At 44.9% G+C, this 122,526-nt stretch overlaps 2 protein-coding genes across 7 annotated transcripts; both read right to left on the reverse strand.

Annotated features, from left to right (window-relative positions):
- Positions 1-9,154: 9,154 nt before the first annotated feature.
- Positions 9,155-16,410, reverse strand: Fignl1 (fidgetin like 1). Of its 3 annotated transcripts, XM_075944352.1 has the most exons (4): positions 16,051-16,246; positions 14,763-14,920; positions 13,420-13,536; positions 9,155-11,955 (listed from the first exon to the last, which is right to left on the reverse strand). In XM_075944352.1, exon 4 carries the CDS (start codon positions 11,943-11,945, stop codon positions 9,924-9,926), a length of 2,022 nt encoding a protein of 673 aa, XP_075800467.1. In that variant the 5' UTR covers positions 11,946-11,955; positions 13,420-13,536; positions 14,763-14,920; positions 16,051-16,246; the 3' UTR covers positions 9,155-9,923. The 3 variants fall into 3 exon arrangements, with proteins under 3 accessions (XP_075800467.1, XP_075800466.1, XP_075800465.1); XM_075944351.1 differs by lacking the exons at positions 13,420-13,536; positions 16,051-16,246 and adding an exon at positions 16,354-16,410; XM_075944350.1 differs by lacking the exon at positions 13,420-13,536.
- Positions 16,411-21,277: 4,867 nt separating this feature from the next.
- Positions 21,278-109,290, reverse strand: Ddc (dopa decarboxylase). 4 transcript variants are annotated; one of them, XM_075944354.1, is made up of 17 exons: positions 109,122-109,290; positions 104,078-104,182; positions 102,278-102,372; positions 90,115-90,323; positions 85,937-86,050; positions 82,949-83,068; positions 74,620-74,754; positions 73,216-73,359; positions 53,881-53,947; positions 45,138-45,232; positions 41,464-41,531; positions 35,473-35,549; positions 31,706-31,725; positions 28,606-28,704; positions 26,160-26,261; positions 22,560-22,777; positions 21,278-21,689 (listed from the first exon to the last, which is right to left on the reverse strand). In XM_075944354.1, exons 3-16 carry the CDS (start codon positions 102,333-102,335, stop codon positions 22,577-22,579), a joined length of 1,509 nt encoding a protein of 502 aa, XP_075800469.1. In that variant the 5' UTR covers positions 102,336-102,372; positions 104,078-104,182; positions 109,122-109,290; the 3' UTR covers positions 21,278-21,689; positions 22,560-22,576. The 4 variants fall into 4 exon arrangements, with proteins under 4 accessions (XP_075800469.1, XP_075800471.1, XP_075800470.1 ...); XM_075944356.1 differs by lacking the exon at positions 102,278-102,372; XM_075944355.1 differs by lacking the exons at positions 102,278-102,372; positions 104,078-104,182 and having other exon boundaries at positions 109,122-109,289.
- Positions 109,291-122,526: the final 13,236 nt, after the last annotated feature.

Below are 122,526 nucleotides of genomic sequence, written 5' to 3' on the forward strand. Positions count from 1 at the left end.
AAATTCACTGCTAAGATATGAAGAAACTCCCTAACCTGAGTTTTTTTTTTTAGCAAATCAATGAACTGAAATTTTCCAACGTCCGAGTTGGAATTCCTTGCAAGGGTACCAAAACTCAAACTTTTTTCCAGGGAAGGATGTATAGACCTTCCGGAGCCTTGGCCGAGCCCTGGCGAAAATCTGAGAGGCGCTCGCCCCCTAGTGGCAACGGCAGGCAAGACCAGGAAGTCGATTTCACTGACCGTCCCAGTTTCCAGAGATCTTAAAGGTAGGGAGAGCACAGCGTCCACCACCAGGGGGCCGACACAGGGTTACCACCCGAAGTAAATGTGTTTTATCTGCGTCCTTTACTTGTGGGTTGATTTTGAAACGACCTTTAGAACTCAACAGTCGTGTCTTCTGAAACCAATTCTGTATAAACTCTGATAATGCTAAGCCCACAAGGGCTATGGGCATCCTCACTCTGAAGCCCAGAGGCCTCTTGTTCCCCCAACTCTCACCTATGGACAACACTGACCTCTGCTGGTCAGAGTAGGTGGAGTCGGCCTTCCGCAAGAACTTAGCTCACAGCTGGCTGCTTGCCACAATGCAGTCACTGGCAAGCTCCCCTGGCCAGTGACACAGACGAAGCCATGAGGAAGAATGACAGGAAATGAAAAGATGTTAACAGATCTGAGCTCAAATTCCAAGCGAGCAAATCTTAGCTTAGGTGAGCCGTTAGAGGGTTTCACTGCTCCTCTGACTCCAGGGTGGCCTTAGGGATGCTGAGAGGCAGTGGTGCAGGAAATCACAGCCAGGTGCCCAGAAGTCCTTCTGAAGAGTCGCTCCCTTCCAGAAGTCATTCAAATCCCTTTCGTTCTTAGCACTGCTCAGTCTGTCATATAGTCATCAAAATGAACTTCACAGTGAAGAGACCCAGAAAGTTAGGAGGAATACAAACACCCACTTGGAGTATTGGGTACCAACACTATCTTCTGGAAGCATTTTCTTGTCATGTTACCCCATTTACTCAGGATGGCTCTTGTGCATTTTTGAATAGGCACCTGAATTTACACTAGTCATTCTGTTCTGTTTTTACCAGTTATGTTTGTAAGCCGGAAAATCCCAATATCCATCAATGTGGATAGATTTATTTAAAAAGAAAAAGAAACAACCAAAAAAAGCTGTGATCTATCCACATTGTGGATACTATTCATCAAGAAAAATGAACTACTCTACATGCACCAACGTAGTAATTACATTCCCTTGATATGTCAAATAAGAGAGTACAGTGTCTGATTCTATTTATGAGAATTTTTGTAAGAGGAGAAGCCACTTGTTTGTCCCAGCCACTCAGAACTGAAATAACCACACAGAAATTGTATTAATTAAATCACTGCTTGGCCCATTAGCTCTAACTTCTTATTGGCTCTTACATCTTAATTTAACCCATTTCTATTGATCTGTGTATCATCAAAAGGTCGTGGCCTACCAGCAAAGTTCCAGCATGTCTATCTCTGGCAGTGGATCCGTGGCGTCTCTCTGACTCCGCCCTACTTCCATCCAGCATTCAGTTCCATCTTCCCTGCCTACCCTATCAACAGGCCAAGGCAGTTTCTTTATTCATTAACCAAGAAAAGCAACATGGAGACAGAAGGACCTCCCATACCAAATTTTAGCAAATGCAAGCTAATATTTGGGGATTTATTTTGGCTTGAGTTTTTGTCTGACCCTGTGTAGCCCAGGCTGGTCTCGAACTCACAGAGATCCACCTTCCTCTGCCTTCCGGGTGCTGGGATTAAAGGCGTGCATCACCACTGTCTAGTGCAAACTAGCAATTTTTTTTTTTTTGTTTTTCGAGACAGGGTTTCTCTGTGGCTTTGGAGCCTGTCCTGGAACTAGCTCTGTAGACCAGGCTGGTCTCGAATTCACAGAGATCCGCCTGCCTCTGCCTCCCGAGTGCTGGGATTAAAGGCGTGCACCACCATCGCCCGGCTCAAACTAGTATTTATTATGTTAAAGAGCAGTTCAGTAGCTGCCCGGTGTTGCTCGGAGATTGGGAGCAGTGAGTAGAATTACAAAAGAACACACAGGTGCTTCTCGGAGTGGTGATGTAAAGATAAGCTTGACTGGATGAGGAACATGTCTTGGTGCATCTGTGAGGGCATGCCAGGGGTATACACAGGCTTGACTGGATGAGGAACATGTCTTGGTGCATCTGTGAGGGCATGCCAGGGGTATACAAAGGCTTGGCAGGATGAGGAACACCTCTCGGTGCATCTGTGAGGGCATGCCAGGGGTATACACAGGCTTGACTGGATGAGGAGCACCTCTCAGTGCATCTGTGAGGGCATGCCAGGGGTATACAAAGGCTTGGCTGGATGAGGAGCACCTCTCAGTGCATCTGTGAGGGCATGCCGGGGTATACAAAGGCTTGGCTGGATGAGGAACACCTCTCGGTGCATCTGTGAGGGCATGCCAGGGGTATACAAAGGCTTGGCAGGATGAGGAGCACCTCTCGGTGCATCTGTGAGGGCATGCCAGGGGTATACAAAGGCTTGGCAGGATGAGGAGCACCTCTCGGTGCATCTGTGAGGGCATGCCAGGGGTATACAAAGGCTTGGCAGGATGAGGAGCACCTCTCAGTGCATCTGTGAGGGCATGCCAGGGGTATACAAAGGCTTGGCTGGATGAGGAGTACCTCTCTCTCAGTGCATCTGTGAGGGCATACCAGGGGTATACAAAGGCTTGGCTGGATGAGGAGCACCTCTCAGTGCATCTGTGAGGGCATGCCAGGGGTAGACACAAAGAGGTCAATCTTCCCTGAGTGGTGCATGGAGGGGCTGGGCCAGAATGAAATGAAGGAGAGGATTAAGTCCATTGCTTTTCAAGCATTCTCTCTCTCTCTCTCTCTCTCTCTCTCTCTCCTTGCTCGCCTCCATGAAACGACCTACTCTTTCCCACCACGTCCTCACTGCCATGACAGACTGAGACTTCTGAAACTATTTATCAAAATAAATCTTTCCTGCTCAGGTATCTGGTCACAGTGACACAAAGTCTCACTATTATGTGTGTAAATGAGCATTCCAAAAAACAAAAACAAACCTGTCTGCAAAGCCTAATTGATTGGTTGAAACATAAATGGTGGTGGGGGGGGGGGGGGCTGGCTCAGTGGTTAAGAGCAGTGGCTGCTCTTCCAGAGGTCCTGAGTTCAATTTCCAGTAACCATATGGTGGTTCACAAACACCCATAATGAGATCTGGTGCCCTCTTCTGGCCTGCAGGCAGACATACAAGCAGAACACTGTATGCATAATAAATGATTTTTTTACAAAAAGCATAAATGGTATAATGGTGTGAAGAAGCCGGACTGTTGCTGTTTGAAGAGGCTAGGGACAATTTTTTCTAGGTGATCTCTGGCCTACTAAATAGCTATTCCCTGCTCCCGTCTGTGTTGGGCCTAACATCCTGACAAGACTTTTTAAAAAATTAGAATGTATTAACAAAACCATAGTTTTTCAGTGTTCAAAGGGTTAAGAATATTGTCAGTTAGCATCCACTTCATGGCCTATGGCAGAGTTCTGCCCACCTTGCTATAAGCCCCTACTTGCTATAAGCTGTACCCATTAATGTATTAAAAAGTGTCTTCACAAGATCTCCTGAGTAAGTTGGGAGTGGTGTGGGGTCATGGGAGAGGACAGAAGTGGAGAGGGGAGGAAGGGAGGGGAGTGGAGAAAAAAATGTATAGTTCAATAAAAAACAATTTTAAAAACAAAGCAAAACAAACAGAAAAAGAAAAAAATGTCTTGATGTGTGGCTTTCTTTGTTCTAATATTTAAAAAGTTTATGAGATTACTACCTCCTTAGAACATGGTGTTTGGGGATCTAACTCTATGTTCCCAGGCCATGGTCACTCATGTTTGCCTCCAGAACAAACCGTATCTTTTATTCATTTGAGGTAAAACTATTTCTTTCCTCAACTACATACATCTATTAAAGTAATTAAATTGTACACTCTGTGTATGTGCAGTTATTGTACTTCTATTTTACCTTAAGAAAGCTGTTTTAAATTCTAAGAAGGCTGGGATTAAATTATTTTGAAACTCCCAAATATTTTTAGGAGTTTTACTCCGAATGCTACCGGATTTCTAGGCAGCCATGGTGATTCTCGATACCTTTGTACCATGATCTGAAGAACTCGTAATGGACTTCAGTGGCCGTGTGGTGCATTAGGAAGTACACCCACTAAAAGGTGATGAGGCCATGTGTGTTCCGTGCTCACAAACTCTCAAGAGTTCATTCCATTGCCCAGGAGCAGGACACGGATGTCCCAGCCCTGTGGTCCTCATGCCGTCATCCACTCCCCAGGGGTGTCCAGCCCTGTCCGGCCTTCTACCGTGCTGCCGAGCCCCTAGAAAGCTCTCGCCAGAGGTGACACTTTCATCTTGGATTTCCCCTTCAAAAATAAGAGAAATAAATCTTCCATATGAATTACTGTAGGTGTATTCTATTACTGCACAAGGAAACTAAGAAACCACGATGTCCTGGGAGCTATTCAGAGGCTAACAGTGCACAGCTATGAAGCCTCCCCAGTTCCTTTTCTCCTTACCCTATCTCCCCTTTTCCTCTCTCCAGCCCAGAGAGGCCCAGGCCTACTCCTCCATATTCCCCTCCGGCATGCCCCCTTCCCAGTCTTTAATATTTTTCTCTCTTTATCAGCATAGGGAACCTGTTTCAAATACCGTCCCAAGAAAGAGAAACTACAAAAGAAAGCTGGCTGGGCGAGGAAATAAACAACTCACTCTTCCATCTGTATAAATATTGGGCCAGAAGACTGGCTCAGCAGGTAAAGGCATTTGCCACCAAGTGTGATCCATCCCGAGGACCCACAAAGTTGACAAACTGATTCTTACAAGTCGTCCTTTCATCACCACACACGTCATGGCACATGTACGCCCACGCGAACACGCACATACAATGAAATAAGTACAATAATAAAAAGTTTTTTTTAAAAAAGGAAGTATTACAAATTTTAAACTTCAATATCAAGACTAAAACGCTAGATCAAATGGTGAAAGTGAGACAAGTACACATCACACACATATCCAAACAGATGCAGATATATGCCCACACACATGTATATACACACAGGCATACACACACAATGAATACATGGCACATATATACACAAGTATATACCCACACATATATACACGCATGCGTACATACACACGCACACATATACACGCGTACACATTCATACTCATACATATGTATACATACATACACACACACACACACACACACACACACACACACACACACACACAGAGAGGTGTCTAAGCTCCTTAGCAAATATTTCCAGTTCCAAGAGTTCTTGAATTTAAAATTGAGCATACAGAACACTTACAGAGGCATTCATTTCTTTGGGGGGGTCTTCAAATCAGAGGCCTGTATATGTTTAACACTTGAATTTCTAGCCCTACTTGTACATTAGGATCCACAGTAAACATCTATAAATACTATAGCTTGGCCTGAGGGTGTAGCTCTGTGGAGTAGCACTAGCCAGCAAGTCAGGTCCCACATTCTATCCCCAACACCCAAACCCTAATGCTAAGAATCCATGCGAAGGCAGTTAAAGTTCAGGTTTATCAATGATTACATTTCTTTTTGCTATTTGGAAGCTGATAACCAATTCTAGAGGGCCTCATTTATCTTAAACTGATATCATTGACTCATTTTCTGGAAAACACGTTTGGTTTTTTTTTTCTTTTTTACTTATCTATTTAATAAAATGTTACAGGATTGATTTATACTTTAATTTTTCAAAATTTATGTGGATGTATCTGTAAGAATTTATGCCACACAACTGCAAGAACCCAGAGACCACCCAATATGGGTGCTAGGAACCAAACTCTAATCCTCCCAGAGTAGCAAGCATACTTACCACTGAGCCAGCACTCCACCCCCTTGTTGGCTTTGTCAAGTGGAGTGTTTTCTCTATAGCCTCATAAACTGCACACATTACAGGACAGCATTACATAAAGGAAGCCTATCAGACACCCCTAAACTTGCGGAGGAGTTTCAGCAGGTCCTTGAGCAATATATTTTAAATCTACCTCTTTTTAATCTCTCTGCGCTGTAGAGGTTGCAATAAGTACACATATGTCTTAATATTACTGCTCAATAAACTACAGATCATCAAGTTGGCAAGTACCATGGCCTTGTAAGGGAATCTGGGTTGGGCTCATCACCATTGCTCTTTTGACTGGGCAACAATGTCAGTTTAGTCTAATGTATTTTTTAAATGAAATTACTGACTCTACTATGAAGGGATTCATTCATTCAAAAGAGAACTGTGAACTCCATCCAGTGGTGAGCACTGATCGCCTAGGCAACGCCGGACAAGAATGGTGCAGAGGAGATTGTGGTGCAACTGAAGGAGTACAACAGAGCCTTTGAAATCAATTATACACTAGGATCAAGCTTTTCCAAGGTCCTAGCTTGGCTAGGAAAACAGTTTTTCATTTCTTTGTATACAGCGCTGGGGTAGACAGTGTGCATTTTTTCCACTCTAATTTGGGCAAGTTGAGAGGAATAAATAATGAAACACTGGCATACTTATTTTGCATCAACTAAACTTGTCCATTAAAATAGATTTATCTGCATCATTTCCCTTAAATTGTAATAATGCCCTCGTTTTTACAGCAATTTTTGATATTCCTTTGTAAAATGGGTTTCTGAACATTCAATTTCTTAAAATGCAGATGAAATCCATCTTTGCCTCACATTTACTTTTTAAAGCCGGTTTGATTGTTTTGCTCAGTTTGGAGCTGGATGAATGACTCTCAGCTATGGATTCTGATTCTTAGGTTTACTTTAAAATACAATATTATATATGTGCAAAACATAGAGACTTTAAACCTGCTTTTTAAAAAGATTCATCTTCAGTTCAGTCAACCTTTTTCCAGCCCTATTTTCTATAGGTAATGTGAAATGTTCCTCACTTCAACCCCCACTTCTCCCTTAGGTATCAACATGCAATGCTCTAATTTTAAAAATTATTCATGCCCAATAGTTTAAAAATAACCTTGTGTGATTTCCTTTTTAAATGGAGCACATTACCATTGTGAACAATAACTGCACTGTGTGTGTAAACTCCAATACTGCTCCCCTAGAGCTGGGATTCGAGGTCTGCACCACCACTGTTGCTGCCGCATGATCTTAGGTTAGGGTAAGATGCACCCAGGCTGCAGTAGTGTTCAGTGATGGCTGAGTTCTAAATGCCAGTGCCCAACTCCGTAGAAACAGCACGATGACTGGCGTGAGGCTGCTCAGAAGTCAGCCTGCTTCCATAAAGCTCAGTTCTACAGAGCAAAATCCAAACTTGCACTTCAAAGGTCTACTAATAATTTCCTGGTTAAAAGTAACAGGGTACAGTGACACAGATTCCCCAAGCTCATTTTCTTAGCTGGACAAACAACTGGATAAACAAATGTCTGGTAGAGACAGGAGACTGAACACTGGAGAAGGCCAAAGTTTTGCTGTAAGACTGCAAGTTCAAGTTCAGTAAACTGATTTGGGGTTGAATGCTTTTTGTTTTTGTTTGTTTAGTTTTGGTTTGGGGTTTTTTGTTTATTCGTTTATTTCTTTTTTAATTTTTCGAGACATCGTTTTTCTGTAGCTTTGGAGCCTGTCCTGGAACTAGCTCTTTTAGACCAGGCTGGTCTCGAACTCACAAAGATCTGACTGCCTCTGCCTCCCAGGTGCTGGGATTAAAGGCATGCGCCACCACCGCCTGGCTTCATTTTATTTCTTTGATATCTGCCTGCCTGCTGCCTCTGGGATTACAACCATGTACCACCATGCCCAGCTTTGTTGGATGTTTTATAGAACCCTTGGATCCTTCCCTTTCCCCTCCTGGTCCTGTTTTGATCCCCACTACCAACCCATCTTCCCACCACTTTTTTCTTGCAATGTCCTCTGGGAACAAGCAATGACCACCTCACTTTCTTTGTTTACCTATGTCTAACTCTTCCTCAGAAAGTCTGCCATGATATAAATGGACCAAAAGGAAACCGCTTTGCTTCATTATAAATACCACTGGTTGGGGGGAGGGGGGTGTTTTGCTTTCATGTATGTCTGTGCACCACTTGCCTACCTCTCCTCTTGTATCCTCAGAGGCCAGGAATCCCGATACTGGAATTACAGATGGTTATTAGCTGTCATGTGGGTGCTGGGGATCAAACTTGAGTAAAGCCTTTAAAATGAAGTAGAGGCCTTACCTCTTAAAAGTTTCTAGAACCTTTCAAAATAGCACCACTATCTGGAAGCCAGTGACTGAACATATGAGCCTGGGAGGGACATTTCATACTCAAATCCTACAAGGATAAAGTATTGGATGTTAGGAGACATTTAAAGACGTTAGAAAATAAAAACTGCCGGGCAGTGGTGGTGCATGTCTTTAATTCCAACATTTAGGAGGCAGAGGCAGCTAGATCTGAGTTCAAGGCCAGCCAGGTATATAGAGCTAGTTCCAGGACAGCCAGGGTTACACAGTGAAACACTGTCTTGAAAAACCAAAAGAAAAGGAAAATAAAAATTGAAAACAGTAACTTAAGTTCTAATGAGACAATTACACATTTCACAGGGGAAACTAAAATCAAGTTTTTAAAGCAGCAATGTATAAATAAAAGGTAAATGAAAAGGATGATATATACTCTATCAAAGAGTACAAACTTTTAAAAAAAATTTTAGATTTTATGTATAAATAAAATTATTGAATTTCTTTGCCTGCATGTGTGCATATTCACCATGTGTGTGGATGCTGCCAGCTGAAGTCAGGAACTGGAGTTACAGATTGTTGTGAGTCACCATGAAGTACAAACTTTCTAAACTCACTCACTAAAAGTGTTTCAAATTCCATTTTAAGATGCCATGTCACAAGACAAAAATATCAACTCTTGTGTTAATTAAAGCCCATCTATAACATGGGCTCCCAAACAGAAAATTACTGTAGATATGTATGATGACATGCAAAATAATGACATACTTTTAGAAAAAAAACCTGGCTAACTGGGCATGGTGGCACAGATCTGTAATCACTGAAGTTAGAAGAATGAGACAGGGAGATTGCTTCATGCCAACATGGCTGCATACCAGTCAGAGGAGAAAAGAAAACAAAACGAAACAAGACTACAAAAGGAAATGCATAGTAAAATCACAGTACTGTATAAAACAAAATTAGTTGTCCCCCTCAAAGTAGTAATGAGCAAACTATTTTTATTCTTTTTGTTTCTGTCTTCTGAAGTTTCCACAACAAACATGTTTTACAAAACAAAATGATAACAATTTTAAAGCATCTATTAGTTTTGAAAGAGGGTGAAATAATAGGCTTTAAAATGGTATCAGATAAAATATTAAGGGAGAACATTCCAGACCCCTAGAAAAAAAAACACACTGTCTCCTGTTTAGAGCAATAAGTGATACATCGCTGATACCAGATTACATCTTGCTATTTCTAAACATGTTTTTATCAGTTAATTTTGATAGAAAAAAAACCCACAAAACAGGTTACAAACCAGCACAGGTTAATGTGGCTTAGTTTCTGGTGCCTTTGCTAAGATCTTAATTAATTGTATCTAAGCCAGACCACACTAGCAATTTATTATTACCAAACTAAAGTTCTAATGTGAACTCACTTAGAAATAAATGGTCATTCTATTTAAACAAAATGAGCTTACACACCACATAACAAATGGAAGGCAAATACAAGATACTAATATAAGATATAACAATCGGGAGTTAAACTGTTATCATTCTAACCTGAGGCATAGCATTCAGGCTATACACCACAACAATGAAGTAGCACACCCCAAGCTTCCTATGCTAAAGGTAAAAGAACTGTTACTATTAGATGCCAGCTTCTCGTTTCAATTGCAGTGTTCACTTTCCACAACCAAATGTTTCATTCCAGTTTTCATAAAGCTCTAAGTCTTTTGGAGACACACTAGGTCGCACAGTTCTAAAAGCACTTTCAAAATCAACATAAGCTATTGCTCGAACTTGATCTGGGCTTATGGTGGCAATGTCAGCAGTGCACAAACTGCGAATAGGACCAAGAGAAGCCTCTCTGCAAAGCTGCGTCATATCTGCTCCAGAAAACCCATCAGACTGCTGCACCACCAGTTCAATTTCTTCATCACTAAGGCAACATTGCTCCTTGGACATGAGATTAACTACTATCTGTTTCCTGGCTGAAGGTTCTGGGAGGGGAATATAAAGTCTTTTCGCCAATCTTCTCCGGGCAGCCTCATCAATCTCTTGGGGCCGATTTGTGGCTCCCACCACAAGAATACGGTCTTCAGAACATGTAGTTGCTCCATCTAACTGAACTAAAAATTCTGTTTTTATCCTTCTAGAAGATTCATGCTCACCATCTGCTCTTTGAGACAATAGAGAATCGATTTCATCAATAAATATCACAGCTGGCTGCTGACACCTTGCAACAGCAAACAACGCACGGACCATTTTCTCCCCCTCACCTACCCACTTAGAAGTCAAAGATGAAGCAGAGATGCTGAAGAATGTGGCTCCAGACTGACTAGCAATGCACTTGCCAATCAGAGTTTTACCAGTCCCTGGAGGGCCAAAGAGGAGAATTCCTTTAGGGGGCCCTCGTAATCCAGTAAAGATATCTGGCCTCATCATGGGCCACACAACAATTTCCTTTATTGTGGCTTTTGCAAATTCTACTCCAGCAATATCTTCCCAATGTACTGGAGGCCCATGGTCCATAATTTCATTCATAATAAGCTCAATCATCTTTGGCTCCACATTCTTCAGACGGTCATCAGTGGGGTGTACTGCCGACTCTGCCCTAGTAGGCTTGCACTTCACTCTTTCATTCTGCTCATCTCCATCTTGCTTAGGCACTGGAGGAACAAACTTTCCAAATATTCCTCTCGATTTCCCTGCTCCCAAAGACCTTTTCATACCACCATATGAAGATTTTGATATATGCTGAGATTTGTAGCACTTTTTTTTTTGATCTGCCCATAACTGTTCTTTTGCAGTTTTAAAGGAAGGCAGGCTATTGTCGTCCCTTTGGTCACCATCTTCTGTTTTACTAGAAACCTTTTTCGGTATTGGGTTAGAAAGCTTGTCAATGGTGCCAGAGTCAGATAAAACCTTCATTTTTTGTGGAGTCTCACAGCCAGAAGGAAAACAAGACAGATTGGATACAGACATATTTGGTCTTGTGTTGGTTTTAGGAGAGCTGTGATTTTCATTTCTGGTATTTCCAAATAATGGTGTAGTGTGAAATGTTGCAGTGGCTGACTCACCTAAAGGAGTTGAGGAGGTGGGACAAGCCTTAGTGGTACTAGCTGTCAAAGGCAGCCGAGCACTCTGAAACCGCGAATGTCTCAGACTGCTGCCTGGGATGGCTTGAATCCTATCTGTGTCATTGGATAGAAAGTTGCCCTCTCCAGAACCTCCACAAACACTAAATTTAGAAGGCTCAGAGACAGTGGGCTCTTTACCGATGACTACTGATGATGCATCAGCAGGTTCCAGCAGAGACTCCTTCCACTTCTTTCCAGCTTGCATCATCTCCTGTACCTTACTCATTTTAAAAATATTATTTACTGACAATCCAGACTGCCACTTGTTACTGTCAGCCTGTTTAGATCCTGCCAAAGCTAAAATGCTCTCTGCATAGTTATTCAAGCCAGTTTCAACATTGTCAGAATCAATAATTGCAGAATATTTTTCTGTATACCTTTTAAACAGTTTGGTAGCACAGACCTGAGAGATCTCAGCGTTGGCCCATGCACACTGAATGTGTAGTATCTGTGCACGGTATGCATCTGCCTTCTGTCCTGGTGTACATGTGCCAGATGTAACTACAAAGTAATTCTTCTGCCAATTGTCCAATTTCACAGACCTAGAACTGGAACTCTCCATGTCAGAAATTCTGTAACACAAGACAAAATTGAAGACAAATCAGTATCAAGAAAAAAAAAACAAGAATAAAAAACCTCTGTTAAGAAAGGTACACTAGGCCTGGCAGTGGTGGTGCACGCCTTTAATCCCAGCACTTGGAGGCAGAGGCAGGCGGATCTCTGTAGGTTAAAGACCAGCCTGGTCTACAAGAGCTAGTTCCAGGACAGGCTCCAAAGCCAGAGAAACCCTGTCTCAAAAAAAAGTATTTATTTACGTTTCATTTATAAAGATGTATTTGTAAAAGAAATATTTATTTAATCATATATTTCAAGTACTCATGACACAAAGATACACTGATAATAGTTTTCAAGATTAAGGACAACCTAACAATGACTTCTTAGATGTTAACGTGTCTTATTTATAAAATAATTTTTTCTACAAAGAAAATATTTACCAGGTGGTGGTTGCACACACCTTTAATCCCAGCACTCAAGAGGCAGACACAGGCAGATCTCTGTGAGTTCAAGGCCAGCCTGGTCTACTAAGTGAGTTCCAGGACAGGCTCCAAAGCTACAGAGAAACCCTGTCTTGAAAAAAAGGAAGAAGAAAAAGAAATAAAGAAACTACTCATGGGTTTTAGCAGAAAGGATTTAAAGGTAATGAAAGAAAGGGGTTGGGAAATGTGACTCAGGTGGTAAAGTGCTTACTAACATGCCCAAATCCTTATGATCCAGTACACATACACAGGGTATAACTGCATGCCTAGACTCCTAACATTTGGGCGGTGGATTCACCACCCTCAGTTACAAAGTTTAAAGCCAAAGTCAGACAGTGGTGATGCATGCCTTTAATCCCTATTTGTGGCAGCCTAGACAACCATCAACATATGAATGGATATGTAACTACAGAATGGAGATGTATGCAGCCATAAAAAAAAAAAAAATCCAACCTTTACAGAAAATTGGAATCAACTAAGTCATACACTACAGAAAATAAGCCAGACTCAGAAAGAAAAATACCTCATTTTTCCTCCTGCAGAATTTAGATTTAGAAATTGTGTGTGTGTGTGTATGTGGTATGCATGCATTTACATGTATGTTCGCAGAACATGGAATAGAAGATGATCATGAAAGGAGGTAATCTTTAGGGAGGTGGGAAATGGGCTAATAGAACATGTAATAGGAAAGCAGAAAGGATCTACTGAGAAGGAAGGGAACCAGGGGAAAGGGTAGAGAGCAGGAGGCAGCACTGAGGGGAATATATCAGAACAGTTTAATGATATATATATCCATGAAGATGCCCTGATGAAGCTTTAAATCTTAAGCATGCTTTCTAAGAAAAATACTAAGCAAGTCATTTACAATTTCTGGGTCTTCAGATTTTATCTGAAGGAACCATGTGAGAATCAAATCTGTTGATCGTGAAAATAATGTGGTAACTGTTATCCCTGCTGTACAAATGTAGAAACTGAGACTAAAAGAATAAAAACACTTACTAGCGAGAACTCAGCTGATTATGACCAATGTGAGAAGTCAGGTCCAAAGTTCCACATTAGATACTGTGTACTTTACCATGTACTGAATACTACTTGATGCTATCAGTGCAGATTGAGCTGCATGAAACATAAATATGAATGATGACATATTTAATATTTTTAATGATTTATCCTGCATAAAACTTGAAACATGATGCCACAAATCTTCCAAACTTTCCCATTTCTCACAGTGTTAAAATTTAATATTTATGCTGAGTAGTGGTGATACACGCTTTAATCACAGAACTAGGGAGGCAGAGGCAGAGAGATCTCAATGAGTTCGAGGCCAGCCTGGTCTACAGAGTAAGTTCCAGGACAGCCAGAGCAACAGAGAAACTGTCTTAAGAAAAAAATTAAAACTTATGAAAGATGAACTGCAAGAACAAGCCAAACAGTCTACTAGTAAAGGAGTTTTATGCCAGGTTTTCCACAAGATATTCTCATAAACCCTTCACAGTTTTATACAAGAATCTTAGGAAAATATACAATTGGGCTGAGAGATAGCTTAGTACAAGAAGGCACCTGCTTTCAAGCCTGTCAACCTAAATTCTCAAGACTTACATGGTTTCTGAAAATAGTCCCCTGACATCCACATGCACAGTTTGGCACAAATGTGCCCCCACTCACCACTAAATAATGTAAAAACTATTTTTGTAATGTAAAATCTGCCTACACACTAGCAAGAAAAAATCTTAAGAAAACCTTTTGGTTTCCTAAGATGTATTATGATAAAGTAAAAAGACCAGCTACATTTTAAATTTACTTCCAATTTATCTGGAAGTATAGCTTAATAACCAATACTTTTTATGTATGTGAGCTATATTTAATATAGCTTTGTGGGGGGTGAGACAGGGTTTCTCTGTGTAGCCCTGGTTGTCCTGGAACTCAACTCTGTAGACCAGGCTGGCCTTGAACTCAGAGACTTGCTTGTCTCTGCTCCCAAGGGCCATCACCACAACCTGGCTTAACATAGCTTTTTATGTCCCACAATGCTGTGGAAAGAATTTACCACATTATAGGTAGGCACACATAAATCTTTGTTTATAATAGGAAACTTAACATCTAGTAAAACTATAACTTAAACCTAACCTAGTATCAAAACTAGAACAGTTCTGGGGCAAGCAGCCCTGCTTTCATCTGTTATAACCCTATTTTAATCTCCATTATACAACACCAGAAATAAGAAACTTAACAGGAGGTGACCTGGAAAATATGAAAACTAAAGTCACCAATTCTCGTCACCTTCTCAAAATTATCTCTTCCACCACCATCTTTCTAATCAATATTCATCTCCCAAGTTTTACCTCTTTTCCACTTGGTCGTGTCCTGACACAGACAACCAAAAACTGTCACCACTGCTCAATGGTCTACCACTTCCAAGTTATTTCATGGGACTGGGGATTTAGCTCGGTGGTAAAGCACTTCCCTAGCAAGCGCCAGGCCCTGGGTTCGGTCCTCAGCTCTAGAAAAAAAAAAAAAAAGACAAAATACCAAGTTATTTCAACAAGTCTAGTCTTGGGACAACCTCTAAATTATGGTGAATGGGTAGGCATCAGAGTTGCATTTCAGTCTTCTTAACTTTTTAAATTTTCTAATTAAGCAAGCTAATTGTTCAAACTGGACAGTTGGCTTCTGCAAGCAAAAACTAATTTTTTTTATTGTATTTAGATATTCTTCAGTACCTAGACCATGGTACCCACTAATATATGATTAAAGACCGAGTGCCTACTATATACCAGATATCATGTTTAACCTTTACATAACTCTAATGTATTAGTGGGAAAGTAGCATAGGAATTTAGAGGACAGGATCTAAAGACAGAGCCTGGACATACATGTTTTTACTTTTTTAATTAATTGTATTTATTGGGAAGGGTCCAGGTCTAGGTCTGAGGGCAACTTGCAGGAACTAGGTTTTCTCTTTTCACATGGGTTCTCAAAGATCCTAGACCTCAGGTTCCCAAACTCAAAAGCTTTTACTGGCTAAGCCATGTCCCACTAAACCATTTCCCTGGCCCAATAAGTGGATGTATGATCTGTTCTTTCAGCAGTGACTTGGAGTCTATCTCTTAAGCTATGTAGGTTTTCATTTGAAAAAAAAAAAACAACAACAACAACGCAAAAAACAGCAGTGTGAAACATTATTTAGCTGACAAGTTTGTGAAATCACTGGAAGCATTAAAGAACTTAGAAATGTCAGATAAGAGATTGTGAATTAATATTCCTTTCCTTTGGAAGGTTTCCTCAGGTCATAGTGCATGGCCTGGAACCAGCTACCTAGTTACACCTGACAAATATCCCTGTTCCAAATGCTTGGAGTCAGAAGCGTATCTGATTTCCTGATATTAACACGGATATTAGGGAGGGGACTTCATTCTAAACACAAGACTCACAATATTTAGTATATATACCTTAGCCACAAAACCGGAAGGTTAATTTATATATTTTAAATAATTCTGTACAGGGCTGAATGATTTTAAAAAAAAAAAAACTGTAAGTTTGACTAAGTGTAATTTCCCCTTGTGATGTTACATTGGGCTTCGAGAAGTTCAGATGTCAGGGGAGTTTGGATTTTCGGATTAGGGAAAGTCACCTGTGTTAGCACTGCAGAAAGCACGCTACTCAACGTGAGGAAATTCGGGGGGCAAACCTGCTCCGGCCTTCCTCACAATCGTGGCGGGAGGCGGCTGCAGCCGACCTGACCCCAGGGCCGTCCCGCCCACCCGCACGTCCCTCAACCCGGGCCGCCTCCGGGAGCGAGAGCAGCGCCCTCGGCTTCGCAAGCGCCCCCCCCCCCAACAACCGGGGCCGACAAAACGAAACAAGACACCAAAAACACGGCCGAGCCGGCGTCCACGGCCTCGGCCCGCGGCCCTGACGGAAACCAGCCGCCTACCGAGGCCCACCAGCGCTGCCTGCTCCGCCCGCAACCACCGAAAAGCGCGCCCTTCGCACTGCGCCTGCGCCGCGAGTGACGCGCTCGGCCAGCGCCGCGCCTGCGCGTAGGAATAGGGTCCGAGGGGCGCGCGCGCGCGGCGTGAGGGCGGGGCCTGGCGGCCTGGCGGTCTCGGGCCGGACCCTGTGGCGGGAATTCGGTTTTCCCGCCCGCGGTCTGGGAGGGAGGGAGGCTGATCCCGCGCTATGGCGCTATGGCGCTAGTTTTTTCCAAGCACGCTATTGGCTTTCGCTTCACGTCAGGTTTCGGTCGTTCTTTTTGCAGTGCTAGAATCTGCGAAATAGACAGAGGCAGTGAGAGAGGAGGAGAACTAACTGTTAGGGATGGGGGAGAGCAGGACTCCCGCTGGGAGGCCCAGAGCACCCCCGAAATCGGGGTCCGCCCGCTTCTGCGTTCTCCAGCCCTATCCAGTTCATCAGCAGCTATCAAATAATAAGTCTCGAATTCAGGCAGCTTTGGTAAAGACGACAGCCAGCGTCAAACGTAATGCCAAAATTACCAAAGCAGTTGCTGGCGGGGATCCAGTATCAACTGAATAGCTTATGTGGTTACTCATCATAGGTAGCTAAACAGATAGTGACAAGCTTGGCAGTCGCTGATGGACCGTCCCCCCTCATAAACAGCTTCGGACCCCACCTCCTATCTCCCTATTACCAGCTAAAACATCTTGCAATTTGGGTGAGGTCACTAAAGGTTAGGTTCTTAATTGATTGTTTAGGGCATAAGCCACTGGGTCAGGCTCCAAGCAGTCGGGAGCTGATTGTCAGAGAGTGGGGTGGGGGAGTGGGGGTTGCTCTTTATTTTTGTCTCTTTGTCTACAACCCTCATTGCTAAGCCCGCCTGTTTTCACTGAGAAAACTTATCTTTTCTTTCCTTCATTTTATCTCCCTCTTCAGACACTGACCAAAATCCCAGCCCTGCTCGCCCTAGGGTTCTGGGCATTTTCGCTCTGAAGACCTTCCCTACCCCTACGCAGCCGTTCCCAGGCCTGCCTTGCTGAGCCTGCCGCTCTTCTGACCTTTAACTCCCAAAGCATGGCCTTCCCTTTTCCTCTTAGCCCTCTCCCTCCTCCCAGAGGCTGCCGAGACGTCTAGATTTCTTTATTATTTTCTGCTAAGCTCAAAACTGTCTTCGAGTTTCCTACGGAGTCTGTTTTTAAATTCTTATGTTTTTTAGACCAGGAACCCTGCAAAAGGCAACATGATTCCCCGATGCAGTTTGAACCCTTATGCTATGTAAAGGCTTCCATCTTCTAAAAATTGTCTTTGTTAGAATTACAACCCAGGGCAGAGTGTGAACAAGTTTAAGGCTTAAGTTATGCAAGGAGTAAATTTGCTGAGAGCACAAACTGCTTGATAGACGCTTTCTCGTGTCAGATGCTGCATGTGTATTTGTTTTGAGCAGAGAGAGAAAATGATCCCAAATAATGTGCATCCTTTTTGCCAGGGAAAATGTATTTGGGGGGCTAGCAAGATGTCTCAGGTAAAAGTGCTACTGTATAAGCCTGGTGGCCTTTGTTTGCACTCCAGAACCCGCGAAAACATGAAAGGAGAAAAACGGCTCCACACAGTTGTCCTTTGACCTCTTGGCACATGGGCCTTTTCCACCCATCATAGGCAAACACGCATTAAGAATTTTTTTTAAAAAAATATGTTTATAGGCAAGTGTGAAAAAGCAGGAAAAAAGATGGTAAATAATCAAACCTGGCTCTTTCTGAGATTCCCTGAGTGTGGTTGGATTTTAGCCAACTGCCACATCTTTCCCCTCCCGGTCTACCTTGGTGAAAGAGACCCAGGGAACATGGGGGATGTATCCAGCCATCCCGTGGATATGCAGTCTACGGCAACCTAACGTGAATGGAACACAACAGTTCCGGTGAAGTTTTAATTAGATGGCGCTCTCCCCTACGACCAGAGGCAGGATTTTAACAAGTCTGAGTTCTAATTATATTTAATTAGCCTTTATATTCATGAACAGAGCAGCCGCCACTCCACAAAATGAAATGAGAACCTGTACTGGGCAAAAGTAGAAGGGTGAGTTTTGTGAAGTAGGGAGGCAAGACTCTTGGAGAGGAGCGGACGGGTTGATAGCCGCTTACTTCGGGTCTCTTTTCTTCTGAGACTGAAACAGAAGGACTTAATCAAGGGGAGGTAGCTTGGGCTCTGGCTGCTGTGAATTTCCTGTGTTTGGGGAAAACATGTTTGAGCTGGCTATGGGGTACATTCCTGTAATCTTGCCCTGACTGTCCATTGCATGTCTGCCTTTGAGAACCATGCAAGTTTCTTTAAAATGATCGTTCCAGATATTCCCAGTTTATGCAAGCGACTTGTATAACTCTCAAGTGTTGTAGCACTTTTCCCACTCCTTATTACTAGTTTATGTATGGCACACACAGAGAGGTGCCCAGGAAACAGATTTCGATACCAAGGTAGTGAAAACTGTTAATATTTGGGAATTTATATGATTCATATAAAACCATAAAGCTATCCTTAGGCCAAAATGCTACCAGGCAAGTACCATGTTCCCTTAACTGCAAACTTTCTGGATAAAATGCTAGTAGGACCATTTTCCAGTTTTTGCCATCAGTTGGATTCCCTAGTTAAAAGCTCAATCCTGCCTTCCCTTGGGGTCTTGTCCTTTATCCCTTTCCCGTGTTTCCCTTAAGATGATGAGGTCCCACCTGTGACATCTCCCTGTCCTTCTGCCGTGGGGTTCTCTGCATGCTGACTGGTATGTGGTCAGCCTGACTCGGATCTCTGGTTCCTGGAACGCTGCTCTTTGCTGCACTCTAGACAAGAGATGTTCCCAGATAAGTCTTTTGTCTGCTGCCTGCTGTGTCCAGATAAGTCTAGGGCTTGCCCAACACCAAGAGCAAGTGCCTGAAATCAGCAAAGACCCGAGGCCCTACAGGCAGCATCTAGTACCAGTGCCACCAGAGGTCAGTGTGCTCAATATGATACTGTATTGGGCACAGATTTAAATACTTGTTGACTATGGGATAGTCTTAATCCAGGCATACTGGATTCTTGTTTGTTTGTTTGGGTTTTTTTTTTTTCAAGACAAGGTTTCTCTTTGTAGCCCTGGGTGTCTTGAACTCAGAGATCCAACTACGTCTGCTTCCCTAGTGCTGGGATTAAAGGTGTGTTGCTTTTGGTCATGATATTATGTCTGCTTCCCTAGTGCTGGGATTAAAGGTATGTTGCTTTTGGTCATGATATTACGTCTGCTTCCCTAGTGCTGGGATTAAAGGTATGTTGCTTTTGGTCATGATATTTCATCACAGCAATAGAAACTCTGATATGATAGTAAATAAACTAAAACTGAGCCCTAGTTAGACAAGATTACATCCTGAGGTCTTAGACTCTATTCCCTAAGGATTCGGACAGTTTCAGAAAGAAATACTCCAGCCTTTCAGAGAATCCCTGCCTCCCATTTGTACAACGTGTCCTCTGCCACGTGTCCCCCAACGACTTGCTCACACTAACGTCTCAAGCATCTTGCCCGAGTTAAAGACCATGCTGACTGGAGCTCTTCCTGCAGCAGAAGAGGGGGATGATGTCAATGGCGGCAGTAGCTCCTCTGGGACCCTTCCAGCCTACACAAGGGCACACTGAGAAGTGAAAAGCAATCGTTGTAAAATGTAGGCACGTCAACCTCGGCTCAGTAATTGGAGTGTTTCATACTCCTCTGATGCTTCACAGATGGTTTTGGTGGCCTCAGTATACTGTCCCTTGCCTCCACATCGGGACAAAACCAAATCTGGTTCATCTATAAACAAAGGTCCTGCCCGAATAAGATAGAGAGCATACATGATAAGCACCAAGCTTTCTGAAGGACAGATTGTACCACCCTGGTACATTTACACAAATGTTAGAGGCATCAGAAATTCAGGCTATACCTGCTGCCTTACTCTTTCCTGATGCTGTGATCAAAACTACCCTGACAAAAGCAACCTAAGGGACCACAGGTGTGACAGGCCTGGCAGTTCGAGGATGTGGTCCATTACGGAAGGAAAGCAAGGGTTACAGGAGTCAACCGTGCTGCATCCAGTCTGGAAGCAGAGACCTGTGACTGCTGTGCTCAGCAAGCCCTCTTCTCTTTCTGCAGTCTAGGTCTCAAGCCCAGGAAATGATGCCACCCACGTTGAAGGCAGGTCTCACCACCTCCAGTAACCCAATCAAAATAATTCCTCACGGGCATGGCCACAGGCAATCTAATCTAGAAATCCCCTCACACACAGAGGCTTGTCCCCTAGATGAGTCTAGGTCCTATCAAGTGAACACTCAATGTGGACCACCACACGTGCTAATAATTCAGTGACTCCTTTTGAATGTCATTGCCATTTCTAAATGCTCCAAAGGACGCTAATTAGTCTTGGGATAAAAACATATATGTTGGACCTAGAGAGGTGGCTAAGTAGCTAAGAGTGCACACTGCTCTCGTGGAAGACCCAAGTTTGATTTCTAATGCCCTCAATGAGGTGGCTCCCAACTACAGTCAGTTTAGCTCTAGAGGGTCCAGTGGCTTCTTCTGGCCTCCTTGAGCACTGGATGCGCTCACAAGCGCCACGTGCACACACCCACGAACTAAAAAATAAATCTACAAAAAAATTGTTTTCTAAAATCAGAATGATTCTATATAAAGATCAGAGATTATTCAAGTAAATGCCTAGAAGCTGAGCTCATTTCTAAGCAGAACTTGAGTGTTGTTAATAAATCTGAACAGTGACTGACATATACCAGGCTTTTGTTAAACACACGCTGGCTAAATGAACATGAACAAAGGCAGCATGTTTGAAAGGGTAAGCCAAGCTCACAAGGAAGAGTCCGATACATTGTAAAACAAGATGCTTACTCAACCCAGTTAGTATTGCACATCAATTGTTTATTAAATGTTGAGTCACACAGAACAAGCTGACTGCCATAGATATAGTCTGAAGGTAAGGCCAAAGGCTACCCTGGAAAATAAAACAAGCCTTGCCTGCCACCAATGACTTTCTGAACACAAAGACATCTTATTATCAACAAAAATCACAGCCAAACACAGAACAAAAGCTAGAGCCCCTGGCATCAGCTTTGCACACAGAAAACATTTCTCCCGGGATAAAACAGAAAATATGTCTTCATTGACAAGCCACTGAAAAGTCAATCGCAGGTTTCTGGTTAGTTTTGGAGACAGACACGAGGCCACATATATCCATGATTTCATGAAGGCAGGGTGGTGATTGTTTTTCTCTCATTCCACTTTGAAGTGTACTGCTTTTCAACTTTTGATCTCTACAGGGGGGAAAAAAATAGCACGAATTTAGCGGCTGACTTAGAAAACCAAGAGAGCAGCAGCGTAGCTCAGTGGTGGTGCACCTGCCTAGAAGGCACAAGATCCTGGTTCCATTCCCGGTACCACAAAAAAGAAAAGAAAAGAATAAAAAGAAGAGACTTGTGTACTTCTAAATTGAGTACAAAGAAGGAATATGCTATCTCTGCAGTGAAACAATACAATCAATAATTTTAACTCAAAAATTTAGGCGGAGCAGTGGTAGCACACACCTTTAATCCCAGCCCTTAGGAGGCAGAGGCAGGCGGATCTCTGTGAGTTCGAGACCAGCCTGGTCTACAGCAAGAATTACAAGACAGGCAGGACTACACAGAGAAACCCTGTCCTGAAAAACAAACAAAATGTTTATGTTGCCAATCCAAGATGTGTAATAATAGCTATCACTATAACTGTGCTGTCTGCCACGCTCTCCCCTCTGTAAGCAGCCTGGAGGCTTTGCCCTTCTTTAACATCACAATTTTGATGTTGCCTGCCCGAGTCAATCAGTCACGTGACAGTCCCATTTATTGTTATCCTGTATCAAAAGCTTATTCTGATAGCTGCTTTGGTCGAAGCTATTTGGGGGGAGTCTGAGGGGAAAGCATAGAGCATCTCTACTTCGCCGTGTGTATCGTCACAGAAGTGAATACAAATTCACTCTATGGAATCGTTACGCGTAGCATTGTTTCTGCATCTCTCGAATGAACGGTGCTACAGCTTTCTCTTCCTTGCTTTACAGTGGAGCCCAGCCCCACAGCACCGAGTGGCCAAGCTGGAACTGAGCTGGAATCCTGCGGCCAGGAGGACAGCATGTTCCTGGCATAGCTGCTTACCTGCAGCGGCTCTGCTTTCACTCCTTCTGGGCTCTCAGCACGCTGCTTGCCAGCTCTCGGATGTGTTCCCAGGCCAGCTGCACGTGGGAAGACTCCACCGTGCGAGAGCACACGGCGAAGCGTAGCACGAACTTGTCTCGGAGACGGCACGGTACCAAGTGGATTTTTTTGACGCTGTTTATTCTTTGTAAAAGAGTTTCATTCAGCTCGTTGGAGCCCTGGGGTAATTAGAAAGCAGATCCACCATATGACACAGAGTCTGGTAGATAACAAAGAAACCATCTTTACTTTTCATTTTCTATGTAAGAGGCCAGAGAGCTTGATGAGAGAACTAACACAGGCTAATGGAACTTATGGGATCGCTTCTCCCTGTGACCCCATTTCTCTAGGATCTGTGTTATCAGAAATTAACCTTCCCATCCTCCAGTTTAGTTTAAGAGAGATGAAGGTCGCTAGAGGTATTGTCAGCACAAACAGGTGAGCGTAAACAACAGAACCGAATAGAGACCTTGAACCTGGCAGCAGGTCTCAACAACGGAGACCCTGGAACACCACAGTCAAGCTGGTGTGCGAATATGCAAAGGACATCTGTAAGCACAGGAACAGGGGGTCAAGGATGATCTCTATACAACCTCTCTAGAAAGAAAATTGTCAACTAGCTGGGGACAGAGAGGCCAGAGTCCTCCACTCCCAATGACTGACCAGAGATAAGAAGGCCTTATCAGCCAACACACAGAAAACCTTCGCTTTCCATTAGGGCCCCAAGTAGATAGGCTGGTAGCTGTTCTTTACCTAGCCCTTCACTCCTCTGTGTATGTTGTCATGAAATGGCTCCCCATCCGCTAAGCCTTTCTGTTTAGCAAAATATAGAAGAGGGCCTGTCATGGGCTTCACTCTGGAGTTCTAAGACCCTCGCAGGGCTGGACCATTTATTCTGGACATTAAGGGTCAAGGTGTAAGAGGATGCATGGGAAGGAAAGTGTCCCCTCTACCTCAACAATGGTAGCTGAACACCTTCTGGATACAGAAAACTGCTCTTCGCCTTGGATAGATTTACACACCGCTAGCTGTGGGTCTGAGTGTGACAACCAAGAAAATCTTAAGTGTACAGTGAAGGAACTACAGGCTATTCAGACTGTTGGTGTACGTGCCATGTCTGGACAATGGGGTCCTATTCAAGGATGATGGAGACATGAGACAATAACACAGACAACAAAAACCAAGTAGTTAGGGAAAACTACCATTTTCATCTGGTTTGGGTTAGACAGGACTTCCATCAAGTAGGAGCAGAAGGCAAACAGAAATGGTTAGAGAAGCAATAATGAAAAGGCAAGAGTAAGCCAAGGAAGATTAGAGGAGTCTGGCCAGGGAGAAAGGAGCAACTATGTGATTGTGAGGTCACATACTTTATGTTCAATAAGGGGCCACAGGACCAGAAATACAGCTTAGTGGCAGAGCACTTGCCTAGCACATATGAGGCCGGGGTTCAAATCCCCGGTGACACAGAAATGGATATCGTAGAGTGGATGCTGTTGTTAGCAAGCAGAGTGGTTCATGCCTGTAACCTTACCCCTTGAGAGATGAAGATGAGAGAATCAGTTCAAGATATTCCTTGACTACACAGTCATTGTGAGGGTAGCCTGGGCTACACGAGATCCTGTCTCAATGAGTAAGTAGCCACAATACATTCTGGTTGAAGCCATCAAAGATGATGAAGATTGAAAACTCAAACTGGAGAAAATAAGGACAAGCAGAAAAATTACACTGTGCAGTTATATAGGCAGAAAAGGAATAGCATTTGGCTAATGTGCTTCTTTAAGGAGAAAGGTGTAAGCCGGGAGGTGGTGGCACATGCCTTTGATCCCAGCACTAGAGAGGCAGAGAAAGGTGGATATCTGAGTTTGAGGCCAGCCTGGTCTACAGAAGCGAGTTCCAGGATAACCAGGACTAAAAAGAGAAACCTTGTCTCGAAAAACAGAAAATGAACGGAAGGAAGGAGGGAAGAAAGGAAGGAAGAAAGAAAGAAAAAGGAAAAAGAGAAAGCAAATGTGTAATCATGGGAAGAAGACAAAGAGGGTTTTGCATGTGAGGGCTGTACACACTACCAGGCAAGTAAGAAGGAGCAGAAACTGAGGTAAAGTGTATTTGGTATTAATCTTAAATTATACATACCCAGTAATAATCTCAGCCTTGACAATATCATGTCAAGACTGAAGACAAAAGGCATTATTATATAGAGGCCTTTGGGGAAGACAAACATGCTCACAGCCCTGTAGTTAAAAGTAAATTCTACCTCAATAAAACAATTAAAATAGAAGCATCCTATAAAACTGAAAAGATCCTATAGCAACATCCTACAGCAATGAAAATAAATACCTACTTGAGGGACAAAGAAGTCAACACAATGCCGACACCAATGTTGGTAGACCTGCCACATCTCATGGTCCACATGCCAAACTCCAGGGGCATGGATACCTTGAGGCATCCCATGTGTGTAGGCTACACATCTCCCCTAGACATTCCATTTCATACTTTCAGAGAGCATGGGGCTCCACTCTACCTCTCTCATCACAACACTAGTGCTTGCTGCTTCTAGGATTTCCCAAGGTTTGGAGCTCATCTTAAACTCTAAGAATCAAGATGAGGGGAGGAGATAAGACATGGAGGTGAAGCATCATGAAACTGATGTATCCCAGACTGCTCCTTCTTATGATTGCTGTCTAGACTCGGACAACGAGGCCTCCTGGCAAGACCTATCAGAAACTTTCAGTTGAGTGTGGTGGCATGCATCTGCAGACCTAGCTACTTGGGGGAACTGCGAGTTTCAGGTCAGCCAGAGTAACATCATGAGTTCCTTGTCTCTTATTTTTTGAAAAAAGGAGGGAGGGTGGATGGAGGCAGGGACTGTGGATGTAGCGTAGTGTAGGCTTGTCTAGTATGTGTGAAGTTCTGGGTTCCACCGTAGCACTGTAAAAAGGAGAAGAGGAAAGAGAAGAGGAAGAAAACAAAACATAAAACTGTTGGCCTATTAAAAGGCAGTTCTGTAATGGCCAGAGCATCTGGCTTCGTTTATAAGCCAGTGATGAGCAGGGGCCTTTTGAGTAACGTGGCTGTGTCAGTCTCTGCAAAGATAGCTTACTCCCTTGCCGGTCTTGGCAGGCTTCCCTCACAAAGTGAACACACAACCCAGGTGCCCCCTCTGTGCAGGAATCTTGCCGAGGTATATATAGCCAGATGACTGAGATCGTGAGGCTTGTTTATCTAACCAGTTCCCAGATGTGCTGATGCTGTGTGTCCACAGGTGACCTGGTTCCTGAGGCCACAGACAGCTCAGCAGAGGAGTACAGTTCCAGGGGTATTGGATGGACTCTTGGCCTTGGGTCAAGAGGAAAGCATCCAATCACATCTGAGGAAACTGGGCAACAAGTCCACGGAGGAGAGTCTACGGGACTGGTCAGCTAGCCAGCACCGCCTGCTAAGCACCACGGGTCATGTTCTGTAGACCTTGGCAACTGGTATACAACTTTGTATGTGGATGTCATGAATAATAGTTTATCTCATTCAGTGGAAACAAAGATGGCTGAAATCGGCATAACATACCTTTAACCGGAAGCAGACCAGCCCAAGAATGACTTCCGTGCAGATCTCAAAGCGAGGGTCCTGCCGTACCAGAGACTCAAACTCATGAGACAGTGCCACGTGCTAGAAGCAGAGAAGGAAAACTTGCTGTCTTTCTCACCACAACTTCAGCCTAACCCTGGCCTCCCAGCACCTCACAGGACGGTACATCTGTTATTCATTCACATCTTCTGATCACAAGCCTGTCCCCTCACCAGCATTTGTCCTAAACTACAAGGTACGTCACAGTTCCCTCAGAAAAACACCCATTATCTTCTGTCCACGGATCTATGTTTCCACCCCCATGTCTTTAATAATTTTATAGTAAACATCATAAGGAAGTTGTTGAAGATTTTAGAAGAAAGAAAGGCTACATCCAGTTGCCTTGCCTTCCTCGTGATAGCCTAAAATGTTGTGATCCAGGGGTTTTACTTCACTAATTTGCAGATAGTAAACTGAGACTCAGAAAGAACAAGTGTCATAACCAAGGCCTGATGGCTATGCCTTGGCTCAGATGGGACTCACAGCAGCCGCCTAAGACTGGGACGTCACTTCCGTAGCAGGTTGGGCTGTGGTCTCAGCCTGATACAATGGCTGCCATATTCAAGAGCTATGTGCTCTCTGGCACGGTGGTGCACAGCTTTAATCATGGCACCCAGGAGACCGAAGTAGGCAGACCTCTATGAGTCTGAGGCCGACCTGGTCTACATACTGAGCCTCAGGACAACCAATGCTGCATAGTGAGACCTTATCTCCTAAATAAAAAAAAATAAAGTTTTGTGCTCGCATTGAACACATAAGCCTATTTAATCTCTAGATGTTTATAGAACTCGAACGCTGATTAAAACCACGTACGAACTGCAGAGAACACACTCGATCACTGTCCGTGTGCACGGCTAGCTAATTGGAACCTGCTGGCACCCAGCTCTAGCTGCCACAGGGTCGACCCTTCAGAGGAGCTGAAGCACACAAGGCTTGTTGGGACTGAAACACCCGTTGAAGCGACTGTTCCTAGTCGTCACGCCAGGGGGCACCAAAGATTCAGGACTAAAGCTATCTTCTATTAGCTCAGGCCTAGGAAGGCCAGTTTTGACCGGTCTTCTGTCTCTTGTTAGGGCAGGATTTAGGCCTTTCCAGAAAGAGGTGTGGTGTGTTTTTAACCTGGCACAGCCTAATCTCAGCGAGTTGTCCTGAACTAAAAGTCATCGTCACCTTGGACTGATAAACCACTCTGGGACTTTTTCTCATTACACCAAGTTGACTCACTAGGATCAGGGATCCTAGAAATCCGCACACACCCTCGGTTTCTAGTTCTTTTCCCCCACGTAGCCTCTCACAGTGCTCGATGCCTGCAGACATTTCCTCACAACGGTTTTTGTGATCTGATGGATGCCGATTTGTAGCACGTGACGAGCACCCTGGAAATAAATGCTGTTCTGCACCCTTGTCACAGAAGAGGAGCCTGGAGACATTCGGCCCCTGCCTTTGGCTGCACATCTGGTGATGTAGTGGGTACCGGGACTTAAGGGGAAAGCTGTCACCACCCCAGGCTGGAAGCCACAGGCATGCTTGCCTCATCAAATTGATGCTGTGGCTGAAGTCAGGGGGCCCTCTGCTTCTGGCTAAACGGGTGAACAAGTCCTGGCTCATATTCAGGCCTCAGCTTCCCCAGCTGTGTGTGTGTTGGGGGGAGAGGGGGGGAAGTAGGGTAGTAGGACTTGGAACCAATCAGTGGTTCCACGAAGTCGCTTAGTGCCTATCATAGTGATCTGCATGGCTTGTTGAAACAAGCTACGTACAGCCCAGGAAGCCTCCTTGAGACTGAGGGAACTAAATCGTATCTATCTCTCCCAACCAACTCGAAAGTTCTCTTAGTTCGGCTTTTAAAAAATTATTTATTTATTTGCTTATTTAATTTATTTTTGGGGGGCAGGGGGAGAAAAACACTGTATTCTCACTACTAGTATTGCTCAGTCAAACTCGCTGTTGACTAGATATGCGGAAAAATAAAATAAAATTTACACAGTGGGTTTAACTAACTTCCTGGAGCTGAAAATCTGTATTCTAATGAAAGTGTCTTAGAAGACACAAAAGGCCCAGTTTGTGAATGCCCTAACCTTGAAATCCCAAACTACGCCCTGATTCCAAAATTAGGCTTTAGATGCTGTTTCAGACAACAACAGACCACATATCCCTCTGTCCCCAAAGGCCTGTGTGTGCTAGGAAACTATCTATCTCAGCTTGTATATAAAAATTCCTGTGTCTTCATGTTTAGGGAAACAGGGAAGCGCCTCACGATGGATTTCTCAGAACGTCCCCATTGTTAGGCAGTGTATGATGGCGTTTGCTCACTAAGACCCTTGAATTCATTTCTGAGTCTAAGACCCTTACAACAGTACTCATATAAACAAAGAAGGCGGTCGGTCACCTTGCGGATGTAGGCCTGCAGTCCCTTGACGCCATACATTCTGAAAACAAACCACATTTTCAGAGAGCGAAACCTCCGCCCCAGTGGGATCTGCCAGTGCTGCAGCAAAATATAAAGAACACGTCAGTGAGAGAGAGGCGTGTTAGTAGCCAGGCTCCTTTCCAACTCCTCCGTTGGCCAGTTTCTTCTGGATGCGGTGTTTTTAACAGAATGCCCATTTCCCAGACAGGATGGCAAAGACCTTGATGTGTGTGTTGAAGAGAGGAGAGGCAGGAACCATTTTCTCATCCTGTGGAGATGCGGACAGAAGCCCTGGTTGGGAGGTCCTGATGTTTATTAGGCTCACCAGACAGACCGAGTACACGCCAAAGAAGGTACTAGATTAAGAAATAGAAGAGAGTGGTCCTTCTCTAGGGAGCTTCCATGGGGGCAGGGGGTCATCCGGGCAGGGGGGGGGGGTGCCGAGCCCCTTGTGTGTCTGCCTTTCTCTGCGTGGATGCTCTGAAACTGCACTCTGAAGCAGTGTCAGCTCCTTTGTCTCCCTGACCTCTGGGAGTGACCCCAATACCCTTTCACCAAAGAAGCCTTCCTCTGCTTCTCCGAGCTCTCCCAGACGGTCAGCTGACTGGCTGTTCACACTGGCTCCTCACATTCTTCTTGATGGTGATGGATGAGGGTTGGAAATGCAATAAAAGCACGTAGGGAAGGACAGGGATGAGACACAGGCCAGTCGGGAGGACGGCCTTGCACCACTTCCTGGCTTTCTTTGAAATTCTCTACTTGAGCTTATAAAGGGCAGGCTGGGGGAGGGGAGCCCTTTGCTTCTTGTCCCTCAGCTCTGGCTCCGGCTCCCTGCTAGACTGGGAGATGCTGAGATGCTGTTCTGGTTAGGGAGAGCACTCTAAACTCCGCTGCTGTCTGCCACCGGAGATACAAGTCACGGTTAGCCTCAAGTCAGGGTTTCTCGAGAAATAAAGATTGTTTGTTTTTTTTTTTAAAAAAAATACAGTTGTTTCTCCCTTAATCAGGGGGTGAGTTACAAAAATCTCTCCTCTGTAGATAGATGGAATTTGGGACAAGACCAAACGTATATGTGCTGTTTTTCCTAGACATTTATGCCTATGGTGTAATTCCTTTTGTTTGGTTGACTCTTTGAGACAGAGTCACATTATGTAGCCCGGGCTTATATGGACTCACTTGGTAGGCTAAGTTGGCCTCAAACTGATAGAGATCCTCGTAGTCCTGCCTCCAGAATGCTAGGGATTAGAGGTATGCACCCTCATGCATGACTTTACTTCTTATTTTAATTCCTTACTATTGAATTTTTTCCATTTATTTATTTATTCATTTATTTATTTTGAAGGCAGTAATTTGAGACAGGGTTTCTTTGTGTAGCTCTGACTGTCCTGGAACTCACTCTGTAGATCAGGCTGGCCTCAAACTCACAGAGATCCACCTACTTCTGCTTCCTACGTGCTAGGATTAAAGGCCTGTGCCACCACCCACCATCTGGCTTGAACTATCGATCTCTCTCTCTCTTTTGATTTTTCAAGACAGGGTTTCTCTGTGTAACAGCCCCATTTGTTCTGGAACTAGCTCTGTAGACCAGGCTGGCCTTGAACTCACAGAGATCTGCCTGCCTCTGCCCCCCAAGTCCTGGGACTTAAGGCATGTACCACCAGTGACTGGATTGAGCTATTTCTTGATGAAGGCTCTGCCTTTCCTGAGTTACTATGGAGTAGGCACACAATTACCATGCATATAAAATAAAAATGGGACAATGAGGCCACAGGATGTGCAAAATTTGTGTTTTTTTATTCTTCTTTAAATTTTGCCTCTGCATGGTTTAAGTATCATTTGGGGAAAAGCAGAGATCTGACCCCGTGCCAAGTTCACTTAAAATAACGGAGGCTATGCTGATGATCGCTCACAGACTTGCCAAACTCCGGTTAGCGAAGATTGGGAGCTCTTTCTCAAAAGTCTGGCATTGTACTCCCACGAAGGCAATGCAAATCCAAAGCCCACGGCAGTGTCAGGATAAAGAGACTGAGAATAATCTTCCCCTCAAACTATTTTTTATATTATTCTCAAACTATCCCTTAACTAATGCTTTCTAAAAGGTAATTTGGAACCTAAATGAGGATTGTGTACACACAGTTAAATAAGATGAACTATACCCATATCTACGCATGTCCTGGATTTTCCCCCATGGACAAGTTTCCCTGAAACTCTGTCCTGGGGGAGCTGTAATGAAGATTCCCTGGTGACCTGCACCTGCCAGCTTGCAGCTGTCACCAGAAGCGGGAAGGGTACTCTCTGTCTATGAGAGGTAATCCTGCTACCTTATTATCAGTGGCTGACATACTGCCCCAAGAATTTAGACACACTACTTCGGACAAGATGCTTTGATAATGTCCTGTGCTCACCACGCACACCCGCCTCTCCACCCAGCAAATGAGCCGGGTCATTTCTTGAGTCTGAGAAACGGCAGATGCAGAGGGCCCCTCGTGTTCTGAGAGCGGCAACAGATGCAGTGGGCCCCCTTCATGTTCCCGGCCTGCTTGGCTTCTATTCTTGGAAGGAGCCTCCCAGCATTACTTGCGGTTCCAAATTCCTTTCCAGAGTAAAGCTGGGACAACCTGGTGTTTTCAAACTCCAGAAAACATTTGTGGCAAATAAAAAAAAAGGAGAAAGAAGTAAAGCAAGTCGAAGAGAGGCTGCCAAGGCGACAATCTCCTGTCCAAGAATCCGGCTCTTCCCTAACTCTGTTCTAGTACTCTTTAGGGTGCTGCCCCAAGCACACCACAGAAGGCGAAAAAGAAGGCCATGGGCTGTGAGGACAGACTCTTGCAGGAGCTAACTAACGTCAAATCTTCTTCCATTGTCTTAGATGGCAGTTGGGGCTATGCCTTCTAAACTGGGACCTCTGATGGACTTGGCAGAGCTGCTTACCACCAAGCCACCTAATATGTCTGCTGGAGCACACTTAGGAAGTGCCTCTTGTAGACTTCCGCTCAGGAGGTGGGAACGCAGCAACCCCAGTAGAAACCCCCTGTCACTTGCTCAGTTTCGATTACAAAGGACAAAACCACCTACTTACCCTGTAGTCAGTGATGAGTCCTGGAGAAAAGAGAAAGACAAAGAGCGGCCTTTAGAGAGGGAGATGTGATAAGTGATGTCTTCTGGGGCAGACAAGAAACTACCCAAGGACCGGCTAAGGCCATGCTTCCTTTGTGGCTCAAGGTAACAGATTCAAGGGAAGTCCCTGAGAGCAGGATGCCCAGGGCACATTTGGAAGGCTGCATTATTAATGGCACTGGTGATACAGAAAAATGCTTCAAATAATAAGCCAGGTCGGGGGGAGGTAGTTCACGGGTGTTGGCTGGCATCTGGTTTTGTGAATATACTCTTAGTCAAATTCCTCATCCTGGACTCAGTGTCCCCAGTTGGTTATGAAAAGGTGTTTTGTACTCTGGTGCCTAGAACCCTAGATCCCAGGACAGTGTGAAGAAGGCCAGTGGGGAGTTACAAACCAGTGTCCTGGACAGAGACTAGGGAGGAATGTTGAAAGGCTGTACAGCTGGGCACAATCTCCTCCACGAACACAGGCTAGGCAAAGCAGGCTACAGTTCGTAAGGGTTCCTACTTTTTAGGCAATAGTCACTGCAGCATGGCCGTTTCTAATATACCCAGCATCCACTGCGCAGGAGGATTCACATCCTATTTACAGGGCATCTAAAGCTGTTACCTGACTTCCATCCAGCCTCAGGAAAGTCTAGGTAAAAGTGGCTGTGTCGGGGGCCATGCATAACAGTCTCAGTCTATCTTCTGAATAACTCTGAGACAGAGCTTGCATTTTACACGGGGTCCTCAGCTCCCACCCCACACTCTGACCTTTTCTTCGGAGCCTCTTGTCAGTAACGGAGCTATTAAACAAACCCAGCGGCAGTAGCGCGGTGTCAAAAATAACCCGATAGTGACTCACAAAGGCCCAAGGTACCTGGTAAGAGCTCCATGACTCATAAGTGACAATGAAGGGATGACATTTTCCTCCTCGGAGTGTGTATGTCTGAGCCATCTGATAGAGTCCCACTAGCACATTCGGCTACTTTAATCAAGTTGTTGTGTGAAACCAAAGGAAATTGAAAAGGTGGTTCTGCCAGATGAGCCATCTCTCAAGTGCCGTCCACTCACTGGGGGGGTGGGGGGGTTGTGGCTGCCATGTGGAAAGCTTCCCTGGGTGAAAATCTGCTTCTTCGTGAGTCTGTTTCACTGGGGAGGAGTGAGGACTGGCCTCCGCGCCTGAGCTCCTTTTCCAATCACTTAGTGCCAGCAGAAGCAATGGCCGACTCGTCCCCTCACCCAGCAAGCTCCTATGGCTATGGCTGTATCCACACTGCGAACTGCTTAATGTGCCTCTCTAAACCCTCGTAATTTAATTCGGTGTGGGCAGCTTTTAAATGGAACATTAAAGCAATCAAATCAGGCAATGCTTAAAACTGTGAGAAATACAATATATTGACAATTGTGGTTTGAATGGCAAATGCCTCCCAAGGGCTCAGAGAGTTGACCACTTGGTCCCGAGCTGGTAGTGGTGTTTGGAGAGGTTATGGAACCTTTGGGAGGCAGAGCCTTCCTTGCCGGAGGAAGTACAAAACTGAGGGCCGGCTTTGTGGATTTATAGCCTGAGCCCACTTCCTGCCCCCCCCCTGCTCCTTATGGGGGGATGAAATGTGACCAGCTATCTTTCTGTTCCTGTTGAGCCTTGCCTGTTGTCAGGCCTTTTTCTCACCACCATAGACTCTCTCCCTCTGGAACTGTGAGCCACAGTTAACCCGTTTCTCTTCTAAGTTTCTTTTGTTCGTGATATGTTCTCATGGTAACAGAAAAATAACTAACACAGAAATATTTGCATTTGGAAGGCTGAGTTAGAAAATCTAATTTAGCATTGATTCTTTTCTACTTTGCAAAATGGGTCTTTATTAACACAGATTATATGTGAAAAGCCTACTTAATGAGAGCAATCATTTTCCCTTTTCCGTCAACAGAAGCCAACATTTTCTGTTATATAAAAACCTCAGGCTGGAGATACAGGCTCAGTTGGTAAAGAGTTTACTTAGCATGCAAGAAAACCTAGATTTGAGCCCCAGAATCATAAACTGGGTGTGGAGACACATTTCTGTAACCCCAACTCGAGTGGGGAAGTGTAGAGGCAAGACCATCCTTGGCTACACGGTGGAGTAGAACTACTTGTCAGGGAAATCTGGACTTCCACTCTCTTGGAGCCCCTCAGACCCAAGCCTACCCTGACTCATGATTTCGTACTGGGGGCTGTGTCCTACAAGGAAGGATAATAGTCACATAGAATGTAGTACTTCATGTTTTATAAGAATTCGGCTGCGTTGTTTACCAGGGTTTGATGAGGAGACACTGGCAGAACTTCCCCCCTCTCTCTTTGTCTCAGAGAGAGAACGCTCTGCAGTACTATGGCCCCTGCTATAATTTCAGCAGATCACAGCCTGCAGTGGTGCTATTGGGGGATGCTTCAGAGCCTCAAGAGGCAGGGCCTACCGGGCTGCATTTAGATCACTGAGGATGTACATTCAAAATGAATTGTGATCACCCACCCGTTTTTCTCTTCCTCTCCTCTCCACTCTTCTCACCACCTCTGACGTATGAATATGCCACAGTGTGAGCACTTATTTTACTATGGGATGCATTTATCTAATTATTCTTTAACAATAAAAACTCGGGAGTTAGATATGGGGTAAGAAGCTGAAAAATGAGAGAAGCAGTGGAATAGTGATCAATGACCTCTCTCTCTCTCTCTTCTTCCCTCCCCCTCCCCTCCCTCCAAAAGGAAAGGCCTGGTGACTCTCTCTAAGTCCCACCCTACTACTTCCAGTGTCTCTCTTTCTGTCCTCAGTCCCCCCAAATCTCTCTGCTTAATTTCGGTTCACTAGTTCCTAGCTCTGCCCTCTGATTCAAAGCAAATTTTATAGGCAGTTTTGAGAGCATCAGAACACAATCGAAATATCACAGAAAAACTGCTTGTTCCTGCCAGGGTGTGCTTCTCTCACGAAGGCCCAACTCTACGGGGCTGTCTCGGACTTGAGCTTCTAGAAATATGAGTTAAGTGCCTCAGGCATTCCACGGTCGGAACAGGAGGCTCACTTATACAGTCATCGTGGCTCAAACACCTCATTGTGCCTGCTTTCTGTCATGGTCTCTGGAAAGGACATGGCTAAATTAGAGGCCACCCCTGTAACTGTTGGCCTCCTGCTATGGCTTCTGAGAGAAGTCTGTGTGCACGTTCCCACTACTGCTCACGGCGCGCTGGTGCGGACACCGAGCCTCCTTAGCTGTGGCGCCATCCGCGCCAGGCACAGAACACAGAACCAAATGCCGGAGAGTGCATTGGTGCACAGACCCCCCCCCCCCCCCCGACTTAAGTTTTCGCCATATTTTCTCTCCATTCCCCTTCTCTACCCAGACCTCTTCCTTGCCTCTTGTGACCGTCTTCGTGGTATTTATTGATGCTGTGGAACTCCTGTTTAGGAACGACAGCAGCCCCGTCACTATTGTGTTTTCTTTCTTGGAAGACTTGCCTGTGCCTGTACTGCGGCCGGGCCGGTGGCCGCTCTCCTCCTGTCCCTGCCCCCACCCTGTGTAACTCGACGCTTCCAGGGTGAAAAGGAGCCTCTGCTAGAGAAATGCAGCCGCTGCCCTCAGCACAGTGTAGGGGGAGCTGTGAGGGTAAACCGGGGCAGCACGGAACCTCTCAAGCCCCAAGGAAGGCGCATTGCCAACGCAGCACGCAAGAACACAAAACCCTGACCAGGCAGCAGAGGTGGACAGGCCTCTCACCTGAGTCCTGATGGCTGTGCTTCAGATAAACAGGGTCCATTTTGAAGGCGCCTGTTAAGTCAGTTCTCTTTTTCACCCTGATTTGAGAGAACAAAAGACAGGGCCTCTAAATCACATCAGGAATAAAAATATTCTAGAGACATTTGCACCCTTCCCTTTGGCTATCAGACTGTTAAGAACACCGATTGGAATTTCCCCAGGAATCTCGTGCTGGGAAAAGGAAAAGGATAGAAGCCAGGGCCAGCCAGAGGGTAACTTGTCTCCCAGAAACAGGTTTCACTGAGTTCTGAGGACTTGTCAGGCCACTTTTGTAGGGGGACAGTGGAGCCAGGGCCATGATGGGCTGGACCACACATTGACCAGGGCTGCTTAGTTATGCAGATCCCTTGCTCTTTAGTTAAACCTGATTTCCATGTCAGTACCCAGAAAAGGAGGGTGGAAGTGTCGCCGGGCCTCTTTTTGTTTCTCTTCGCAGTGTGGCACACTGAAGAAATCCTTTTTTTTTCTGTTTAACATTACTATGCCTCTTAATTGGCATATTGAGGGTAGGTGGGCAAGCCTAGCTTGTTAGAGCTGCCGGAGTCCAGGCTCTGGCCCTAACAACTCAGGGGGCACACCTTGCCGGACAGACAGCACCACACTGGGCTCTCCACTGTACTGGCTTCCATGGTCTCCCATTTTGTATGGGGCCTTTGATTTCCAGCAATCGGTAGGGTTTCACTGTGGCTTTCTATGTGTGTATTTCAGCCCTGGTTTTTTTTTTCTGCTATTGGTGATCAAGTCCAGGGCCTCGTTCACTCCAAGCAAGTGCTTTAATACGAACAGCTGGCTACACCACTAGCTCATCACTATGATTGGCCTTCATTTGCATTTCTGATAATGGATGGAACTGATTACTTTCTACTAAAGAGGCCTTGTGTTGGACACTGCATGTAAGCGGTACACATGTGCATCGCGCGCGCGCGCGCGCACACACACACACACTATATATAAATTAATAACTAATAAACAAGCAAATAAATAAATAAATCTTTAAAAAATACAAACTTAGGGCCAGGCATAGTGTCATGTGCCTTTAGTTTTGTCCTGCAGGGGTACTGAATTTTACCTAACGCCTTTCCTGAACCTGATGGGATAACTCTGTTTCTCACTTTTCTTTAGCATGACAAACAACGTTTTCAAACCTCCTAATGTTCTAACACACACACATGTTTGGGGTACACGCGGTCTGGTCCATTATGCTATTTTGTTAAGCGCCACTGTGTCTTACTAACATCTGACTTAGAATTCAAACTTTTAAGTTTGTGGGGTTATCCTATGCTTTTCTTTCCGTGCTTCTCACCTAAATTTGGAATCGAGCCGAAACTAACATGATGACATAAGAGACATTTGCTGTTCCCTATGCACTAACTGCATTTGTGCTTGGAACGACAACTCCCCTGATAGACTGCAGAAGGGCCAAATTTGACTGCGTTACAGACATAGTGTGCGAGTTTTCTATTTATTCTTAAGTCAGTTGTGGAGGGAAAAAAAGTTTTCGTAGGATTGTATGTGTAGCTGTGGATGTTCTTGACATGACTTCTTCATTTGTGGTGCTGGGGAAGGAATCCAGGGCCTCCGTGCGCTGATGGGGAGTCGGGGTTGGTCTGGAGGGAAGTGGGGGTGGGGTGGCAGTTACTGAATCCCAGCCCTTCTTTAATTTCTATTCATCTTTCCCAAGATCGTTTATCTAAGCAGACAGAACAGCAACCCGTATCTGACTTTGCCGGTCGTCCCTGCGGCTCTGATATGGAAGGGATGTTAAGGTCTGAGCAGATCATCTTAGACTTCCTTCCACGTGAAGGAGCCAGAGCACCAAATGAACAGTAAAAAGCTTAGGCACCAAATAATGAATTCATTAAGAGACGTATTTACTGTGCCTGTAGTGATGGCCAGATCCAGAAACTTCCATCATCTTGTCTATTTCGATATTTGAAGAAGTCAACCGAAGTATTTACATTACGTTATGGGCAAGCCGTTGGAGAAGTCTCGTTGGAGGAAAGAGAGACGCTGCTGTTTTAAAGATTACACACAGAGCGCAATGACAAACAAACACAGAAATCCTACCTCAAAGCAAACTATGTTAGCTTCTTGTTTTAGTCGAATCTTAAACCGTATCTGTAAAAAATTATTAACCTGGGACTGCTGATCCGTGTCACATTTTGCAGGGTCTGAGGGTCAGGCACCTCAGAACTCTGGTGTTCGCTTACAGGTTTCCTGACGGCCTGCGCTGTGTTTTGACAGGGCAGATCACATTACTGCAATGATATCAGGGCTAGCAAAAGATTTCTTTCTGTTTAGCAGATAGATGTTCAGGACAGTGCAAAAGACCATTGAAAAAGTTCTCAGATTTCATCCTCTGAGTGACTCCCTGTCACCACCTTCCGAGGCGCCATCTTCCCCTAAAGCCCTCTGCAAACACTCAGAAGGGAGCCCCCCCTCCCCAGCATGCTCCACAGAACCCCTCCGTGAAGGCAGCTGGGCAGAGAAAGACAGGATGGGGATGTTATGTCTAGCTAGTGACCTTTTGCCTTCAGGCTGTACTTGCTGGGCTAAAATTCAGGGTCTTTTGTAGTGTTCAGAGAGAAAACACAGTCAACAACTGTTTGAACGAAAGTTGAAACAGAATGGCTGCCTAAGTCTGGCCCTCCCCTTCACCCAAACACAGCCCCTTTCTTCAGCTTCTTCTGGGCCCATGATGAATGACCTCGCTCGGTTCCCTGTGCACATCTCTGCATGGGTCTGTTAGATAACGCGCTGTTTCCTGTATCTGCTCCTCGGCGGCGGCATGCCTCGAAGCACAGAATTCTGTCTTACTCTTTACTGGGGCCTGCGTTTTAAGACACCAGTCCCCCAGCCCTGATACAGATCGCTATGCGCCCTTTCATAAGAGAAAAACATTCCCCCCAGCGCCCCTAGCTCTCTCTACCTATCTCTCCGTCGCTCTGAAGGAATCTGTTTTGCTGCACAAGCTGGTTTCAAACTCCAGGCCTGACTGAAGTAAAGCTCTTATCTCAACTTCCTGAGTAGCTGAGACGGTAGGTGCATGCCACCACGTATTTCTGGATTAAGCCTTAAGCCCTAGCTTCCTCGCCCATAAAACAGGGAGGCAATTCCTAACCCGCAGAGCTATTGAGAGGGTGAGATAAACTGTGAAGTGCTGGAGAAAGAGCAGGCATTGCTCAGAAGGTAAAACTCTTAAGCAAAGCACCCTCATTGCAGTGAATGTCTGACATGGGGTTGTTTGTGGCAAGCCCTTCATCACTTGGAGCAAGGACCAGAGAAGAGTAGAGGAATTCTGTCCATGCAGCCTGAGAACTCTGGTGTGTGCTGCTTCTTGGCAGAAGTCTGTTATTGTCATCTAACTTGACATTGCCTTTCTTCAAGACAAGGTTTGCTTTTCTGGGAACCTCGTACTTGCCTGGGTAGCTGACTCGTAGGGCTGTGTTGAATCTGAAAGCGTGTGCCCTACCTAGGGATACTCAGCAGTAACCCCTCCTAACGATGAGAACGACATTTTGAAAAGAAACACATGTCTAGAAAACCACCCATTTTTAAATGTAGTAGCTTATTTGAAACAAATTCAAAACCATTTTCCAACAAGATGATCTGCAACTCTTTCAACCAAATCTGAGCTAAACGGTGGGTTTGTTCTACCTCAGGGCCTTTGCACAAACTTTTTGACTCCTGCCTGTCCTTTCCCTATTCAGAGGTATGGTCAAATGTCACTTCCCCAAAGGGCCTTCTCCTGACCTCCCTATCATAAATAACTGACCAGGGAATGAAAGAGCCAATTCATGGTGTCCTGGGTACTTTTTCTTCCTCATGTCAGCTCCCAGGCCCTCCTCACCCAAATATCTCTCCTCATCTTTCCCCAAGAATTCCCCTGATAGCATCCTAACCAAAAGCACTGAAGCCACCATTACCTCCATTTTATGTTCTGTCCCCCTCTATGTTATCTAGCTTTTTTTTTTAGCTTACACCAGTTATTATTTTATTTCCTGGCACTCCGTGTTTTATACTAGAGTATAAAACAATTTTGTTCTTGCTCTAACTTCATAATGCTCAGATTCAAGTGCAACTATATTAGAACAATGAATTTTCTTCTAGCTGCAATCTGAATGTTGACTGAAGTGATTAGAAGTTGTCGGAGACTTCGTGGTCACTAGGTCACGGTGGCGACCTTAATGGAATTACCAAATACCTCTCATAAAAGATCCTAGACAACCTCCTCACCCCTTCCACTAGGAGTGGACACACTAAGAAGGAACTGTGTGTGAAGAAACGAGCCCTAAATAACTCTGATATACCGAGTCTACTGTGGCCTTAACCTTAGGTTTTCAACCTCCTCCACAACTGCCAGAAGTAAACTTGTTAGTAATCTACCGAGCCTGTAATATTTCGTTAGAGCAACGTAACTCTACTAACACGCCTGTGATGGTATGGATACGTGTGCCTCCAAAGGCCCAGAGAGACTGCTCCTCAGCCTGTGGCAGTATTTGGAGTCGGTAGAGCCTTCCAGAGAGGAGGCCTAGCTGGAAATCTTCCAATGGTAAGCTGTGCTCTTTAAGGAAATCATAGGAGCCCAGGCCCTTCCTATCTCTTTGGTGTCTTGGCTGGCTGAGGCACAAACAGTTTCTACACCATGTGTTTCCTCCATGATATGCTGTCTCACCACAAGCCGCAAGGAATGGGACCTATTGACCGTAGACTGAAATCTCTGAAACTGTAAACCCAAACCTTTGTCTCCTTTCTACCTTCATTCGCTTCAGTATTTTGTTCTAACGACAGAAGGCAGGATGGCCGAATGGGTAGAGGCGCTCCCCTACAGGCCTGGCAACCTGAGTTCAGTCCTCAGATTGCACAGGATGGCAGGAAATGGCAAACTCCTGAGTGTTGCCCTCCGACTTCTACACACAATCTAAGGCTTGTGCATGCCTGTATAAACAGACACACACACACACACACACACCATACACTAAAATTAATAAATAAAATTTGTAGAAGGTTATTAAAATCTTGGGCAAAAAGACTGTGACAAAAATGAATTTGCTTTTTATAGCTGTTAAAGGATTGCAGATAAGCTAATAAAACAATAAACCGATTATCTGGTAAACTGGGGGACTTGACATTACTTAAATTGAGTGAGAGATGGGTTCCTTCCCATTTTAAGGCAAAGTATCATCCGTTTAATTACATTATACACTGAGTAATTTTGCAAAGCAAGCATATTGAAAACGTTAACCTTACTTGTTATATGAAAGTCAAACAAAGGTTTCCCCTCTGCTTCTATGGAGTAATTAATCAATTTCTCGCTCTGATTTTGTTTTTTGTTTTTTTTTTTTTTTTTAGGAAACAAGTTTCTACTGTCCCTACATCACCTCCAGACATTATTTCTTAAAGCATCATTATGTGCTACAATATTATTTGATTTTTAAGCTTGTTTCTCTTACTTAAATATAGCCGAAGTGATTACTGCACTGTTACTAAGAATTTCCAGAGAGTTTTGAAGACATGGCCCTTTTATTTGTCCTCAGCAAGTACTTTTAAGAATTTAGGTTGTTTAAACTCAGAGCTAGTCAGAAAGACTGATGATAAAGCTAAGAATAAATACACAGAAGCAAAATAATTAAATATAAGTGCTGAAGTTCCCTTAGATTTGTTGTCCGCTCAGGAGCGATAAGTCAAACGGCAGGTCGGCTGTCTCCACTCTTCCCTCAAGCTAATCTGTTGCAACAATACATTCTAGATAAAAGTTTACAGCCGGAGTGAGGCTGAGCAAGAATTCCAACAGAGGCTCTTGAAATGGAAGTGACTGATGAACTAAGTGATTAGATATGTTTTCTCTGCTCTCACCAGGGCCCTGGATGTGTTCTGGCAGGTAGGCCCCCCCATCTCTGCAGAGCAAGGGTCACCGCGGGCAATGAGTATCTGAACAACAAAGAAACTTACCACATGGCAGAGCAGTCAAAATTCACCAAAAGCCACTTGTGGGGATTAAAGTTAAAGGAATCTGCAAACTGCAGAGGAATAAGAACAAAAAAAAAAAAAAGAAAGAAAGAAAAGAAAAGTCACCGCTCTTTAGGGATAAAGCAAGACCCTGTGCCTTCTAAGAGTTCATTACATACACTAATATCACACACGATTCCCCAGTGTGAGCGTTCAAAGCCCTGGAAATCCAGAATATTTAATTTATAAGTACGATGTCCAGAAAAGACAGATTGGGCCTGCAAATACTTTATGCACACCATTTCTTCAACCACCCAAACTAGCAAAATCCACAGAATTTATGTATCATCGTGAGCCCAGGAAAGAGAAAAAAATTATAACTAAATCGACAGTGATTAGACATTCCCTTTTTTATTTAACTGAAGGCTCCTTTGCCAGCCAGACAACAAGATCCTACTTTCCACGTACTTAAGGATTTTCTGCCTCGATTTGAAAGATGATGTCTAAGTTCCCTGAATTCCTGACAGTCCCCGGTTTCTTGACTGGGGGATCACAGCTAACAGCCGCAGCCTCAGAGACCGTGTTTTCAGGGCGAAAGTAGGTTTCAGCTACCGACAGCAGCTGACGGCTCCTGGGTTTCAGCTCTGCACACACAAACCCCAGAGCCTCACAAAGGCTGCTTTCTGCCTTTTCCCAAACGCAGGCCCCGGGTTCCCATGTGACTGATGAGAGGCAATGAGTCCTTCTGAATGTCAGGGATTTGGCCTCCGAGCTCAATTTAGATAGAAGCGAGGCTCAGTCTCGCCCAATTTCCTAAAGAGACATTTTTCAAACTTCCCAAGGCTTTGCAGTGGCTCCTCTTTATTTAATTCCAGGGACCCTCACGGAGGAGGCAGCAAAGCCCTAAGGGGCCTGATTGGTGTCAGCGATAGACTTGGGGCCAGCCAAGCAAGCTTCCATATGGACCCAAGCTGGAGGTGCCGATTCATTTCCTCCCAGGTTTCAGAAAAAGTAATTTTGAGAAGGAGACAGGAAATTACAGCAAGTTTCATTTGTTGATAAAAGGAAACAAAAGGTTAAAGAGGAGCATTGTTTGCTGGGGATTTTATTAGTTCCTCCGCTGGGGCTGATCTGTTTAAACTTCTTTCATTACGGTACAGTGATATTTTCCTCCCGCTGACAGAGAGGACGGCCCTTATCTGCAAGGGTCGGGCCACAGCAGGATATTGCAGCCGCTTATCTGACCACGGAGCAGCCAAGCCCTCAGCCAGGCAAGGAGAGAGCTGTACCACTAATGGAGGAAAAATTGCAGCGGCTCCTTGTCCCTATGAGTGCCGCGAAAGCTGTCTACTGTTGATAGGATCTGGCTGCGGTGCCCATCGCTGTGGTGGTCTGTCTGTCCCGCACCCCTTTGTGAAAGGCGAAACTTTGGAGTTGTCGGTTCAGGCCAAAGAAGAGCCCTGGCAGATCAGGAAACCCTAAACCTGAACTCAGCAGCCTTCGGCCTCGGCCTGACTCTGGGAAAGGAGACGCACGGCCCTTCTTCCCTCCACTAGGTTGAAGGACAAACGGGCTGAGTGTCCCTTATCTGAAATGCTTTTTATATTTAAAAGTATTTGCACGTACAGAGTGAAGCTGATTAGCCATTGGCCCCGAAACTAAACATGAAATATAAGTGTCTGTTGGTTCAGCTTGGAGGTAGTTTTACTCAGTGTTTTTAAAATGTCGATGTATGAAATGAAGCTTCACGATATGGAATTTGCCTCTTTGGCATGAGTGCTTGGAAAGTTTCGGATTTTGGACGTTGGAGTTTGGCTTTGAAATGTCCACATATCATCAAGATTAGTGTTCATTTCTGAGACCCAAACACCCACAAAGCGAGCTGTGGGACATGAAAGGGGTTTGGCATCAGAATCACAGTATCAGAACTTCCCACATGTTAACGCACCCCTCAGTCCTTGGTGGTTTCAACCTCTTTCTGCTTCCTAGGATGGATCTAAGTTTAGCATGTGAGAAACACTCAATAAGGAATTACTGGCTGCCTGTGCGAACGAGTGAGTGCCGCACAGATAGAAACCACAGCGCGATTTTGTTCATTAGCAGGAAGGCGAGAGATTATTCTCTCCAAAGATGGGACAATTTGTATTCCGTACCTTTGATGCTCGCTTTTCTGTTATTACAGTCTTATGAGAATCCAAAGTAGTAATTAGAAAATTGATGGGCAAGCCTGATGTGCAAGCAGAAAGAGGTTTAGAGGTAGTTTCCTCAAGCCCTGGTGGAAAGTAGTGAAAACATCTAATGCATGCTCACTTGCCTAAGCAGCAAACTCGTCTTAAACCCTCTAAGGGCGATTAGCACAGCCCCTCCTTAGGAGAAACCCAGGAGGAAATCCATTTTACGTGTGAGTAGAGGGTACCTGAACTGCCCAGGGTCACATGGTGATTCCAATCCAGGCTAAAGCCTGTGTGCTGATTCTGTTTCCCTTAGAAGGTGGGGTCTCAAGAAACCACGTCTTCCACGAAGAAAGCAATTTTTTCCTGGCTAAGGCACTGGCTCTTCTATTTTCGTATGGCCTTCCTTGGACACACTTCTACACAAGGCCTCTTGGGGCTCCTTAGTGCATTCATCTGCTAGTTGCCAGGTAGAAAAGTTTCCTATCCTGTGGATTGCCAAACAGGAATTCTGCATGAGTCTGGAACGCTATGGGTGATACCTGTGGTAAGTCTGCACTGATTTATGTTCTGTAGTCCTGTGGAGAGAAGAGTCCTAGCTAACTGTTTTGATTACACTTCTCAAGGAAAAGTTTCATCTGATATGAAAGGGTACATTTTGAGATTTTTCAGAAGACTCTGTGGGACACTTAAGGGCATTGGTGACTTTCTATGTGATCTTGATTAAGAAGACCGTCTTGCTCAGGTATACGAGAAGAATGTGAACAATACATTGAGCCATATTGGTGGGAATTGCAAGTTGATGGTTTGAATTATTGTTTGGGTGGGATGCGTGGAAATTTTATTTTGCTCAGAAATATTTTTTTTCCATAGCTTTATAAGTCTAAGTCTAACCTATGGTACACAGCTCTGTCCAGAACTTGTAGCAACTGGGAAATAGTTGTCAGTCTCGGGAAAGCTTCAAAAGACAGACTGCATGACTAGAATGTCCCTAGCCCCTTTCCTGAGGAAGTGTAATTTCTTTTTATTAAGTTAGTTTTCACTTTTAAAAATTATGTGTGTGTGTGGGAGGGGAGGCATGGGATAGATACATGTGACCGCAGGTGTGCACAGGCTAGAGACATCAAATCTCCTAGCATTGCAGTTATGGGAGTGGGAGTAGATGCTGGAAATCAAACTCAGGTCCTCGGCGAGAACAGTACGTACTTGGAATCACTGATTCACTTCTCCAGCTCCCTGGGGAGATGTAATTTCTAATAACCATTGCAGTTGGCTAGAAAGTAGTTTGCTAAAAGAAACCAAAGCAGTAAGAGTTGGGGTGTCCAATTCTTACAAAAGCAGAATTCACTGATAACACATTGAGGGTTTTTTTTTTTTTATGATCTTGAGTAGCAGTGCTGCTCAGTGGCTGAACACTTGCCAGGTACACAGGAGGCCCCTGGGCTTGATTCCCAGTGCAAAAAGTCAAAATAAAAGACCTTGTAAAACAGCTTAAGGCATACTCACCTCCACGCCATTCAGAAGATACCTGAACTCAGGACAGATAAAGGCACTGCCCGCATAAGCAGCATCAATGTGCAGCCATATGCCCTCCAGGTTGCCTAATGGTCAGAAGCAAATGGTGAGATCACACTTGGACACACCCCCACCTCATGCAGAGCAAGAAATGCCTGTCTAGAGTCTAGCAGACCTCTTATGTATAGCATATCAATAGTATTTGTGGGACAAATAGCTGGATCTCCAAAAGGCCCCTCCCATCAGGAGGCTGTAAAACTGATGGCAGAGATACTTGCCCAGAGAGCTGTCAGAAAGTGGTGTGTGTGTGGGGGGGGGGGGGGCGTAAAACTTTTATCCCATCATTTGGGAGGAGGGGTAGATCTCTGTGAGTGAGTTCAAGATCAGCCTGGTCCACAGAGCAACTTCCAAGACAGCCAGGACTGTTGCACAGAGAAACCCTGTCTTGAAAAAAACAACCAAAAAAAAAGAAAGAAAGAAAGAAAGAAAGAAAAACAGAAGGAAACAAAGAAAGAAAGCAGAGGGAAACACAAGCAACCACCCAGTAATAGAGAGCAGAGCCCAGCACATGGCACTCCTACTGTGCTTACCCCCTCAGCTGGAGTGTCTTTCCTCATTGTATTCACTCACACTTCTCAAGGCCTCCTTTGAGAAATATCCTTCACGGAAAGTTGAACACATAATCCCTACTCTGATGGCCTTGGTTGTCAGTTTGAGCAGATATTTGGAATCACCAGGAAGACCAAGCTCTTGGCATGCCTGTGAGACCATGTCTAGGGAGCATTAACTGAGGATGCAAAGAGCCATATGTAGAAAGTGGGTGGTACCTTCCATTGTGTAGGTCTCATAGAAAGAGGAAAAACACTGTCACCTCCTTGCCTCCGATGCTGTCTCCTAGCTAGTCACTAGTTAGCTAGTCATTTATTGCTGGAGCTGTTCTCTGCTGACTTCACACTACAGTTTCCTCTCCCTTTCTCTATGGACTCAATACCAGAAACTTTCCAGGTATCTTCAAGCTTACAGCACTGAACTGGAACTCCTGAAGCATCTATATTCTGGGTTCCTGAGCAGTGACTGAGGTCCTTGTGTCCCTTTCTACATGGTGGCAGCTGCTGTAGATAACCTAATTCATCCTATTTTTATAGCACATATATGTATATATGTGTGTATAGGATATATGTGTATGCAATCTATCAGTTCCATTCCTCTGGAGAACTCTGCAAACCCATACACTAACATTGATCTGCCTCCTCCAAGCCTACCACCAAGTTAGGTAATTTATCTTACACTGTCTTAAACTACCCTTGGAGCTGCGTGGTGGTGGTGCATGCCTTTAATCCCAGCACTCGGGAGGCAGAGGTAGGTGGATCTTTGTGAGTTCGAGGCCAGCCTGGTCTACAAGAGCTAGTTCCAGGATAAGCTCCAAAGCTATAGAGAAACCCTGTCTTGAAACCCCCCCCAAAAAAAACACAAAAACAAACAAACAAACAAACAACAACAACAAAAAACTAACCTTGGCCCTTGTCATAAATGGCTTATGTTTCCTAGCTGAATCAGTTACTTTCATAGTCAGTTGCTACGAAAAATACCATAACAAAAGCAATTAAAAGTGTGGTGGCAGCAGTGCACACCTTTAATCCCAGCACTCAGGAGGTATGGACAGGCGGATCTCTGTGAGTTCAGAGCAAGTTCCAGGACTGGCTCCATAGCTACTGAGAAACCCTGTCTTGAAAAAACAACCAAAACAAAAACAAACAAAAACAAAAGCAATTTAAGGGAAGATGGGTTTACTTGGCTTACAGTTCAAGGTAGGATAGTTCTTACAGCAGGTGTTTGAAGCGGGTCATCCTGTTCAGGCTATGATCAAGCCGCAGAAAATGATGACTTGTCCTCAGCTAGCTTTCTACTTTTTATGCAGTATAAGTTCCTAGCCCAGTGAATTGTGTTACCACTTTTAGGGTGGGTATTTCCACTCAGTTAACCTACTCCAGATAATCCTCCAAAGGTCTAGCCAGAGGCTAACCTAATCTGAAAAAAGGTACAGGTGTGCCTGAAAGCTTGTCTCCTAGTGATTCTAGACCCCAACAAATTGACAGTCAACACTAACCTTCACTGCAATCACACCGAGAGGGCTTTCTCTGCAAGCATGCTCTCTCAATATGTATGTATCTTTGCTCACTGCTCTGCAGAGTCTGTCCGCACCCATCCATCCTCCTAACCTAAACTTCATTCTTTCACAAGCAAATGAAGGTAAGGGTGGTACCTATAGCTTTGAGTACACACTAGATAATACTCCTACTTTGCCTATACTATCACTTAGAAGTCAGTGAAAAAAACATAATACTGCATACCTTTAATCCTAGCACTTGGGAGGCAGAGGCAGTTGGGTCTCTGTGAGTTCGAGGCCAACCTGATCTACAATGAGAGCTCCAGGACAGTCAGGGCTATCACACAGAAAAACCAAAGTAAAAAAAAAAGAAAGAAAGAAAGAAAGAAAAAGAAAAAAGAAGACGAAAAAGAAAAGAAACAAAAATTGGTTTTCATTGTTGCACGGCAATTTTTATACAAATTAAGACTCAAGAAATAAAGAAATCTCACATGTCTCAGGAAGTTCCTGAAACTTGTAAGATTTACAAGACCCCCTACCCCATATTATATAAACAATAATGGCTACTAGGGAAAGGAGACTGGCCAGCAATGCTGCCTACAAGCTCTGCAGGGAGCTCCAGGGTGCAGCTTCTATGAGATATCACCCAGACTCGTGTGGGCTTCTCAGTGATGTAGCCACCCTTGAGTCATCCATGTTCCTGTGAGTAACCCCTCACCCAAACTCCCGTAAATAACCCCAATAAAGTCAATGGTTCACCAAGTTGGACTTTTGTGGGCTAATTTGGTCTTTCATTGGTTTCCTTTCTGGGATGAGTAATGCTTTCTATCTTTCTAGGAAAACTCATACAACATGAAAAATAGCCCAGCCACCAAGTATAGTCACGAGGTGGGTAAGACCTAAAGGTTGAGGCTACAGAGAGAGTAGTAGGCAGCCATTCCTGCACAGGCCAAGATACTGATGTCCTTATATTTATACAAAATGATGGATCCACCACTGATTTTTTTTTCATACATGATGACCATTATTGTGTGTGCTGCGAGGAAAAATGAGTCACTCTGAACTCTGCTGATAAAAGAGGTAAAAGACATTCCAAAGCTTTGATTCAGTTTTCTCTTCAAACTAAGACTCTTAGGAAATCAAGGTCAGATGAATTATAGGCGTTGTGGCTACCACTATGCCAGAACACAGGATTTGAAAACCAAGGTACGAGGAGAAACTCAGTCATCAGAAGCAAGGGTGAAGGTGTCAGTCTCAGCAGCTGCTCACATGACCTCAGTTAGTTGGATGAAGCAAGAGACAAAGCCCTTAGGATAACACAAGACTCTCCCCAGGGAACAGCGGGATCATGACGGATGGCCATCACAGCCATTACTCAGATTAGCTGTGAAGCCAGAAGAACTCTATACTCCTTTGTAAGACAAGACATGCTGTAATTTGAATGTCCGTTAAATCAAGCTGAGGATATTACCTTTGGGAAGTGACCAGATTATCATGGTGGAATTCAGTTAACACCCTTGTAAAGGAGACACCGGAGAGACTGCCATATCTTCTACCACAGGAGCACACATAGAAGGTGCCACCCATTAGCCAGGGTATGACCTCTCTCCGGGCATCAGATCCACCAGCGCTTTGATGCTGCATTTTCACGCACCGGGAATTTAAATAATGAATCCTGTTATTTACAGCCCCTGGGTGTGTGGACGAAAACAAGATGATTCCGTGTTTTCCAGGGGTGCCGCTTTGGTTCCACTATCTGTAGCATTTGCTTTTTTTTTTTTTTTTTTTTTTTTTTTTTTTTTTTTTTTAGCTCAGGTCCTCTAGCAGAGTTTCACTGATGCCACACTGTTCATGTTTAGTTCAGGTTGTTGAATGAAAGAGTAAAATCAAACAAGTTGGAAAGTCTGCATGGGCCCACAGTAAGAAACACTCATACAGCTGGGCAGTGGTGGCTCACGCCTTTAATCCCAGCACTCGGGAAGCAGAGGCAGGCGGATCTTTGTGAGCTCGAGGCCAACCTGGTCTACAAGAGCTAGTTCCAGGACAGGCTCCAAAGCTACACAGAGAACCCTGTCTTGAAAAACAAACAAACAAACAAACAAAAAAGAAACAATTACACCATGGCATAGGGAAGGTAAGGGTCGGGAAGGACATTTAGGGGTCTCTTTCTCTCTCATCCCTCTGTTGCTCCCCACAGATCCTCCACCCTTGAGATAAAGACATACTGGGTAAGCCAGTGAGACCTTGAAAAGAAAGCAGGTCATTCAGCTGCATTCCTGTATCTCAGAGTTTGTTTCATAGCACCCAGATGAGGGACAGCTCAGTCCGAGTCTCACCAGCTAAGGGACGAACAGCTAAGGCCACCCTAGAAGGCTTTTGGTACCTTCACCATTAAACCTGGTTCAGTAGGTAGAAAAAGACACAATGGAGCACGTCAAGACTCTATCCTATGTGTCTCCTTGGCTGATTTTAATCCCTATCTTCAACCATCCCTGTGAACTAGTTCTCAGTAAGTTTTGAGTCCTCTAGCAGGAGTCCTGAAGCTGTAGCAACTGACCGGGGGTTCTCAGACGCAAGGACTACCTTGTGGAGACTGTCTTCTTCATGTGGATTAGTTCTAAACTCCAACAAAAAATAACTCTCAAATGTTCCTGAGATGCATCTATATGGAGACTGGAGAGATAACTAGGTGGTTAAGAGCACTGACTGCTCTTCCAGAAATCCTGAGTTCCCAGCAACCCCATGGTGGCTCCCAACCATCTATAGTGGGATCTGATGCCCTCTTCAGGCATGCAGGTATGTATGAAGACAGAGCACTCATATATAAAAAGTACATAAACAAATAAAACTAAAGAAGGAAAAAGAGGAGGAGGGAGGACAAGAAGAAGAAGGAGGAGGAGGAGGAAGGAAGGAAAAAGAAAGAAAGAAAGAAAGAACGAAAAGAAAGAAAGAAAGAAAGAAAGAAAGAAAGAAAGAAAGAAAGAAAGAAGGAAATATTTTTATATGGGCTTCTCTTGGCCCTAGAGGAAGTGAGATGGGATTGACACTGCCTCTGTGTTCTACATGATTGGCTGATCCAGCCCCGTCATCCAGGCCTTTCCTACACATGTAGGAATTTTGTAGATGCAGTATGAACACACACCAGCTAGATATAGGGAGTTACACATCAGGCATATTAGCACTGAGGTCACACCACCTTTGGCTTCTGCAGCCCTTGGCTTCCTCCTCCCACTAGAACCTACTTTCTAAGAGGCCACCTCAGTTTGCAGAAGCCAGGCCAGGCTGGCCATGGTGCACAGCCTACTTACAGCCCTTCTGGCCCTCAAGATGAAGCTATGACAGGCTGTAATACATCCCTCCCTTCCCAATTCCCTGAGGCTGCCTATCTTCCTCAGCCAGACCCCTTCCTCAGTGTCCCCAAGTGTGCCCCAAGTGTGTACCCAGCTTCTAAGGCTCCCATTTATCCATCTGCTATAACCTAACCTCTTCTTAATTGACATCTCCTATGGCAATTGATCCATCCAAGTGAACTAATGTCACTATCCTCTTTGGGGCACCATTTTCAAAGGGGCTAAAAAGAGCCCGAGTTTCCTGAAGCAGAAGCTAGAAGAAAGTCATCTTCTGAGAGATGGTGAGTGGACAACTCGGTGTTGTCCTGACTAGGTTATTGTAACCAATAGGAGAAGGCCAGCTGGGAACACAGTGCTTGGTGGTGAAGCATGCTAATTAATGATAGCTAAATAAAAGGCTGGAGAGATGGCTCAGCAGTTAAGAGCACTAACTCTTCTTCCAGAGGTCCTGAGTTCAATTCCCAGCAACCACATGGTGGCTCACAACCATTTGTAATGAGATCTGGTGCCCTCTTTTGAGATGCAGGTACACATGCAGGCAGAATACTGTATACATAATAAATAAATCTTTAAAAAAAATAAATAAAAGGCACCAGTTTAGAGACAGTGGGTTCCAAAGGTCTTAACTATAAGACACGACCACTGGTTATTAATATTGCCCTCCAGTATGAACACTGGCCATGCATGAAAGGGCTTGGTGTTGGCCTTGTCAACACCCCCGACATTGTCCCCAGAGCAATCTCTGGGGTTGAACCCAAACCAGCAAAGCACACATCAGGCTCTGCCACAGCCCCAGACTGGCCTGACAGAGGGAGCTGCAGGACAGCAGGGCAGCCTGAGCTGTAATCACCCAGCACTGAGAGGGCTCATGGCAAGGGCCACCTGCTGGCTGTCATCTTCCTGCTCCTGTGGGGAGCCAGATTGAGTTCAGGGATAGCAGCCCTGTAGGCTCTAGCTGGCAGAAGACTTCAGTGCTTTAAATCCGATAGCCCTGGGGAATGACATCAGCCGGCTGTTGGCCAGGACATTCAGTCCTTGGCCTGACATCTGAGTCAGAGGACTTCGACTAGCTTGGCTGAGCTTGTGAAGGTCTGCAGCTAACGAGGCCCACAGTACAGCCATAGCTGGGGATGGCCAGCTAGTTCAGTGTGTTCTCAGCCTGCTGTGTGTGGCTGTCTTTAGCCAGTAATAATCACAGCTGTGCCATAGCTCATCACAGGTGGGGCCAAATTCCGAGTGAATGGCAAGGCTGTGTCTACCCCACTTTTTCATGGTTGGTGATTAGCCTCACGGTCCTGGCGGTACAAGCATGTTCCACACGGAGTCCACGCCTTTCCTACAGCCCATTGTCTGCGTGAACTCCCCTGAGCTGCGCTGTGAAGGAAATACTGTTTTACCATTATGAGAGCCGGTTTTCTTTCCAATTTTTAGATAGGGGAAAATGAAGGTCAGGATTTAAGACATGCAGCTGTAAGCTATAAGCTCCTCTGCTGCTTAAGGTCATGGCCAGCCCCCCCCACCACCACATCAGAGTGCCTGAGCTACCTCCATCCCTGTCTCCCGCTAGCCAGGGAATAATGACCCAGGGGAGAAGAACCCAATCCTGAGAAGAGACCACAAGCAAATGGGGTTAGGAGAGGTGGGAAACGTGCTTGGCCCACACAGGCTGACAAAGAAGCCAGATGCCAAGCAGGTGGCGTGATGTCTGGCACCAGTCAAAGGACTGAGGTCAGAGAGCTTGCTAGGGACAGCTCCACCCGAGCCTTCACATCCCCCAAGGACAGAGAGGAGTGAATTTCATGAGCTGATATATCCTTGGTGCCATAGAATGAGTTCCAAGGCCTGCTGAGTTCCCAGCGCGCACATCAAAGGTGAAACTCTAGAAACACAGGCGTTTATTCCTTTTGCAGCTAGCACAGAATTCTAGTCTCAACGGAGAAAGACAAAATGTCCTGATTGAGGGAGGAAGGAGAAGAGCACGGGCTCTGGAAATTATCTGAAATGGAGCATTCTCTGCAGAAGTTTAGCTTGACAGTATTGATTTGCTAAATCAATACTAAGAGCTGCATGCTGCTTAATGTCGGGCAGTCTGAGAAATGTATCATTCCTCAAGGTGGCCATTGGGGAAGCTTCGTAGAGTGTGCTTGTACACACCAGGGGTGTAGCCTATGCTATCCTAACTGGTGTTTACCCTCACTGAAAACGTTACTGCACATCACAATAATGTATTTATTTGTTTTTGTTTTATTTATTTATTTATTTATTGTTTTTTTTTTTTTTTTAAGACAGTGTTTCTCTATGTAGCCCTGGATGTCCTGGATGTCGCTCTGTAGAGCAGGCTGGCCTCAAACTCAGAGATCCGCCTGCCTCTGCTGTCTTAATGCTGGGATTAAAGGTGTGCGCCACCACTGCCTGGTTTACAATAATTTACTTTCTTTAAAAAAATAAAAATTCAACAGGCAATGGAGGTGCACACACCTTTAATCCCAGCATTCGGGAGGCAGAGGCAAACAGATGTCTGTGAGTTCAAGGCCAGCCTGCTCTACAGAACAAGTACCAGGACAGGATCCAAAGCTACACAGGAGAAACCCTGTCTTAAACAACCAACAATAAGAGGAGAGAGAGAGAGAGAGAGAAAGAGAGAGAGAGAGAGAGAGAAAGAGAGAGAGAGAGAGACATAAAAATGCGCTGGTCAGGGGTGGCTCACACTTTTAATCCCAGTACTCAGGAAGCAGAACCAGGTGGATCTCTGCGTTTGAGGCCAGCCTGGTCTACAGAACAAGTACCAGGACAGCCAAGGCTACACAGAGAAACCCTGTCTAGAAAAGCCAAAAACCAAAACAAATAAAAAAGGGGGGGGCATGACAAAAGACTGGATTCAAACAACACATGCCATATGAATGCCATGAACACACAGGACCTTCATGTTGGGGTAATTGCTCCAAATATTGAGGCGTTTAGTTTCCTCAGCATGGCCACCATTTCCTAAGCATTATATTCCCACAAAGTACTTGGACATTTTCTCCCTTTCAAATAGTATGTTGGTATTGTTAAGCTCAGCTGTTGTGCAATTAGTTCAAACTCTGAGTTTGTAATTTAAGTCAATGGGGTTACATTATTGTAAACAGAGAATGAGGCGTGCAAATCAAGATGATTAGAATTAATGAGGAGGAGCACAGCTCGGAGTGAAAGGGTGGCTAAATCCTCTCCTCCACGGGAAGAATACTTTTCAAAAACAAACAAAAAACGAAAACAAAAACCTGAATCCGATACTTACAGATGGGTCCCACTTCTAGGAGATTGTCAAAAGAGCAGCAAGATGTGGTCCCCAGTGTAGCAACCACCTAGGAAGTAAGAAAACAATCATTTTATCTCCCATGTTACCATTTTTATAACCCAGCCCCGCTTCCACAGCCATTGCTAGTGGATAGCCCAGGCACAATGTTAATGAATGTTTATGTGGAGATGGAAACCCATGAATCTGTGTTTAATCTTTTGGTTAAAGTATTTTAGCAGAAAAAGAGAGCAAACCTATGAACAACATTCTCATCTGTGGACTGGGGAGATGGCTCTGTGAAAGCAAAAGACCTGAGTTCAAATCCCTTGCTTCCAAATAAAACCTAGGCATGGCCCCGCATGCTTGTAACTCCAGCATCAGGAGACAGACACCAGTGGATACTGGGGACTTTCTAGTCAGTTGACTTGGCCAAAACAGTGGGCTTCATGTTCAGTGAGAGATCCTACCTAAAAAAAACAATACAAGCGCTGGAGAGGGGGGTCAGCAGTTAAGAGCACTTGCTGCTCTTATAGAAGACACAGGTTTGAGTCCCAGTGATTCCCAGAACCCCCATGGCTGCTCACAATCATCCATAACTCCAGTTTCAGGGGATCCAGTGGGCACCATGGGCACCAGGCCACACATGACGCACATACATATATGGAGGCAAAACATTCACATCATATATATATATATATATATATATATATATATATATATATATGTATATGTATATATATAGTGAGTGTTTTAAACATAATGTATGTGTATACATATATATGTATACTATGTGATGTGGAAAGTCCTTCTGTATATGTGTTGCTTTTATTGGCTAATGAATAAAGAAACTGCTTGGATCTCTGACAGGGCAGAACAGAGCTAGGAAGGGAAAACTAAATTGAATGCTGGGAGAAAGAAGGCGGAGTCAGAGAGACGCCATGGAGCTGCCATGGAGCTGCCATGGAGCCGCCAGAGGAGAAAGACACGAGCTGCTAGTTGGAACCTTGCCGGTAGGCCACTAAGTTTGTGGTTATAAAATAATAGAAATGGGTTAACCAAAGATATAAGAGCTAGCTAGCAATATGCTTACATGATTGGTAAAGCAGCAATTTAAATAATATTGTTTCTGTGTGATTATTTCAGGTCTAAGCGACCAGGAACGAATGAGCAGTCTCCCCCAACAACTATTATTCTATATACTTTTTTTGGTTTTTGAGATAAATAAGAAAAATAAATAAAATGCATTGGTTCACTATTTTGGATTTTGATAATGTTCTTTCTTTGATCTGTCATGGGTTCCCAATCTAGAGTGAGTAGATGCTTGTTCAAGTGTCCCCATAAATAGTTACACACACACACACACACCACACACACACACACACTCAACCATAAATATACACCAGTCTGAGCTCTGCTCTATGAGGCTAGGAAGTGCTGATTTTGGCAGATGAACCCACATTTGTCCTATAAAAGGTTTTCAGGGAATGGTTCCTTGAATAGAGATGAAGAAATTCAGTCATGTGAATTCCTATGTGTTACTTCATCAGCTTTACCTACTAGAGATAAGAACATAGTTCCCATAGAATCAAGAGTTTAGATATTTTCACCTATTTTTGGTGTGTGTCTGAGTGTGCGTGTATGTATACAAAGCACAGAGCAAGCACATCAGAGGTGACACACACTGAGGCCAGCTGGGGTGTGGGGAGGTGTGGACCCACACGTCAGAACATTGTTCAAGAGTGTGCCTCAATGTCCTTGCTCTGGGACTTTTCTTATCCAGAATTCCATTGCTCTCAAAGATTTGCTTCAGGACTAGAGAGATGGCTCAGTGGTTAAGAGTACTGACTGCTCTTCCAGAGGACCTGGGTTCAATTCCCAGCACCCACATGGCAGCTAACAACTGTCTGTAACTCCAAGATCTGACACCATCACACAGAGATACATGCAGGCAAAATACCAATGTATGTAAAATATAAATAAATTATATTTTAAAAAAATCAAAGATTTGCTTCAACCTTCAAAAGCTCTGTGAGAAAGCACTACTGGTGCTGGCCGTGACGCTAAAGAGTGTTCTGAGAAAACATGGAGTACTGTGAGTCATGCAATGTGAAATAAAACCTGGAATTCACTGTAGAATCCATCCTCTCAGTACCTTGTGCTGCTGGTACCCACGGTGTTCATTTGTGTGACTGTCTCTTTTTCTAGGCCCACAATGTTCTTAAAACCAGGTCTTTACGTTGGTGGGAATTTGTACCTTGCTAGACCTGGAATGGAGGCTAAAATGTATTTGCTGAACTGACCCGTTCCAAATGACAAGAAAAAGTCTTGTTTATGAAAGCCAAGGGCCAGCTGGATTCATAGAGGCCCTGCTGTCGGGAGAGTGAACTTTCTCCTCAGGCTTGACGGAAACATGAAATTTCGTGCATCCTTGTGTTCAGCACACGTCAAATGTCAAGGGTGCAAAACTGTTCAAGTCTCTCCAGAAATAGTGTCACAAAAAGCTATTTGAACAAAGTTTGCACCCTTGTGTCAAGTCTCCTGCTCCAATAATATCAGCTACACCGCAGGACCCAAGTGTTACTTCGGCAGATCAGAAATTCAGGCATAGTTATCTGGAACGGCCTTTCTGGCTCCATTACACAGATGACCACCTCTCTGTTCTGAAAGCCAAACCTAACTCTCGGCAAGATTCTACTATCTTGCCAGGTAACCCGGCATCTGTGGGTCACTCACCTGACTGCCTGGGCCCTGCTACTCACAGAGAGGCCTGGGTTGGTGGAGGTACTTGGCACTATTTCTCCTGGGTAGTACCTTTGAGTACTACAAGGGACTGACTACCAGGGACCAGAGTTTTTCTGTCCCCAGTTGTAGGAGAGAGAGGCAAGGCAGGTGCTGGCTAGTCTCTGACAGCCTCTCTATCAGTCTTCTGTATCCACAAAGATCAGCTCTTAACAGACCTGGCCTCAGGCTCAGCAGAGGCAAGCATTTAAATACAGGCTTTGCAATTATGTGTGTCTCTGGTGACTCAGCAGATGATGAAGTCACCCCCCTGAAGGTAGTTTGTTATCTTATTCACAGCCCCAGGGAAGAGGAGCCTGTTGTGCTGTGGGGTGGACTATAGGGAACACGTGCAGAAACTCCAGGACCTGTTGGAGGTGGGGGGCATGCAGCCTTTCCCTTGGTGCTCATGGGAAGTTGCAGTCAAGGCAGGTAAAGAGAAGCTGCTTTGATTAATTTTTAGAGGCTCAGGCTGCCTTTAATTATTTGGAACCTGGCTGTTTCAGAGGTAAACAGGAAGACAGCACCCTGAAGAAAGAACCTCACTGAGGCTCTTCCTTGGCTAGTGCGCATATAAATAGCATATGAATATTGGATTTGCCACTCCGTCTTTGATTCAGAAGAGGAAGGCTCTCTAGGGACATCATTGCATCAGAAAAGCAATAAAGGCTGTGAGCGGTGACACAGGCTGCTATTCTAGCTTTTAGGGGTGGAGGCAGTGACATCTCAAGTTTGAGGTCAGTTTGGACTATGTAGGAAAACCATCTCAGGGCAGGGAAGAGAGCTCAGCAAGTAAAGATTCTTGCCACCCAGCTTGATGACCTAGGCTTGGTTTCCGGGACCCATGTGGTGGAAGGAGAGAGTTGCTTCCTCCAAGTTATCCTCTGGCCTTCACATATACAAAAAACAAATGCCTTTCTTTCTTTCTTTCTTTCTTTCTTTCTTTCTTTCTCTCTCTCTTTCTTCTTTCTTTCTTTCTTTCTTTCCTTTCTTCTTTCTTTCTTTACAAAAGAACAAAAACAAAAGTCAAATAAGAGAGAGAAAGAGAGCCCTGGGTATGAAGCTCAATTGTATTGCCTTGCTGGACTGCTTGCCAGGCCCCATCTTCCTCACTCACAATGTAAAATAATGGACACAGGACTTGTCCAGTGTGCAAGGTACCAGTGGGCTTCCAAGCTCTCTGTTTCCAGGCTTTCCTGGAGCCTCAGACTCCTCTAAATCTCAACCTGGTGTCTTCACTTCATGCATTCAACCTTCTCCACCCTTGCCTCATTTGTACAAGATGAGTCACGCCGTGAGCCTCAGGCACACACGTGTGGCTTTTCTCTGGTATCTGTAACCTCATCCTGATATTTAACTGAATATTAAAATGCCTTGCTTTAGGTACCTGGATAGCTAGGTCAGTTCATCATAGGACTTTTAAAATGCTTCATCTGTGTTATTCTGGGTAAAACTGCAGTTTCGGTAAAAACAGATTGACTCGAGACATTAATAGTGCGTTACCGCCTCCATTTGTGTCTCTTAGAGATGACATGACTGCCATGTAGCAATTGCTGAAGCTTCATCTCATATTCTCATCTAAACACTAATTGGCCTAAGTACAATAATTTCTGCTGTTTAATTCAGACATGCTAAACATTTGCTTGTTAAAATCAGCTTTTATCTATTACTGGGTGCACAAAGAATACAGAGGATGATTTCTGCCAAATATGATTACTGCTTATCGCCTGAGATGAGCTTTTGGTCAACATAAACGTTCGTTCTTTGATATGCACACAAAGTATTGATTTATTTATAATGAGCTTGAAACAACGGGCGCACAAACAATCACATTCTGGAAGGAGCCTTGCTGGAGAATAAGAAATGAGTGACTGTTTTTAAGGCTTCGCTGGTGAAGTCTGGTTGCTCTGAGTGTCTCCTGAGTAGATCATTACAATGGCCCGTAATCGTCCAAGAGCGCGTGGCCAGGGACAGACCAATGGTGATACCACTAGTCACACCTTTGGGACACAGTGATCCCGAGTGCTTGCCACAGACCCCTGTCCACTTGAACTGCGGAGGAGTTGTGAATGGGCAGGGAGACCTAAGATGGCGAGGCATCAGGGGGCTCCATGGACAGTGTTCTAATGGCTTGTCCGCGTGCCACAGAGCTACAAGTCAGCCTGTCCTAATTCTCAGAAGCCATATTAAAGCTAGCACCTGCTCTGCTCCAGGCTCTGATTACCCCGGCTCAGCAGCGCTCAGTGACGCTAACCTGATTTCAGTGTGCTCTGCAGAGCCCTAATCACATTTGTGCAGCAGGAGGGGGCAGGAGCCAGAGCAAGCCTCTATCTTCAGAGCCTGCGGCCTTTCTGCTAGTGACGAAGCCTGGGTGACCTCCTCCCCTGCTGTCCCCACCCCACCAGCCCTTTTCCCTCACGTACGTGCCTTGCGGGCATTGCCCTTTGCTGATGTTATTAGGTTGGCTTTATTGGAGAAGTAAACTATCATGAAGAAAATAGAAAGAGAGACTCTTTATTGTAGGACTCTGGTCCATGGAAGGACAGAGTCGGTGATCTTAGGCAGATCAGACTCTGCCAAATATGCCTCTTATTCTCACTAGTGGGTATCCAGCTTGAGGGGCCTGCAACTCTTGACATATACTGAAGGTTACACACCTGTAACACATGCAAATACTTCTGACCACCACGGAGCATTAGGGAACTAAGGCAAAGCCTAGCTCCTACTCATTCTTCGTCTGGGGCAGGAGGCTGTGTCCTAGGTGAACAGTCCCAAGCTTGCACCTTGAAACAGCAAACCATTTGCACTGTCTCAAATATCCTGTGCTCGTTCACACTGATGAATGTTGTCAGTCCTCATTCCTTTAACAAAAAAATGCAATGCACCATGAATCCCTGCCTGTCCAACCTCTAAGATATAGTTGCTATAGTATTGCTTAGCAACAAGGCATTATTGATCCTCTTCTGCATTGATGTGAGAGTTCCTTCTGTGTGCTGTGATTACCATTAACGAATAAAGAAAACTGCTTTGGACCTATAAGAGGGCAGAACTTAGGTAGATTGGTGGGGGTGGGGGGAACTAAACTGAATTCTGGGAGAAAGAAGGGCGGAGTCAGAAAGAAGTCATGTAGCCCCATTGGAGAAAGACGCTGAAACTTTAGCCAGTAAGCCACAGGCAGGTGGTGATACACAGATTAATGGAAATGGGTAAAATTAATATGTAAGAGTTAGCCAATAAGAAGCTAGGAAACAAACAAGTGGCTTCCTTCAACATTGCATCTTCTCCTCTTGTCTGTATTTGTAGTTATCATGAAATGGTGCAAAGACCAGGCATATCTATTATCTTTGCCGTGAAAAACCATTCCAAGAGGAAATAGATGATGGTTGGTCAGATACCCTCAGGGTTGGGAAAGGTACACGGAGATACAAGCATTTGTCAAATGTTTGAATGCTTGAATGAACTGTGGCACTTTCCTTTGTGCCAGTGTGTAGGACTGGTGATACCTGTGACTTCTGTCTGCAAAACGGCAAGGTTCTTTCTCCTCGAATATTTTCTCCAGTTCAAAAAATTGCATATTGTTTCTCTCTCCCCTCCTGCATGAAAATAAAATTTGACTCTACTTCCATGAACTGTGCAGTCTTCACTTCAGTGCTTGTGTTTCTCCTTATTTGGTTTCTCCAACTGAGCACACGAATACAGTTGACCCTCTGTATCTGAGGTTTCATTTGAGGTTGAGTTCTAACAACTTGACACTGCTTAGGTGGCCAAGAATCTGAGAGTAAATAGGCCACGGACCTAGGAGAAAAACCAAACACTGCTGCTCTGTGACACGAACATATCAATACAGCGAGCCCTAATGACATCCTGCTCTACTCATAGATCACTGTTTCGCTCAGTCCTCATCAGAGAAGCTTCCTCCTGCAGTAGATAGGAGCTAACACAACTGGACAGCGTGAAGAGAGTGGGAGAACTTGGGACACTCAGCTCTAAAAGGGAGGCATTCAGCCAATCCCTCCCCTATACACAAGAGAAGGCAAAAAGGTTGTAAGAGCCAGAGAGGATGAACGGCACTAAAGACACAGTGTCTTCCAGAAACAACAGGACTAATGCACATAAGAACTCACAGGGACTGTGGCAGCATGCACAGGGCTGCACAGGGTTACACTAGACAGGGTCCCCGTACTGGGCTGGGGAAGCACACAGGAACTTCCACCCACGGCTAATGATCTAGCTCTAAATAACAACTGCTTGCAATGGGAAAATTAGTCTCACTGGGTATGCAAACCGCACTTAAGGGCAGGCATATGCGCAGCAGGAGATGGCCAGCGCAAAATCAAATCAAAAGTGTTTTTGAAGTTTTTTGTTTTGTTTTATTTTTTTGTCTCATCTTGCTTTATGTTGACTCTTTTTTTTCTTTCTTTTATATTGTGGCTTCCAATTTTGTGGTTTTATGGTATGCGTGTGTAAGTATTTCTTGTGATCTTTCTTTGTTTCTCATTTCTTTTTTTAAATGTTATTAACAGTAGTAATTTTTTTTTCAAGACAGGACTTTTCTGTAGCTTTGGTGCCTGTCCTGGTACTCCCTCTGTAGACCAGTCTGGCCTCAGACTCACAGAGATCCACCTGTCTCTGCAACCTGAGTGCTGGAAATAAAGGTGTGCATCACCACCACCTGGCCCTTCTTTTTTGTTTGTTAGCTTGTTCATTTTATTTTATTTTTGTTTTTATTATTATTATTATTTGCCTGCTTGTTTTCTTAAGAGAAACAATGTGTGGGGTTGGAAAGGTGAGGAGGTGGGGGAACTGGGAGGAGATGAGAGAGGGGAAGCCATGATTAGAATATATTGTACAAAAATAACTATTTCCAATTAGAAGTGAAATTTTAAAAGTATTAGGAAAACATCCAGAAAGTTCTAAAAAGAAACACTTTTATTTGCTGGGCATGAAGTATCGTGTGCCAAATCATGAATAAAATGATGTGTAGGCATTTGCTTTAGACATCAGAAGCCCTTAAAATACATAGGAAGACACCAAGGTTATATGCGCATAGTGTGGGCTCTCATACAAGGCACCTGAGCATCCACAGGCATCCTGGAAACAATATCCTGTGGAGAGTGAAATACATCTGTATGCATAAACCTCTCATTTCTGTACATTTTCCACAAGCCCAATGTATATATTGAATGTAAACATTTCATTACAAAAAAATTAAACTGAGCCCAGCACTGCAGGAAATTTGAGAGTGTGCTGGTTAGTTTTTTGTCAACTTGACACAAGCAAGGGAATAGGGAACCTCAACTGAGAAAATGCTCCTATCAAATTAGCCTATAAGCAAGTCTGTGGGGACATTTTCTTGATTAATGTGTGATGTGAGAGGGCCAAGCTCACTATGGGAATTGCTACCTCTGGGCAGAAGGTCTGGATTGTATAAGAAAGCCGAGCACACCACGAGAACAAGCCAGCAAGCGGGATTCCTCCATGGCCTCTGTTTTCCTTCCTGCCTCCAGGTTTCTGACTTGAGATCCTGCCCTGACTTCCCTTCAAACTGACTGTGATTGGGTTGTGTAAGTTAAATAAACAGTTTCAGCCCCAAGTTGCATTTGGTCAGTGTTTATCACTGCAACAGAAAACAAAATAGGACAGGGGATATTATACACCATCTAGACAGAAATCAGAAAGGCAGAAGCAAGTCTCTTCCTATCAATCATCGCTAGGAAGAACAGACGGACTGGGGAAATCGCTCAGTTGGTAAAGTATCTGCCATGCAAGCCTGAGGATTGGAATTTGATCCCCAGCGTCCATGTAAAAAGTTGGGTGTGGCGGTATGCGCCTGTAATCCCAGAGCTTGGGGAGGGGGTGACAACAGGTGAGGGCCTGGAGCTCACTTCATCACCTAACCTAGCTCCAAGTTCAGGGAGGAACCCTGTCTCAGAAATTCAGACGGAGAATAACCGAAAAAGATATCCAGCACTGACAGCTGTTTTCCACACGTCCACACAAAAAGACACTTTATATATACTACTACAATATATACTACAATATATACTACTGCATATACATACATACATGCACACCGACATGCATACACAACACCAAACACAAACAAACAAAAAAAAGACTAGAAACTCTGGTATATGTTACAACATAGAAGAACCCTGATGACCTTATGCTAAGTGAAAAATATCTTTCATGAAAAGAGGTATTTTAAGGTACTTGAAGCAACAAAATTCATAGACACACAAAATACAAGTGATTTCCAGGAGCTTAAGGGAGTAGGCGTTACTATTTAATGGGCACAAAATTTCAGTCTTGTGAGAAGAAAGGAATCTGATGCATTGGCAAAGGGTAATGATTGCGTATATACTAATCATTTGAACATTTGTTAGTTTAGTAAGTTGCCCATGCAGGTGCAGGGTTGCACAGAAAACTTGTAATATTAGCTTCTAGAGTAAAACAATAGCAATGATTATTTTGAAAGCTCATATTTTATAACAGACACCCAGATGGTTCCTGGCCTACAGTAGTGTGACTCCTAACTTTTCAAACTCATGGCAGTGTGGCAGTGATACACAGCCGAAACCTTAGGTCTAAGGTACTAAACAGCACCGAAAAACACATTTGGAAGTGGTTGATGTATTTTATACTATGTGTGTTTCCCCTAAATCAAAATTTAAAAAAAAAATTGACAGAGGATAAAGCGGGGACAACATAGCAATAACAAAAGAGTAACTTTTCATGATGCCAAAGGGTCAGTTCCCCCAAGGAAACAACAGCCCTTATTGGTATGCATCCCTCAACAAAATACAGGAATTAAAAATTGATAGCCCTGTACAAAGAAACAGATGAGCCAACCCTCGCAGTTAAAGACTCTTAATACTCGTCTACCAGGAATAGATAGATCCAAGAGACAGAAATTTGATAAAGATGTACTTGAATTCGAAAAGTACCATCAATCATTTGACCTAATTAAATCTGTAAAATACTTCACATAATGACCATAGAATATCTTCTTCACATGTTTACGTGGAACATTTACTAACGCAAGCCACTTTCTGGGTCATGAAACACATCTTAATAAATTTGAAAGAATAGATATTGTACAGGATACAGTCTTAAATTACAGTGGAATTTAATGAGAAATCAGTGACCAAAATATAGCTAGGTTACACCCCAAATTCTGAATAATCATAAAACCCATTTCTAAATGTCTTAAGAAAATTCTCAAAAAAATACTAAAAGGTACTTCAGCTCATAGAAAATGACACTACAATTCAAGATAATTTATCACCAAGTGAAATTGCTTAGAGAGAGATTTATAGCACTGAATGCATCTACTTGAATAAAGAAAATCTAAAATCTATAGCCCTAGTGATCACCTTAGAAAACTAGTAAAGGAAGAAAATTAAGTGCAAAGTGAACATAAGAAAATAAAAAGAAGTGTCAATAAACCAATGAAATGGAAAATAGTAAAAAGTTGATTCTTTGAAAAGATCAATAAATATGATGGCCTTCTAGCCATATTAGCTAAAACAAAACAGTAAAGTCACAAATTACTAATATTAAAGTGGAAACTGGAATCATCACTGCTGATCTCATTGACACTGGAATGATGATAAAGAATATGATGGCCTCTAATCTCATAGACATTAAAGGAATAATAAGAAATATCATGGGCTCAGTGTCCACAAATTTAAAGATGCAAATGAAATGCATAAGTTTCTTGAGAGACTTAATGTAAATCTTACATAAAGATAAATAGATAATCTCAGTAGAGCTGCATGTATTGAAATTGTGTCTGTAGTCAGTAACTTCCAAAAAAAAAAAAAAAACATAGCCCACCATGCCCAACTGGACTCCTTGGTCGCTCCACTGATCAACGTGATAATAGCCAAGAGTCTCATGATCGATATTGACAATTGAATCTAAAGTTTATAACCAAGAGTCAAAAATCTCAAAAAGAAAACAAAATTATTTTTGAACAATAATATCAGAGCTCTGATTCCACCTTAGCCAACGTACTACAAACCTGCAATAACCAAGGCAGTGTGGTCTTCTAGAAAAAGAAAGAAAAGGCCAGACCAACAGACCAGAAATAGGTCTACACATGTAAGCCAAGCGTTGACAAAGGAGGAACGGTTGTTTAATGGAGGAAGTGTAATTTTTCAACAGACGACTCTGGAACAACGGCCCATCACAACACACACACACACACACACACACACACACAGACACCCTCAAAGGACTCTAAACACATTTTCCTTCTTTCACAAAAATCAGCTGAAAGTAGATGATAAATTTGAGGATAAAGTAGAAAACTACAAAGCTCCTAGACTGTAACTCTGGAGAAAATCTATCTGGTCATGGTGTTGAATCAGTTGGCTGGAGTTCTTTTGTTCTGTTTATACAGAAATAATGTGTAGCCAAGGAGACAACCTTCAAGTTCTGCGCGCTTTTGTTCCCCTTGGTGTTTTGCAGCCGTGAGTGATGGCAGCAAGCAGGTGGGAGCAGCAGCAGGTGGTACCTTCTAGTGTTACAGTCTTCATGCATGCCTTGGATATTGGGACTCTAAGCCCTGTACGTGCTCCAGCCCTTGTGTAAGCCTAGAAAGCTGGGATTTTTCAACCCTTGGTTGTAATTAGGGTTGAAGTTTGTGGGCAGCGGGAGAATAAGGATTTCTCAGCTCTTGACAGCAACCAGTGTCACAGATCTTGTGTAGGCCAAGGAAGTTGGGATTCCTTAACCCCATACCCTGCCCAGTGCTACGTGCTAGCCCTGGGGCATCTGAGCCCTTTGGTCCTAAAGATCTGACAGTTCTCTGGAATTCCTCTGGCAACCAGGGCCTGCAGTTTTTCTTTTCTGACACCGTCTAGTCTTTTATCCTCCTTCCGTCTCAGCTGTCCACCCTCTCCTGCCGCCCCTCTTCTTGGGCCCTTCTTCAGCCCGCCCTAGCTGCTCTCAGACGCTTCATCTGATTCTTCCTCAGCTGTCAAGCAGCTGCCTTGCCTCTTTCACAGCCCGGCCTGCCACTGCTCAGCTGTCACTGCCTCTGCCACTGTGCTGCCTTTGCCACCATTGCTGCTCTGCGCTCTCTCTCTCTCTCTCTCTCTCTCGCTCTCTCGCTCTCTCGCTCTCTCGCTCTCTCGCTCTCTCGCTCTCTCGCTCTCTCGCTCTCTCTGCCGCTCGGCCACACTACTGGAGGGAAAAAAAAAAACCACTGCAGAGAATTCCTTTATTAGGCCTTAATATTGCAACTCCAGGGAAGGCAGCACAGGAGAGTACGTGGGAGCCGATACACTTAGTGGTCTGGAAAACTTGGGAGCACAGCCTGAGGAGAGCATTTAGGCAGACACTGCCATTTGTTTTGGCCCCACGTAGCTTGGTCTCTTAGCACCAATCACACCACTGAGACTTCAGTGGGATCGGTCACAGCCTTGCTGTTTTACCACCAGTCACAATAGTTCCTTTGCTAGGCCGATGTAGGTGTGGTTTCCTTTTGGCCCAAGTGAAAATGGTTGCGGGGTTATATAGGGCTCATCATGGAAGCATGGGATAGCAAGAAGGCTGCCACAAACTGTTTCCATCAGCCCTTGCTGGAGTAGTCGGGGCAGTCAGCTGAGGCTGGCTGTGTTGTAGTTTTCCTAGGGTGTCTGTGAAATGTTCGCCATGGCTGGTGCTAGCGTAAGGGGAGCTGACTACTTGACGGATGGTTCTGTTGCAGCTAAGGCAGCAAAAGGGAGTCTGAGGCTGCTAATTAGGGAGTCAAACTATGTCGTTTGTCTACGTGTTTAATTATTTATGAGAAATGAGCATCGCTAGGAGTTCTTCAGGACTTTGTCATTAGCACTAACAGTGTTTGCTGTTGCTGTGAGCTTTTTTTTTTTTTTAATCAGCAGTGTTTAACACTACTTCAGGAAGGGAAATGTCCCTCTCACCATCTTATGTATAACACCAAAGGCCTGGCCTGCAGGAAGAAAAGAATCGATAAATTGCACTTCACTGAAATTAGATATGTTTAACCAAAGACAGCAGACACGATTCAGAGAGTATAATAAGCTACAGGCTGTGAGCAGACGTTTGGAAACCACCAAGTCAGTATGGAAACTTTGTGTTCTATTTTTCTTCTGGGAACCGGGGCTATGGCTGGACTGTGGAATGTCCCTCACAGGCTTATGTATTTCAACACTTGCACAGATGGTCGTACAGCTTTAGAATGTTGTAGAACATTCCGGACATGGGGCCTTGCTATGGGAAATGGGTCATTGCGGGGCAGGCCTTATGGGTTCTTGGCCAGCTCCCTTCTTGCCTGAGCTCTCTGCTTTTTGATGCTGATATGATCAAACAGCTGTCTCACATTCCAGCTGCCCTCCAAGCAGCCCCTGCTGCCATCTGATAGGCTGTGTCCCTAAAACCACGCGCCAGAATAATCCTTTCCTTCTTGAGTTATTTCTGTTAGGTATTCTGTGGTAGCAGCAGCCTAAAACTGCCCTATCAAAATCAATCAGTTACTTTAAAAAAAAAAATCAACCCAGGTTTTGACATTGGTGGTTTTTGAAGGAGAGAGTCAGTGTCTTTAAGGGTGCAGCTCCTGGTATGTCAACTCTTCTCCAGTGGATGGTCTCACACCCATGAGCAACACAGAGTAGACTCAGTGGGTTATTAAAAAAGAAAAAGAAAAAAAAAGACGTAAGTTTAGGAGTAGATAGAGATGTGGGTAGTTCTGAAAAGAATTAGGGAGAGAAATTGGGGGTTAAGATGATCAAAGTGCATTGTGCAAAAGTCTCCGGGAATTCATAAAAATTTTTATTTAAAAAAGAAAGCATTTTAAAAATCAACATAAGGGCTGGAAAGATGACTCGGTGGCTGAGAGCACATACTGGGTTTTTTTTTGTTTTGTTTTGGTTTGGTTTTTTGAGACAGTGTTTTTCTGTGGTTTTGGAGCTTGTCCTGGAACTAGCTCTGTACACCAGGCTGGTCTCGAACTCACAGAGATCCGCCTGCCTCTGCCTCCCAAGTGCTGGGATTAAAGGCGTGCGCCACCACCGCCCGGCTAGCACATACTGTTTTTGCAGAAGTTCCAATTTCACTTCCTAGTACCCATTATAGGGCAGTTCACAGCCACCTGTTACTACCTGTAGCTCCAAAGGAACCCAACACCTTCCTCGGGACTCTGGGGGTACCTGCATAACCCTATACATACACATACATACAGATCTACACACATATACACATATTCCTGCACACAGACACACACACTTTAAAAAGCCTTTAAAATTCCATCAGCCATTAATAACACGGACAAAAGAAATGGCTTCACATCTAACAAAAAAAAAGTATGGATGGCGCATATCCATATGAAAGATATTTAACACTGACAGTAACCAGAAAAATGATTATGCCCCTCAGAGATATTACCCTCCTAGATAGAACTAAAATAAAAAATGACTGCACCAAAAGGCTTGCGAGGAAGCAAAAGCAGCTAATTTTTTTTCAAGCTAAATAGTGGGTATGCAAAGCAAGACAGTCAGATATATGATTTGCAGTAGTTGGAAAATGAGAGCAAATCAAAGCATTTCTCAGTAGGTGATGGGCGAACAAGGCGTGGGTTAAACATAGCCTGGTACCAAATCTGTGGCGGAGCAGTAAAACGGAAGACATGTGATACCTGGTGCGGGGGGGGCGGGGGGGGGGGTCGCAAAGGCACATGACTGAGTAAAAAGATGCTAATCTCAGTTTTTCACACACTATATGATCCCATTTCTATAACATTTTCAATATTGCAGACTCTTAGAACACAAACCAGATTGTGAAGATAATGGGAGACAAGAAGGCAAGAGTAAAAAAAGGAACCACAGGAAATAAGATTATTTCAGGGGAAAAAAATTCAATATTTTTGTTTTGTTTTCTTTTGGTTTTTTGAGACAGGGTTTTACTGTAGCTTTGGAGCCTGTTCTGGAACGAGCTCTTGTAGACCAGGCTGGTCTCGAACTCACAGAGATCCGCCTGCCTCTACCTCCCAAGTGCTGGGATTAAAGGCGTGCGCCACCACCGCCTGGCACCAAATGTTTTTTTTAAAGAAGGAAAGCACAGAAAAAGACATACAAGAGAGTTGACACTCAGGGGAACAGATGGAAGTCCGTGTAATCATAGCCCTAAAATGAAAAGAGGGGGAAAATGAACAGACATGAACTATGAAGAAGACCATGGGTACTTCCCCAAACTGGTATCAGAATCACCTTAGACTCAAGAAATTTCATGAAACGGAAATAGAAGAAATACAAGAAACAATTCTCTTTGAGTCATGGTAAAAATAAAACTGCCTAAAAGCCAAGACGACAAACAAATCCTATAAGCCACTGGGAAAAGGAATGCCGCTTTCCCCCGATCTCCCTGCAGGCAGAAATAACCCTGACAACCAGCATCTCACCAGACATCACAGAAGAAAGTCAACAAATGGAGATGTGCTTCCTCCTTAGCAGTTGATGCTCAGCTTTAATGGTTAGTGTTGATCCTCAACTTGACGGGATCTAGAGCCACCTGAGAGATGGGCCTCTGGGAAAGCCTGTAGGGCATTATCTTGACAGTGCTAACAGATATGCGAAACCTATCGTAATTGTAAACAGAACCATTTCCTGGGCAGGCAGGTGGACTGTCAAAAGCGGAAAAGTCGTAAGCATGAGTGTACATGCCGTCATTGCTCTGGATGCACTGCCCTTGAACTGTGAGCTCAAAATACCCAAGCAGGACCTTGAAAGGTGGCCAGGCTGTTAAGAGAACTGGCTACTCTTCCAGAGGACTGTCGTTTGATTCCTAGCTCCCACAGCGAGGCTCACAGTCATCTATAACTCCGGTTTCAGGAGACCTGATACCCTCGACCACGAGGGACACTACACACAAGCGATGCACAGAGTCCATCCAAGTAAAATGCGAAATAAAATAAAAATCTTAAAAATCAAGCAAAGCAAAAGCACCCTTCTGTCATTAGGTTGTTTTTGCCAGGGTATTCTATCAGTAAAATTATCTTCCAAAAGCAAATGGCAAAGAAAGATGTTTTCATGAAAATAAAGCCAGAAGACCACATTGTCGACTCACTAGAATAAATTCTAAATGTCTTTCAAACAAAAGAAAGTAAGAAATATAAAACATATGGGTGTTAATGGGCTGATATGGTAGATTTACCTAAATTTATGTTGCTCTTGTAAAATTGCAATGTCCAGTAGACTTTAAGTACATATAGATTTAAATGTGTATACTAATAATCACACAAAAGGTGATGGAAAGGTATAATAAAATAATATATAACCAGCAAGATAAAAAGGAAGAGAATGGAACAACTTAAAAACACTCAATTTTTAAAATATCAAAAAAGTAGAGAAAAAGAATAAGTGAGCCAAACAGAAAACAATTACTAAGATGGTAAATAACATTTAAATCCATCAGTGATTAATTTTGGTGATTAATCATCAGTGATTAACCAGTGGAGAACTGGGTAGCAGTTGTTACAGGGGAAGGAGGTACTTCTTAACAGCAAGCCTCCCTTAATTAAAAAGTGAGACTTCTAGTTTTTCCAGCACCATTTGTTAAAGGTGCGGTCTTTTTTTTTTTTTTCAGTGTGATTTTGTCTTTTTTTTTTTCCAAGACAGGGTTTCTCCATAGCTTTTGGTTCCTGTCCTGGAACTAGCTCTTGTAGACCAGGCTGGCCTCGAACTCACAGAGATCCGCCCTCCTCTGCCTCCCGAGTGCTGGGATTTCTAAAGGCGTGCGCCACCACCGCCTGGCTTGTCTTTTTTTTAAGATTTATTTATTATGTGTACGGTGTTCTGTCAGCATATATGCCTGCACAGCAGAAAAGGGCACCAGATCTCAAATTAGATGGCTGAGAGCCACCATGTGGTTGCTGGGAATTGAACTCAGGACCTCTGGAAGAGCAGCCAGTGCTCTTAACCTCTGAGCCATCTCTCCAGCCTTCATGGGGGTTTTGTCTATTTAATCTTTGCCAAAATCAGGTGATTGTAGGTGTCATCTTACCTAGAAATTCGATCTTTATTTTATACCCTGCAAAAAGATCAATTCTCAAGGCACCAAAGACCTCAACGCTGTACTGAAAACATCTAAAGGGAACAATAAGAAGCATAGTTCAGGATCTAGATTCAGAGACATGGACTTCTCAGGGATGCTGACTGTATAGAAAATGAGGCCAACAACTGACAAGCTATATAGAGCATGAAATTAAAGATTCTATGCTGCAACGGACATCGAGGGAAGGAGCAGCATAGAGAATATGAGAAAATCTTTGCCAGCTATGCATCTGACCGAGGATCAGTGCCTAGGATGTATAAGGGGCTAATAAACCGAAACATCGAAAAAATAAACAACCCAATTAAAAGCGGGCTAAACACGGGAGAGAGTTCTCAAATAAAGAAATTCACACGGCTAAGAAATATCCTAAGCCATCAGGGAAATGCAAATTAAAACTGTTTGGGTATTTCACCTTACCCGGTCCCAATGGCCTAAATCAATAAATGACAAAAGACACTTCTGAGGCTGTGAGAAAAGGGGAACACGACTCAGCTGTTAGTGGGGATACAAACTGGCACCGTTGGGACATGGGAATCAGTATGACGTTTCTCAGAAAGCAAGTAGAACTGCCTCGTGACCCAGCTACGTCATTCCAGGGCATCGGCCCACAGGGCTCTACATCCTACTCCAGACACAATTGCTCCTCCGTTTCCGTCGCCCGCCGCCTTCCTCACGATGGCTAGCAAATGGGATGCGCCGCCTCTCCGTTCACCAAAGGCTAACGAAGATGCGGTTTTTACACACGGCAGAGTTTCGTTCCAATTTAAGGAAAAAGGAAATTTGCAAGCGTGTGGATGGAGTCAGGTAACCCAGACCCAGAAAGATTACAGCCACATTTTCTCTCCCGTGTTTGGATCCTAGCAGCCATCTTCAGATTTGCGTGTTTACCTTGGAGCCCTTAGAGAAGCCAGGGTAGTAGGAAGGGCCTGCTGTGGGGGACAAGGGAGAAATAAAGAGCTTAAGGCTAAGAGGATAGCAGAACACAGGCGGTGTGAGGTGGACAGGAGCCTAATGAGACAGGGGGATTACATGGGGAGAGAGACGGGGGTGTGGTGTGAAGCACAGGCTTGGGGACGCATCACTTCACACGGAGGGTGTTTTAAAAATCCACATGGAAGGCAGCCTATTTTATACGCTTACTAAAAATCATAATAATAAGGTTTGGATGTAGGCACCCTAAACGAGGAGTTAAGGCGACTCTAAGAAACCCTGGGTTCCTTCCCCGGCACTGGAAACTAAAAGGGAAAAGGGGTTTCTGAATAACCTCCTGAAACCCAGATGCACACTAGAATTGCTATTAAATATGACCTATGCCTGGTTCTACCAACAGACGCGCTTCCAAAATGATCCTGGAGCCTGCATTCCTGAAGCTCCCCTGGTAACACTCTGTAGCCAGACAATATCCATAGAGCCAAAGCCATGACACTCCAATGGCTTCAAACATGACATATTAGTCCCAGGCAGAGCATAGCGCTGTGGCTACGTCAAAAACACAACAATTCTCAAACTCCAGGTGCAACCCCGCTAGAATGCATATCTAGGCACAGAAGAGCCAGCCTGCCATTTGACTAGGTATTGATATTTTACATCGGAAGCGTAATTCCCTGTTTGCTCACAAGCCTCCCACAAAGGAACCTTCTTAGTATCAGCTGAGAGCAACAAACCCAGGCAATAAAGCCTCAAGTGGTTATCTTTTAAATGTAATCGAATTAATTTTATTCTTTGACAATTTCATGAATGTATATAACACATTCTGGTTACTTCCAAGCCCCATTCCCTCCAATCTCCTTTCTCCCTCTGACATTCCCCCTTAGAAGTCTCTTCCTTACTTTCAACATTGTTTGACTTTGTCATGTGGCCCACTGATTTTGACCGTGGTTGACTGCGTGACTGTAAGCTTCAGGGCATCCTTTGGAGTGTGAGGAGTTGTAGGTAGTTACCTGTAGGTAGCCGTGTATCTTAGTTACTTTCTGTTGCTGTGATCGAGCACCATGACCAAGGGGGAGAAGGAAGAGTTGATTTGAGCTCACTGTTGCAAAAGGCTAGAGTCCAAAATATCAGTTTGACAGCATGCAACAGGCATAGCGGCAGGGGCAGGAAGGCAAGAATTCACAGCTTGAACCTCAAGCAAGAGGCAGAGATGAACTGGAAATGGTGTAAGGCTTTTTTTCTCACAGCTCACTCCTAGTGAAAGGCTGCACCAACTAAACTCCATGTCACCAAATGGGGACCAAGTGTTCAAATGCCTGGCCCAAGAAGGGCCATTTGTCAGTCAATCACTGCAACAAGTGAAGACAATGACTACCTCTTCCCAGAACACACATGCGCATGTACACACACACACACACACGCACACACACACACACACACACACACACACGCACGCACGCACTCACGCATGCCTTGAACTCTACCCTAGACCCACGCAAAAGCCAGAGGATCCGATCCCACAGTGCCATATCCAACAAGCATTGAACTTACAAAGAATGGAATCAGGCCAGCAGCTTTGTCTTGCTCCAGGGCCTCCCGAAGGGCAGAAGCTCTCATGGAAAAGTTGCCATCCGAAGGGATTGCTTTTAACTTTACTCCACCAATTAATCCAGCTCTTTCTACAGAGGAGTGTGCCTGCAAGGAAAATAAGTAGAGCTGAGTCTGAGGGTGTGTTCCCATGGCTCTTGAGCATGCAGAGCACCTGACCCGGGCTCTTGATGCCCCATGAAGGTGGCAGAGTTGGTTTCTTCTCCTCCTGCTTTATGAAGTCAACTCTTTTCTGTACTGGCTTCCGTCCTAGAGTCTTGCTTTTCAATCTAATGAATCAAATACTCCCAAGAGGAAGTGTTGGCTCTCTATTGACTAAGTTTTTCATTCTTTTGTGTGATTTTAAATATATGTAGATTTAAATATGTAGCAATCTGCACATCAAAGGTGGCAGGTCTGTATGATGAATGTGCAGGGCACTGGTGGCACACGTCTTTAATCCCAGCACTTAGGAGGCAGAGACAGGCAGATCTCTGAGTCTGAGGCCAGCCTGAACTACAGAGTGAGTTCCAGGACAGTCAGGGCTACACAGAGAAACTCTGCCTTGAAAAAGGAAACAAACAACAATAAAAAAAAAAACCAACAACTAGCAAGGTTAAAATGAAGAAAAATGGGTTGGAGAGATGGCTCAGAGGTTAAGAACACTGACTGCTCTTCCAGAGGTCCTGAGTTTAGTTCCCAGCAACCATATGATGGCTCACAACCATCTGTTATGAGATCTGGTGCCTTCTTCTGACCTTCAGGCATACATGGAAGCAGAATGTTGTATACATAATACATAAATAAAATCTAAACTAAAATAAAATGAAGGAAAAGGAACAATATAAAATAGTTAATCAAAAAGTCAAGAAAATAAAATAAGTGAGCTAAAACTACTACATTTCTGTCTGTAGGATTTTATGAGCATGATAATGAACTCCAAGTCAGTCCTCTCAAGCCACAAGTTGGACTGAGTGGTCACAGCAAGCACGGTGCTTTTATCCCTTTTGCTAATAGAAAAAAAAATAGGCTTTGAGAATGTACATGATTTACAAAGCTGGGATTTGGCATCAGGTTAGAGCCTCACTTCCAATTTTTCCACAGCGGAGCTTTAAAGGCAGGCCACAGGGGCACAGTGCAATTCCACACTGCAGAGATGGTCCGCAGCCAGTTGTGCGGGCTCGCCACATGTGTACTTTATTTCTGACTGGATCTATCAAGCTCCCACGATAGAATAAGAAGTTTCACCCCTCCTGATCCCCGGGGAACTGCTCTTGGATTTGACATGATGCTAACTGTTCCTTGGATTCAGCCCCGGGGTCGGGGGGTAAGGGAGTGTTGGGCCAATGCCCACCCCAGCACACTCACCTGATCAGACGTGTAAGCGACCAGTTTTTCCATGATAGCAGCTTGTGTCAACTCTGGGGAGGCTGCCTGCAGCTGGCGGGTCACTTTGGTTCGAGCAGCCAGTAGGGCCACCAAGGTGGCTTCGCTGGCACTTCCCTGAATCCAAGAGAGAAAGGTCAAATGAAATTGGAAACTCTGCACAAGAACCTCTGTCTAAACTGTTGGAAGACATATTATTGTGTCCATAGTTTCCTTTAAAATCTGAGCCAGAAATTGCAAAATTCACTCGTTTTTGCATCTCACATCTGCAGGGGCTGGTTTAGCTCTTGTAATTAGTTTGACATTGCTTTATCCATATTATGTCCCAGCGAGCTAACATTCTGATCCTGTAGCATATACAAGACTCTGCAGGTGTTCTCTCATGGGCTCTTTAGGCCTGGTCTGGGACACACTGTCTCCACTTCCATCAGAGGAAGAGACTGATCCAGGGCACCCTGCCCAATCCCTGCTCTGTGTTCCTATGCATGTGGACGGAACAATTTGTATTTGCTTATAACATAGGAATGCATTTTCCTTGACACACGGAGGTGGACTTGGACAGTTTCTCCCAATCCTTCATGGAACAGGCTGGGTTGTGCTCGCTCACTTCCTGCACTCGACATATTGAGGCCCTAGGCCTCAGCATCTCAGAATGTACTGTATTTAGAGAAATAAGATCTTTAAAGCCAGCCATGGTCTACACGACATGATGTATACACATGTAGTCTTAACACTAACAAGCCTGAAGTCCGGGGATAACTGTGAGTTCAAGGCTAACTTGGGTTCCAGCTAAAGCTACAGTATGAGATTGTCTCAAAAATACCCGTAAGAAAAGAAGGCTGAAAGCAAGGAAGATAAGAGGAAGTAAGGAAGGAGGGAGGGACAGAGGGGACCTTTAAAGTAATAATTGAATTTTTTGGGTAGACCCTAATCTAATCCGACTGCTGTTCTGAGAATAAAAACTAGCCAGCAGACATGATGTACACAGGGGTAAGGCCACAAGAAGACTGAAGTGAGAAGCTAGTTAACAAAAAACTCAAAACTGAACTTTAGGAAAACAATCCCGCTGTCACTCTGGTCTCGGCCTTCAGCTTCCAGGACTCGGAGGCAAGGGATGTGTTGTTTCAGCCGTCTTTGCTCTGCGCTTTGTTGCGGCAGGCCTAGTGAGCCACCGCACGAAATCTCAACCACCTAGCTCAGCAAAGTAAAAAGGAATTGTACGCAATTCCTCTTTCGAGCCTGAGAGTGATCGAGAGAAATAGTCAGTGCCCGTCGTGTTACCCGTTTAATTTGTAAAATAATCCTCTTTTTAAAGTTTTCCATCTTTGGGTGGGTTTCTGTAGCATTCCCTGGACCTGCAGCTCGAGTTAGGGATGGCTAAAAGCGTAGCTCCATTTGGTCTTTCCCGGTACCTCCCAGCATTTGTGCTCAGCTTCCTCGGTAGACAAATCCCGGGGGGAAACCCATCATATTTTTGCTGATTCTGAAAGTTTATAAGAGCATGGAATTTTCCAGATAAATGTACAGCACAGTGGATTGTGCAGAAATGAAATTTTTTCTTATTAATATTTTTTCTCCTTCATCAATCATGATCTCCCACTTTGATCTCCCAGCCACTGTTTTTACGTTCTCTTCTGAATCGACTCCTGTTCCCTGAGGAATGGGGTAGGTTTTCCAGCTAGATACGTGCGTTCCTATTTCTGCAGCGGTAACGCATGAGTTCAAATAAACAGATAGACCACGGTCTTCACCCAGCATCTGAGTGACTCACACATCCCCTTCAGGCTGTACTTTCACAAGGGGTTGTTTTGCACAGTCTCGGACCATGTCAAAGAGGCCTGGCTGACCAGACTGGCAGCTATTTCAGGAAATTCAAGCTTCTGAAGGCAGAAGCAGCATCTCCCCCTTCTCCTGTGCATCCCAGTCCTGCTTATCTCTGTCCCTCTGGCCACATTTTGTTTTTCAAAGAAAGTGGGTAGAACCCTTCTGAGAAGTGGATGGGGGGTGGGAAGTGGGGGAGGTGAGGAGGCAGGAAGTAAGGGGAACTGGGATTGGTATGGAAAATGAAAAGTAAATCTCTCTAGATATATTTTAAAATTTATTTATCTTATGTGCATTAATGTTTTGCTATGGGGGTGTTGGGGAAGGAAGAGGAACTGGGGTTGGTATGGAAAATGAAAAGTAAATCTCTCGCCAGGCGGTGGTGGTGCACACCTTTAATCCCAGCACTCGGGGAGCAGAGGCAGGCGGATCTCTGTGAGTTCGAGGCCAGCCTGGTCTAGAAGAGCTAGTTCCAGGACAGGCTCCAAAGCCACAGAGAAACCCTGTCTCAAAAAACAAACAACAAAAAAATAAAAGTAAATCTCTCTATATATATTTTAAAATTTATTTATCTTATGTGCATTAGTGTTTTGCTATGGGGCTGTCAGGTCCCCTGGAGCTGGAATTACAGGTAGTATCGAGCTCCATGTGGGTGCTGGGAATTGAACCCTGGTCCTCTGGAAGAATAATCAGTGCTCTTAACCACTGAGCTATCTCTCCAGTCCTGAAAAGTAAATATTTTTAAGAAAAAAATTTTTTTAAAGAGGGTAAAAAAGAAAAACCTGGAAGTAGTGGCACACGCCTTTAATGTCAGCACTAAGGAAGCAGAGGCAAGCAGATCTCTGTGTGTTCAAGGGCAGACTGGTCTACATAGTGAGTTCCAGAACAGCCAGAGCTACATTGTGAGACCCTGTCTGGGGGGGGGGGGGTAGAAAAAAATTCCATCCTCTCTTCAGAGCCCTGGACTTCTTTTGTAATGAATGATTCTGAGTGGCCATGCCACATCAAGGCAAGCCAAGCTCACTATGAGTTCAGTGGGCACTGTCCACATTCTGAGAGAAAATTCTTTATTTTGTCAACAAAAAAAAAAAATGATTTAAGAAACAGCAACGAAGCCGGGCGGTGGTGGCGCACGCCTTTAATCCCAGCCCTTGGGAGGCAGAGGCAGCGGATCTCTGTGAGTTCGAGACCAGCCTGGTCTACAAGAGCTAGTTCCAGGACAGGCTCCAAAACCACAGAGAAACCCTGTCTCGAAAAAAAAAAAAAAAGAAAAAAAAAGAAAAGAAAAAAAAAAAGAAACAGCAACGAAGTCCAGTGGAAAAAAATAATCTTTGAATTATTGAGATTATCTTGAGCACTGAACCTCAACGTGCCATTACAGATCGGTTTCGGGCACACTTGAACATCAAGGTGAGTGGCTCTGTCTCTTTCTGCAAGTGGGGATTGGCTGAGGGAAGAAAGAGAGAGCAATTGTTCTTTGTTAAGAAAGTAGTGGCTGAACATTGCGCTTCGTGGCGGAGAAGTGGGGAACTGAACAGACCTGAGCTGCATCCAGCTAAGCCCACACACTCGCTGCCTCCTTTACCTGGAACCACTTTCCCCTGCGTCTTTGTGTGGCTCGCTGATGCCTTTGCTTCAGGCAGACAAAGGTTGCCATGGCGAGCCTGCTCTGAGGTAGGAGGGACCTTTTGGGAGAGTGGATGCTCGAGGCTGCTGATGGCCTGAGCCGAAAGGTCCTTTCATCTTCCAGGTTTTACAAATGTCATCTCACACAGGGTAAGAAATTGGCAGCTTTTCTTCCACGAGAGCTTTCAAACCCAATTAAGAGACCCATTTTGCAGGTCTCATTTGTCCGGCCTCACAATGATGGTGTGCCTTGGGCTCAGACACCCACTGCTGCGCCAATGCTAAGCTGTGATTACAGCTCTGAGGGGATCGATAAGGCAGGCTGCCTCGCGGGTTGTCACTGGGCTCCGGCTCTTTAAGGCTACACAAATTACAGACAATCAACCTCTCGAGCTGAAAAGGGCCAGCTCCCAGCAGCAAACACAAGGAAGTCTGCTTTTCCCCCTCCCCAACCCAAACTAAGTGGGTTGAACTCACAAGGGCTTTGTTGAAGCCTGGTCTGAGAGATGCCAGAATTAGTCCTAACCTAAGGCTGGAACTTCTACAAATGAGATTGTCTTTAAAGATGGTTTAACCCACGGTAACATTCAAACCTCCACACAATGTCATAAGCAAAGAGCCTGGGCAAGTTGGCATTAACACTCCGAATCACCTTTTACACACTGTCTTTGATTAGTTTCTGCCTCTGTTTTTTTTTTCTTTTTTGCTATGAAAACTATGGCTGATAATGCAATGAATCCTTGTAAGTATTTTGAGGATAAAAATTGATTATATAAAGCATAATAAATAGAGTAAACACAGGTTTGTTGTGGTCATTCAATATACTTAGCTACTTGTAAAATCCTTTGAGAAGGACCAAACTAGAAGATCCATCTTTGGATACTAAAGACTCAAAAAAATTAAATTGGCTTCGCCGTATGACAAGCGACCCCGAAATGTTCTGGTCTTGGTGAATGACAGATGTGTCACATGAAGGAAGCTGATGGTCTTGGAAGACTGTTGCCCCTTATCCTAAAGACTGTCCTCCGAAATCTTACAAGACTGAAGAGTGCAATGTGACATGAATATCTTAGGTAGTATTTACATAAATCGTGACACATCATAAAAAATTGTACAGTAATATTATTCTCAAAAAATATTTGGTCAAGAAGGGGACCAGAATGAGAGGAATAAGAAGGGATAGGTGTTGGAGAAAGGGGGTGGATAAAAATAAAGTATAATACCACGTGTATGGAAATGCCATAATGAAGCCCATTGCTTCATTTTCTAACTTAAAATGCAAATTAAGATAAAGTTTTTAGAAAGTTTTAGCCGGGTGGCGGTAGCAGCACACACCTTTAATCCCAGCACTAGGGAAACAGAGGCAGATGGAGGAGAGTCAGATGGATCTCTGTGAGTTTGAGGCCTGTCTGGTCTACAGAGAGAGAGTTCCAGAACAATCAGGGCTACACATAGAAATTCTGTCTTGAAAACCAAAATAAAGGGAAAGAAATATCTTGGTTTTAAATGTCTGAGGGCCTGTGAGATGGCTAGGCTGCCCTGCAAGCCTGGTGACCCCTTATGAAGGTGGAAGGAAAAACTGACTTCACAACGTTGTCCTCTGACCTTCCCATGAGAGTCATGGCATGAGTATCCAGACACACCCAACATGCACACACACAATGGTAGTAATAATAATAATAGTAATTAATAATGATAAACTAAATATTTAAACGGTGAAGATATAACAAAATAAAACATTGTGCAGAAAACGTGTATGTATCGTATCATCTCGATTTATATAACTCACAAATATAAAGATACTGGATAAGACCTAGAGAGAATTATACTCTAAAATTGTTGCTGCATTTTCCCATTTCTCCAGCGAGTGCCCATTATCCATAAATACAGAGGGCACAATAATTTTTAAAAGTGAAAAAGTGTAATCAAAACTGACATTGAAGATAGTAAATTGGCAATGTGGAAAATTACAGAGATACACAGAAAACCATGAGCAATTATTGAAAATATAGAGGAGAAAATGGCCAAAAAAGGGAGGGGGAACTATTTAAAGAGAGAGGGAGCGAGAGATTATGGAAAAGGTAGAAAAGGTACTGAGTCTGGAAATTTAAGCTCCTGAGAAGCGTGGAGGTGGCCTACTCACTAACAGGGCAGAGGGACTGCCCCAGGTAGACAGAAAGCTCGGTCATGAGGAGGGCTTACCAAATGCTAAGCTCTCAGCCGAGTGTGGAGCTACAGGGAGAGCTTGCTCTGGGGTCAGGCCGACTGTGAAGAATGAGATACTTGCCCAGAAATAAATCAGCCAGAATTCCAGGCCCTGCCTCTGCAGACAGCTCTGCTGGCCTCGGCAGCCCTGACCGGCTGTCTCTTCTCTGGACACTCTGACTTGATTGTCCTTGTCAAGGACAGCAAGTGTATCTATCCCTGGAAAACCAGGATTTCAGCATGGGAGCCTGGTGAAGTCGCCGGGGTTTCACCTAGTGGAAATGGCTCTGATTGCATTTCGGGGGACTTGTGTGGTAGCCCCTTCTCAAGCGGCAGCAAAACCTGTACAAGGCCTTTTAGCCAAGGAGGTTTGGCTGCGCGGCACAACCTCTGAAAAGAAGAAAACGGTCCTCAGAAATGATAGTGGGACTTCTCTAGAACATGCCTGTCGCCATTTTTAGTCTGGCCCACAGTCTTCGTTTGTGTTTCTGTTACAGGACGGCATATATGAACATTTAGTAGAATGCTTTTAGATAGGGTCTCACGTTGGACCAAGCTGGTGTGAACTCCCTGAGGGTGACGAGGAACTCCTGATTCTCCTACCTGAACCCCTCAGCTGTTGGTATTGCCGGCAGTCCCAGCCCACCCGACTCTAGTACTTCAGTCCCTACTTGCAGGGACTCAGCTATGGCCAAGTAACCTAATCAAGGAGTGGAAAGTGGTTTGAGCCGCCATAGTACTGCTGGCCTGCCCACAGATCTCTGCACCGAAAGAAGGAGAATTTACATTTCCCAGCCCACTCCCCTTCTCCCCCCTCCCCCACCCCCACCCCGCCCCCGAGCCCTGCTGAGTTTGACTCTCTCCTGCCTGGCCGGCCGCAAAGGCTAGGAACCCTTTCAGAGCTCTTCCGCAGACAGCGTGCAACACAACACAGACCTCATCTCCCACCACCAAGAAACCAGGCCCCTTTCCCAGGCAGTGAGCTTGTTTACCTTTCAAGGGGAAAAGGGACTCTGCTGATGTGATTAACATTAAGAACCCTGACTTGGAAAGATTATCTTGGATTATCGGAGTGGACCCAATCCTATCACACGGGTCCTTAAAAGTGGAGACCCGGTTTCACATCTGCAGTCAGAACAGGACAGGGGAAGAAAGGTCAGTGAGATGGAACACAGCTGCTTCTGGAGATGGAGATAGGAGTCACAGGCCAAGGAATTCCGGCGGGCTTTAGAGAACTTGAGGAGGTGGGGAAATGGATTTTCCCCTTGGGCTTCTAAGATGACAATCTCGATTTTAGCTCATTAAAACCTAAGTCAGACTTACAGAGCCATAGGAAAATAAATGTGCTTGAAGCCACTAAGCTATGCGTAGCATCCTTAAGGAAAAGGTCATATGTTGGAAGGTTAAAACGCGGGGTCTTATTGAAGAGTCTCAGGACTAGAAATCGAGGGCCTTGCTTTCTATTTAGTTTGGACACACTAGGCATGTGATCTTCCACAAAGACATTCTCCTGTCGGCCCCACGGTTCTCACCCATAAAATACGTGGAGCCATCACTGCTTGACCTTATACTGGGAGCTTCAGAGAAAACAATATATACATCTAAATCCTTCTTTCTAAACTTAAGAATCCTTTCTCAGCATTACAACCATGAACTTGACATGAGAAAAATACATAAGGGGCAGTGATGAGTTAATGTAGCTCATTGTGTTACTCTGAATGGTTTTTTTTTTTTTTTAAAAAAAAGCTCACATTTGCTGGGGCATGGTGGTACATTCTTTTAATACCGGCCCTTGGGAGACAGAGCAGGTGGATCAAGACCAGCCTGCTCTACATAGTGAGATCCAGGCCAGGGCTACACAGTCAGACCCTGTTTCAAAAAGGGTGGTAGGGGGGAAGGAGGGAGAGCATAAATTCCAATCATTCACTCTGAAGATCCTGGCGGAATGGAAAATTCACCACGGCTGTCATTTGCATCTGTTGTGCGCCCTCATGTAAGCCTTACAGTTGTTTGCGTGAATATGGAGAATGAATTAAATGTATGCATAAACATAGCTAGAGACTTAGGTAAGCTGCTGGCTCGCAGACAAACGGCACATACAGCCAAGTAGCACATACAGACGGGGAAGCACGGCTACAGCTGTCACTCGTGGTAAAGACAGGATCCGATGGTGACAGCAAGATTTTAGGCTCTGGAATACACAGACATAAGGTCTATAATCTCCCTGCTAGAATGTTGTGTGTGGGGGGGGTAAGGTATCAGTTGTCCGGTGCCTCTTTTTCCTCAGTCGTAAAATAGAGCACCTAATTCACAGTGCTAGGAGGAGTCAGTGTGTCTGGAGAGTGCTTAGGCGTGGTGGCCCGGGCCGTGGATAGCCCAACAAAAATATTCGCTGCCTATGTGGTAGTCACTGATTTATCTACCAGAAGGGCCTGTGGAGATAAGTGCTCGCCCACAGCTTGTGGAAAGCCACACCAGGATCTAAATCCAGATTCCCATCAAGTCCTTGCAGACCAGGGTGTCCCAGCTTTCCTGTTCTCTGGAAGAAAGCTAAGGGCACAGCTAGCAGCAGCAGGGGCACTGGTTTCTGTTTGCAGCTGAGGTCCTTTGTGGCGCCCACAAGCCCAGAAGGCCGCCTTCCCCACTTTCCCCGTCTTACCTGGATCACTCCTCCCCCTTCACCAGCTCCTCCAGCCAAAAAGGCCTCTGGCAACTCCAGCATCTTCCCCAGCCAATCCATCATCACTGTCTCCAGCTCTGTGCACGCTGGGCTTGCAGCCTGCGGTGGGGGTGGGGGAAAGTGAGGCCCTACGCCGCCACGGGGCAGCTGGCCTCTGCACAAAACGGTGACACGGGAGAGCATTGTTTCTTTGCTAACTTTTACTTGATCAATTTGACAAAAATTTCACTTTTGTTTTTGTCCCCCCAAATTTACTCTTGGTAGGGGGAATTAATCCCTTGGTCGCCGTTTTTTTTTTTTCTTTTGAGCACGTCTTCCCACATTCCTTTGTTGAAACCTGAGCCCTCTCCAAGTGTATTGAGAGGTGGGGGATGTTACGGGTCAACCAGCCTGCGTGGCTCCTTGGTCATGAACTGATGGAAAACGGGAAAACGGGTCATCTCAGGAGTGGACTAGATGGAAAAGAGGATGTTCACCCAAATTCTTGTCTGTTTCATGGAAGCCTGCCGCTGGCTGCAATCACACGGCAGGCTTCGCTGCCAGATGCCAGTAGCATGTTCTTCACACCCTCAAGTAGACTTCTAATGTTTATAAAGGATTCGGTCTACGGTATTTTGTTCTCCCTCAGCAAATGGATTGAGACAATGCTGTGTTCTCATTTCCCAGAGATCTGAAGGAGCCTTGGGGGTTAGCTCTGCCAAGAGGCCTGGAAGCAGGGCCTGGGCCTGGCAGCACTGAGAGAACTTTACAAGGAGGAGATTTCTCTGCTCTTCCTCAACTCCTTCCAGATATGACACAGGGAGCCATGGTGGGTAGCTCTCTCCGGGCCCCTTCTGACTTACCTCACTATCCCCATCCCCTCTCCATGACAGAAGGTCTCAGGGCGTAAGCTGAGAACAGTTCTTGGCTACATCAACCTCCCCATCTCCACCACACACACAGCCATGATTCTTTAAGAACCAATGCTGAAGCAAGCAAGGTCCCAGATACTAAGGAATTTGGGGTCAACTCTGACTGAATCCCAGATTAAAATCTCCCAAACTCAGATGGACCTCAAGTGCCTGAACTCAGTCTCAGACTTAGCTTCTTTCATCCAGATTGGCGCAAGGAGATTAGCACCCTCGTGAACCTCACTCCACCATGCCTGCCTGCTGTGCACTGTGAGCTTGATCTATAATAGAATCCAGCAAGGTCTATTTGTAGACCTTCCCCTATGGCTACGAGTGAATTGTAGCATGCAGGATTGAGCCAAGGAAACAGGCATCGGCTACTTTCATCTGCTAGGTAACACCAGACAAGCTACTTGTCTTATGTAGTCTTTTAATTCCTCAGTGACTTGGTGTCTGGCCTCTGGCCTCTCATTGCACACAGGAGGTGATGCTGTACTCTTAGGTCCAGGCAAAAATGAAATGAGTCTCCACTTTCATTTGGGTCTGTACCTGAGGAGCACAACGTGGTGACCAGAGTCGTGGCATAATTCTGGCATTACGACACACGGATGACTAAAAGAATTGAGGACTTTCTCGCTGCTGGTCAGATGGTCATCCCCATCCTGGTGGGGTTCTACTGCAGCCAGGATAATCTGAACTCCAGGCATTTCCCGTTATGAACCACAGCCATTAAATAATACAACTTCGGAGACAGGGAGGCAGGCATTTCCTTGTTCAAAGCATACGAGCCCACTCCGGAGGGGCAGATAAATCAGAGGTTGTTGCTGGGTCTCCAGACAGACATGCAGAAGCAGCAGAACGATCAGCGAAACCTGCCGCTACAGCATCTAATTTCAAGCAAAGGGTACCCTCAGCCTAGGCCAGGCCTGTCCCTAGGAGAAGGAGGCACCAGTTGCCTGACAGAAGAGTGATGATGAGAGGGAGGCCTTCGTAACTCTTTCCATAAGCCGAGACTCCCACTTGCTCCACTCCTAGGAGCCCAGCTTGAAGGAAAGCAGGTGCCATGTGGTGAAGCAGCCGGCTCAGTTGGACTCTGCTGGCTGCTGAGAACCATGAGTTGCCCTTCCTTCCTACATCCCAAGTCCTCAGTCAACACTAGTCAATATGAGTGGGCTCCGATACACACATCAGGGGGACACTCTACCACTAGAGAGTCAAAGATAGTTCTAGGCTTTGGGGAACTCTTCATAATGTGAGGAGCCCCAGAACCTAAGAGTCAATGGCATCTGCTTTGAATCTGTCCAGAAGCACACAGCTGGGACACAGAGAGCTGGAAGACCTAGGCCGGATACCTTCAGCGTAGGGAACTTTCTAAGTCTTTGCTCCATGTAGGGCGAGACCTCACACAGGGAGGGCTGACGGGCCTGCAGGCAGCCCTAAGCCTATTTCCAGACACTTTTGCCCTGCCTGCTTGCCCATCAGATAGGCTGGGCAGTAGCCTGGTGGGGGACAGATGGAATGAAACAGAGGTGGTAGCATTCTCAGACTTCAGCATACATAGAAATTTGCTGGTCTTAGGGGAATGAAGATCCAGCTTTGGGCTGCAGAAACCTTGGATCAAAATCAAGTGCTTATAAAAAAAAAAAACCCCAAAACAGCCCTGTGCGGAATCTCTTCTCTTCTCTTCTCTTCTCTTCTCTTCTCTTCTCTTCTCTTCTCTTCTCTTCTCTTCTCTTCCCTTCCCTTCCCTTCCCTTCCCTTCCCTTCCCTTTTTCTCTTCCCCTCCCTTCCTCTTCTCTTCTCTTTTCTCTTTTCTTTCCTCCCCTCCCTTTTCTTCTCCTCCCACCCTCTCTTCCTCTCTCTCTTTCTCTTCCTTCTCCTTCTTCCCTTTCCCACTTCCCCTTCAGAATTTCTCTTCCCTTAGAAACTCCCTCCTGGGGGCCCAGACTCTACTCTCTGCAACATGGCCCTGCTGCTTACAGGCGACAGACAGAGCCACCCGTTTCTGTCCCGTTTATAAAGGGATCACCTCCCCATGCAAGCACAGACCCCACCACAGGGTCTTGGCAATACTCACCCAGGAGAAGCCAATGCAGCCGATAGCCCCACACAGCATGTCTGCAAGCATGGCTGGGTACGAGCTAGCCGTGGGGAAGTAAGCGAAGAAATAGGGGCTGTGCCAGTGTGTTACCTGTGGGGAGGTGGAACAGTTACTCTGGGCCAGAGGAGTCAGGTTGTACCCGAGGATGCACACAGAAGACAACTTGGACAAAGCTTATCAAATGTAAACGTCCCACACTTCCCAGCTTGGCCTCATCGCCACGGTAGTGGACAGAGCCCTGTTTTGCGCTTAACTATTTTTGCTAGCCAAGATGAGGATGCTGTCTTCACAAGATATCAACTGTCATACCACATGAAGTCTCGAGGCAGGAATGATAGCAATACTGCTTCTGGTTCTTGCTGGGTGCGCTAGGCAGAGAAAGTGCTGCAACCAGACATCTGAGATCCTGGAGTAAAAAGCTTGGCTTTCCCAAAATGGCTCTAGCAAATTCAGTTGCTTTTGTTTATTTTTTATTTATTTATCTTTTTGTTTTTAATGCCCCTCTTTTTTTTTGTAAAAAAAAAAAAAGGATTTCTTCAATGTGGTCCCTTCTCACTGGTAAACCAGCACCCTTAAGCGAAGCTGCTACCTTTGTCTCCCATAATGGCCACTGCCTCTCCCGCTTCCTCTAGTCCAGAGGGAGCAAACAGTTGCTCTATGCCAAGCCTGGATAAGGGGCAGAGGAAAAGCTCAGGTTGAGCAGGGAGGAGATGCACTGATGTGGTGTTCCTGGGAATCCCAGGGATGATGGAAACCAGGGCAGTGGTGAGGACACACAGACCCGGATTGCTTTGTGGGTGGAATCTTCCCCTTCAATGTACATGCTACAACCTTATCGCCAGCCCCAAACGACAGTATTAGGAAGCCTTGGTGAGGGACTTAGGTCATGAGACCAGGGCTCTTGTGATGGAATTTGGGACCTTCTAAGAAAAGATCAGACTGACCATAGCTAACCATTCCTGAATCTATGGGGGGCAATGACATTGTATTTGTTTGAAAAGTTCTAACACTTCCACCCCACCCCAAACTTTAACCAAAAATGTGTAACTTTGGAACATTGAAAGTTGTTGTTCCGATTTGTCGCTGACTAAAGAAATAGTACTCTCTCCAAAGTTCAAAAGGCTTATACAGTTCTGAACCAAAGATTCTGGAGAAAGGGTTTCTTCCTGATTCCCCAAATCCAGAAACTGGGTTTCTTTCTGCATTGTTAGGCAGCGAGACCATCTCTAGCTTTCTCCTCCAGATTCCAGTCACGTAAATTCTTCTTGTTCACTGATTATAAAACAAAACTCTGCTGAGCCTTAGGATCTCTGAAATCAGTATGGTTTCTGTAAGAAACAGCCACATGGAAACTACCCTCCGTTATCACCAGACTCCTGTGATGAGGCCGTTATGCACAGTCTTAGGCTGACATTCTTTAAAATGATAGATTTATTTTTTTTTAAAGGATGTGCCTGTCCTGGGGAAGAGATTTCACAAAGTGAACTGGGGGCAGAGACATAAAACAAGCACTCATTCTTCACCAGGGTCTAAGGAAAGACGATCCCTGAGAACAGGAGGGGCTGAGATCCTGTCGCTATAGAAGCTGGGAGCTCAAATCGCTCCGTGTAAACATTGAAGTAAAGATGAAAGGAAGGGTCTGCAGGATGCGAGGAGCCTTGGATGTTAGGAGCAGGAGGAGCTATTGGGAGGAACAGGCTAAGTGTGGTGGTGGGAGAGGAGGAAGAGGAGAAGACCAGGGAGCTAGCTCCTTACCACTGGAGGGTACAGAGCTGCTCGCGATAACCTATAAAGCCCTCATCTGAGTCCAATCTCTGGGTCTTGAGAAATGTTGACGTCAACTAGTCCACGTGTTTTCTTATAACATCTGGCTAGGGTCCAACTCTCAAGAGTCCCCAAAGAGTGCTAAGGTGGCACTATCGGGAGGTAGTGAGAGGCCTTTAGGTCTTTGGTGATGAGCCCTCAAAGGAGACTGGAAGTCCCCATCTGGTGGTCCCTTCCTCTTTCTGTGGGTTGCTTTCCAGCCATGAGGCGAGTAGATTTCCTCTGCCCTGTGCTTCTGCCACGATGCCCTGGCTCACCACAGGCTAAAAGCTATAAGACCAACGAGTCCTGGTTGAACTCCCAAAGCTATAAGCGAAAATGGACCTTGTCCCTGTGTGTTTGTCGTCTCAGCTGTCACGGGGTCAGAGAGCTGACTACGCGTTGCCATTCTCCATAGTTTTTGCAAAGACGTAAACATGTCTTTTCTCAGTAAAACCGCATATTAGACATTTACCGGCCAATATGTGGCACGAGGAACCCCGATTATGATTATAAAGATAACCAACCAGGATAGCTCATTAAAAACTGGAAGATTCCAGTAAGACGCATTACATGCCTGTCTCCAGGCCTGGGCGTGGGACAGAGCCAGAGGGGGATAAAAAAAAAAAGTGAGAGTGAAAGAAAATCAGGGTTAGCAAGAACAGGAAGGGGGAGGGAGGAAGGGAGGGAGGGAGAGGCTGACAGCGAGTCTCAGAGGCTCTGGAGAACTTCACAGGCTGAGTGATGTGTTCAGCCGAGCAGGAATGGGGCCCATGAGGCTTTAGAAAGAAAAAAGAAAGAGAGAGAGGGGGGAAAAAAAGAATGTTCAGATAAAAACCAAAACATCTGTAGTGGTAACGTGCTTGTCTTCACGGAAATGCCTTGAGAACGTGGAACTTGCAAGGGGCCAGCAGAGGAAGAGGCCAAAGACTGTACAAATGTATGGGGCCAGGGGGCACAGCTGGAGCCCAGGGCCTCAGTCTCTTCCAGGTACCTGGAGGGCTCCACACGGCCTGTGGCTCTCTTTCCTCACTACCCAGGGCCTGGGAAGGCCAGGGTGATTCTTGACTGGAAGGACTCTCCTCTGCCTTGCTCTCTATGACTAGCCAGAGCAAGCGGACTGGATAGTCCCACACCGGCTCTGCACAACTCAGAATTTTCATGTAGCTGCGGGTCAGCCACAGAGCTAGCACCAGGCTGCCTGAAACTGTTACCCGGGGAGCTAAGCCCAGAGCACTCTTGCTCTGCCCAGTAAACACTCCTATAGTGCGCAGACCCCTATAGCTGCACATTTTTCCAGCACCACGCTCCTGTATTCCCCCGTGGCCTGACATTTGACTGTACCTCCTTGCACGGGCTTTGTGCTGACTGGCTTAGCTTATTTGTTCAACTTGTAGGCCAGAGTCAGAATTTTTTAATTTTACTCAGAGAACAAATGGCAGGGGAAATCTCCTGAAGACGAAACTTGACAGGGGCTGTGAGAGGTGTTCTGGAACAGAGGCGCTGAGGCTGAAGACCAGCTGCCTCCCCAGAGCCTCCATCTTCTGTCTGAAAACAAGAGTGAGTACCTGCTATCTCAGCTCCCTTCCCCCCCCCCCCCCCCCCCGCCCTGCAGATCACGTGTTTGTTTCTCATTTTCCCCTTAGATCCGCAGCCACCTAAGTGCTGGGGAAGGGGGCAGAGACCCAGCTCAGACTTTACACGTGATTTGGTGATCAGGGTCAGACCCATTTGGTCAGAATCCTGTTAATGAATAGGCTTTTAGGTAAATTGCTTGATGGGTAAAGCAGTGCTGTGGAGACACACCACTGAGGTTCGCTGCAGCCCTTTGATCCCTCTCTATCAGGGATGCTCAGCCATTCTGTGGCCTTGGGCAAAAGCAGTGGACACGGGCCCGTGCCCAACCAAACTGAAGAAAATGTTCCCTCGGTACATGAAAGTACCTTTGTCCAGACATAAGAATGCTACAAGTGCCTTTATTTCTTTATTTAGGATAATTAATTAAACTATTTGCAATCAACCACCAGGAGCTTTTTTTTTTTCTTCATAGGATAACTAGGAACCAAGTATGGTGAAGCAAGTACTGAGTTGTGGGGGCCTTGGGAGAAAACCCTCACTCTGCCTTTGGAGCCCATGTAATTTGGATCTATCATTGACTAGCCCACGAGAACTTCACGGACCACCTAACTTCTCTAAATCTCAGTTGTCTTAGTTGAGACTGAAAAAAAAAAAGGTAGGCATTTCTCTTTAACCTATCTGCTTCGGTGACCTCATGACACCGGAACTGTAGCTTCCAGTTGTGCTATATTAGCATAAACCCAGCCATCCTCTGACCTCATAGACATACTCACCCCTGGCATGATTATCTTCTCAATGTCTTTGATTATGTCTTCATATGCTTCTGGTTCCTGGGGGGCAGCGGTGGGGATCAGGGGCCGAAGGTAGCCAGGCTCCACATCAGGGTACACTGGGCGTCTCTCGATGCCTTCCAGATAGTCAGCTATGTAATCCACCATCTCCTTCCCTCTCCTCCGGAATTCGCTCGAATCCATGTTGAAAACTGAGAAGAGAAATCAACCCACAAAACTTTACAGTCTCTGAACCGGAGGGGCAGGTCCAGGGGGCTGTGACTACATCCTAGAGACCACTCAGCAGCCCTTGCTTTCTTCCACATCTAGACGAGACAGACAGGCCACCGGATCTACCCAGGGCAGCACAGTGCTGATTCCACACCTCACAAGACACTCAGTGAAGACCCCACAAGCACCTTCATCATTTTATTTATTTTTATTTCAGTAAAATGCAAGAAGCACACATTCACAGATCCTTCCGAGTTTAAAGGCAAACACTGGCCCACATTCTGCCTGTACCCTGTGTTATCATGAGAAAGAGCTTTGAGGCTCCCAATCCCCACTGTCACCAGCTGAAATGAAGATAATAATGCCAGCCCCTGAGGAGTGGGTGAGGGCATGATCACTGTGTGAGCTCAGCCCAGAGCCCAGGACAGCATAGCCCTGGCCAAAGTTAGAGATGTTTTTTCCTGGCATCCCATGTCCTGGGGACCTGCACCTTTGCCTACAACCTGCTTTTCAGAATGGCGCTTTCTTCGCATCACCCACGCCATATACACAGGCAACTATCACCAACACCACAACAACCTGAATGACGCTGGCTACCATAGCCATTTTCTCCATGGGGCTTACTGCAGCTTGCTAGGGCTGAGGATCCCGACACTTTGGCAGTCCGTTTGAAGTGTCATTTTAAACAGTGAAATCACTAAGGAAAACAGTAACAACATAAAGGATGACGTCAAAATAGATCGTGAAAAGAAAAGAAAAAAAAAGAGGACTCGTATTTACATCACAGGAGCTGAAATACCAGACAGAGTATAGCCTTGTTCAATCTCAGAGGGATTGTGTTCCCCAGCTCTGCACTTGCTCAGCAAGGCACAGTGAACCTTAACTGAGGATTCAGATACAAGTTAGCAAGCAGGAGAATCCGAACATCTGGAATTTATGTACAATAAAAAAAAAACAAAATGTATTTGCAAAACAAGAAAGATGGACAACCTCCCTAGAATCCTATCATCCCCAATTGTAACATGTGTCTTTCCTGAATAGTTCCTAAATTTGTGAGAGACAATTGAATGCTAAACAAAGGATACATTTCTAAATCCCTCCCTTAGTCCAGAGCTTTGTAATTGAAGATGGATTTTCCATCAGAATAAGTACTGGGGATGAGTCAAATCCATTGTGATTAGCAATGGGGCTGACCTTCATGTCATGTTCCCAGCACTTCCCCATGCTCCCCATTGTCTGGGATGGGAGGGGGGTTGGACAGATTTTGTGATGTTAAATGCGTTAGAAATGATTCATCAGACACTTTTTTAAAATGGGAAGACAGACTTTTTATTCAAGAGTATTGCATAGGGGAAAGAGTTTGACCTCAACTTTGAAACACCAGGGACAGATGGGGAATTGTAGCCAAAGGGGATTACTCAGGGCTCTCCAGAGGAGTGAAACCCACCATATACATATACTTCTAACTACAAAAGGGAGTTTATTGGATTGACTCACATGCTCAGAGGCTGTTTATTTCCACAATGGCTGTCAGCATGCTGGAGGGAGGATTGGAGAAACCAGTTGCCACTTAAGTCCAGGGAGACTCGGGAACGAAGAGACCAATGATGCAGGCCCAGTCAGAGGTCAAGGCCCTGAAGGGACTTCAGGGAGTCATTGGGTGCTGGGACTTACTGAGAGGCCGAAGAAGCTGGAGTCCCATGTCCCAGGTGACTGGAACTGCAAAAGTCTATGCCTGCTGGGAGAAGGCAGTGGAGCTTCCTCCTTCCGCCTTTCTTCTGCCTTTCGATTCATCTAACCCAGCCCATTGGTGCTGCTCAGACTCAAAGCGAGTCTCCCTCAGTTCACGGATCTTGTCTAAGGTTTTCTGGTAATGCCTTTTCAGAAGAACCAAGAAATGGGCTTTCCCAATTTCCCAGGTATCTCTAACTCCAACCAAGTAACAACCAGGGACAATCATGACAGCAGCTGGTAAAAACCAGTGGGCAAGAAAAATTACTGAGAACGTGGGAGTTAGTTTTGGGGCCGGGAGGGGTAGCACGCTCCATCAGATACCAAGGGTGGAAGGAGACGAATCTGATTAGATACTAGCAATATCCGCCCAGTAGATTTAGCCGAGCTTCTTTGTCAAACTCGGTTTAAGCTGACTATGGTTGTGTTAGGCGGTAGCTGGTTTCCAGGGACAACCTGCTTGATCAGGATTTTCCTACCTCCAGTGTTCTCCCCTAAGGACAACACACAGGTACAGACGGCCCAGCCCCCATTTCAGAGTTATTGTTTGGGTGAACATTTCAGTCATGAGTGCTTGGGAGCCTATAGTGCATAAGATAAGATTTAAATTATAGCAACAACAAGTGCGAAACATCCTGGTAAATGTATTTCAGTTGTGTGCCTTCTACACACGGTGACTGGGCTATAGTGGAGGAATATTACTGTCATTACCTGCTTCCTGTTCTGTTAGTGGGAAGGTGTATGTGTGTATGTGTGTGCGCGTGCGTGCGTGTGTGTAAGTGTGTAAGTGTGTGTGTGAGTGCGTGTGTGTACGTGTGTGTGTGCGCGCGTGTGTGTGTACGTGTGTATGTGTGTATGTGTGTGCGTGCGTGTGTGTTTGGTGGGAGTGGGGGGTGGGAGGCAGGTTTCGGGGTTGATGCTCAGGGTTAAGGGCTGACCTGCTCAGACTCAGGCTGTACACTAACACACTACATGAGTTGCTTATGCACTAAATGAAAAATTTCTGTGCCCCAATAAGCCTTTCCGCCAACGCAATAATCCAAATCAGACCAAATCAAACCGAATTAGAAAAAGCCCAGGTTTAATGAATACAAATGCTCCCGGATGGCTTTCCAGGTCCCCAGAGAGGAGATGGGAAAGGAAGATCAGAAAACTAGGAGGCAGTTTAAATATCCGGTGGGTGTGGTCTTGAGCATCTCTGGAGAGGGGTCATCATTTGGCGGGGCTTTCTCCCCAGTAGAGTCTGGACTGAGGCAACTCTGAGGGAGAGGGGACTTGGGGTGGCGCCTCCGCCTGTTTTCCTAACTAAAAGCAAAAATGAAGATAATGATAGTACCACCATAAGAATTTCATTGTGAAAATTCAATAAACACATAGCAGTAGCCTTGAACAGTGGTACGAAATGATCACTCAGGAATTGTCAGCCATAGTCGCGCCCCATTGCTTGCCTTTTCATTTTCTGAGGTTTCAGTTACTTGCAGTCAACTGCAATCGGAAAACATTACATGAAAAATAGGTAAAAATTTTATTCTGCATGACGGGATGGTATCTGGGCCTTCCTGCTCCGTGTCGCCCAGCACAGGAACCATCCCTTACCACAGTGTTTCCCCACTGCATACACTACCAGCCTGTTAGCCGCTTGGTAGTTATCAGACTGTCACAACATAGCAGCTCTTTCATTCAAGAGAGCCTCGCGCTAACACAGTGGCTGCTTTGTTGCAAATTAGGTACCCTTAACTTCTTTCTGTGCCTCATTTATTAAATGAGCTTCATCCCAGGTGTGTGTGCACAGGATACATTTCTGTCCTGAGTTTCGGGTAGCCCCCCCGGAGGTCTTGAACTGTATGTCTCTGTGAGTGACAGGCAACTACTGTCGTAGCTTTTCCTTACGATTCCAAATCCTACCTCCGCTTCTCTGCTCCTGCACATTTTCGTTTTACGTTAGAAAATCCTAAAAGTAGAAAACATTTATTTTTTTTTAAATCATTTCTTTTGGACAGATTTTTCTAGAGATATATGGCTTTAGTGTTTTTAAATTATACTGCCAAATTTCTCTGAACACATGGCTTTATCGAGTTACTCTTCTAATGGGGTGTGCGGTACAGTCTCTGAGGTTAATTTTAAACTTTACCCGTCTCATAACCATGAATGGCTCTCTTTTAATGTTGACTGTTAAAATCAAATAGTGCTCTGATGTTTCTCTGACGTTTGGATTTCTTCATTTATGAATTGCTTATTCATTATATTTTTTCCACATGGATATTAGCTATTTTTTTTATTTAATTGCAAGGATCCTAACATATTAAAACTTCTACCTTCGTATCTGTGATATGTTTTATGACATTTTCCTCCTTTAGGCCTGTTCTAATTTGGCATGATGACTTGCAAGAGTCAGAATAAAGAGGCCTTATAAGAGCTTTAATTTTTTTATGGCAAAATCTCACATATTTCCCTTTATGATTTAGACCTTGCATGTGATTTTTATAACCGCCTAAAAGGGACCATTTTTTTTGCAGTCTCTGTCCTACTAAGGGGTGGGGGGATGCATGTGTTGCACGAAGCTGAAGTCTCGAAAAGAGAAGCCGTACAAAGTCGCGAGAGCCCCTCTGCCTCTGAGAAAAGCAGGAGCCGAGCCTTTCTCCTGGGAATAAGAGAGTTTTATGGACAAAGCAGGATGTGCCAGGGAGAAAACAAACAAGCACGCCCCGACTCACTCTGAAAGGAAATATTCCTAGTCAAACTGTAATATAATACCTGGTTATTCTTCTCAAACCATCTTGTCATTTATTTGAAGATTATTTCCCACTGAAACCTTTACAGAAGGTACTTAGGGCACAGCCTCAAGAGACTCTCACGCTCATTCTGGAGCTGCCTGATATTCATGGCTCCAAGTTGGGCAAATATTAGCTGGAAGATGTAGACTGTGATAAGGGCAACGGCCTAGGCTTCTCCAGACCCCTGAAAGACTTTCTGTTGACACAACCTGATCTGTCTCGGCAGCAGCTGCACCGCGTGGCGTTCGCATGGAGCCCCTGTCATCGTCGGTGCATGTGTGGTGAGCCGGCCACCTCCCTGGATGTTTTATTATATCAGTGACAGTCAACACAGCTCCATACCCATGGGCGTCAGGGATATATGAACTCCCCTTGAACTCTCACAGGGCCCCCCAGTCAACCCTCCGTTAAGAAGTTATTATTATGGTTGTAATTTGCCGTTCTACCACTGTCCTTTGGTAACTGAGAATGAATGAACGAATGAATAAAATTTGGCCTTCTAAATATTTTATTTCTGTTCTATTCTATATTGGATCCCACCCTGCTTTTGTGACAACTTCCAACACCAGGTCACCACATCTCTGGTAGAGAGAGAGTCATAGCTACTGAAGTGAGGCCCACAACCACAGCCTCATCTGGCCTTCAATTTGGGTAATTTTCACCATGCCCAGGCTATAGAGTCTCTACTCTCTGCAACTTCACTTACTGGGATTCTCTGCCATAGGCATTTTCTCAGAGCTCCATCCAGGCCCCTGCTGACACTCTTACAAGCTGTCGGGGATAGCATAGGAATTCTGCTTCCATGGGACCTTGGTGAAGAATCTTGGCGGCAAACCTGAAGCTCACGTCCTACCACGGTGTACTCCAAGGAGCGAGCTCCTGTGTGTTCGGGGAAGGGCAGCAGAGTTCCGAGCACTTGTGCCTACATAGTCTTGCCTAGCATTTCACATTTTCCACACTTCTACCCAAGACCGTGACAAAGTGTCTCTAACAGTCTGAAGAATGACTATCTGACGCTTCGCCTCACAACAGCAACGAAACGCCACGTCCCCTGAGCCTTTTTCAACTCTTAAGATGCTGGCGAAGTGGCGTGTTTCTAAAGGAACTTTGGGTGAGTATTTTTACTAGTGACTGCGTTGCACAGGAATAGTCAAAACTGGCTCAAGAGCAGCCTTGGTATGCGCCAGTGTCAGGCGACCCAAGGTCAAGGGTACTTCTTTAGTTACCATGGAGCCTCCAACCTTCAACCTTTCTAAGGTTTCCTGTCAGCTCCTGCAAAGGCAAACAGGCATGAAAGCACCACCAGGAGAGCCGTCGGCAGGATGAAAAGAGGGCACATGCTGAGTGCCCGCTGCACAGTCCACACTCAGGAAAAAACTTTTATTAGTATTCAGGCAAGTATTGTGCAGAGGAAGGGGGGACATGTGGGAATGCCTTCCTCTCCTCTCCTCTCCTCTCCCCTTCCCTTCTCTCCTTTCCTTCCTTCCCTTTCTCTCTCTTCCCCTCCCCTTCTCTTCCTCTCCTTTCCTCTCCCCTCCCCTTTCCTTTTCTATTCTCTCCTCTCCTCTCCTCTCCCCTCTCCTCCCCTACCTTCTCCTCCTCTTCTCTCCTTCCTTCTTACCTTCTGCAATCCAGGCTAGATTGGGACTCACTTATGTAGCCCAGGGTTGGCCTTGTACTTCTGATCTTCCTGCCTCCACTTCCCAAGTTCACAGATCACAGCCTATTATACAACACACTAGACACAAAGTTGGGTGTTTTAGTGTTTTAAGTCAAAGGAAAATCACTGAGCAGAAGTGCCTCGCCTTCTGGCTTTAGAGACCACTCTCTCAGGTTATCTCACTGCGTTTCTGCCCTACGTCTCACAAACTTCCCTTTATGGGACGGAACGCCTGCTGTTCTACAGCCACCATTTTCTTTCCAGTCTTGAGAAGAGGGCTTCACTGACCACAGATGTTCTAAAAGTCAGAGCAGGGGAATATGGAGCCAGAATGTAGAGCTCAGGTCTCTGCTGGTTTGGGTCTTTCTGTGAGTGTCCTGTGTTTCTGGTCGCTGGTGATGTAGGAAGCAAAGAGGGAAGAAGAAATCATCTCCCCACAGTCTCCTTCACAGGCATGATCCCAGTGACCTAAAGACCTCCCATTAAAGGTCTTGTCACCCGCCAATAATGCCACTCAGGGGTCCAGCATAACAAGGAGATATTGTGTGAACGCTCTGCTGTAGCAGAGTTTTGTCAGGATTCTTAACAAGTAAGGGTGAGGCACAGAGAGACTGACTGCTAGCAAGGTCATGTTTCAGCTGAGCTCTTGCTAGCACTGGACTCGAACCCAGAGCATCCTGGCAGCTGTTGCAAATGCCCCTTACTTGACAGTCCCTAGAAAAGTGACCTAAAAGAACATCAGAACTTGAAGCCCAACCATTTTCTGAGCCTCGGGGACAGCCATGATTCCCAAATGCCTCTCAGGGCACCTAGAATAGAAGCTTCCAAGGCATCTTAGTTGGTGAGAGGCTACACTCATCACAAAGGGAAGCAAGAAGTTCGTGGGTTTGGGTAGCGCTCAAATGTAACCATAGTCAGGCCCTCATTTGGGTCTATTTGTGCTATTGCAGAAGAACATGGCAAACCAGGTGGCTTGCACTCCGCAAACAGTGGTTTGGCAAAGTTGCAGAAGCTAGGATTCTGAAATCATGTTTGCTTTCTGGTGAGGTGCCTCTCCCGGGCTCACACTGCTGACTTCTTGCAATGTCCTTGGACAAAGGAACAGGGGCTCACTTTAGGACCTCTGCCATCTTCCAGACTGTATCCTTTTGACCAGTGTGCCTCATAAAGCTTCACTTCCTAATACCATCAGGTCCTGCCATAAAACTTGAACATAGGCTCATGGATGATACAGGTCACCGTCCATTGAACTCCGCTTCCAATCTGTGAAACATCTACACTCCCAACTCCACACAGAACTATAATGATGCCACAAGATGCTCAAAGTCTGCCAGGGTGCCCTACCCTTGCCCTTTGGCACACGTGACAAGGGCCACTGTTTCTTTCTCATTTCCTGTTTCATAACAACCATGCTGCATCTAAGCATTTCCCTGGCTGACGATGCATGGAGTATAACGCTTTTCAGCCATGTTCTCACAGGGAAATACTGTTCCTAATCATATCTCCGTCACCATACTGTGCGGTGCAAGTTAGAGAAACCCGAGAAAAATTCATCGCATTTGTGACTTTAGAAGCAAAAAGAGACTACTGGGGACAGAGATACAGCCTTTTTTTTTTTGCACTTTACAGTTTGCTTTCTCTACACATCGGTGTGCAAAAACAGAACACAATCAAAACTGAGACCTCAGCGTTCCTTTGCTCTCATTCATCCCCACTGACCAGCGGCGCCTGAGGTAAGGTACGGGACTGCCAAGGGTCAGGTGGGGTGACTGAAGCACCGCGGGGCAGGTGACACCTTCAAGGGTGTCCTGGATGGACACGGAACGGGTGTGAGTTGTACAGTTCCTTTTGCATATTATTTAATTCTTCCTAGGAAACCAACAACACCACAGAAAGCTTAGCTCTACAGAAGAACAATCCAAACATGCATCTCAATTAGCCTTCCTCATCCACCCAAATTTCAAATAAAAACAATCAAAGTCTTCCTGCTTTTACTCTCGGGAGCTATTTTTAAAGATTTACCCAAGAAGCATCAGGTGATCTTCATTGAAAACTCCCTCCTTATTTGACAGCACCCCCCAAGAGTTCTTTGCAGAAGGAACGCTCCTCCCCCACTCTGTTTCCCCCTCGATTCGTCTCCCCCCCCCCCGCTTTTTTTTTTTTGCTTTTGACCTTGAAGTCACATTAGTCGTCGATGAAAGATCACAGGCCACTTGCCTTTTCTATAGGCCAGAGACTCCTCTGACCGTGTTCCAGTGGCTGCCTCTTGGTAATTGTCTCATATTGGTTTATTGTCTTTGCAAACACAGACACCTGGCATTGTGAGTCTATTTGGTGCCCTTTGGTACCCGCTTCTGGTAGTCTCAATTTTCTCTCACGAATGAGGTCAGTGGTAAACACTGACTTCTCGGTCTCTCATTATCCCTTGTATTGCACAGTTGCTGGCCTGTCACTGTGTTGCTAAGAACCCTGTATTTCAGGCTCTCCCCCATTCGGTTCTGGGAATACACTGACATTTGGTTGGCACATTCTATTGTCCGAGAAACCAAACAAGTCAGTATTTCTTAACCTTCTGCTAAGCGCACGGAATTCACAGTATCTTATTTAATACCCAGCAACCCTGTAAGGTGAGGATTATTACGACTGCTATTACCAAAGTCACACAGCCAGCAGGAGGGCGCTGTCCTCTCGCCTTCTGAAACCAGCCTCTTCCCAGTCAGCCCTTGGTCTGGACGGTCCACACTCCTGGAAGGCTGAGAAGCACAGGTGGACCCCAACAAGGTCTCCTGCCAGGACTGACCCCAAAAGCAACTGCAGGGGTCCTGCCTATGCCACTAGGGTCCTGCTTCTCCCCTCACATTGGAGATCAGAAGAGAAGCTTCAGCAAGAGGGCTGAGTCACCACACTGCCCACCCTCCTGGGTGCATCTCCATGGGAACGGGCTGGACTAACCCCATTGTCCTTCGTTCCCTCCATTTACACAGGGCTCTACAAAACAGTGACAACGTTACCTCTCCTTCAGAAGTATGACAGCAGCTGGCTTGCCTACACCTGCACAGATCAAAGGGGGCTTGCACACATGGACCTAGCCCAGCAGCAAGGCAAACCCAGTTCCTTCCCACCTCATGTCGCTCAGGCAGTGGAATTTTAACCTTCCTTATAAACTTGCTCTGCTTGCTTTAGAGGTACATCTGTACCCATGAGGGTCTTCCTGCCAAAATGCCTATCAATGGGACAGGATATTAGGACTGTTCTAAAATGCCGGCGAGCATTGCTTCCCCGACACTTCCTTAAACTTAACACCAGACCTAAGATGAGCTTGTAACAGTTCAGGGTAGAGCCTTCATGGTAATCAATAGCTCCAAGAGCAGGAAAAAGATGGAATCAGATCCCTGGACATTTCTCTTTGGCTGTGTGGAGGCTCAGAGAATAATTTCATTTTCTTTATCTTATTAGCACAGCCCCTGTGTGGAGGCCCACACACCATGTGCCCAAGGGGATGCTATCACAGAGGACAAGGTCTTCTCTCTCTGCGGACATCCAGATACCCCTCCCTGGTTAGTTCTTCATTATCCTGGGATATCCTGATCCAGGACTCTGCAGGCTGTGACCGAGCTTGGGGTGACCCTGAATGAAGTCTCTTTTCCTCTGGCAACCCTGAAAGTTCCAAAAGAGGCCAGCTTTCCTGAGATTGTCACTTTTGCTTTGATCCTGTTTTGGAGAGGAAACATGGTGTTTCCAAGTAAGAACTTGTGTATAAGGAGCAGAACTGGAAGCCTTTGAGGGGGAAAAAATAAAAAGGCAAGTAAGAAGAAAACCCAGGTAACTTGGCTGAAGTTGCCTTGGAAACTGGAGTTAAAAGGATGCAGAGGGCAGGGAGGATGCACCTTTCCAGCGTGGTCGCCTTGCTCATTTACAACAGAGCTCCCAGATACTGTCTGTGCGTCCATTGCATGCACAGCCCTTTAAGAGCAAGGTTACTGCAACTTGTGGGAGGCTGTTGTTAGTTCTCATTCACCAGCAAAGCACACCCAGGTCTGTGACCCCAAAGCTGCCTCCTCACTTCCATCCCACAGGTATAGGAGTCTCCTGAAAACCAGTCCACTCGCTTGCTACAATACTTCAACTAACAAGGGCTAGGAAGCCACCAGAAGTTCCAATTCTCTACTGGACTCATATAGAAATGATTCCAAATAGGCAGGCAGAGGCTGGTACCCTTAGCAGAAAGTTCCCTTAGCAGTCCTGCCACCTGCGATGTCAGATGCCTAAGCCTTCTCAGCCAGCAGTATCTCTGTCCCTAGAAAGACACCATGACCAAAATCAACCAGAGACGCCCACTCCGGCCCCGGGGTCGTTGTCTGGCAGAAGTGGGTGCTGGGGTCTGACCCTGAGCCATGTAGACAAAGGGCTGTACTCACAGGCAGCTGGAGTCGCCTCCTCTCTATTCGCTCTCTTGCTCTCTCTCTCTCTCTCCTTGGTGACAGTTAAAAGGCACAGAGGATGCGATTGCCATTTATGTAGACAAAGTGTCCGCCTCCCGAAGCCAATCAGCAGCTTTCTCCGCATTATTTACCCAGAGCCTCTCCTGCTCCTCTCTCTGTGTTCCTCCTGCTCCACAGGATGGAGCCCAGCAGGGCAGAGAGGGAACAATGGGACCTGGAGAGAGGCCCAGGAAAGGTGGGTCTTGGGTTCCCTGTCACTATGTGGGACCCAGACTAGGGACCAGTGCTCCTGGAGACTCCTAGCAACTCAAACACTAGGCTCCATTCTAGGGGAGAGCCTGACTCAGACCCTCCTTCTTTCATGGGCACCACTGGAATGCTGCCTGACACAGGGATTGTCAGGGACTAAGAGCACCAAACCTAAATCCCACTCAATTCCTTCAATGAACAGTACTGGTTCCTTTGACCAATCACCGTCCAAACTATGTTGGGCTCTGTACACTTATGTTTAGTGTGAAGGGGTGAGAAGAGGCAGACCTTACATCCCGCTAATCAGTGGGACTTAAGAGTCTTATTATTATTCTAGAACAGGAGCCTGGGCCATGCAGATAAGGAAAAAATAGAAGAAGAGTTATTCTGAACAGTATCACCATTCAGACATTTCTATCAGAACCACAGATACACATGCACAGAGAACACATATGTGCATAGAGAACACACATATGTTCAGAGAATACACACCCAGAGATACGTGCACACTCAGAGATACGCACACACAGAGAGCAGAGCACACATATATGCATAGAGGGTACCCACACGTTTACAAAGGGCACACTCATGCACATATTGCACACACACACCACACACATCAATAGAGTATACACACAGCCAGAGAGAGCAGACACATGCACAGAGAACAAACACACACAATTAGCACACACGTTGCATACAGGGTACCCACATGTGTACAGAGGACACACGTATGCATAGAGGGCACACTTATTAACAGCGAGCACATCCATCGGCACAGAGAACACATATATGCATAGACAATACACACATGTAGAGAGAGCACACTCATGTATAGAAGGTATCCACACATGCACAAAGGTCACATACCTATAAACAGAGAACATATATACACATGCTCAGAGAGCACACATACAGGGGCACATGCAAATGTGCATGCATGTGTGTCCACCAGTACAAATGTATACATGCAGCCACTATGCTCATGCATGTGTACACATGCAATGGACATGTATGCAGGCACATGCATACACTGACATATACACACATATACAGTTACACATATAACACACACACACCATGGTCAGGGTCTGTATACAGTCCAGAATCAGAGATTCTCCAAGGAGAACTGATCATCCGTGGTGTGGCCCCAGCAGGATCTCTTCACAGACACCTTTGGGACAGAGGCAGTGGCTTCCAGGACAGCAGAATGTACCAGAGGTGAGGGCGATGTAGCGGGGGGAGCCAGCACATGGTTGTCGGCCATGGTTGAGGAACCCTGACCCTCAGCGCAAGCAGCTTTCTCTATTACCAGTGCAGACGGCAGACATGCCCACAATGGAGGATGTAAGGAGATTAGGTCCATCTGCACAGAGGGAGCTCCCCAGCACCTGGTGCCATCATCAGTGGAGCCTAGCTGAACGGGCAGGAGACTGGCAGCACCCCCCCGCCCCGGCCTCGTCACCGAGACTATTGGAGAGAGCCACAGTGAGGTGGGAAAGGCAGTCGCCAAGTTGAACAGATATCCTCAGATTGACGCCTCCCCAGCAGTCTTACTGCTGCCCATATTGTTATAAGGAAGAAGGGTCCCTGATCAGGGAGGACTGGCCAGGAGCAAGGGGACAGGAAAGATGACTACACACACTGGACTCTAGGAAGATCAGACCCATGGGAAGACACAGAGCTCTACCTGGAGCAGGGTCCTGAGAAAAACTGACTGCGTACAAGAAGCCCGTGACCCCGGGCACAAGTGTCTGGAGATGATGTCCGTGGGCAAAGGGAAATCCTCTGTTTAATGGAGACTTTCCCTGGTAGCCCTTGGCATTTTAAGGCTTCTGTTCTATACTTTTCTTGTAGATTCCCTGAGCCTCACAACACCTTTCTCTACCAAATGATGGGGAAACAACCTCAGAGAGGTTGGGGTACTTGCTGATGATTACAGAGCTGCAGACATTTGAGGAAATAGGCATTTTAGCTTCCTTTAAATACATGCATGGAAACATTACCACAATATCATCATCATTATTTGGGGGGGCGGTGTTCAAGACAGGGTTTCTCTGTATAATCTTGACTGTCCTGGAACTCACTCTGTAGACCAGGCTGGCCTCAAGCACACAGAGATCCGCCTGCCTCTGAGTCCTGAGTGCTGGAATTAAAGGCGTGTGCCACCACTGCCCGGTTTACCCTGACATTATATAAAATGTTTCTATTGTTAAGTATCAGTCAACAGTGCCGGGTGGTGGCAGCTGCCCATGTTTTTAATCCCAGTATTTGGGATGCAAAGGCAGGTGAATTTCTTTGAGTTTGAGGTCAGCCTGGTCTACAGAGTGAGTTCCAGGACAGTCAAGGCTACACAGAGAAACCCTGATTCGACCCCCGTCCCCCGACAAACTTCATTCAACAAAATAAGATCGGCGATGGCAAAGCCTGGGAAGAGGACGGGGACATCCAGACAGCACAGGGACCATGCTTATGTGCTTAAAGGGCATGTGGGCCCTCAGAAGTTTGAAGCAGAATGTGAAGGTGTCTCAGGTTCATGTGTAGAAACTCCCTGAGCAGCTTTCAGGGAGAAAACCGGAGGTTGGACAGGCACCTCTGAGATGTAAGACTTATTAAAAAAGAGTAGAAGGGAAAAAAGACCCGAGGAGGCCTGGGAAGGGCCTGAGGTATGCAGCCCGACCAGCAGGCCGCAGGTCCTGGGCTGAAATTTGCTCTGACCACCTGTGAGGGAGAGTTGCGCTTTTTGCGCCACAGTGAAGCGGATAGGTCAACATTTACAACAGAAGCAAACCAAGAGGAACGGAGCCAACAAAAGCCGGCAGAAACTCTGCGGGGCTGTGGAGAAACACACAGGAAGGTGAGACTAAATGGAAACAAACCGGTGCTGAATAGGAACCGCCAAGGTTATAAATACTTGAATTCTTCTCTAACAGGCGAACAGTCTCAGTGCCACCGTAATAAAAATCCAACACATGTCTCGGGCTCTGAAATAGAAGTGGAAAAGCGGAAGTCTAAGAAAGGCCAGTGGAGTTCTGAGAAGGAAGCTCCTGATGGCAGCAAGGTGGGGGCTGGGGATGGCGGCGGCGTGGGGGCGGGGAGGGGGAGGGGAGGAGGGGCAGCAGTCTCCAGACTCACAAACACAGTGGTGCCGTGTGCAGTGTATGGAATGAGGTCTGCAGGGTGCAAATAGACTCATGGGCAGCTAAATAGAGTAGAAATTCCAGAAGGGAGAAAACAGAGCCCTGAGTGTGGAAAATTGACAGGTGCACATTGCAGACCAAAATGGAAAGGGCGGGGTAGTAGACGCTGCCACGGCGACAACTGTGCTCCACTTGGAAGGACGTGACTCTGGATGCTTTCCTCGCTGCATCCTGACGGGTAGGGGCAGCGTCTAAAAGAAACCGAGGGGCATGTCTTTCATGATATTGGAGCAAAAGGACTTCTTAAATGGTTTACTTTTCCAGCTAACCATAAAAGATGGACAGATTTGATCCCCCTCCCCCTTCTAGTACTTCAAACTGCAAGAGCTAGAAACTAGAAGGAGGCTTTGGAGGCATCTTCCTGACTGTAGATGAGCAACTATGAATAAAAAATAAGAACCAGCCAGGAGGTGGTGGCAAGCAGAGGCAGGTGGAGCTCTCTGAGTTCAAGGCCAGCCTGGTTTATAGAGTGAGTTCCAGGACAACCAGGACTACATAGAGAAACCCTGTCTCGGAAAAACAGAAAGAAAAAAAGGAGGAGGAGGAGGAGGAGGAGGAGGAGGAGGAGGAGGAGGAGGAGGAGGAGGAGGAGGAGGAGGAGGGAAGGGAAAAAAGGAAGGAAAGGAAAGGAAAGGACAAATCATTATAGAAAAGCAAGCCTTTGTGAGACATAGAATCCAGGATTCTCATGAGCATGGGGATACAACCTTGTGGTTGGTAATCAGAGAAAAGACTATTTATTAGAAACAGTTAGGGTTGAGACTGTTTTATAAGGAAACCTATGTCTTGACCACTTATCTATGCTCTCTTTAAAATTTTAATATCTTGCTTATTAATTTAGGTGGATTTCCAGGTCGACAGTCATCCCTCCTTTGAGTGTAACAGGTTCATGCCTCCCTGGCCTTTCCTGTCAGTGTTTTCTGGCCTCCCTTTGCTGCATGCTCCAGCGGGCCCTGGAGCTCTCAACAATATACACATGTAGGGAGAGCACACATATGTATAAAAGGTACCCACACATATGGTACCTTCTATATGTATGCACAAAGGTCACATACATGTACACACAGTGCAACCAAGGCTATTGGACAGACGTATGCTCAATCTAGTTTACATCAAAGTCATGTAAATATGTCCCCCATGACACACAATGTTAGTGTAAAACTACAATTGAATCGCATTAAAAGGATCTGTTTTTCCTCCATTGTGGTAGTGATATACTTTTTACCTTTTGAGATATGGCAACCAGAACACTTAAAATTGGAAATTACTCATGTGCCTGGGCCTGAAAACACTTATTCCTAAATACTATGGTTTAAAAGCACTTAGCATGCAGCCTGGTCCTACTGACTTTGAAAGGAACGCCTCTAACATTTTTGCTGTTAATTATAACTGGGAATTCAGCATTGGATTTTCTTCTGTTCATATTCTTATAATAAAGGCTTTAGTTAATCAACTTTTATATCGGAAAGCCATAGAGCATTCCTTACCCAAACTGTAGGTGTGATGAGTAACAAGCGGTTTGGATCTGGGGTGTCCCCCAGAGGTCACTGGCTGAGCTCTGGGTACCCCTCACCTACATCCTGCCACTGTCAATGGTACTTTTTGGAGGTGGTGGAAGCTTAAGGGTTTAACCTACTTGAAACTGGGTCATTGGGAAGGTGCCCTTGAAGGGGATATTGGGTCCTCTTCTTTTCTTTTGTACCTGGCTCTGAGGTGAAGGGATTAGATTTCAGGGACATATGAGAGAACTGAAGGTTCCATACATGTCCAATAAACTCGTGGGTTCTTCAGCTGTGAATTTGACTGTCTATGGGTCAGAAATGAGTTTTAAAATTTTATCTACACTGAACAATACATTTTTTTCTTGTCATCTCTCTACAATCAAGTATTAACAACTGCTCACATTGTATTAGGTATCATATGTAATCTAGAGAGGACTCACAAGTATAGGAGTACCTGTAGGTTAGAAGCTGAATAGGTCAACCAGCTTTTAAAAGGCACTTGGAAATTCATGGGTAACCGGTGGTTGTTGTGTATGCCTTTAATCCCAGGCAGGCAGATCTTTGAGGTTCAGGCCAACCTGGTCTATAGAGTGAGTTCCTGGACAGTCAGAGCTACACAGAGAAATCCTGTCTTGGAAAAAAAAAAAAACAAAGAAAAGAAAGACAGGAAGGAAGAAAGGAAGGGAAGGAGAGAGAGAGAGAGTGAGAAAGGCTTGGGAGGTGGTGGCACATGCCTGTAATCCCAGTACTTGGGAGGCAGAGGCAGGTGGATCTCTCTGAGTTCCAGGCCAACCTAGTCTACAGAACAAGTTCCAGGACAGTCTCCAAAGCTCAGAGAAACTCTGTCTCGAAACAACATCAACAACAAAACAAAAAGAAAGTAAGAAGGAAAGAAAATGAATTCATGGGTGTTGGCATCGTCAGGGTTCCAAAATCCATCTCTCATGGGTGTAGAAATAATTATAAGTACTAAAGACATGCTGGAATTTTCTGTTCTGGTGGCCTATTTATAATTTCTCCCTATAATTGCATTAAGGTTTCTTGTATGTATTTGAACTTCTATGTGTTTAGAACTGTACTATACTCTTTTTTCCCCCTAACATACTATTTTTATTAATTATTTGGTAATTCTGCAGTACACCTCAATCACACTTCTCATCCTCCCCTGGTCCATCCTCATAACCTTGTACTCCCCCCAAAACACAAACAAAGAGAAAAACATCAACCAAAAGCCACAAAGTCCAATCTGTGCTGCCCATAAACTCACTGGAGCATGGTCAAACGCCCAGTGGCCAGCACTTTAAAGAATACTGAGTGCCCCTCCTTCTGGAAGCCATCAACTGTGAAGAGTTACACTTCAGCATCTTTACCACAGCTTTTAAGGGCTCTCTTCAATAACCGTCTGTCTGCTTAGGACTGTTTCTTTTTGTATTATACTCTTGATGGAGCGGAATGTCATTTGATTTACAGATACACCACAATTACTGAGTGGATTACTCAAAGAACTTTATTCAAATTTGAAAATCTCCTTTTCTTCCTCAGCCCCCCCCCCAAGGGGGTGTCCTCCAGGCTGGAGACCCTTCTGAGGTAGCTCAGAGTTCTGTGAGGGGATTATCTCAGATCTGGGAGCATGAGCCCTCTGAGGTTTATGAGTAGACCCACCTGAGGATGACGGTTAGCCCTCATCGCTCTGGTGGCACCAGTCCCGTACAGCCCAGAACTGTTCACTCAAATCTGGTCCTGCGCTTCTGGCTTTCCAGCTGGGCTCTAGCTTCACCCCATGCACTTCCCACTCTCTCTACTCTCATCTCACTCTCCTACCCGCAACCCTACCTTTCCTGTCTCATCTCTCTGCATGGCATAGCTTGATTCTTAAAAAAACATTTATTGCTTCCTTCTTATGCTTCTATGACACTTCTTCCTAAAGCTTTTATGCAGTCCAAGTATAGTAAAATTTTAGTGATTAACTAGAAGAGCTTGTATTGAAAACAGAGAATAAATTCAAAATATAGTTGGTCACGGATTCCACAGAGAAGACAGCTAGATTTCATCAGTGAAGAACGCACACCGGCAGGGTTTTGACTTTCGAATGCTGATGTTTCCCTTTTAGATGGAACATTGGTGATGATTTTTCATCTTTGGTTCTCCCATAAGTAATAAATCACATACATGTTTAATATTTAAGGGACTCTGAGGAACCTTCATATGAAGCCACTATAGTATCTGGGCCCCAGAAACTGCTTCAAAATGCATCTTTCCCTGAATGACAGAGCAGAACATGCCAGGCTACGAAGTGAAAGTCATTGCTGTTCTGATCCCATCACATTGGCTGTAAGAAAGATCGCATGCCATCTTCCTCGCCTCTTCTGCCTTAGTCTGTGCACCGGGAAGATGGAGCATAACATAAATTCTGTTTCTGATGAAGACCAGGACAAGCCAAGCACACAGCACTTGTTTTTACTCATACAGATGCAGACCATGATTTCTTTCTGTGGATTCTACTTTTCTTCCTCCCTGTCTTCTCTCTCTTTCTTTTTTAAGACCACGCTGGCCTCAAGCTCACAGAGATCTGCCTGCTTCTGTCTCCCGAGTGCTGGAATTAAAAGTGTGTGCCACCACTTTCTGGGGGGGAGGATTCTACTTTTCAAGGAGAACTGGAACCATTGATGTAAATTAAAATGTCTAGTAAATTAAAGTATTGAAAAAAGAGAGCCCCTTAGAGAACCACAGACACTGTTCAGGTAAGAAAGATTTCATATTTATAAATCATCTCCCATGCATGTGATGAGCTCATTCAGAACAGAGAGTTTAATCTTCACAGGAACTTGGCAAGGCAGGTTCCACCAACACCCCCATTTCCCGGGTGAGGAGGCCTAGGGGAGTGAACGCCTGATGCCCCCTTAGTGTGTATTCTCCTGTGAAGGAGACTCCTGTCTCCTTCATCTGCTACCGAACAGCCAACTGAAGTTACTGTGGCCCCACTGCGTGTGAGTTCCAGCAGAGTCTGTGTGTATACACACATGTGCAACCAGCTCTGCAGTCACAATAGGGACCAAAAGGTTTGCCAAGGCTTCAGCGCAAGAGGAAGCATTTTGTCATCAGTAGCCCCCATTCTCGGGAGAGCTATCCTTTCAGCGCACATCCAGTAGCGCGGAGCCCAAGAGCCACAGTGGACACGGCGCCTTTTCAGCAACTAGAGTCGGACAAAATAGGACACTTACTTGCTGAGGGTTTGGATTCCTTGCGGCTCCACTCTGCCGTTAGAGCCTGCCCTGCTTTGCGAACTGAGGCGAGGGTGGCAACTCAGCTGGGAACGTGGTGCTTGGGCAGTTACTATCTTTGCAGCTTGGCACTGATGCGTTTCTTCGTCCTTGCATTTTAGCCTCGTATTCTGGTTAAACATTAATTGCAAGTGGTATAAAGGTCAAGGCAGTCTAAAGAAAGCCGCACACATGCTTGGGGGTTGGGGTGCAGTTCTTATTTGGACTCCTAAGAAAGGTTATCGGGTGAGCCTGATTTACAACAAGCCCTGACAAGTTGGGTCTTTCTTAATGAATAACCCTACCATCCATGCTGTCCTACATGGCCTCAGTTTCGTGTTGTTAGCCCCAGTAGGTGATTCCATAACTCCAAGTCCTGTGCCTGGAAAAGGTTGTCCTACAAAAGGTCCTTCCCTCTGCGCAGAGCCTTTAAATTGCCTGGATATCTCCGGGGTCTCTAGAGCTGGACCAGGCAGAACCCATCTGCTTGCCTTCCATCCCAACTCATTGACACTTGTGATACAGGGCACAGTATAATGATTGAGATTTTGATTAATTTCAGGAAATCCAAGCTGACAGAGTTTCACTGGTGCATAAAGGAGAGCCAAGGAAGTGTCATTAAGGAGGCACATGGGGAAAGCCCACAGAGCACTAAGTGCTGGCCTTCCAGGCAGGTCGCCAACTTGGGCCACTGGGAACAAAGAACAGAATGGGTGTGAGATTGCGTGCGGCAACTGGGAAAGGAGTGGACACAGGCAGCTGAAGACAGAATGGCTGTCGCCCGAGGTAGCTGCCACAGACTAGGGGCTGGGTAGAGCTGTTTGTACTCCACACTAGGGACAGGAATGGTGGAGGGAGTGGGTTTGGACCCAAGGATTCATATTGTCAGAACTGGGACCCGGGAGAGGATCCGGTTGACACTGAGAAGACTCCAGTTCCCTCCAAGAATCACTGGAGGAAAGACAGGGGGAATAAATAAAGGGGGAAAAAACATGGCAAGGCAGTTGCACAGGGACCTGTCATAAGAGGCCCCATCCTTCACGTCTTTGCTCAGGCCTGAGAAGTGAAAATTCTCAGCAAGGGAAGCGTGAGGGGAGGAGTCCTGGTGGGAACCAGTGTCTGTGTCCAAGCCCTTCCAGGCCTCAAAAAAAGCCAAGCCCAGAGACCACCCACGGCGAGCCTTGTAAGCCACGTTCTGTGCATCCCTCAACAGCAGTGGAAGACACTGGAGTTCTCTAGAAAGCATTTCCCTGGCTTACTTATGTTTAACCTCCCTATGGCTCGTGTGTGGAATCCAGAGGCAAGAGAGGGTAGAATGGGATTGTCTCTGCTTTCCTGAGGGGAGGAATGTTCCGAAAACCAGGAGGAACTAGAGGATTCCCTGGGGAGAGAAGGGAGAGAAGAAGGTTGAGATAAGGCAGACGGGTCTGAGACACGCATGTGCGTAGGTATGCATGCGAGCACGTGTACATACATCAGGTAGCTTCTTGGGAAGAAGAAGGAACTGTAGAGATGGATTCTGGGCATTAAACCCAAAGGCAATAGCTTGTAGTTATGGACTAACAGAACATGGCAGATGAGACCAGTTTGGGCTCAGGATAGATGGAGGACACTAAGCATTCACTTTGGGAATTAAATTTCCGATACCTTCTTCTTATCTAAGAGTAAATATCCGGTCCATCTTTCAGTATCTGAGCTTAAATTTCAGAAGAGGTGTCTGCACAGGAAATCAAGTTATGAGTGGGGAGGATTTGGCAGGAAGCAATAAGAAGCGCATGACTTGAGCAATAAGAGCTGAAGCAATAAGAACACAGAGCTTAAAAAAAGTTGCTCCTCAAAATAATAATCTCAGCTCCTGCATAAGCTGGGTCCTTGCATGAACCTATCACTCTAGTTCTGATGGGAGTGGAGCAGGAGATCACTGGGGTAGTCTGAGTGTGATGGTTCCAGAATCAGGAGCTCCGACGTCCAGGGGCAGATGATGGGTGTCAAGCTAAAGCAGAGAGAGAAACTCGTTGCAGTTAATTTTGTGGGTTATGTGGCACCTTGGTAAGGATGGACACTCCTTTTATACATTGTGTTATTTCACAATTTCATGATTGTAACCTAGGCACATGATTCCTTTCCCAGCTAACTTCTACTTCCCTCCTACCCTGAAAAGCCTCCCTCCTCCCTATCAGTCTCTTTCCCCTGTGTAGATGTTTCTGTTTGGCTTAGTGTTTCACGGGTTTAATCCGGGCCATTTATATGATCTTGAGTTTGGAAGGAGCTAACCATCAGAGCCTGGCCTCGCCAGTGGTGTACAGCTAGATGTGATGTCTCCCTCTCTTAGAATCTGTGGTTGCCGATAGAAAGGCAGAACCTGCGGTAGGGCCCCAGGAGTTTTTCCCTCTCTGTACTGACTGCTAGAGAGCCCAACTTCTGTAGATCCGATGCTAATTCTACCCAGCTGCTGTGAGTTCATGGCTGTTAGGGCTGTGTCATGCTTAGGAAGTGGTGTTTGGAAGCCTCCCTCTCCTTTCCTCTGGGCTCTCACAGTCTTTCTGTCTCTTTTCCTGCAATGTTCCCTAAATTCAAAGGAGTGGTGTAAATGTGGCTTCAACTATCCTTTATTCTCAGTGTGTTATACAGCCATGGGTCCTTGCATTTACCTCTGTTCTCTCTCTCTCTCTCTCTCTCTCTCTCTCTCTCTCTCTCTCTCTCTCACACACACACACACACACACACACACACGCACAAAGGCTTCTCCATTTAAGGTTGAGAGAATCAATCATGTCTCTGGTGTGTATAAACAGATACTATGCCAATTAAGCTAAGCAGCCATCTTAGGTTACCATCCCACAAGGTCTAAGACCTCTTTAGTCATGGGTTCTGGACCAGGTTTACAATATTAGGCATGGATTCTCTCATCTATAGCAAGCCCCAAATCCACTTAGGGAGCAGTGGTTGTTACATCCATAATCGTCATGCCACAATTGAAGTGATAGGCATATCTTGCCTGGAAGGTTGGTATTATAATTTGTTGAGTTCTCAGCTGGGCCCAACTCTTGGTGCTTTTCCTGGCACAGGAGCCTTGAGTAGCACCATCTGGAGCCATGAGAGCCAACCAGAACGGAGAGTTCTTCTAGCCTGGTTCCAACTTGGTTTCTCTACATCTTGCATCTGAAGTGTACGCTGTCTACAGTAGTAAAGGCTCATAAAATAGTTCTGGTGGGAAACGCAGCTGAATTGTAAGAGCTTATTTTGAGGGTTATCTCTGACTCCTCTGGTGTTTCACACTTGGTCTTAGGCTTTTTGTTTCATGGACCGTTACTTCTAGCACCTGTATTGTCTCGTCTTGCTGGGCATCTGTCTTCCTACTCTCTTGTGTTTTTAAACTGGCTTACCAGAGAGAAAGTTATGGAGTGATTTTCTCATCCCTCTTTGTCCAGTTTGACCCTCTTTCTGTTCTCTCACTGCTTCCATCCCTCACCCTTCTACCTGTTTGAGCGCCTTCCCATTCCCAGTGTGTTCCTTCTTGGCCCTTAGTTAAACTATGTGGTACTGTGGTCCTGTCTCTCCTTCCATCCTCTTTCTGCCTTCTAGGGTTCTTGAGGTGAGGATAGATACTCTTTATTCAGTTTCTGTAGTCAAACGCTGATTTCTTCTAGAAATACCCTCACAGACACACTTAGAAATAACGCTGTACCGGTTATCTGGGCAGTGCTTCCACCCACACGGACACACAGAAATACCATGTCAGCACCATTGACAGAATGGAGAGCAGGAAGGGAGCTATCTTGGCATTGTAGGATGTTCGGCCACATCTGGACTTTGTTCACTAGGTACCACTCATCCTCACTGTGACAACCGTTAAGTGTCTCCATGCATTGCTCATGTTTTCTGGTGGCAACATGATGATGGCTGAGAACCGTTGATGTAATGCGACCTTGAGGTGACCCAGGGAAGCAGGAGATAGCACCCGCCACAATGGATGCTGCTCCTCAGATGGGGTGAGTGGGCTTTGGGCCATCAGGGACAGCGCTGTGTGTGTTGCAGGAGCAAGGTTGGGAGTGCGGACTTGACTGAGAGAGATGGTTTCAGGGCGGAAGGATGGGCCGCCCTACAGTACCAACCCTGTGGCTGAAAACATAGAGGAGGAATGCCAAGGGAATCCAGTATTCCTAGAAAAGCTACCCCAATGAAGACTGGATAAGAATATGAACTCAGTTGTTATTGCAGAGAAAATTGAAAATTGTAATGTATTTATTTTACTTTTGCATGAGTGGCGAGTGCAAGCATGTATGTACCTTGGTGGCAGTCAGAGTTCAACCCTGGGTGCCAGTCTTTGCCCTCCATTTTCAAACAGGATCTCTCTATAGTTTGCTGGTATGCATGCGATGCTATTTGGCCTGGGAGCTTCCAGGTATGTCTCTACCTTCTGTCTTACAGTTGGAACCCTGGGATTCCAGATGCAAATCACAGGGCCTGGCAAACACGACCTCACTGATACATCTTCCTAGTCCTTACAGAGCAAAGTTTAAAGTTAATAAAGCCCATCTTACCTCCCCTTTGCTTTTGGATTTTCTTCTAGGAGTTTTATAATTTTGCACTTGGACTTGAAGTCTGTGAGGCATTGTGAATTAATTTTGTAAAATAGTGTGAGGTCTCAGAACTACGTCTTTGCTTACTGGCTGATTGCATGTGGCTGTGCATCTGTCCTAGCACTGCCCAATGCAAAGGCTGCTCCCTTGGTGGCATTATCTTGGCTCCTTTGTCAACAGCCAGCAGGCTATGTTTGCATGGGTATGTTTCTGGGCTGCACATTCTACTTCATACAGTGTTTTACAAATTGATGGCCTTAGCTTAACAGTGGGCCATATCATCAGTTTTGAAGGTCTTAAGATGAGCCTTTTTTAAAAACAGGAACAAAATTGAATAGAAAAGAAGGAATATTGCACCTACTAGTGAGAATGTCCTTTTCTGAAACTCAGCTTCAAGTGCATGCGTTTATGTGCACCCCATGTCACAACATATAACATCTTCCTTACTGTAACCAAAACCTCCAGAACACTGAACACCGGTGACACTGCCCTCATGCCCCGCCGTGCTTTCTCTCTGGGTCTCATAGTCTAGGCTGGCCTGAGCTCGCTTTAGAACTGCTGCTCTTGCCCCCTCTACCTCTGAAGTGCTAGGATTGATTCTAAGCGTGAGCCTCCATGCCCAGTTAAGAAGCGATCTCTGTCTATAGATGCAGAGGAGTCCAGGATTTGTCCAATATGAAAATTAGGTTTAAACAGTAACTATAGAAAGCTAGAGGAGGCAACTCCCATAGGCGGCCTGGCTGCTCCTATGATTATTAATTTTTACTTTTATGAAAATTTCATATACGAGCCACACTGTCAAATTCATAGCCTTGTCTGTAATTAATATCGAGATAGACAGACAAATGGACCAATATGTTGCCCGTGTATACATGTGTTTAGGGTTGATGGCTCAGGCTTGAGAAACCTAGATCATTGTTGTCCTCTCCTGAGGAACAACCATCGATGGCCTATAGCTCTTCATCTATGTGTAGGGCATTATGAAAATCCCCTGTACGTGTTGGCATGTTGACCTGTGTGCTCTTGTGTAGACCCTGTGCTGGTGATTATATTGCTGAGAAGAGAATTCCTTGTCTTCCGGCAGTCATTCCAGTCCCCTGGCTCCTACTATCTTCTCTCCCCCTGTTTCATGTTTCCTGAGTCTAAGGTGTAGGGGTCGATGTCCCAGTTGGGCTTAGTTACCCTGGGTCTCTTATTCACTGCATTTCGACAGTTGTAGATCTCTGTAATAGCCTCTGTCTTCTGAGATGAAGGAAGAGAGTTGTACTCATCTATGGATGTAAGGATACGTATTTGGATAGCAGGTTACCTACATTCATTTAACAAATTGGTAGGAGTAGGATCTCCTTTAGGGTCTATGACCACACAAGACTGTGGGTTCTTGGTTGCACTTATAGTACCAGGCATGTGTACCCTCCCAATGAGCAGGTTTTTTGTTCAATTAGATAGCTGTTGGTAAATGCCAATGTATAAATCCCACTCTCGCACTGTTGGGAATACCTTGTCATGATGGATGAGGGTCATCTGTCTATTTGTTACTTTTATTGGTTAATAAAGAAACTGCCTTGGCCCTTTACCTTCTAACTTGAATCCATGGTGATCTGATAAGACACAGGTGGACACTGATATTTTTTTGTATCTGTGGAGGTTTCCTTTGTTTCCGAGTATGTGGTCAATTTTCGAGAAGGTTCCATGAGCTACAGAGAAGAAGGTATATATTTCCTATTTGGGTGGAGTGTTCTATAGATGTCTGTTAAGTCCATTTGCTTCATTACCTCCAATAATTCTCTTAATTCTCTATTAGGTTTCTGTCTGATTGACTTGAATTAATTGTAGTGGGGTGATCTGCTCTCAGAGTGGCGCACGGGTCCCCTCCGCTTGCGTCTGCGCTGCGCAGATCCCCGCCCGCTTATGTCTGCACCGTGCTGGTCCCCGCCACTTCGGTTATGGGGTTTCTTAAAAGCAGCCTGGTCCAGGAAAGATCTTAACCTGCGTCTGTCTGGAGTGGGAGAATCATGGCGACTCTCTGCCTTGGCCCTTTAATAGGACAGAAAATTAGGTAGGCGGAATAAACCAAACAAAATGCTGGGAGGAAGAAGGCAGGGAGCCAGATGCCATGGGGCCAGCCGCCAGGTCAGACATGCTGAATCCTTCCTGGTAAGCCACCACCTTGTGGTGCTACACAGATTATTAAAAATGGGTTAAGCAAGATATGAGAGTTAGCCAGTAAGAGGCTGGAGCTAATGGACCAAACAGTGTTTAAAAGAATACAGTTTCCGTGTAATTATTTTGGGTAAAGCTAGCCATGCGGGAGCCGGCCACAGCCTGCCGTTCCTCATCACTACATTGTCAGACTGGTCAGTGTTGTTGGGTAGCACTGTTGATAACTCTTCTCCCGCAGCTGCCTGTTCCCATCTTCTGATATTAGGAGTGCCAGCCCCCAGGTCCGTTATTACTAACTGGATTTTGTTTCAAGTCCTGTCACCTAAGTATTTAGCATCTTTACTAATAGGGACTTACCTTTAAATTTGGGGAGACACTGTGTTGGTTAACTTGACACAAACTAGACTCATCTGCAAAGAGAACCTCAATTGAGAAAAAGCCTTTATGAGACTGGACTGTAGGCAAGCCTGTAGGGTATTTTTTTGATTGATGATTGAGGTGGGAGGGCCCAGACCACTGTGAGCAGGTAGTCCTGTGTTATGAGAAGAAAGCAAACTGAGCTAGCTAGGAGTAAGCCTGTACACAGTTTTCCTCCATGTGACCTGGGCTTCATTTCCTGCCTCCAGGTTCCTACCTGAGTTCCTTTTCATGCTGGATGACAAGCTGTAAGCTGAGATAACCCTTTCCTCCCCAGGTTGCTTGTGATCATGGTGTTTCTCACAGCACCAGAAAGCAAATTAAGTAGTCACAAAGAGAATTCACAGTAGCCTATATTGTTTTTTTTTTGGGGGGGGGGGGTCTCTTGGACTCCCTTACCAAACTATTCTAAGGGAGGTATCCCTTACCTGGTTCTGGGATCCTGGGGAAAACACTACTCCTCAGTGTGGGGTAATTTCATTTATACACAGACGTGTGTATGTATTTTTCATATATTAATTTTTAAGTAAGTTTATAAAACAATAAATCTCGCTATGGGTGTGAGCGCATGCGTGCGCATATGCACGCGCGCGGCTAATTAAATCGCTTCTTGTATCCCCTCCCCCTCCTTGGCCTTGTCACAGCACCCCGGCCCCACTCTTTAGCTCTCTAGAGCTCCTTCTTCCTGCCTCCCCAGTAGTTCTTTTCTGAATGCAAGGGGCTCAGTAAAGAAAATAGCCGCTCTGTGGGCAGAAAAGGGAAAAGTTTATTCCACAGTACCAAGGCTGTCTACCTGAGAGAATCAAGAGGGGGATAATCTCCAGGGTTACGAGGGAATGGGTACCTGAGAGAAAAGGGAGCCTGTGAGGTGGAGTGGGGCTTTGAAGTGTCTAACAAGTACCTGTGAGTACTTTGAACTATATAACAAGTACACCCAGGGGGCTTACAAGCCAGCACACACCTTGATGTGTTGAGAGGCGCCACAGGCCTGTGTTAATGGAGAGCCATACTTCCCTTTTGCTTTCGATAAGAATGACTCCTTTTGGCAAGTGAGAACCAGTTTCACAAGTTCCTGAGGAATGCTGGCTTTTGTCTAACCACCAGAATTTGGGGGAAAACTGGGGTTTCCTTCAGACCCGACAATGTCTACTCCAGCTTCTACAGTAACTTCAAGTTTATAAAGTCAAGCCTAAAACTTTAGAGCTAGGTGTCACAAATAAGAGATACCATGTGGCATTTGACTTTTCTGGGTTTGGGTTACCTCACTTAATATATTTTTCAGTTCCATCCCTTTCTTTACAGATTTCACGGTTTCAGCTTTCGTTAGCACTGCATGTATGTACTACTTTTTCATTACCAATTCATCAGCTGACGGACATCTAAGCCGCTCTAGTTACTAGCTAATGTGAACAGAGTAGCAATGAATACAGTTGGGAAGTATTGTTATAATAGGATTTTGAGGCATATAGTAAGGAGTTAAAAAGATGGATCATATGGTACATCTACTTTTGGCTTTTTTGAGACCGCTTCACAGTGATTTCCATAGTGGCTACACTTGTTTGTAATCCCATCAATGGTAAAACAGAGTTCCCTGTAGCCACTCAGCGCTTTCTGTCCGTTGTTCCCTTCCTTCCTTCCTTCCTTCCTTCCTTCCTTCCTTCCTTCCTTCCTTCCTTCCTTCCTTCTTCCTTCCTCCCTTCCTTCCTTTTTTCTTTCCTCCCTCCCTTCCTACCTTTCTTTCTTCCTTTCTTTTTTTCCACTAAGGATGTTGAACACTGTTAGAGATATTTCTTAGCTATTTTTATTTTCCCACTTGAAAACTCTATCTACAGTCCATTTTGACTGGATCATTTGTTTTTTAAATTCTTTGGTTTTTTTTATTGTGTGTATTTTGAATATTAATTCTCTATTGAATGTATAACTGATAAAGATTCCCTCCCACTCTGTGGAATTCCTCTTCATTTGATTGACTGTTTTATTTGCTGTACAGAAATTTTTTATTTTTATGAGGTCCCACCCATCAATTCGTGTCACTAATTCTTAAGTGAATGGTGTCCTATTTAGAAAGTCCTTTTTTTTTCTATATCCTGTAGGGTACTTCCTGTTTTAGGCTTTTACACTAAGACCTTTGATCTATTTGGAGTTTTTTTTTTTTGTGCAGGGTGAGAGATGAGGGTCTAATTTTATTCTCCTACATATGGGCATTGAGTTTTCTGAGTACCATACATTGAAGATTCTGTCTTTTTTCCAGTGTATATTTTTGGTATCTTTGTTGAATTATTAGGGCTCTCATTCTGTGTACTTATGTTAGGGTCCTCCCTTTTGTCCCATTGATTTACATGTCTGTTTTTGTGCCAATACCATGCTGTTTTTATTGTTATGGTTTTGTAATATAACTTGAAATCTGGTGTAGCCATCCCTGTTTTTGCTCAGGATTGTTTTGGCTACCCAGGGCCTTTTGTGCTTCCATATGAGCTTTAGGGTTTGTGTTTTCCTCTCCTTGAGGAATAGAGTGAGATTTTTTTTTTTAATTAGAATTGTATTGCATCTATAAATTGCTTCTGGCAAAAACGATCATTTCAGTGTTAGTTCTCCTAACCCCTGACCATGGGAGGCTTCTCCATTTCTCACATCTTCCTCCGTTTCTTTCCTCAGAGACTTTAAATTACCACTGTGAAAGCCTTTCACGTCACAGATTTTTATTTCATGTCTCTGGATATTTATTTTTTAAAAGATTTATTTTAGTTTTAATCATGGAGTAGGGAGTATGTGTGTAGGTGTTTGTGTGTGAGTGCAGGAGCCCATGGAGACTAGAGGCATTGGATCCCTTAGGGATGGAGTTACAGGCAGTTGTGAGCCGCCTGTCAGGTGCTGGGAATCAGGTTGAATTCTCTGGAAGAAGAAAACCTTCTAACCGCTGAGCCATCTTTCCAATCCCTGATCTTTTCTTCTCCCTCTTCCTCCTCTTCCTTCTCCTCCTCTTCTTCTCTCTTTTGAGGCTAATGTGAATGGGAGTGTTTCCATGATCTTTTTCTCAGAGTGTTTGTTGTTCACTTATAGAAATGCTACTGGTTTTTCTAAGTTGATCTTGTATCTTGCCACTTTTCTGCCACTTAAGATGTTTGCTGGTGGAATCTTTGAGTACTCTTATGTACCATATCAGATCATCTGCAAATAGAGAGATAATTTGGCTTTTTTTTTCTTATTTGTATCTCTAAGAAAAATGAGGCAGAGAAGCAGATAGACTCAATTCCAACAGGCCAAGGCTGCTTTATCAGAACAGTAAGGGGCTGCAACCATTCTGTGGAATGAGGGTAAGTACATTTAGAAGGGCTGGGGCACATGTACGAAAACTACCAGGAAGTTGTGGCTAATGTTCTGTGGTTTGACTGGGAGTTATTTTTGCATCTCTCAAACTTGAAAGAGGCTAGTGAGATAAATTGGCCGATCCACCTCAACTAACAAGACAGAAGCACCACTATTCCCTGCCCTAAATAACTATTGAATCATGTAGAATAAAATCTGCTCTAACTTATTTAATGCTAATTAATTGATTAATATCTGTAACTAGAGGTTTCTCATCCTGCCTGGTCCCACAGCTGCTTTTAAAATAATCACTCAGAGGCTTACTATTAATTACATATTGTTTGGCCTATTAGCTCAGGCTTATTATTAACTAGTTCTTACAACTTAAATTAATCCATTTTTATTACTCTATATTTTACCACCAGGCTTGTGGCTTATTATTATCAGCTGCTGGTGTCTCCTTGACTCTGCCTTCCTTACCCACTTCTTTCTGCTTGAATTTTCTTCCTAGCTATATTCTTCCTGACTATTGGCCAAATCAACTTCTTTGTTAACCAATGGTAATAAGGCATATTCACAGCATATAGAAGGGCATCCCACATAATTATAATCTGCCCTTTTCTACCTAATTAAAAAGGAGTGTTTTAACTTTTTGTTCTTTTTTGTTGTGTTTTTGTTTTTGATTTTACGAGGCAAGTTTAGCAGTCATTTTCCTGTGGGTCCTGCATGTCTAATTTATGCAGCATATTGTCAAGCAGTTTAGACAAGTGCAGTTTCTTCCCCAAATGCCTAGCCTTGCCATATTGAAAGCAAACTTCATAGGGAGCTTCTTCAATGCCTATTATCCTCTTGAAGTAATTGGTACTGCCAGGCTTAGACCTCTCTCACTGTCAAGAAAAGTCTAAATTCTTAAAACATTTTAAATGCCATGTTCTGTAGGTCTGTAAAGTGTTTGAAGGCTACCTATCAATCATAAATATATCTTTGTATACCTAGAAAACCTAACTAATGTGTCTATAAATTTAACTATTAAAGATGACTATTAATTTGTATTTCTTAACTATATATTACATTTTTAAATGAGCTGCATAAACATAATGCCTTAAACAAGAGTAGAACTAAACATACAGTATAACAAAATTGACCTTAAATTTGTATCAATAAACCAAAATCTATACCAATGTAAAGTATTTGAGATTAACAATTGTTTTTGGTTTAAAGTAGATTTAATAATCTACCTTTTTTCATCATTTCTATATCATATCCCCCTTTTTTCTGTAGAAAGAGATTTACTATTACCATTAACCACTTATAACCAATCCCCTTTAAATGAAAACAGACATTTATAAATAATATTTTTGAAATTTAGCCATAATTTATGCTACTTTCTGCTGATTCAGAGTGCTGGTAGTCTTAAAGGGATCCTGAGAAAAGTTAGAATTATGGTCAAGTCTTGGCTGTAGTAGTCTGTGAGGCTGCATCATTTCAGCCAGTTGCTTGAAGATGTTCTGGATATTGGATCACATGGGCCACCATTCCCATGGAGACCTCTCAGGGTTCTTGCTTGATCAAATCATATTACCCTGGAAGGAATCCATAACTTTTCATCTTCTGTGGAAACAAAAGCAAAACCTCTTTCCCAAAGCAACATATCCTTAGACCCAAGTTGAAGCCAAGATACCTTTATGTTGGTTTAGCTTAGAAGCCCCCACAATGAAATGTCTTTCTGTAGTTAGCTCATTAACAGTCAAAAAAAATTAGAGATAACGCAATAGTATGCATAATCTAGACTCTGTGAACATTCCATCTTTTTGGCTTATTATTTTTTATATTACTTTTACTGTCTCTTTAAAGACTTTACTTTTATGTTTTAAAACTTTTTTTATAACTACCTATACCCTTTTCCTCTCTTTCTCTCCCAAGCCTACATACATTTTTTTAAAATACACTATGACCCATTTAGAGGTTCTTTTTTTTTTCTTTCTGAATCTGTCTTTATGGTGTACCTATAATCATTTTTTGATCACTGTTTTAAACTGGTAAGCAGGCCTGGCTAGAATTAAAGTGCCTACTTTGGCTGTTGGTTCTGCCTTACTTGACGTTTTATCATGGTGGAGGTAGCAACAAACTTCATGCTTACTCCCTTCTCCCAATACTGCCATTAGGTAGTGTGCAATGGGCCCACAAACTTTTTTGTCTATATGAGTATGAGCTAAATCCATCACACAGTACAGGTTGATTAGTCTTTTTGTATCAAGGCCTTTGTGAGATTATGGAAACACACCATGCTGCTTAGCTCATGGTGGCTGGTGACTGACTCTATATTGCAGGCAGCTATTGGGAGACATATCTCTATATGATGGTCAGCATGAGAGACTAGGAATCCCAGTGCAGCTCTGTTTCTGTGCATTTAGAAAAATTTTAAAACTTTCTCTAGCCCTATGGAAATTTGAGAGCCTCATACTGGTACGCCATTTGTAATTGGAGGTTTCTCCTCCTGTCTGGTCCTGCAGCTCCTTTTAAAATAACCACTCAGAGACTTAATACTAATTACAAACTGTTTGGCCTATTAGCTCAGGCTTATTGTTAATTAGCTCTTACAACTTAAATTAACCTATTTTTATTATTCTATATTTTTACCACGAGGGTTGTGGCTTGTTACTTCACATTTTGCTTTCCCAGAAGCTACTGGCATCTCCCCAACTCTACTTTTTCTTCCCTAGACCCTCCTGCCTCTCTTCTTGGATTTCCTGCCTAGCTATATTCTGCCTGGCTATTGACTAAATCAGCTTCTTTATTAATCAATGGTAACAAGACATATTCACAGCATATAAAAGGGCATCCCACATAAAATGTCATTCTGCCGTGTAGTCACATCAAATGCATTTCTCAAGACG

The sequence above is a fragment of the Microtus pennsylvanicus genome, chromosome 12 (assembly GCF_037038515.1).
Source record: "Microtus pennsylvanicus isolate mMicPen1 chromosome 12, mMicPen1.hap1, whole genome shotgun sequence".
Classification (NCBI taxonomy): domain Eukaryota; kingdom Metazoa; phylum Chordata; class Mammalia; order Rodentia; family Cricetidae; genus Microtus; species Microtus pennsylvanicus.

What these genes read in the sequence shown, in the direction of transcription:
- Fignl1 (XM_075944351.1), bottom strand. Translation starts at nt 11,945, where the DNA reads ATGGAGAGTTCCAGTTCTAGGTCTGTGAAATTGGACAATTGGCAGAAG.
- Ddc (XM_075944353.1), bottom strand. Translation starts at nt 101,073, where the DNA reads ATGCGGAGAAAGCTGCTGATTGGCTTCGGGAGGCGGACACTTTGTCTA. An exon ending in GGAGGCGACTCCAGCTGCCT is followed by an intron (nt 90,324 to 100,925) that starts GTGAGTACAGCC and finishes TTCTCTTCTCAG; the next exon opens with TTTTCAACATGGATTCGAGC. An exon ending in TCGCTTACACGTCTGATCAG is followed by an intron (nt 73,360 to 74,619) that starts GTGAGTGTGCTG and finishes TTTTCCTTGCAG; the next exon opens with GCACACTCCTCTGTAGAAAG.